Consider the following 144,179-nt stretch of genomic DNA (forward strand, 5'->3'; position numbering starts at 1 on the left):
GTGTTCAAACTGCCATTGCTTGGGTAAACGCTGAGTGCCCGCACCAGGGATCCTAATAAATGAAGATAAACCAGATAGCATGATGTGTGATGGATCTGACAGTCAATTCCTGCAGAAATTAACTCCAAAAAGGAACATCCACATTGCATTTGGATGAGCAAAGATATTTTGAGCAAATATATATTGTTCTCATGTTAATATTCTATTATTCACATCTATATGACGAGATCGGGGATTTTTTAAACTATGATCATTCCATAATATCCTTAAAATTGTCTACATACATTGAAACAAATAAAGAATCACAGTTTCTTCCTAGGAAGACTGTGTATTTGAGAAGGCTTCAGAAAAATGGTGGAAAATGAAATGAAAGATTAATGGAATTTCTCTACAAAGATTTTGAAACTCCCTCATTTTAATATTTTGAATTTGAATTTTTGTAGTCTTATAACATAACTTTCAAAAAGCAACTTAACAAGAAAAAGCTTGATCGGTGGACTGTGGGATGACCTGAGCTCTGCTTCTACATCGTGATGAGGATGAGCTCACAGCAGCCATGTGATGAGGATGAGCTCACAGCAGCTTGGAGTCGTGCTGACTCACAGCAACCTTGTAGCACAGTTTAGAACTGGCCTTGTAAGTTGCTGGGAATGTAGTTCTTTACAAGAAGGGAAAACTCTGTAAAACTCTGATGAGGGTTAAGATATGGTTAAAAAGCTAATATGAATTTTACAATATTGAAATATATGGTAATGCTTACATCAAGAGCAGAACTAGATTGAGGCCATGTACACCCTAATCACTACTAACTTGTGCTGTGCCCCTTCTGTGTATTCAAACATCCAGATATGTGTGTGTGCTGTTATGCCTACATGAACTATAAGTAATATAACTAATTTTGAAATAATACAAATAATTTCTTAAAATATAGTCAATTCAGTAGCAAATAAAAAAGAAATTACCGTATGTACTCGAATATAAGCCAACCCAAGTATAAGCCGAGGTACCTAATTATTACCTGGGAAACCAGAAGAACTGATTGACTCGAGTATAAGCCTAGGGTGGGAAATGCAGAAGCTCTTGGTGAGTTTCAATAATGAAAATAAACTTGCTAAAAATTGAGACATCAGTGGGGTAATGTATTTAAATATTTATTTTTAATAAAAAAACATAAATAAAAGGACAAGTCATTTAACATTAGTAAACCAGCACAGTAAGTGGAAAATAGGTTAAACAAAAACAATAAGGTATCAACAATGATACCTTAAGAGTACTATTCCCTGAGCTCAATCAGCAACCAAGCTAAAATGTAAAGAGTTAAAATCTTTCAAAACTGGATTCCACATCATCATCCATATCCCAATGCAGAGCTTCAGCTGGTGTGAGGTCATCATAGACGCTGTCCTCACTGAGATCGCCATCATCACCATCACTGCTGTCATTTTCATACAAAGCACAGTCTTCACTGCCATCCATAGCAGTACTAACACTACATTTCTGGAAGGCACGTCGCACCATGTCTTCTGGAATGTCTCCCCATGCATCTCAAACCCACTTTGCTATTTACTCTATGTCAGGCTTCATGAGATGTCCTCCTTTTGTTAGTCAGGCTTGACCAGATGACACCTATTCATACCACATCCTTTGCGCACGGTCTTTAAAAGGCTTATTCAAAGATACACGTCATAGGACAATTCTGATTGGTTAGATGTGAGTAAACAAGCATTCAAAACCCTGCAGTGTCAGCAGAGCTTTGAATGAACAGCAGAGAAACAGCAATCAGCGTGTCCCATTACCTAGGAGGGGGAGAGGGGCCAACAAGATGTTACACCTCACTGGGGTACCACTGACTCGTGTATAAGCCTAAACCCAGTTTTTCCTCGGCTTATACACAAGTATACACAGTATATGTATATAGTTTTAAGTATCTAATCATTTATTTCCTCAAGGAAATTTAAAATTACTAACAAGAGAGATACATAAATATTCTGTTATAAGATAAATATAGTGACATATTAATACCCTTAGTTGCTTTTATGGAAGATGAATTTACAAATATACTCTTGGTTGCAAACAGAAAAAGTTTTGAAAAATATAAAGGATGCTTTGCTCAATTGATGTGTGTATGGATTGTGAAAAGAGTTGTATGAGCCCCAGTAAAAAGATTTATTAATTAAAAAAAAGAAATTGTAATCCAGGTCAATTAGCCTTGTAAAAATATCAATAAGCCCCTCCATGTCTGTACAGCTATTGATCAAACTTTTGATGTGCAGCAGTGATAGTAGTCCTAATTTAGATGTCAACTCAAGTAACCTAGCACTTAACATTCAGATTAAAATGACTCAAGGTCTTATTTGCATACTATAGGATAAATAAGCAAACAGATGCAATACAATGAAACACAAAAGAGTAGAGATAAATTATGAAAAATGCAAAATTAGGGAAAGTATCACTGTCATATGAACTCCAGAAAGACAAAATAAATAATACTTTTCTTTATGAAGAGAAAAAGTGTTTAAGAACAAGTTGATACTAATATATCAAAAGACATTAAAGCATGGATGAGCTAAGTTCAGAAAACAAAGTGAAAACAACTAGAGATTTCAGGAATCCACAAAGAGTTCCTTGTGGTAACGAGGTAGATCAAAGAAGGAAGTGCGGGCTCGAAAGTGAGTAAAGCTAGCGTAGCGTCATGAAGCCTAATGCGGAGGTGGTAAATGATAGAATTTACTGTGTCAAAAATACATTGAAAATAGCTAATAAATTCTGTCCCCCAAAAGGGAAATGCAAAAGATTTAGAATAACAGGCTATTTAAAAAACTGGACAATATACAAGGACAAGTTTGAAAGCTATATATTTACAGTAGTTGAGGAAGTATGAAAATAAGTATTTTAAAAGAAATAATGGTAAAAAGAAAAAAGAAAGAATGGTGTTGATGGAAAATCATCTGAAGCCCTTGCTCTTTAATAGATGTGAACTAATAGTGTTGGTAGGTGTATAAACCAGTACAACCTTTTGAAAATTAGGTTAGTAGTTTCTTTCTTTTCTTCCCCCTGATATCCAAAGTTTAAATGGAAGACTGATTCTCTAACTCAGAGCAGGAATAGAGAAAATTAACCACTGCTTTAACAATAAAAGACTAGTGAAAATATTTGAACAACCTAACTAACTTGGCCTTAAGGAGGCCACTGAGCCAGATGTCCTCAGGAGGGTTGGTGGTTTCTAATAAAGGGAACTAATATTATGATCCAGCAAATCTATTTCTAGGCATAAAACTCAGAGAAATAAATATGTATCTCCTCAAAAGGCTTATAAGAAAATATTTCAGTTTTATTCATAAAGCCCCAACCAAATATTTATTAAAGTTTAATAAATTTAGTACATTGCTAAAATGAAAAAAATATGTAAAAATGTGGAATATTTTATCCTCTTAATGTGCTTAATACCTTGTTTATTATCATATAGAGAGTAACATGGCTCCTTCCCACACAGCAAACAGAACAAAACAATACAAAAAAAAACCTAATTGATATATAAAATTCAACTTTTTATATTAAACAAATATTATTTCTTGCATTGTTGGATATTTTTTATGTTAGTATTAGACTAAATTATTGCTCATATTAGTATTTTATTAAGTGTATGGTAGATTGGACCCATATACATCCCAAACATATTTTTATAGTTAACATTGTGCATTTTATTATTTAAAAAACTTTGGCCACCACTCTATGAAAATGATATTCATCTTAAAAGTAACTACATTGAGCTCATTGAAATAGCCAAGTCATTCTAATTCCCTCACTTGCTCACATTATCTGGACCGGAGTTCTCATTAGTCATTTCACAAGTTATGTGCAAAGAGCATACCTATGTTGCAATCCTGGCAAAGAGCCTTGCTGGCCCTCCTCGCTGTCCTGGTTTGATCAAAAGGCAGGGGATGGCAAGGCACCTCTCTCACAATGAATCAGAGACCTGTTATCTATTAAGATGGCACTTTCCCAATAACTATCCATGTTGCATGTAGTTGGATATTGTGTGTGAATGTAACAAAAATTACATTTGACAGCTAGCACACCCGTACCTCTTATGCATAAGAAATAACAATATACATGCAAGAACCCATTGAAATGTTTCAGTTACACTTGCAGGGACCCTAAAGGACTGATGTCACACAAGGTGTTGAAGTGATTAGGGGCTCAGAACTTAAACAGTCTTGTGACTGAACAGCCTCATGATCCCAGGTGAACTTGACATTTGATTGTACATCCTCATGAATTGCAGCTGCTATGGATGTCAGATAATACCCTACCAGGTCCTCTCAGCTGTTCAAGTTCTCAATTCACTGCCGTCAAATTAATACCATCTCATAGCGGCTCCATAGGACAGAGTAGCACTGACCCTGTGGGTTTCAGAGACAGACTCTCTCAGTAGGTTCTCTGCTCTGTTCTCTGCTGGCGGTTTGGAACTACTGAGCTTGCTATTCGCAATTCAATGAGTCCTTACACCTCCAACCCAACACTGCTCCAGCACTCAAAATCCCACTTACCTCTGACCAACAGAGAAAATAAAGGTTGGTTGCTATTGTTTCTCTTCTTTTGTGAAATCAGAAAATTTTATTCTTGATACCATTTTCTTTTCCCAAAACCATTTTGTTGGGAGCTATTACAGCTATCAAACCATTCTGTAGTTCAATCACACCAAGCAGTATTACACCATTGCTATTAGAACCAGCTTAAAAGAATTTCTTCCTTAGAAAATGAAGTTTGAGAAATGTACCACCAAAGTTCTGTAGAATAATAAACTAAGAGATTTCATTTTTTTCCACGGAGGGAGGATTCCTTTGAGACTGCCATTTTTTTCTTCTTTTTACAATTTTATAAGATTTCATCTTTTTAAGTTAAATTGACATACTGAAGTTTTTGAAAAAGTATTTTTCCTAACAGGTTAATAGTCATTGAATCCACTTAATTACAAAAAGTCATGGATCAACTTAAAAATAAAAATGAAGGGCTTCATTGATTTTTAAAGCCATTTTTTTGCATTGAATGGAAGTTACCATATCTAGAAAGTTCAAACAAATTATTTTGATAGTGCTCTAAATAAGTGTCTGGGTGATAAATCAGTTGAAATCAATGTTATTTTGGATGCTTATTAAACTACTTACAATTCAACTCTCCATCAGGCTTCAAGTAAACTGTTAGTTTTTTTTTTACTTTATCACTGTCATAGATTATAACATTGATTTTAAGTTGATTTCATTCATAAAAAAATTGCTTTCAAAGAGGTAAGCCAAAGAAAGAGCAAGTTCTGGCAAAAGTTTAGAATGTGTTTCTGGTTTGAATAAATCTACAAAAGGTGTTTAGTAATTTAATCAGATGGAAAATTAAAACAAATGAGCATGCCATTTATAAGTATTAACTATATTTCTAGATACTATTTGTAATTTGAATAATTCTAATAGCACTAAAATATATGGTTAGACTTGTAAAATGTCTCATGTTGATGGCAGAATACAGATTAAGTAATATTATAGTGTGCAATATGAATGACTATTTAGAATATGATAAAAAATACAAAAAGATAAGCTATTAGTCACTACAAAGTCCCTGGGTGTGTGAATATGCGCTTGCCTTTAGTCTAAAAATCTGTAATTTGAATCTAACCAGAAGATCCTTAGAAGATACATTTGGAGATCTATTTTCCAAAGCCCCGCAAAATCTATGAAGCAGTTACATTTTATACAGGTTGGGTTCCACAAATTGGAATCCACTTAAAGGCAACTGGTATCAATAATATTTAATATGTAATGACTGCCAAAAGAATAAATAAAATCTGTGTTGGGGGACTGCAACCAGAATGCTTCTTAGAAGTGAGAACAGTGAAACTTTGAGTTGCTTGCAGTTTGTTATCAAGAGGCCCAGTCTCTGGAGAAGAACAACTTGTCTTTAGAATAGAGGGTCACTGAAAAAGACAGTCACTTTTAGCAGAAGATGACCCTCAACCAGAAGGACCAGCACAGAGACTGCAACAATGGGTCCTTTCCTCGTAAAGATTGTAAGAATGCCAGAGGACCAGCCAGCGTTAGTTCTGTCGTACACAGGATCCGGCAAGTCTGAACCGACTGGTTGACATGATTCATTCCATTTTGTAGTGTCCATGAGAAGGCTTATCTTTTAAACCCCATTTTTTAGAGCTATACATGTTTGACTAATTTGATGGATAATGATATACATTTTTAAGTATGAAAAGAAAGGTATTTTGGATTTTATCTCCTTCTACATCCATAATTTTCTTTCACAACAAATCCCCTAGAGTGAAGAACTCTATGATCTAACTTTTAAAAGTTGAGCAGCAGGTGGTAGTGCTAGAAAGCAGCTATTTTCCAAGCATCCCTTAATAATTTAATTTGACCCACATTTCAGAGGAAAGCAACTGTCTTCAAAAGGAGAGATCTGGTAACAAGAAAATATAAAAATGAAAATTTGTAACAAAGGAACTTTTAAAAATTTTACAGGACCTATGAACATGTAGATATTGTATATGGAAAATTGAGAGATGAATTTTCTGGATAGTCTCAGGAGGAGAGTTTGAAAACTGCTACTTTCTACTATTTCCTTCCAGTTTTGATAGTTCCACTTAGGAGTTGAGGTTTATGGGAGAACCCCCTCTCCCTCAAGAAGGGTAACACTGCCATCGAATTGTTTCCAACTCGGAGAGAAGGTTTCTTAGACTGTACATCTTATGAAAGCTGACAGCCGTATCTTTCTGCCACAGGCAGCTGGTAGGTTTGAATCACAACTATGAGATTAACAGCCCAATATCTAATCCACAGAGCCACTCTTTTAGGGGCGCAGATACATCAGAATATGGTGATAGCCCCCCAACTCCATAGTTACTTTGTCCATCCAGTCTTCCATCTTAGGACCCTCCTACAAAGGATTGTTCTGTTGTTCATAAGATCAGTATGACTCAGAACTGATTTGATGGTACCTAACAATGACGACAACAGCTAAAACTAACTATAACTAAAAGAATGGATTGATGGTCATCATTTCAAGAGGTAGTATGTGATCCAGAACTGGCAATTTAAAAGAATAAATTCAGGTTGCACTATACCAATGACTTAAAACAAGCTAACAAATCTCTAAGAATTGATGACTATTAACTAATATATTTCCAAATAGATACAAAACTGGGAGTGTTTACTCACTGATGCCAAGAAATTGGAAAAAAGTCTATATCTGTACTCATTCCAAAGAAAAGGTGATTCAAAAGGATATAAAAATCACCAAGCAGTATCACTAATATATGCAAGTAAACTTGTGCTGAGGATAATTTAAAAACTTGACCAGCAATATAGTTCAAGAACACCGTATGTTGAGAAGCAAGGTCGTGTTTTCTTCATATGGAAGGTTGACAATATGCCTTCGTCCAAACTTGCTGCTGCATTCTTCTTCAGATAGTTCAGCTTCCCTGATTATTTGCTTGCCATATAAATTGACTAGGTAAGTGGATACAACCGTGCCTCTCACCTTTCTTGTTTGCTAGTATGCCAAACTCTGTGCACCAGCACTTGTCTATCAGTCTGTCTACTGTGATAGCTTGTGTGTTGCTGAAAGGCTGGAACCTATGTCACTAGTATTTCAAATACCAGCAGGGTCAACGAAATTGAATAGGTTCGGCAGAGCTTCCAGACCATGAAAAAGTAATAGGTTGGCCACTAGGTAAGAGCAATCATTTGTGCCTGCGTATTTGTGCAGCCATGTTTGTGTAGATGTGAAGAGCCATAGCTCCACACGTAGTTGGTTTTAAGTTCTTATATTCTTCATCAAGTGGAAAATGCCATGGGTTGGAACTCTAAATTTATTTAAAGATTTAAAGAAAAAAATGTGTAAGGAAATAAAAATAATCTAAAGACATGGTTTATTCATACAATTGCTGTACAATAATACTTTTTTTGCACGCTCAAGGAAATCTTTGATAATTCAGTCTGATTTTATTTCTCTTTTTACACACTTCATAAATTAGGGAGTCAACCCGTTAATCATGTTTTCGAGATGCCTATGAAGGTAGATGCTACATGTTTGAGCAGTCATTTCCTAGGTTTGTGCTGGTGTTCAGGAGACACCATGGAACAGTATCAGCGCAGCCACCTGTCTTTGTCCTTTGTCAACAACTGTATTTGTAGACCACAGGAAATAGGTTCTATTTGGTTCAGTAGTTCTTGGCAGAAGTATATTTCTGGGCTGGGACTGACTTGACCTCTGGCTGTTAATGGTGTGCCAAATGTTAATGCAGGCAAAGAATGAGGACCTGCCTGCTCCCACATTTTCTGTAAATGGTGTGCTTGGTACAGATCCCAAAGCCAGCTTCCCCTTTTGTTGCAGGGGTCTGGTGCGGGTACTGATGATATAATGATATCGAGTTCTTCATTCAACCAATATGTGTTGAGTGCCTATGCTGTGCAGTAAGTTCCAGTTGCTTTGCCTTCTCTATCTTCCTGTGATCTAAAAAGATCTGTCCTCCAACTCAAATTCATGAGTCCCTCATCCTAGTTATGTTTTAGCATTTTTCTATAGTATTTGAATAGTAATTTTTTTATCATTTTATTGGGGGCTCATACAATTCTTATCACAATCCATACATACATCCATTGTGTCAAGAACATATGTACATTTGTTGCCATCATCATTCTCAAAACATTTGCCTTCTACTTGAGCCCTTAATATCTGCTGCTCCTTATCCCCTACCCTCCCCACTCCCCCCTACCTCATAAACCCTTCATCATTCATGAATTATTATTATTTTATCATATATTACAATTTCCGATGTCTAACCCCCACCTTCTTTTCTGCTGTACCTCCCCAGGAAGGAGGCTATATGTAGATTCTTGGAATCACTTCCCCCTTTCTACCCCACATTATCTTCACCCTCCAGGCATCACCACTCTCACCACTGGTCCTGAAGGAGACATCTGTCCTGGATTTCCTGTGTTGCCAGTTGCTATCTGTATCTATGTGCATCCTCTGGTCTAGGCAGATTTGTAAGGTAGAATTGGGATCATGATAGTGGGAGGCGGGAGACATTTAAGAACTAGAGGAAAGTTATATGTTTCATCATTGCTACCCTGCACCCTGACTGGTTCATCTCCTCCCTACAACCCTTCAGTAAGGGGTGTCCGGTTGGCTACCAATGGGCTTTGAGTCTCCACTCTGCACTCACCCACATTTTCAATGATATGATTTTTTGTTACTTTATGCTTGATACCTGATCCCTTCAACAGCTGATGGTCACACAGGCTCGTGTGTTTCTTCCATGTGGGCTTGGTTGCTTCTGAGCTAGATGGCCACTTGTTTATCTTCAAGCCTTTAAGACCTCAGATACTATACCTTTTGATAGCTGGGCACCATCAGCTTTCTTCACCACATTTGCTTATGCACACCTTTGTCTTCATTGATCATATCAGGGAGCTGGGCACCCACTGATGTAATTTTTAGTTCTTTCATGTCTGATAACTGTACCCTTCTACACCTTGTGGTCAGACAGGCTGGTGTGATTCTTTCATATGGGCTTTGATGCCTCTCAGCTAGATGACCACTTGTTTATCTTCAAACCTTTAAGACCCCAGACGCTATATCTTTTGATAGCTGAGCACCATCAGCTTTCTTCACCACATTTGCTTATGCACACATTTTTCTTCAGCAATCGTGTCGGGAAGGTGTGCATCATAGAATGCCAATTTAATTGAACAAAGTGTTCTTGCATTGAGTAAGTGCTTGAGTGGAGACCCAATGTCCATCTGCTGCGTTGATACTAAACCTATACATATATGCACTTAGATCTGTTTCCCCACACTCATATAAATATATTTACATATTTACATTTCTGTCTTTGGCCCTCTATAAATACCCTTTGTCACCGAGTTCTTTCCTCTATTTCCTTTTACTTTTCTCTTATCCCACTTTCATGCTCAGCCTTCATTTGGGTTTCAGTAATTTCTCTCAGTTACCTTGCTGATTCCCGACCAGGCCTCTCACATCCTCCTTGCTCCTGATTGTGGATCACTTATTGCTCCCCTGTCCCTGGGTTGGTCAGCACCACCTCCACACAAATGCACTTTTAAAATTTAAAAAGATAGTTGTGGTCATCCAGCTCACTTCTTTGCTGAGGACATTGACACAGTTACTTTAAGTGATCTTCATCTCATTCAATATTATATATGTATACTGATGCTTTAATTATGATTTATAGACATGTATATTTTGCATTCATACTTGTTATTTTCACAAAGTCAAAGTCATTTCTTGAAGCATGATTTTCCCTAATTAATGAAGGAATTTGATGATCTATGACTTCTTATCTAATAAGAAATTAGATTTTCTTGGCAATTACTACCATGATGTCAAGCACTCCATAAAATGAAAGAAAAAAAAACCAGAAAGCATCACTCAGAAACTTAACCTCAATATTGATAAAGTAAAAAATGTTATGATATATTAATTCTCTTGTATATTAAGCATCATTAGTATCCACCGGACTGTTGTGATCACATTCATGCAGCACATTAAAACCTGAGAGAGAGCTGGAACCTGTGATAGGTGGAAACCTCTCAGAAAAGAAAATACTGTATATGCTCATATGTAAGCCAAGTTTTTCAGCATATTTTACATGCAGTTTTTGTGGTAAAATTAGGTGCCTCTGATGATAATTGGGTCGCTTATACTCAAGTATATACGGTACATATTTTCTACTTATTTCATTCACTATCATCAAATTGATTCTGACTCGTGCTCCTATAGGACAGGGCAGAATTGCCTCTGTGGGTTTCTGAGACTCTAACTCTTTATGAGATATAAAACTTTATCTTTCTCCCTACTATTGGCTGGTGATTTGAATGGCAGACCTTGAGGTTAGCCGTCCAGCCCGTAACCACTATGCGATCAGAGAGCACTAAAACAGTGGGAAACCTGCATCCTGTTAAAGGCTCAGAAAGACTGGACCATTCCAACACATTCGAGCTCTCACCGGTTTCAATGTATGGGCTTTATATATGTAGAACAATTATTGTTTCAATGCAGAGTGATTATTTTTATTGCTAAGAGGTGAAGAAAATAATCTAGTACTATGTAGAAGTGAACTAAATCTATATTTGCTCCTTTCTGCTTGCATATATTTGTAGTGTTAGCTTTTATGTCAACTTGCACTTGTGCAGGGGTAGAGCCCAAATGTCAATCAGGTCACAGTCTGAGGCTGCCTCCTAGAAGGTGTGGCCTGTTTGTTTGTAAGAGAGATGCTGTTTTGCCTCCTCTCTGTCTCTCTGTCCCATTGCCTCCTTGCTTACTAGGGCTCTGGGCCTAGGTGAAGAACCAGTCTCCTTGTGAATTTATGAAGTACAGAGGAAACATGTGTCTGGGAATCTCCCTCTCTCCATACTTGAGGGATGGGAAGAAAGTGGTTACTAAGCAGAATGCATTGGAAAGAGGATGATAGCAGATCAAAGGGTTAAACCTGACTTGCACAGTGAACACCTTGTCAGTTGATCCCCCTCTGATGCATGCTGGACCTGATTTAGGTTCCAACATTTTTGTTTGTTTCCGTTGTGGTTGTTTGTTCATATTAGGGTTTACTTCAGACATGTTATGTCATTGAGGGGCCACACTGTTAAAGTTGTGTTATATATTTTTCTGTGTTTTAATATTTGAAATCCAGGATTGATGAGCCTCTTGGAACAGCAAGTAGAATAAGAGTTTTGGGGGGAAGTGGGTACAGTAGTTGGTGGGGGTGTGTGGCGGGGGATAAAAGGGACCCAATGTCAAGGAGTCTAGGAAGGAACAGAATGTTTGAAAACTGATTGTGGTAGCAATTGTGCAATACTGTTTGACATGATTTAACTATGGAATGATATGTGTTAACTCCAAATTAATAATTTTAAATGCACACACATATAAATGCATCTAATGGTAATAAAGCTGTATGGAAATTTATTTGAGTCAAACTTTGCAAATTGTTAACAAGGGAACCAATCCTTCAACAAATGTCATTCTGCTTGTTTTTATACTACATTGGGTGCTCATTGGGCTTCTAACACCGAGATCCAAAGTTCAAAACCACCAGCCTCTCTAGAGAAAAAAGCTGAGTCTCTCTGCTCAGTATCAGGTGCAGTTCTGCCCTGCACCGTAGGGTTTCCTTGAGTTGGAACCCATTCAATGGCAGTGAGAGAGAGCTGGTCCTTGCCCTTGTCTTCTCCATAGTGTCTCCCTTATTTTACAGTTTCTAAAATACGGATGCCTTGTATTCCACTTTAATTCTTCCTTCTAAGTCATTCTGTGCTATTAATTTTAATTCTTACATGTACTGCAGGAACACTCAGAATATACTCAAATATACCTTAAATAATATTTTATTTTATGTTTCTATTCAGATTCTCATTCACTGAGTTGTTCTTAGAAACTACTTACTGAGTTAAATGGACTGGAAAGAATTAACATCAGAACAAATGCTAATGACCTTATTCAGGGGAAACAAATAATATTACATTTTGTTCATATCTAATGTACAGTAAGGTCAGACAAAAATTTCCTTTCCAACATAACGAGATATGTTATTTACAAAATTAAAATATTCTGTATACACACATATTTAATTACATTTACCCAGAAATCATTCAGATACCCAAACTTTGTTACATTTTAAAATAGGAAAGAGTACAAAAGCTATATTATTAATAAAGTTGCTATTAAGAATATGGTTCAACAATTACAAGGATCTACCTGTAACTACATATAATTTCCTCCCTGGAGGATGGACAACAGAAAAGTATGTGAACGGAGACATCAGACAGTGCAAGATATGACAAAATAATAATTTATAAATTATCAAGGGTTCATGAGGGAAGAGGGAGCATGGAGGAAGGGGAAAAATGAGGACCTGATGCCAAGGGCTTAAGTGAAGAGCAAATATTTTGAGAATTATAAGGGCAATGAATGTACAAATGTGCTTTACACATTGATGTATATATGGATTGTGATAAGAGTTGTATGAGCCCCTAATAAAATGATTTTTAAAATTAAAATCAAAATTTAAAAAGAGTTAGTAAAAGTTAATAGTGGCATAAAAAAAATATGGTTCAATAATTGATTAATATTATTGATTTAATCTAAATGAAATACAGAAAAAGGAAAGAAGAGTTCTAGGACATCATGCTTGTCTGCTATTGGAAAATCCTATTATATGTATTCTTTTTTAGTTTCTATTTATTAGAAAGTACTAATTTGAGTTTTCCTAACCTTTGGTCATTATATATATCTTTGAATATGTGTAGTATTAACCTCTGAATTTCAAGCTTAAAATATATTGATATTTTATTTCATTTAAAAGTATTAAATAAATTAATAAATATAAGCACTTATGACCTAATTTCAAGTATTAATTGGATAAAAATCAGATAATGAGAAGTCACAACTTAAACCTCAACCAGCAAATGTATTAAATTTGCAAAATAAATAATATTTTAGTTTAGATGTAAGAAATTCATAGGTTCCTTTTTATTTTATAGTGTATTCTCATAAAATAAAATAATTTTTGTTGCTTGAAACCTGGTCCCTCGGCCCTTCATGATCACACATGTTGGTGTGCTGCTTCCATGTGGACTTTGTTGCTTCTGGGCTAGATGGCTGCTTGTTTGTTTTCAAGTCTTTAAGGCCCCAGATGCTGTATCTCTTAATAGCTGGGCACCAGCAGCCTTCTTCACCCCACTTACTGATACACACATTCATCTTCAGTGTTTATGTGGGGAAGGTGCCTGAAGTGGTTGTGGGAACCGAAGGACTGGATGCTGCAGTGCTAAGACCAGGAAGCAGAGCAGAGGCGCTACAATGAGGCTGTGAAACAGCACAGCGGGCTGTTCAGCAAAACAAAGACGTAACCCGAGCATCTTCAGGCAGGAGGCTGGCTTGTAGAGTGGGGTGCCCTTCAGGTATTCTGAGCAGTAAATGAGTTTTTTTGTTTTTGTTTTTGTTTTTTTTCTTCTTTTACATTTTATTAGGGACTCCAACAACTCTTACCACAATCCATACATATACATACATCAATTGTACAAAGCACACCCATACACTCCCTGTCCCAATCACTCTCAAGGCATTTGCTCTTCACCTAAGCCCCTTGCATCAGGTCCTCCTTTTTTTCCCCCCCTCCCTCCCTTTTCCCCCCTCCCTCATATGCCCTTGGTAATTTATACCTCGTTATTTTGTCATATCTTGCCCTATTCGGGGTCTCCCTTACCCCCTTCTCTGCTGTCCCTCTCCCAGGGAAGAGGTCACATGTGGCTCCTTGTAATCAGTTCCCCCTTTCCAACCCACTCACCCTCCACTCTCCCAGCATCGTCCCTCACGCCCTTGGTCCTGGAGGTATCATCCACCCTGGATTCCCTGTATCTCCAACCCTCCTATGTACCAGTGTACAGCCTCTGTCCTATCCAGCCCTGCAAGGTAGAATTCGGATCATGGTAGTTGGGGGGAGGAAGCATCCAGGATCTGGGGGAAAGCTGTGTTCTTCATCGATACTACCTCACACCCTAATTAACCCATCTCCTCTCCTAAGCCCCTCTATGAGGGGATCTCCATTGGCTGACACTTGGGCCTTGGGTCTCCACTCTGCACTTCCCCCTTCATTTAATATAATATATATATATACACATACATATATACATATACACATAAATACACATACATACACACACTTATATCTTTTTTTTTTTGCATGATGCCTTATATCTGGTCCCTTGGGCACCTCGTGATCGCACTGGCCGGTGTGCTTCTTCCATGTGGGCTTATTTGTTTCTGAGCGAGATGGCCGCTTGTTCACCTTCAAGCCTTTAAGACCCCAGACACTATCTCTTTTGATAGCCGGGCACCATCAGCTTTCTTCACCGCATTTGCTTATGCACCCATTTGTCTTCAGCGATCCTATCATGGAGGTGTGCAGTCAATGATATGATTTTTTGTTCTTTGATGCCTGGTAACTGATCCCTTTGGGACCACTCGATCACACAGGCTGGTGTGTTCTTCCATGTGGACTTTGTTGCTTCTGAGCTAGATGGCCGCTTGTTTATCTTCAAGCCTTTAAGACCCCAGTCACTATCTCTTTTGATAGCCGGGCACCATCAGCTTTCTTCACCACATTTACTTGTTCACCCATGTTGGCTCCAGCTGTTGTGTCGGGAGTTTTTAACACTTACTGGAGCAAGTTAGAGACTGAAGACCAGAGAGACATGCCTGTCAATGTGGCTACAAAGAGACACTGTCAGAGGGGTAAAGGGCTGTATTTTTATGTGCTTTCTGGCCTGGACTTGTGGGAAACCTCCTAATTAAAACTCCTTAATCGTGATACTGTCTCTGAGTTCCTTGTGGTCTCTGAGCTCAGCAGAAAGTGGTGTTGCAGGTGCCCGAAAAGGGTAAAGGAAGTTAGAGGGTGGCGGCAAGTCTCACCTCTGCCATGGAGGACCCCGAACTGGGCAGGTAAGGAGTTGGATTCCCCTCTCCTTTTTCTAGCCAAGGAATGGAAGACATGGCTTCCTTGCTATTTCCTCAGACACAGTGCTTAGTAGTGGGGAAAAGAGGAAGAACTGCAAACATTCTCTCCACCGTCAGATCAGCGGGGAAGATAGCGAAGCGCGGAGCAATGTTTCTTTCAATTGTGCACTGGATCTCCGTGCAAAGGAACGAACTCAACGACAGCTTCTCACAACAAGAATCTTACTAGTACAATGTTGATTCCGTGAAACGTACCTAAAGAAATTCAATTTGTCATCATAATTTTTTTAATTTAGGAATATTATATATGTTGAAATACAAAGACCCAAACCAAACTCCCTGATTTTGAAATTCAAAAAGAATGCATGAGTCAGTCAGGGTGCAGTGTAGCCACGAGGAACATAACACTTTCCTCTAGTTCCTGAATGCTTTCTCCTCCCCACTATCATGATCCAAATTCCACCTTACAAATACGGCTAGACCAAAGGATGTATACTGGTATGGATGGAAAATGGAAACACAGGGAATCCAGGACAGATGATCCTTTCAGGACCAGTGGTGAAGTGGCGATACCGGGAGGGTGGAGGGAAGGTGGGGTAGAAAGGAGGAACCAATTACAAGGATCTACATATAACCTCCTCCCTGGGGGAAGGGCAGCAGAAAAGTGGGTGATTGGAGATGTTGGATGGTGTAAGATATGATAAAATAATAATTCTTAAATTTTCAAGGGTTCATGAGGGAGCAGGAAGTGGGGAGGGAGGGGGAAATGAGGAGCTGATACCAAAGCCTCAAACAGAAAGCAAATGTTTTGAGAATGATGATGGCAACAAATGTACAAATGTGCTTGACACAATGGATGGGTGTATGGATTGTGATAAGAGTTGTACAAGCCCCCAATAAAATGTTTAATAAAAAGGAATGGATGTGATTATTCCCCTGAGTGATGGAGGTCATGTTTCAGATATGATTTGGTCAAAGGCCATTGCACATATTTTCATGTTATAGCATTTTGAGCACAGAATCAATATTGCCTGCTGGAAAGTTGTAACCAAATGGCAAAGATAAAGTTCTTTCTGGCACTATCCAGAATGAAATGACTTACGATCGCTGCTAAGCTTTCTGTCCGATTTGTCAGCTGCCCAAATCAGCATAAATGCAGAAAAGGAATTTATTAAAGAATATTAAATATCCTCCTAGGAATGCTAGAGAATCAGTTTCTGGAGCCGTTCATCCAAGAACTATCTCCAATTACCCCTCGGGGACGGCTCTGCTCTGGCACAAGCCAGGAGGTTGATGGCCTTCCTTCTGACCTGATCATTACCTCATCCCTCGCTGACTCTCTGTCTCAGACAAACACACGTGATGAGCCAGCACTTTTAAAAAGCAGAGTAGTCAGGAAGAATGACTTTCTGGGTTCTGTCCTTAAATGATGCCGTACTGCTACAGTGGTTGAAGCAGTTGGCTATTTCATACCCACCAGCTGCTCCATGGGTGAAAGGTTTGGACGTCTGCTTCATGCACACTACCCTTAGAAACCCTGTGGCACAGTGCTGCTCTGTTGTATGGGGTCACCACAGTCCAGAGCTGGCATTCTGCACTGTTCTGGTTTGGGGGCTAGACCCTGAATGGTAAGACACAAACTATAGGAAGATCAGCCAACTGGGTCTCTATAAATGAAATGTCCTCTAATGAGATAAACCTGTTCCTGAGTTAGATGCAAACTGGCAAGTATGAAGTGTACTTGATTCAATACTGGCAGAGATTTTCTCTTGGAGGAGGGATCCTTAAAGATATAAAGTGTGCCTAGCCATAATCAGTTACCAAAAAAAATTAAAATTTTGAAGTGTGTAAATAAATTAAGGCAAATCACCAAGCAGAGGTTCTGACGTGTCAAGGTGTTCAGAGTGCTTTGGGTTGCTGTCAGTCGTAGAGAGGTGTGATAAAACACCAACACTGGCGTTAATAAATGTTTCAGTGTGCTGACTCTAAAACCTCAGAAGCTAAAAAAGGCACTGATATTTGGTAATTTTAATAGCTGTATTTGTATTACATTCATAGTAAGTAATTTTTAACATACTAATATATTGTTCAAAAGTAGTGCACATATGATCCTGATTTGTATTCTTTCATAAGCCTAATATTTTACTTATAGGACCCCTGATGATATAGTAGTGGTACATTGAGATGCTAACCACAGGCTATCAGTTCAAACAGCCAACCCACTCAGTGGGAGAGAGATAAGCTTTCTAATCTCCTAAAGAATTCCAGTTTCAGAAACCAATAGGGACAGTTCTGTCCTGTCCTGTGCAGTCCTTATGAGTCAGAATCAACTCGATGGCAGTGAGTTTGTTTCTGGAGTTTGGAAGGATATTAAATATCTCTCATTGACAATAATATTTTGTATATATTCTCTTTTTTGTGACCCCAGACTTATTTAAAATATTCTTCAGAATATTTCTCAAAAATGTTTCCATATTCAAAAGTAAAAATCTATTATGATACTCACTTCAAGGTTGAGAAACTTCTGACCTCCATTAACTGTCCTCAATGTCTTATTTAGCTGCTCCACCCCATCTAGATGCACAGCTTACTATGACACGCAAGATTGCTATTTTATATTTTCCAGATATAAAATTACCCTGGTCAGGTCTCCTCTGATGTTTGCATACTTACAAACACAAACATCTTTTTTTTCAATTTTTATTAAAAAACTGCTAGTCCAACTTTGTACAAAAGTAAGCCAAGCATTGGGCACAATATTTCAGACAATTAGCATTGGTGAAATAAAGGAGCTGAATGGAGGATTTAAAAATATAGTGTAAAAAGACAGAGTAAACTATAATGAAAAGTGCAAAGACCTGGGGTGAGAAAACCAAAAGAACAAGTCCAGTATTATTACAATGAGATAACTGGGGGAAAAAATCAAGCTTAAAGTTGTGATATTGGGGCATTTGTGTGTGTGGGGGGGGAGAGGGGTGTGGACAAGACTTACAACTTAAAAACATCAAATGAAAGTGGAAGAAATGCAGCGTCACAGTTCAAAAAAACTGTTCAAATCTGCTCATTCTAGGAGAAAGCATATGTTCAAGAACAAGAGAATCAAAGGACAATATTGAAGCCACATGAAGGGATTAGCTAAAAGCAAGACTCCAATGAGTAATCGAATACTAATTTGGAGCGTGCGACAAAGAGCTGCAACCCGGGAAGAACTTACTTGTCCTTCCAAAAAAATTGGAAGGCAGCTAGCTACTTGCCCAGCTGACGGGAAAATCTGGGCATCTGTGTCCATTCCAGCGAAAGTAAGCTAATACGATGCAGAAAGTACGGAAACCTATCCTGGCTATCACAAACAAGGAACACTGTACTAAAGATAGCTTTTTTTGCTGACAATCAAAGGCAACAGCTTTTAAGGTGCATCACACCTCAATATAAAGAAAACAAAAATGATTAAAACTGGACATATAAGGAATGTTAGGAATTTATTTTACTTAAATCCACAATTAATGCCATGTAAGTAAAAAGAAATCAAATGATGTATTACACGGGGTAAATCTGTTGCAAACTAGCCTTTCAAGTGCCATGTTAAAGTGTTATATGTCACTCTGAACACCAATGCGTAACCAGTCTAAACCATGGTATTTTCCATTTTCATATACATAAAGGCTCATCATTGAATAAGGAGGACCAAAGAAATTATGTCTTTTCATTTATGTGTATATTGTTGGAGAAATATATTGAAAGTATCTTGGACTATCAAAAAGATGAACAAATCTGTTTTGATGTAAATACAGCCAAAATGCTCCTTGGAAGTAAGGATAGAGACTTCCTCACATACTTTGGACATGTTTCTCGCATACCTTGGGTCATCCCTTAAGAAGGACAGCCTGCTTGGCAAAGTACAGGGTTGGTTGGGAAGAGGAAGACTCTCACCAAGATACATTAACAATGCAGCTACAATCATTGGCTGACTGTTAGGATGGGGCAGGACCAAGCCGAGTTTCATTCTGTTGCACATCTTGTCACTGGATGTGAGCTGAGCTGAAGGCACCTGACAACAGTAACAACAAATAGGGTCACCATCATGTTGCCATGAGTCAGAATGGACTCCATGGCACTTCATGTGTTTGGTTTGGGTTTAACATTAGACACTGTGTCTTTAGCAAGAATATTTCAGCCGTTCATATACTACGGTTTACGGAGTTTGCATGACTTCATAAAGATATTTTGGGGGGGATGCTATTTCTTCTTTGATGTGTCTGAAAGGAATTTCTGAAAAGGGTCTTGGAGCAATTTAGTCCATCAGCAAGAATGGTACATTCAAGAGTTACAAGAGAGTTTTCAATGTGAATTGGAACAAAGTAGTCCAGAAACTATAAGCTCGCTTAAATTAACAGAAATGAAAGTAATGCTCTTTTGAGTCACAGTCAAAATAATAAAATAGGATGTAATAGGATAAAGTAGGATCACTTCAACCATTTAAAAATATTTTAAGACTTTCTAGATAACGTCTAAAAGACCTGGTGAAGAAATGATTGCATATGAATCACATGAGACCGTATTGTCCAAATAAATGACAGATACTATAACAGCTGCTTATCTCAATATTCCACTTTTATTCTCTTACTCTTTTCTTCCCCCCACCTTCTAGTTTCTTTAATTTCTTAATGGCTCAGTATTTTCTGGTGTGGATTAATTTGCAATCATAACTTTTTTTTGCTATATCCCTATGCACTTTTTTACCTTGAAGAGCAGAATAAAGCCAGAGATGGAGAAGGATTGCAAGAACATTTTCAAGCACATTTCATACACATGGTATAGCACCAGAAACATATATGATGGGGCTTGTTCATGGAAACAAGATAGTATATTATTAATTCCATTTTTCACATAATTTAAATCCCATGGATATAAACATATAGATGGAGATATATTACTTATATTAATGTAGATTATTTTATGCCATTTCCACAACATAATATATTAATTATTTACCTAATAATAGTATTTTACAAATATTGATTGCTTATGTAAAAAATAGTCTGCAAGTATTCATTATACTTGCTACTAATTCATGCTTTACATTTTTCATATTTATTTTGATTTGAAATAAAATTATTAAACTAAAAAATAAGTTGCAACTAGTAATCTTGAGTTATTTGTCTTTTAAATCATTTTGAAATTCATCCAGACCAATTTTTCAGAATACTTTTTATTTTTTAAGGAAAAAGCTTGTTAATAGTTAATTTTACCCTATTCCTCACTATATTCCCAACAGTATTGAATAGGCTATATCATTTCCTTTATCTATAAACCTGAAATTGAGAAGAATGTTTTAAAAGGTCTGCATAAGGAAGATAAAATGAAATAAAAAAGAAATTATTAATGAAAATAGCTATTTCTCAATATGGGTTTATGAATATTTACTGGAGCATAGAATTACAGAAGACCTGAAACAGAAGTTCTTCCATTTTTCCTTGAACCTCATGGAATGTCATTTTTTGTTTGTTCATGTTTACTGGAAAGTTATCACGTGTAGTTACCCCAATAACCTTTGGTAGCAGAAGTTTCTCTAAGTATTTTGAAGTTCTGTACGCAACATTAGAGAGTAGCGAGCCTGGGTGGTCCCTGCTCCACAGCGGGCCTCTAGAGCCTTCCTCTCGCACTCTGGCTGTCCAGCTTCATGAAACACTGCACCTGCTGTTTAATGCGGTTCTTGGGGATCTGCAGACACGTGCTGCACTTCCATCCCTTTCACGTTTCTGACTGCACGGTAATGTCTGTCTCGCTCTCTGAGTGCTTTTTTCGGTGGCTGCTCTGATGACTCGCCTATGTGACAGGAGATTGTAATAGGGATCAGTGTACGCACGCCCCTGCTTTCCCCAGATATCGTAGGCACAACGGATGTCAAAGTGTTATTAGTTAGACTTGGTACTTCGCATGTTTGAAATAAATTCTCGAAAAGTTTTGCTCCTGATTATCTGCCATCCTTCAGTGGAAAAAAAATGAAAGAAATTGATAGATAGACATATTCAAATTTATCAATTGGATACGATACAATTAGAATTTCATTGGGTTTGGGAAGATTGTTAATTTTACTTTAATATCCATGTTAAATATTTGTTACACATTTTGAGAAAACTAACACAGAATGTACTTCCCAGTTTGCCACACTATAGTGGCTTGCAGTATAATGTGGTACTTAAATCAACGATGACACTTTCTGATACTACCAGGATCACTCATGGTTGGACACATTTGAGTGTAGCTTCCATGTTAAGAAGGGCTAGGGAAAAAGGCCTAGTGGTATGTTTCTGAAAATAAGCCAACGAAAATATTATGACTCACAATTCTGTCCTACTGATTAATTTGTCATATTATCAAGAGAGCTTCCTTGTTGTAGGATATCACGTGGGGTTAGCAGTTCAAACCCATTGGACTCTTCTTGGTTAAAAAACCAAGTCTACATCTTCAAATATTTATCATCATGGAAACTTCATGGAGCAGTTCTGCTCTGTCCTATAAGGCCTTGAGAAATCAGAACATACTTGACAGTAGTAGATTACTTGGAGAATTATAAAGAAAATAGTAAATGGTTAGATTACTGTACCTGGTAGGGGAGGACGTAAGAAATAATTAATAGTGTAGCCTGAAGAAAAGGAAATAATCAGTGACACTCTGCTTTCTTCTATAGGCATCTGAGTATGTAATAATATCTTTCTCTGAGATAAAGTAAAAACTATTTCCTGATGTTAGATAATTTTAATAATTAAGCAGTTCAGAAATAATTTACTATAGCATCCTATTAAACATTTAATTGTAGTAAACATATATTAGATTGTAAAATATAATAATTATATTAAACTATATATAATATATTATAATAATATGTAATTTACATAAATTAAAATATCATCATTATATATTTTTAATCATTTTATTGGGAGCTTTTACAGCTCTTATCACAATCCATACATATATCCATGTGTCCAGCACATTGGTACATATGTTGCCATTTTCATTTTCAAAACATTTTCTTTCTTCTTGAGCCGTTGTTATCAGCTCCTCCTTTTATTCCTCCCTCCACCACACTACTTCCCTCATGAACCCTTAATAATTTTTTTCATGTCTTACACCGACCACTGTCTCCCTTCTCCCACTTTTCTGTTGTCTTTCCCCCCTGGGAAGGGGTTATATGTTGATTATTCTGATCAGTTCCCCCTTACTCCCTCCAGTACCCATTTCTTCTTCAGGTATCACTACTTTTATTATTGATCCTGAGGAGTTTATCTGTCCTGGATTCCCTGTGTTACGAGCTCTTATCTGTACCAGTATACATGTTCTGGTCTAGTCAGATTTGTCAGGTAGAATTGGGGTAATGATAGTGGGGGGGGGGCAGTTTGAATAAAAGAACTAAAGGAAAAGTGTGTATTTCATCAGTCCAATATTGCACCCTGGCTGGCTCATCTCTTCTTTTTGCCTCTTCTGATAGTTGATTTCCAATTGACTACAGATGGGCTTTAGATTTCCACTATGCCCTCCCCCTCATTCACATTGATATGATTTTTGTTTTTGATCTTTGATGTGTGATATCTGGTCCCATTGATACCTCATGATCACACAGCCTGGTGTGTTTCTTCCATGTCGACTCTGTTGCTTCTCAGCTAGATGGCCACTTGTTTTTAATCAAGCCTTAAGACTCTATACACTATATCTTTTGATAGCCGCGCACCATCAGCTTTCTTCACCACATTTCCTATGCACCCATTTTGCCTTCAAAGATCCTATCAGGGAAAGTAAGCATCACAGATTGCTGGTTATTAAAACAAAGTGTTCTTGCATTGAGGGAGCACTTGAGTGGAAGCCCAATGTCTATCTGCTGTGTTAATGCTTAAATAAATATATGTACATAGATCTATTTCCCTATAATGATATATAAATGAATTTACATATATGCATGCTTGTATTTAGACTCTGTAATGTCCTTTGCCTCCTACTTCTTTTCTCCATTTCCTTTTACTTTCCTCTTGTCCCACTATAATGTTGGGCCTTCATATGGATTTTGGTACCGTATGTACTCTAATATAAGCTGACCCGAAACTCAGCCGAGGTAACTAATTTTACCTCAAAACTGCATAAAAATGTGCTGAAAAACTTGGCTTATATACGAGTATATACAGTAATTTCTCTCAGCTACATTGTCCTTGATCAAGCTCCCTTCTCCCCACAGACATCCTATGCCCTCCTCACGATCCACTTTAGATCACTTGTTGCCTCGTCCCTGGGTTTGTTGGCACCCCTTTTCCTTCCCCCACCTCTCCCTTGCCCGTGTTCCCATGGAACCATTGGTCCCGTTGTTTTCTCCTCCAGATTGTTTATCCTGCCCATTTTATCTAGATACACATGCAGAGACAATAATAAGCACAAAAATTAGGGAAGGCAAACATAACAACAAGAAAATCCAACAGCAAAAACCGAAAAGCTTATAAATAGTTCCAGGTCAGTCTGTTGACCTTTATACGTGTTTTTCAGTGGAGTCTTATGGGGTTCCATGTCCTGGTTCTAATATCTATTTTTGGTATTCTTCAGGGATGTCATTGCTTTGCTCATCTTGATGCTCTTGTTGCATGTCCTTAGTGTTTCAGCCCGGTGTCAGATGGGATCAGATCAGGCAAAATTCCCTCACTGTGTCTCCAGTGTTGTCCCCATAAGCTATGGGTCAGTGAGAGATGTTCTGCCTCAGTGTGGAGCCAGCCCTATGGTCCTCTCTGTGCATTGGCTGCCCCACGTGGGGATATCATCCTCGGGGCTTGGTGGCCCAGGATGTGTTCCACTCTTTCTCCTTTCTCCTCATTTGCTCCAGATCAGAAGCACCCCTATCCCTGAGCTGCAACTTCAGTGCTGTCCTTTCAAGTGCATTCTTTGGGGTAGGGGTGTCCACATAGTTGGGATTGAGGCCAACCCCACTTGGTTCCCTGCTTCATGCTGGTATATTGCATTCACGTCTTGGTGTACCAAGTTGAAGTCAGGTCCCTCTTTCCCTCTCCTGTGCAGAGATAAACAATACTCTCCATTGGGTGGGTTAGTGCCCTGGTCCCCCAGAATCCCTGTCTTTTCTTTCTTTCTTTCTTTCTCTCTTTCTTTCTTTCTTTCTTTCTTTCTTTCTTTCTTTCTTTCTTTCTTTCTTTCTTTTTTTTCTTTCTTTCTCTCTCTCTCAGTCTCTCTCTCTCAGTCTCTCTCTCCCTCCCTCCCTCCCTTCTTTCTTTCTTTCTTTCTTTCTTTCTTTCTTTCTTTCTTTCTTTCTTTCTTTCTTTCTTTCTTTCTTTCTTTCTTTCTTTCTTTCTTCCCCCCTCCTTTTTAGTTGGCTGCCATATGGATCCCTGGAAAAGGTTTGGCCCCAGCCATGGTATTGGGACCTCATCCCAGGTGTGTATGTATAGTAGCTTTTCTCCAAGCCCCTTTTTGCGTTTTTAAGCTTATGTCAGTGGACTCATGTTTTACTTGTCCTTTTGTGCTTGGCTTACTTTGCTTAGCATGATTTTCTCCAGTTCTTCCCCCGTGGCGATATGCTTCATGCATTCATCACTACTTTTTTGGGATGCATAGTACTCCATTGAATGTAGGTACCACAGTTTTTTTAATCCATTTGTCGATTGATGGAAATTTGAATTGTTTCCAACTCCTTGCAATTATGAACTGTGTCACAATGAACATTGGAGCACAGATGTCTTGTCATGGTTTGTTTCTTGCCTCTTCTGGGTATATTCCAAAGAGGGGGATTGCTGGGTCATATGGTAATTCAATTTCCATCTGTTTTAGATATTGCCCTATTGATTTCCATAATGGCTGTACATACTGACAGGTCCACCAGCAGTAGATGAGAGTTCTTATCTCACCACAGCCCCTCCAACACTTGTTAGTTTCTGATTTTTTTTTAATTGGCCTATCTTTTAGGGTGTTGGGTGGTATCTCTAAGTTGCTCTAATTATATTTCTCTTATGGCTAATGATCAAGAACATTTTCCCATGTGTTTATTGACCATTTGGATTTCTGCCTTTGTGAAACTTCTGTTCAGGTTCTTTGCCCAACTCCTCCTAGGGCAATTAGTTTTTTTTTCTTATTGTAAGTTGGAAGAATATTTTAGATTTTGGTAATAAGGTCTTTGTCTGATGTGTCATTGCTTAAGATGTTTTACCAATCTGTGGGTTCTCTTATTACTCTCTTGGTGAATTCTTTCAAGGTACACAGGTGTTTTATCTTTAGTAAATCCCACTTGTCAATTCATGCCTCCCCTATGTTTATGTCCTTCCCTGTTTTTGGATAGTCTATGTATTCCCTGAGCCAAAAGTCTAGGATAGTCCCAATTCCCTCACTTATGGCCCTAATTGTTTGGGGTTCCCACAAGATCTGTGATCCATCTTTAGTTTATTCTTGTGCATGGAGTGAGGTATGTATCTTGTTTTCTTTTTCTGCAGGTGGATATCCATTTTTTTCAAGAATTACTTGTTGAACAGGGCAACCATTTCCCATTCGATAATTTTAGGAACCTTATCAAAGATCAGTTGTCTGTATGCTGATGATTTTAATTTCTGGGTTTTCAGTTGTTTTTCTTTGGTCTGAATACCTGTTATTATACCATTACCACACTATTTTGACCACTGTAGCTGTATAATAGATGCTAGAGTCAGGTAAAGCAAGCCCTCCTAATTTGTCCTTTTTTTTTTTTTGGAGGAATTCTCTGCTAATTCTGGGCTTCTTCTCTCTCCATATGATGTTGTTAATCAGATTTTCCAATTCTTTTAAGAATGATGATGGTATTTGTATTGAGAGAGCATTGATCTTATATAGTACCTTGGGCAGAATGGACATCTTTACTAATTATTGAGCCTGTGATTTCTTTTTTCATCTTTTGGAGTATTTGATTGATGAATTTTGCCATTCTCTCATTGGGGGTATATATAGTGCTCACTGGTTCTTGGTCTACTGTTCCCTTGAGTTATATAGTGTCCCATCTGATCTGTTGTTATGGCTTATACCTTGACATCAATTTTATCTGAGATTAGGATTGCAACCCCTACTTTTTTCAATTGGTATTTGTTTAGTATGTTTTTTCCAGCCTTTGATTCTCAGCCTATTTTTGTCTTTAATCTTGAGATGTATCTCATGTAGGCTGCAGATCAAGATGTGGTTTCTAAGCCAGTCTGCTAGCCTCTGTCAGTTCCTTTCCCACAGCAGACAATCTATGTTCATTTTCTGTGGTACTTCCTTTGATGGTGGGGGTTGGGCTAATTCTGGTTGGGGCCAGCATATGGTCCAGTCTCTGTGTATTCCTCCGCCACTTTACGTTGCCCTCCTGGTTTGGTGTGTCATGGTAGGGTCCATATGCGTGTTCCAGTTCTGTGGGGACACAACTAATACTCTCCCACGGGTGGGTTAGTGCCCTGTTCCTCCCCATACCATCCACTCGAATTCTCCCCATCCCGGTTCTCCCTGCTCCTGCACCACTTCACCTTCTTTATGCTGGGCTCTCATGTACCTCCCTACGTGTGGCCTGCCCTCCCTCCAACTGTCTATGCTTCCCCCCGTTTATTGTGAGATAGATGGTTATTCTTCCATTCCTGGCACATGCTGATTGTACTGACCTCAGGGCACTCATGTTATATCTGTCCTTTTTAGTCTGGCTTACCTCGCTTAACATAATTCCTTCCAGCTCTTCCCATGAAACAATGTGTTTCATGTGATCATCCGTGCTTTTCAGTGCTGCATAGTACTCCGTTGTGTGTATGTGCCAAAGTTTACTAATCCACTCGTCTATTGATGGAAACTTAGGCTGTTTCCAAGTCTTTGCAATTGTGTATTGAGTCACAATAAACATTGGAGCACATATGACTGGTCATGTTTTATTTGCTACTTCCACGTGATATATGCCCAATAGAGGGATTTTAGCATAATAAAATAGATGCAATGAACCGGGAGGGTCAAGAAGGGTGGAGTGGAAAGAGGAAGCCGGTTACAGGATCTACATATAACCTCCTTCCTAGGGGTCTGACAACAGAAAAGTGGGTGAAGGGAGATGTCAGACAGTGCAAGATATGAAAAAATAATTTATCAAGGGTTCATGAGGGAAGGGGGTGGGAGCGGGTAAGGAGGGGGAAAATGAGGAGCTGATGACAGGGGCATAAGTGGAGAGCAAAAGTTTTGAGAATGATGAGGGCAATGAATGTACAAATGTGCGTTACACAATTGATGTGTTTATGGATTGTGATGAGTTGTATGAGCCCCTAATAAAACGATTCTAAAAAATAGATGCAGTGAAAATGTAAATACTTACAATAATTTTTTTAATATCTGTAAGATTTTAAATCAGTAGTTCTCACCCTATAATAAAAAACAGGTAAAGAAAAAGAAAACTAAACCAAATATAAGGAAAAGGATGAGAGTACATAGAATTAAAGCAGGAATAGATGAAGCAGAGAACAGAGAAAGCAGGGGTCAGAAATCAAGGAGACCAGAAGTTGATGCTTTGAAAAATAATTAAAATCGGCAAATCTTAGCTAAACTTAGAGACAAATAGAAATTTATATTAATAAAATCATGAGTAAAAGTAGGCACATTAGTACTGATGTTACAGAACAATATATATTTTAAGCTCTTTCATATATATGACATATATATATAATAGGGTTTAAAATTTGATGGAAATGTTCATTATCTTTTATTTTCATTTTGCATGAATATTTAAAGCACATGTACACATACGTATATAATAATAAATAATAATATGCCAACAAAATAGATAGGTGAAATTAAATGGACAAAAAAGAAATATGCAAATTACTGGAAGTATTCCTTCTCTCCAAAGATGGAAATATCAATATAAACCCAAATTAGGCAGAGTAAGTCAGTGTCTAATACCTCTCAGCCATGCCCATGGGCAAACCTCTGTTTGATAGCCTTGTTGGCTTCCGCCTTGCTCGGGCATATGTTACCAAGCACTGACCTAAGGAACTTCCCTTCCCTCTCTCTGTATTCTGGTAAGCCCACTGCTGTCTTGCACTCGGATTCTTGATTCTATTACCACTACTCCTCTGCCTCTCCTCTAGCATCATCACAGTATCCTTGATAGAAGTTTAATATCGGATTTGCACAGTTCAAAGTAATTGCCCCGCTCTGGACTTTGCTTTCTAAATTGTAAGATGCCTTGTTTCTGCCTCTGAGGTGGCTCATTCAGTACTTAGTAATATGGAAAGGCTAATTTCTCCATCAGCTTCCCAAGGTCCCTATTGGTATGTAGTTAGTGACCCTGCGTAGAACAGAATGAAACACCTCCCAGTCCTCTGCCATCCTCACGACTGTTCTTCATTTTGAGCACTCTGGCTATCTTTCTTCCAGTACAGGTTTGTTTGTTATTTTGGCAGTCCATGCTGCTTTCAATAGTCTGTGCCAGCACCATAATTCAAATGCAGTGCTTCTGTATTTGGATGTTATCACCCAACTGGTACACGTTACAAAGACTACTGGGAGATGAGCCATAGTAATTGGGATTTGTCCCAGTAATACAAGGGTGTTTCAGCATTGGAAATCAATCAATGTAGGGCACCAAGAAAATAAAGAGAATTAAAATACCAGGACCATCTAAATGTTTACAGTAAATATTAGAACTCTCCTATAGGCTATCCAAGGCTATGAATCTTTTGGGTAGCAAACTGTCACATTTTTCTTCTGAGACTCGTGTGTTCCAACCATTGATATTCTGGTTAGCAGCCAAGAGCTTAGGATTCCCTTTCCCTCTCCATGCTGTCCATCTTCTATCAATCAATCTATCTATCTATCTATCTATCTATCTATCTATCTATCTATCTATCTATCTAGCTAGCTAGCTAGCTAGCTAGCTATCCTCTACATTAGACTATATTTTTGTAATAAGTTAACTGAAAAAACAGTTAGCCATCACTATAATCTTTTAAACTCTAAAATATTCAAAGTTCAGACCAAGGTTACTTAGGAACGTTACACTATCAAAATGGTCTTCACTAAGTAAAACCATTCTTATACTTCTTTAATGAAATTTAATCCTAATATGACTTATTTTCCATCATATCTTAATGGAATTACTTTCTTCATTTAATTTTAGATGTCTCATTGCTCTAGCTTGTATATTACTATAGAGCTAATTTTACATATATTTTTATTCTTTTATTTCATAAATTCTGTTATGAGAATATGCAGGACTTTAAAATAATAGTGAAAAGTTATTGTCCTTAAATTCAATCTTCCATGAAGTTTTTTTGTTGTTGTTGAAGTTTCCTATATAAATGGAGCCCTGGGAACCTAGTGGGTTAACTGGTGGGCTGTCAGCTGTAGAGTCAGTGTTCAGACCCACCAGACACTCTATTCTGTAAAGCTTTCCTGTGTCCGAAACCATGTGGAACATTTCTACTCTGTCCTAGATGGTTGCAATGAGTTGAAATCAATTAAACGGCCAGAGAATAGATGAAAAATGTAGCTTATTTTATTAAGGGCAGCCCAGAATGCTAGAGAGTTGAGCAATTATGCAAAATCCTACCACAAAAAACAAAGAAAAATAAAACATATTTTCCAATTGGTCACGACTATTTGATTTTTTTGTTTTGTGTCTGTGATTTTGTGTAATTGCTCAACTCTATAGCATTCTGGGTTGTCCTCATTCACATAAGCTGCATTTTTCATCCTCTGGGAGAAACATAAGAGCCTTTCTGGTGCTGAGCGAGAAGCACTGCGCTGCTGGCTGCGAGGTCAGCAGTCGACACTCACAGCAGCACTGTGAGACAAAGCTGAGGACCCTGCTCTCGTAAGGATGCAGGGTTATGGGTTTGCTTATTTGGATGAATATACCACGAGCTTCCAGAAGAACCAGCAAATCTGTCGTGGAAGAAACACAGTCAAAATGCTCCTCAGAAAGGTAAGTATCAGAAGGGACCGCTTCATGGACAAGGCCATTATTCTTGTCCTGAGTGCGTCGGTGAAAAGAGGACAAGTCTCCGTGAGGCAGGTCGACGCGGTGGCTGAGGCATAGCAGTGACTAGGAGGCGGAATCAGTAGCTATGAGCCGTCTTTTCTTGGGTTGGACACGGGGTCCTAGAAGTCAGAACTAAATCAACTGTCCCTAATGACAACATATTCTGGAAAACAAATACTTCTGGAAAGTCTCGATATAGTGAAACTGATGCCAATATATATTCCATCGACAGGTACGGGTTTCCAGTCTGCCATGTTTACTTTATATTTATCCCCCCCTGTGTCACATACAACATGGAGAGAAAATTAGTGACTTTCAGCTGGAACTGGGCTCTTCAAAAAACGTTTCCTTGGCAAAAAAGAATAAAAAAGCCAGAAAGCCTAGTTTAAGCAGATTTCCATTTTAGTAGACAGGACAATTATCTAAGAGACCTGTTTCTCAGTGGTTACTCTGTGGGCTAGGCTCCTCGTGGTTGGCAGTTCCAGTCCACCAGCGACTGAGTGGGGAACCCTGCGCTTCCTGCTCCATAAACAGTGACAACCTGGAACACCCAAGGGTCACAGTGAGTAAAAGGGCAGCACAAGACTTGTTTTTAGCTAGTGGCATGTTAACGTATCATATAAAGAATGATAGAAATGTGCTTGAACACTGAAGTCTGAAATTCAACTTAGAAACAACTGCTAATTATTTAGTCGAGAAGATTATGTTCTGTATGTCCCATGGATTTTATTTCTATTTCAATCATTTAAAAGGAAGACAAGAGGTAGCAAACTTACATAAACTTTGTTCTTAACGAAGTAAAATTTAAATGACTCTCCCAAGATTGGCGAATGGAAAACATGAACGTCCTTGTTTTCATGGATACGTTCCTGGAACCCTTGCGTGATCTGCTTTCTGTGTAAAGAAACTCCATTTCAGACGTCTCATGTTGGAAATAAAGCACGAAATAGAACTGAAAATTAAATAGAAAAATTTCACTTACCTTTCTAAAACACCTATAAGTCAAAAATTCAAATTTATTTCCAACTGGCCTCAGGCATCCTCCAAAATAAACAAAGAATCCATCATACTTATGGCTCGCCAACCTCCCAAGACCCACCAGAATTGGGAGAATCCAAGGATACTTGAGGGGAAAGTGTGAATAACTATCTAAGAACAGTTGGCTAATAGCTTTTATTTTTTAGTACTAAATAATTTAAAAGCAAAATATAATTTCCAAACTTCTCACTGTTTTAACACTAAAAACAAAAAAGAGCTCAGTGACAGAACAATTACAGCACACATTTATAAGAAAGAAAGTTGCTGGGGGGGAGGAGATGAAAATAATTTTCTAGCATTTTTTTTTCATCAGAAGAATTAGCTGGAAAATTAGCAAGATGTTTTGGATTATTTTTCTTTGGACCAAAAATCAAGTACAAAAATAACTACAAATTTGAACTAAATCCCACATTAACAGAAAATCACTGCAAAAGGGTAACTAGGAAGGCATCATATAAAAGCTTACCCTTACCTTACTAGTCTTTATAGTTTTTAGCAAGAAATGTTAGTAGGTAAAATGTGTATTTTTGAAAAAAAAAACTAATGAAATAATTATAAACATGTCACTGCAATGTTTTGAAAATATATCTGACACGATCCTCAAGTAAATTCCAAAGAAATTTAATTACAGATTTCTTAAACTGGAAATACAGGCATATGGATAGGTACATGAATCTGTGTATGTTTCTGCTTTAATTTTATTTAGTGATGAAATGTCAAAATGATGGCCTGTTGAAAATATTCCAGGCAGAGTATTTATCCATTAATTTTGAATTGTGCCCCCCCCCAACATATGTCATAATTCCAGTACCTGTGAATGCGACTTCATTCTAAAATGAATCTTTGACGATGTTGTCAATTGTTATGAAGTCAAACAGGATAGGCTGGGTCCTAATCCCATCAGAGTGATAGCCTTATAAAAGAGAAAAATCACAGAAATAAAAAACAATAAAAGGAGGTTACGTGAAGATAGAGATGTAAACCAAAGACTGCGGAGGCTGCAGAAAGTGACCAAGACAGGGAAGGGTCTTTCTCTGTAGCTGTCGCAGAGAACAGGACCCCATTGACTTGGAGTTTTTACTCCTAGCCTCCATAAAAATTAGGGGGAAATTGCACTTTTACTAAGGGTTCCTGTGGGTGGGAGGGTGGGAAGGCAGAGGAAAAAAGAGGAGTTGATACCAAGGGCCAAGTAGAAAGAAAATGTTTGGGACATGATGATGGCAACATATGTACAAGTGAGTTTGATAAAATTGATTTTTGGATTGTTATAGAGTTGTAAGAGCCCCCGATAAAAGCGTTTATTAAAATAAAAAAAATTAAATCACCCACTTCATAGCAGTTTGTTATGACTGTCCAAGAAAATTAATTTTCTATCCTCTGCTCAAGGTTTTTTTTTGTTTGTTTTTATTGTTGTTTTTTGCCCAAGTAAACCGAGTGGCACAGCGGTTATGAATTGGGCTGCCAACGCCAACTACAAGCTCTGCAGTTTGAAACCTCGAGTTGTCTCACGGGAAAAAGATGGGCTCTCGACTCTAGTCAAGTGTGACCAGCTCAGAAACTCCCCGGGACAGTTCTGTCCTCTCCTGTACTGTCATGATGAGTCAGCACCCACAAGGTGGCAGTGAATTAGTGAGTGAGGATGAGAAAGAAGAGAAACACAGCTTATAAATAGAATAAATTAAATATGTGTCCCTTTCTATTTGAACTCAAAGAATTAAAAAATTATTTGTTCATCAGATTTAACCCAAGCATAGGATAATAAAAGCATACGGTAAGTCAAGAAACAACAAATAAATTGATATTAAAAGCACAAGTGCATACATACTGCATTTTCATACATCTTGTCATAGTTCAAAGAATTGATGGAAGTTTAGATAAACATATAGTTCTGAATAAAATGAATATGCATAGTAATTCAGTAGAAATTGCGGACTCACAGGAGCTAAGACCCAAGGTACTAATGATTTATTTTAGAGGACCAAAGGAAAATAAAACAGCATGTGTTTTCATTCATGTCTTTGTTATTTATACAAGCACATATGTGAGACATTACTCGGAATGGTGATGAGACAAACACTAAACAGTGAATCTGTCATACTAATATCAGTGTTATAGTACTTGGAAAATATAAATAATAATAATAATAGCTAAGATTTTAGATGCTGAATAAACTTCTATTGATATTATTATCACCACCCTCATCTTACATGAAAGGAAACCATAACAGGAATTAATAAAAAATTATCAAGATGGTATAGTTAATAAGTGAAAAGAAGTGTGGTATTTGAATCATAGATGTCAGAATTCAGTATTTATAAGAATAATACACTTTATTCAACTCAGAAGTTAGAAAATGAGAGAACCATATATGTAATCATTTTATTTAAAATCTCTAAAACTCAAAACTTCTCACAATTGGACCAATGGAAAACATCCTAAGTGGAGAAACCAGTGGAGTTTTCAAGGATTAATTTTACTTGAATCTGCAATCAACACTCATAGAACGAGAACTCAAAAAATCAAAAGATGGACTGCATTGGGCATACCTGTAGTTAAAGGACTTTTTACCACAGGGAATCCAGGGCAGATGATCCCTTCAGGACCAGTGGTGAGAGTGGCGATACCAGGAGGGTGGAGTAGAGAGGGAGAACTGATTACAAGGATCTACATATAACCTCTTCCCTTTTAATGCACAACAGAAAAGTGGGTGAAGGGAGAGGTCAGACAGTGTAAGATATGACAAAATAATAATTTATAAATTATCAAGGGTTCATGAGGGAGGGGGAATGGGGAGGGAGGGGGAAAATGAGGAGCTGATGCCAGGGGCTCAAGTGGAGAGCAAATATTTTGAGAATTATAAGGGCAATGAATGTACAAATGTGCTTTACACAATTGATGTATGTATGGATTGTGATGAGAGTTGTATGGGCCCCTAATAAAAATATTTTTTAAAATAACTCCTTTAAATTTTAAAGAGCAGAGGTCTAAGGGACACCTGATCCAAGACACAACCTTTTCAATCACCTCATATGCATGGAAAAGTAATAAATATAGACCATAGAAGAATTGATGTATTTGGATTTTGTTATTAGCCAAGAATTCTGAAAATGCCATAGACTGTTGGAAGAGCAACCAAATGTGTTCCAGGGGAAGTACAGACAGGGTGCTCTTGAGTAAGAATGTATCCTGTGTACTTTGGGAATGTTACAAGGAGAGACCAGTCTCCATAAAAGGACATTGCACTTGAAAGAGTAGAAGATTATAAAACAGAGGATGGAAGGTCTTGTTGAAGATTTCAACAAGATGATTGAAGCAATGACTGCAACAATGGACTCAAACATAATGATTCTGAAGATGGATGTCAGGCAAAACAATGCTTTGTTCTGTTGTATATAGAGTCAATAAGAATTGTTTAAATCATTTTATTAGCGGCTCATACAACTCTTATCACAATCCAAACGTACATCAATTGTGTAAAGCACATTTGTACATTCATTGCCCTCATCATTCTCAAAACATTTGTTCTCCATTTAAGTCTCTGGCATCAGGTCCTCATTTTTACCCCTCCCTCCCTGCTATCCCCTCCATCATGAACCCTTGATATTTTATAATTTATTATTTTGTCATATCTTGCCCTGTCTGATGTCGCCCTTCACCCACTTGGCATCACCAACAATAGCAACTTAAAACACAAAGTTATTAAATTAACACAAAAAAATTTAAAGATTATTGTAGATTCACATGTCTTTGTTTAAAATTAGTTTATATGATACATTATATATATTTTTTCAGGATATCAAATGATTAATTGCATTGGGAAATTCTGTTGCAAAAATGCTTCTTTTATAAACTGATTGTTGTTCTATTTTTTTTGGTATAACAGTTTGTATCTCTTTTTTCCCTTTTATTAACATTTTATTAGGGGCTCATACAACTCTTATTATAATCCATACGTACATCAATTGTATATAGCACATCTGAACATTCTTTGTCCTAATCATTTTCAAAGCATTTGCTCTCCACTTAAGCCCTTTGCATCAGGTCCCCCTTTTTTCCCCTTCCCTCCCCGCTCCCCCTCCCTCATGAGCCCTTGACAGTTTATAAATTATTATTTTGTCATATCTTTCCCTGTCCGGCGTCTCCCTTCACCCCCTTTTCTGTTGTCCATGCCCCAGGGAGGAGGTCACATGTAGATCCTTGTAATTGGTTCCCTCTTTCCAACCCACTCACCCTCTACCCTCCCACTACTGCTCCTCACACCCCTGGTCCTGAAGGTATCATCCGTCCTGGATTCCCTGTGTTTCCAGTTCCAATCTGCACCAGTGTACAACCTCTTGTCTAGCCAGACTAGCAAGGTAGAATTCGGATCATTATTGGGGGGGGGAAGGCGGGGAGCATTTAGGAACTAAAGGAAAGTTGTGTTCTTCATCGGTGCTACATCATATCTTAACTGGCTCATCTCCTCCCCTAGACCCCTCTGTGAGGGGATTTTCAGTAGCTGACAAATGGGCTTTGGGTTTCCACTCTGCACTTGCCCCTTCATTCACTATGGTAAGATTTTTTTTTCTGATAATGCCTTACACCTCGTGATCGCACAGGCTGGTGTGCTTTTTCCATGTGGGCTTTGTTGCTTCTGAGCTAGATGGCCGCTTGTTCACTTTCAAGCCTTTAAGACCCCAGACACTATCTCTTTTGATAGCCGGGCACCATCAGCTTTCTTCACCACATTTGCTTATGCACCTGTTTGTCCTTGGCGATCATATCATAGAGGTGTGCACCCAATGGTATTATTTTTTTGTTCTTTGATGCCTGATAACTGATCCCTTCAGAACCACATGATCACACAGGCTGGTGTGTTCTTCCATGTGGGCTTTGTTACTTCTGAGCTAGATGGTCGCTTGTTTATCTTCAAGCCTTTAAGATCCCAGACGCTATCTCTTTTGATAGCTGGGCACCATCAGCTTTCTTCACCACATTTGCTTGTTCACCCATTTTGTCTTCAGCGGTTGTGTCGGGAGGGTGAGCATCATTGAATGCCAATTTAATAGAAGAAAGTATTCATGCATTGAGGGAGTACTTGAGTGGAGGCCCAATGTCCTTCTGCCACCTTCATTATATATATATATTTTCCAATGTTTTGTACCTTGCATAAATATATGGCATCACAAGAAGAAAACTAACATTTATACTGTCCACAGATGGTATTTAAATGTCATCAGTTAATACACAATCGTGTGGATATGTAAATTTAATCGTATGCAATTTTATCACATGATAGGATTAATGTGAACATACCATTCAAGCTACAGAATACCTCTATTACAAGGATTCTTCATGTTAATCTTGCCATCCAATTGCCTCTTACTATCCCTTCTTAAGTTCTATTAATCAGTACTTTTCTTTATTTCCATAATATCATTTCCAGAAGGTACTATAAATTGAATCATACAGGGGATGATTTTTGATATATTGTTTTCATTCAGCATATCTCTTTTAATAACCATACAAATTATCACACAAAAACTGGTTTTCTATTGCTGAGTAGCATTCCATGGGATGAACTTATCCAAGTTTTATTCTATTATGAATAAAACTTCTATGAACATCTCTGTGACTATAATTGCACAAGGAAATTTTTTATCTTGATGAAATGTGCAAAATTCAACAATTGTGTAATTACATGATAAGTGCATATTTAATTTTGTAAGAAATTGTCATGTTATTTTTCAAAATGACTGAATGAATAGTTTGCATTCTCAGCAGCGAAGGAGGAATGACAAATTCTCCACATTTTTTGCAACATTGATTTGTCAAGATATTTAAATTTAGCTATTTTGATAGATTTTCAGTTATCTCTTGTTTTTTCTATTTTTATTAAGTCATTTGCATTTTTGTTGTTGAATATTAATTCAGCAAAGCATACACTACTTCAACTGACTGTTTTTATATGTACCGTTCAATGACTAATAACATTCTTCATATTATATTATTACCATGTTTCCTTTCTGTGTTGCTTTGATTATATAAATAAAATTATTGCCTCTTAAGTTTTCGACCAAGTCAATCCAATTGCCAGTTTCCATCAAGTTAAACTATTGTTCTTAAAAGAGCAAAATGCTCAAGGCAGACACTTTTTACTAAGTGAAACTATTACTAGGGTTTTCTCTTTTTTCGACAGTTTTATTTGCATATAAATCGCATATGATAAAATTCAATAGTTCAATTATATTAGGAAGAGTTGCAAAATCATCACTGCAATCAATTTTAGAACATATTCGTTTTTCTTGTCCTTTGTTATTAGGTGCCCATTTCCCTCTACTTCCCCCTACCCTCAATAAATCATTAATTCAATCACCATGTAAATAGATTCACCTATTGTGGATTTCATATACAGAAAAACATACAAACAAAAACAATAACAGAAATAACAATGTGAAACAGAAAAATCTCAATCAAAAACAAAGTAGGCAATATTGAACTATAGAGCAGGTTCAAAAATGGTCAAAAAGGAGATCAAAGTATAAGGTGTTAAATTTTAATCTGATTATATCTGCAATAATTCATGTTTCAATGCACTCTGCATGAGAACAAGATTATACACAGACTGGTGTATGGTCAGAGGGGATTCACCAGACATTAAACAACATGTATTTCCCTTCAAGTTTTTTAAAATAATAAAGAATTTTTTAATTGGATGAAATGGAGATAAAATGATAAGATGTTACATTTTAGCCAAACTAATCAGCTTTACAACACTGTCTCTTCATTTATCGATGGTTTGTATATGTCTCAGGTTCATCTTAGAGGCATTATTGTCATTTTATGCTAGAGAACATTATCAATTATCCCCCTGGGACATAAGGGAATTCCATTGATCATGTCATTGACATATATTTATAGACATGCATATATATATAGACACACATACCGAAGGTAGAGAATTTAAAACATTGTTGAGAAAAATACATTATATGAGGGGGTACCCACTAGAACCAGAGAAATCCCCCATCTCTTTAATGGTCTATCACTGGTTTTCGAGTGCAAGTGCATGGATTTTGTTGACATTTTTATACATTTGGGATGTTGACGGACATCAAGAACAAGATTTGTCATCAATCAACATTTCACCTTTTATGAAACAAGAAAACCATGAGTACACTTGAGTTTTTCCCATAGCACTGGCCTGGTCAGCTGTGTTCAATATCACAACAGTTTCTGCAGCATTTTTTCCTGAGCAGGAAATTAAATTTCGCAGCCACAAGTTGTTCTCTTAAATCAGCCGTCACAAAAAATGAGATTCAAGAGAAACTGCTTTTATGAAAAAAAAATCACTGTGGCTAAAGAGAACCTCCCCAAGCCATGCCACTGGGTGTACTACCTCAGAGCAAGTTGCTAGATGTTTGCCCTGTGGGAAAAAGACATACTCTGAAAGCTCCGCCCAGCAGAGATTTTTTTCCATTTTTTGGAGGGGTCTCCCCTCATACAAGTATAAGCAGTACAGAACTCCAATTCATGAATTGTTGATTTATATAGACTAAAGTCTTAAGTGAGTGAACGCTATTTACACAAACAATAGGATTTGGTCGTAGGGCAAAACTTTCAGTAATATTCACTCACAAGGGAGAACCATGCCTACCAGATTAAAATGCGGAATAATAAAGCAAAAAGGGCATTAAAATAGTAAGTATATGCTTTGCCACCATTCAGTGGGCACCCTCAAAGTAAGATACTGAACCAAAGTCCAATGAGAGTCAGCTTGATGCCCTTGGAAACGCAGTCATTTGCTTCTTCCCACACTACGGAGTTTCAACCTCAAGTCCAATGACTACAGAGTAAATGGTAAAGCTCCACTCAATGGGATTTCCTCATTGAGTCTTTCTGGTGTGGTGTATGAAGGATGCTGTGCACTTCATAAGAATAGAGTGTAACCACATGGAAGAAGCACACCAGCCTGTGCAATCATGAGGTGCCAAAGGGATCAGGGATAAGACATCATCAAAAAAAAAAAAAAAAAGAATTTACCATAGTGAATGAAGGGGGAAGTGCAGAGTGGAGAGCCAAAGCCCATTTGTTGGCCACTGGAGATCCCCTCACAAAGGAGTCTAGGGGAGGAGATCAGTCAGTCAGGGTGCGAGGTAGTACCGATAAAGAACACAGCTTTCCCCCAGATCCTGGATGCTTCCTCCCCCCAACTACCATGATCCAAATTCTACCTTGCAGGACTGGATAGGGCAGAGGTTGTACACTGGTGCATATGGGAGCTGGAGGCACAGGGAATCCAGGGTGGATGATACCTTCAGGACCAGGGGTGTGAGGGGCGAGGCTGGGAGAATAGAGGGTGAGTGGGTTGGAAAGGCAGAACTGATTACAAGGACCCACATGTGACCTCCGCCCTGGGAGACAGACAGCAGAGAAGGGGGGGAAGGGAGACTCCGGATAGGGCAAGATATGACAAAATAACAATCTATAAATTATCAAGGCCTCATGAGGGAGGGTGAAGCGGGGAGGGAGGGGAAAGAAAAAGAGGACCTGATGCAAAGGGCTTAAGTGGAGAGCAAATGCTTTGAAAATGATTAAGGCAAAGAATGTACAGATGTGCTTTATATAATTAATGTATGTATATGTATGGATTGTGATAAGTTGTATGAGCCCCTAATAAAATGTAAAAATTTTTTAATGTTTTTTAAAAAATAAAAATAAATCACAACCTTCTAGTTTCTAAAAAAAAAGAAAATTATGAGGGCAAAGAATGTATAGATGTGCTTTATACAATTGATGTATGTATATGTATGGATTGTGATAAGAGTTGTATGAGCCCCTAATAAATTTTTTAATAAAGAGAAAAAAAAGTTACACAATAAAAAAAAGAATAGAGTGTAAAATCCCTATTTAAAGCACACAGGCACTCAGGCAGGATGAAAACTTGGTCAAAAGTATCCAATTAGGAACATAATACCAGGCATATTTTGCCCTTGGGTTATGAATAAATTTTGTTGTGGTTTTTCCCTGTTGAAGATTGTTCCTCCTCTTTTTCCTACCCATAGAAATGTAATCACCTTCTCAGAGACTTACCTGCCCTTCATCTTGACTTGAATTTCCAGTGAGGTTCACTTATCACACTGGTGTGAGTGTTGGTTGATTTTGGGTGGCCTTAGCAAATGTTTGTATGGCAGCAACTGAACGGTCTTCTCCGTCTCCCCCATCTTCAGAAACTGACCCCAACTGAAGTGAGGTCTTCTCTGTCAAAGTGGGTTATACGATGTACATAAAGAGGGGGTGACGCAGTGCCTGAACTCGAGGCACACTCTCTACCTGGTTGGGAGAACTGATCAGATTACAGGACCTGAGAGGGGGAGCTTACATTCTTCTTGGTGTGTATCCTTCTAGTAGTGCGGTCACAGTATGTGGCCTTTTGTGATGGACTAAATTCATTCAGCATGATGGTTTCCAGGACCCTTCATGTCATGAAAGTTTCGTGGTTGCCTGTGTTTTTTAAGAAGGAATAGTAGTATTCCACGTTTTGTGTGTACCACAGTTCATGTATCCTTTCTTCTACGGATAGAGAGCTTTTGGCTATTGTGAACTGTGCTACAGTGACTATGGTAGAGCATGCGTCTGTTTGTGTACTGCAGCTAATTTCCTTGGGGTCCATGCCCAGCAGAGGTATTGCTGGATTGTAGGGTATTTCTATTGCCAGTTTTCAGGTTTTGTCATATTGCTTCCGCATTGGTTGTGCATATGTATAAGCTTATCAGCAGTGTAACAGAGTGCCGATCTCTCTGTACCCTCTCTAGTATTTGTTTTTCTCTGTTTTATTGAATTGCACTGTCATTGTGGGTGTAAATTGATATCTCAGTGTTGTTTTGATAGGCATTTCCCAGATGGATAATTATCATGAGCCTTTCCTCATGTGTTAGCAATTCAAGTATCATCCTTTGTGACTAATCTACTCATGTTCTTTAGCCATCTTTTAATTGAATTCTTTGTTTTTAACTCATTGAGGTGCTGTGGAATTCTATAGCTTTTAGGACCTAGTTCCTTATCTGCTGTGTCATTACTGAAGACCTTTTTCCCCAGACTGTAGACTCTCATTTTACTCTCTTATTAGTCTTTTGATAAGTGAAACTATTGCTAAGGTTTAAAAAGACTTCAAGAGATATTTTGGCTTAAAGTTTAAAGATTATCTGAAGGGAAAATTTTAAGTGGTTCATTTAGATTTTATGACTCCATAAAATCTGAAGTCTAAAAAAATCTAAACTTTGAAATTCTGGTAGTCAATGATTTTTTATCATAATTTTTGTAACAAATCTTTGATTAAAATATTCAGTGGTGATAGCTGGCACCAACCATTTCTTTGGTCTCGTTGCAAAGGAGGTAGCATTTAGCCATCATTCCATATCCTCAAGCTCCTCCTGACTCTCATCTCTCCTTGTAGCTCTGGTTGAATCAGCCCAATTATTGGGCCTTGAGTGCCCTCTTCTTTACCGAGATTGACATATTCTCCAGGGACTGGTCTCTCCTGACAAATATTCCAATATATTGAACCAAGTTCGGCAATTTTGCCTCTAAGGAGCGCTCTGGCCATACTTCTAAGACAGATTCGTTTGTCTTTTTGGCAGTTCAGTGTACTTACAGCAGTCCTCGCCAGCACAATAATTCAAAGGCATTGATTCTTCCTTCAGTCTACTTTATACAATGTTCACAACACCCTCTGTGTTGTGGAAAAAACTATTTGCCAAAACCAAGTGGTTAGTTTTGCCAAATTCTATCATGTAATCTCCAATGTCATTTCTGTCACCAAGACAATATTTCCCAACAACTGTTTGTTACTTTTTTTTCCTGAATTTTGCCTTTCAATCACCAAAATCTTGCACTGTATCTTCATTTCAATTGTCAACTGAAACTCCCTGGAGTGAGAAGCAGATGACTGCCATTCCAAGGGTATAGAGGTGGTGGCTGCTGGACTTGGGTTGTATGTCTAACCTTGGGAGTGTCCAATAAATTGTGGCCTGGAATTACCATATACTTACGATTTTAATGCCGTCCTTCCCTTTATTATGACATAGATTTATCTGGCAGATAGGGTTATGCTACTGTCAATGAATATTATTGAATGTCTTACCGGACACCCTATTACATTAGAAATGGATTATTGCCAGTACAGCTAGGTTACAATTTACACCTTATCATTTGGTTTCCCCTTTGATCCATTTAAAATTTTTCTAGGTTTTAGAATTTTCTGCTTCTTTTCCATTCAAATTTTTCTGTTTTACTTTGTTATTGTTCTTAGTTCTTTTTGTTGCTGCTACTTTTGTTAATTTTTTAAAATTTATTAAATCTAGGAAAGGTAAAGTTATAGACAGTTACTGGGTTAGTAGTTTCTTGAGGATATGGCAGGGAGGGTTGAGGTATACTGAGGTGCTAATAACAGTGAGCACAAGAAAGAAGTATTCTAAAATTGAGTGTGTAATTATTTTGCCAATTTTCTTGATATTATTCAACTATTGGATTATACTATATGTGCATTAGGTACCAATAAAACTGTTTTAAAATAAAATAATTATTTCCCCCTAAAAATGTATATCTTGAAATCCCCCCGCCCCATACACACACACACACACGTCTATCTATATAGGTCAGGCAGGATTGCTTGCAATCCCAAGGAGCATACAACCGGACCAACAGTTTTGGAAGAATATGGGAGAGTTGGAGGTGTGAGAAGTGAGGCGGGAGACAAGGGAAAAACAAGAAATCTAAAATTGATTGCAAGAAGGGTGTAGAATGCTGGAAGGGTTGGATCAAGTAAAATGTAGCCAAGAGGAATTACTGAGAGTCACATGAAGGCTGAACATGATAGTGGGACAGGAGGAAAATAAAAGGAAATAGAGGAAAGAACTAAGAGGCAAAAGACATTTATAGAGGTATAAATATAGCCAGGCATATGTGTAAATATATTAATATAAAGCACGTATTTCTATGTTAAATATTAACATATCAGATGGATATTGGGCCTCTACTCCAGTCCTCTCTCAATGCAAGAACATTTTGTTCTAGTAACGTGACATTCTGTGATGCTCACCTTCCTGACATGACTGCTGAAGACAAAATGGGTCCATCGACAAATGAGGTGGAAAAAGCTGATTGCTCCCAGCTATTAAACAATAAAGCATCTAGGATCTTAAAGGCTTGAAGTTAAACAAGCAGCCATCTATCAGGGAAGCAGCAATGTCCACATGGAAGAAGCATACCAGCCTGTGTGATCACAAGGTGTTGATGGGATCAGGTATCAGGTATCAGAAGTTCCAAAATAATCATACTGATGCAAAAGAGTGGGGTCAGAGTGGAGACCCAAAGCCCATCTGTAGACAATTGGACATCAACTCACAGAAGGATCATAGGGAAGAGATGAGACAGCTGAAGTGCAGTGTAGCACTGATAAAACACACAACATTCCTCTAGTTATTTAATGCTTCCTCCCCACACTACCATGACCCCAGTTCTACCTTAAAAACCCAGTTAGACTGGAGTATGTACACTGGTACAGATAAGAGCTCTTGACACATGGAATCCAGGACAATTAGCCACTCCAGGAAAATTAAAGTGAGTAGCAATACCATGAAGGTAGGAGGAAGGTGGGGAGACAGTAGGAGAAAGATGGAACTGATTGCAAGGATCGACGTGTTAAACCCACCCACCCCCAGACTGATGAACCACAGAAATCTGGGAGAAGGGAAACAGCAGATGGTGTAAAATATGAAAACAATCATAATTTATCATTTATCAAGGGTCCATGAGGGTGGAGGCAGGGAGAGAGGGAAAAAGAGGAGCTGATACCAATGGCTTAGGTAGAAACTGTTTTGAAAATGATGATGGCAGCATATGTACAAATTTGCTTGATACAATTGATGTATGGATTGTTGTGAGAACTGTAAAAGCCCCCAATAAAATAATTTATTAAAAAATGTCCTTTTTGCAATTAATACAGAGCCATGCTCTTGAATGTTTCATTCCTGGCATCATGAGACACCCTGATTCAAATCAATTTCGGCTTAGTGAGGTCTACGATATTGAGCGTTGTGTTTCATTTTTGGATAACTTCCATTTTCCTAGATTCATATTTAGTACACTCTGATTTCTGTCTATTAGTAGATTTTTGCTATTGTTTCTTCTAATTTATGATTGTTTCCCATCAACAAATGAAGATCCTAAAGGCTTTACTCCACTCGTGTCACCCTGGTCGACTCTACTTTGAGAATCTAGCTCTAAGTGACATTTCAAATGCATTCCGAACTAAGAGACCCGTCTTCTCGCACTAACTCTGACTCTGTTCTGCTTACATTCATTAGGCTTTCAGTGTCTAATAAGTTTTAATTATATACATAATGTTTTTAGTGGCCACTTTCTCTGAAGTGCACATCCAATTCCTTCTTTGTAGTCTGTTTTTAGTCTGAAAACTCTGAAACTTGTTCACTTTGGGTAAGCCTGTTGACATTTGAAACATGGTAACTTAGCTTCCAAGCATCACAGCAACACACAATCCACCATATTAGGCAAACTAGCAGACAAGTGATGGTCTGAAGAGTTACAGCCTCCACAAGCCATAGGGCCAGTTGGACACTGTCCTGTGGGGTCATTATGAGTCAAAATGGACTCTGTTACAGTGTTACAGTGAGAGGGACATGGCCGGGGCAGCAGACTGGAAATGGGGGCCTTGTAGCAATGAGATGAGAAAAAAATATTCTAAAATTGATTGTGGTGATGATTGCACAAATCTTCCTAATATGAATAAATTGTTAAATAGCATTATATGTAAATTACATGCCAATAACAATTTAAAATAGTGAAGGGCTATATTTTGTTATTTGAGTTTATTAATATTTTTGCCCTTGGAATTTTAAAAATATTTGCTTCTTTTCCTTTTTAGGATATTTTTTTCTCTTTCAAGAGAATTCCTCATTGCTGTTTAAAGCAACATTTTTTGATGACTGCTTTAGAATACTTTCCTGATAATTCTAACTGATTCAGTTCAGCTGTCATCAATTGGTCATTTTTTTCATCCAAGTTGTGATTTTTTTTTCTGTTTCTCATGTCGCAAGTAATTTATTATTGTATGCTAGGTATTTGGGGGTTTATATGATGAAATTCTGTCTCCTATTTAATCTTCCTTTTTAGTAGCATTTCCTTTATTGAGGTGTCAGGAGACGCCTGGATGCATGGACGTGTTTGGTTTCTTGCTTCATGCACTGACACCATCCTAGAAAAGGGGAGCCCAGAAGTCCATTGCACAGGCAATTGTGAGAGTGGAAATTCCCCAAACCCCAACCTCCCACAGCAACATTTCCAGTGAAAAGAGGAGGCTTGCTGCCTCCAAACGGGGCTGTAAGTCAGTCTCCCATGGTGGCTTGTGACCAGGGAGGGTGGTACAGAGAGGCCTAACTAATGCTCTGCTGTGAGCATTCTTGGGAGCTGCTGATACCTTAAAAACATGGAAATACAACTGGAGCCTCTTAGCACTTCCTCAAAGGAAGGTTGCTTGTGTGGTAGGTTAGGAGCTAACCAAAAGCTTAGATGTTCAAGGTCACCAGCTCCGTACCAGTGGCTCTGCAGAACAACCACAAGGTTTTCTGCTCCTGTACATGCTTATTTGCAAAACGCTCAGGGTAGTCTGCTCTGCCCCCAAGGATCACTATGAGTCAGAATAGACTTGACAGTGAGTTTGGTTAGTTTAATTAGAGAACCTCCACTCAAAGTGTTGGCGCAAATAGGCACAAAAAACGAAGATAAAGGTGAATCCTGCTTTCTTCCACACTGGCTCATTAAGTTTTGTTGGTTTTTGATCAGGAGGAGATTTAACCCTGCATTAGTCCTCTATGAAATTAAAGTGCAGAAAATGTAAAATACTGCCTTCTTCCACTAAGCATTAAAGAAAGATCAAGTCCTTCCTCAATTCTGTTAATACGTTCTCCAAAGGGCATGGAAGTGCTGCCTCTCTCAACCAAGTAGGGGATGGGTGAACTCTTTTCAGCTTCACTGATGAAAGGAGATGGGCACATCAGATCAGGGATGCTGGTTTTCATGGGGCAATGTGGTGGGGTGGGGGCATAAGTTCATCACTAGCCCCACTGGAACAGTGAGTTTGACTCAATTAAGCTGTGTATTGTGGGGAAACAAAAGAATATTGTTCTAGGGATGCTGGTTATCTCAGTCGTTTGAGAAGAACAAACTTCTCTTGGAGCTCTTTTGATGCTTTATATTGGTTTGAAGCTTGTGCAGAACGTGCTTCCCTACATGTGGGAAGTAATAAATAACTTCAAGACAGTAGTTTTATATATATATATATATACACACACATATATATTTGATTATTTTATCATTGCCGGCATTTTATCAATTACTCAGTCAGCTTTGGACTCTTGAGTTTTATAGTTCTAAATAAGCTTGACTTTCTGTTTTCTTAGTATCTCACAGGCTTAAATAATATTCAACATGTTTACTGATTGCAAAGGAGCTTCAAAAAGTGCATGGAGAAAATAGGGAATTGAAATAAATTGGAATGCTTCACCAGCTTTTTGAAGCCCTCTAGTAAATTGTTTGTAGATAATGTTAATAGATTGCATGGCATAGTGGTAATATGTTGGCCTGTGATCTGCAAAGTTTGAATCTCAAAACCACCTTGAGAGAGAAACTGGGCTTTCTACTCTTGTCAACAGTTAAAGTTTCAGAAACGCACAGAGGCAGTTCTACCCTGTCAGCATTGACTTGATGGCTGAGTTTGATTCTAAACAAAAGGACATGGCATTTTAACCTGAGGATGATGAATTGAGTGATTGATAGGAATACTGTGAAGATAAAATCCAACTGAGAGACTAGAATTTCTCATCCCAGTACTGACAGCAGAGCTCCAAAGTTAACTTACTTTATTTTCTCATCTGTCTTTCCACTACAACGAGAACATTATTGAACAATTTCATTAATATCAGACATGTGCAAAATTTTGCTGAAGAGAATTCAAAAATTGACAGAGAACTATCGTAAATTGAAACTTGATTCAGAAGAGGATGTGGACTAAGGGCTACCACTGCCCACGTCAGACAGAATGAGCGTGAAGAGGAGAGGCAGCCCATAGAAGTGTGCCTATGTTTTCTTGACTACACAAAGACATTCGACACAAGGAGCATAACAACATATGGATAATATTGGGAAGAATGAGATTTCCAAAATGCTTACCTGTGTTTTTGTGGAACTTGTAAAAAGACCAAGAGGCAGTCATGTGAACACAGGGTCTTCTAATTATAGTAAAACCAGGAAAGACATGAATCATACTTATATCATTTCAACCTAATTGGTCTGTAGATTGCCAAATATGCTGATAAATTAGACTATAAGGAGAAGGCAGAAATGACATTAGAGGAAGATTCATTAAAAATATATATCTTATATGGAGATGATATAACCTTGCCTTCTAAAAGCAAAGAAATTCTTTCTGGTTAAATTCAGGGAGTGTAGCCTTCAATCTGTTTTACTGCTCAACTTAAATAACATAAAAATCCTCACACTGGACCAACAAGGCATGACATGGTGACTGGAGAAAAGACTGAAGTTGTCATACATTTTGTTTCACTTGAATCCACAATCAACACCCAACAGAACAGCAACAAGAAAGCACACTCTGTATAGCACTGTGGCAAATATGCTACAAAAGATCCCTTTTGGGGTCTTTGATGCTGTAAAGACTTGGAGGCTCTAAGGACACACACAAAAACCCCTTTAAAGTTTTAAAAAATCAAAGATATCACTCTGAGGACTAAGATGGACCTGAAATAAGCCATCATATTTTTAATCATCTCACCACTATGTGAAAGTTAGAGAATTAATAAGGAAAAGCAAAAAAGAGTCACTGCCTATCATCATTTTGTTGTCAAAAAGCATTAAATAAATATAGTTTGAAGAGAAGAGACCAAATATGTATTGAAACAAGTACAGACAGAAAGCTTCTCAAAATCAAGGTTGGTTAGACTCCTCTCACATACATTGGACATGTTATTAGGAGAGTCCAGTCCCTGATGAGGATATCATGTTGATAAAATAGAGGGTCAGAAAGAATGACCTCACTGAGATGGATTAAAACATCAACTTCAACACCGGGCTCAAATACATAGATGGTTTTGAAGATGGTAAAAAATTATATTTATTCATTCTTTCTACTGAGCAAATAATCAGAGAAGCTGGCTTCTATCAAGAAAAATGTGGCATCAAGATTGGAAGGCTTATTAATAACATGTATGCAGATGACCTACCTTGCTTGTTAAAAGTGGGAGGATGTGAAGCACCTGTTGATGAAGAGCATGGATTGCAGCCTTCCCCATGAATTACTATTCACCATATGTTCTCGTGTATACGCTGAGTATTTTAGCACGTATTAATGCAGTTTTGTAATAAAATTAGGTGCCTCAGTTGATATTTGGATCAGTTTATACTCAAGTACACACAAAACATAAGGAAGCCCCAAATCTTCACACCTGGATCAATAGATGTGATAGTTACATAATCTGTTGTCAATTTGAGACTTTCGGATGAAACGGCAAAGTTTAACCTGTCCATCAGGCTGCAGCGTGATTACCTCATTTGAAGATGTTAAGGAGATAAACAGGTCGCTGGGGACAGGACACAGACTCATTCCATGTGAGACATGCTTTCTGACAAGACACATGGAGCTACACTAGAGCCCTGGAGCTGAAGGAGCCAAGTGGAGACCGAAGGCAGCCCTGAGATGCCTATACTGTCACTGGATCCACAAGACTTTCCATCCACTGGCTGTGATCTTCCTGCATTCAGCATCATGGCATGTGTTGCATGAATATGAAGAAGAATTTATAGATTGGTATTGGACATATAAGCTAACATCTGACTTATGGAATTGATCTGAACTGGGCTGGTATGTTTTCTCAATATTTATTTTTTCTTGTATATAAAGCTCTTTCTTGTACACATATGAGTATCTATGAATTTGTTTCTCTAGTTAACCTGGACTAACACAGTAGATAACATGATTATAAATGGAAAGACGGTTGAAGTTGTCAAGGATTTAATCTTGCTTGAATCCACAATTAATGCTCATGGAAGCAGCAGTCAAGAGATCAAAACACAAGTTGCATTAGATGAATCTGCTGTAGGAGACTTTTTTAGAGTATAGAAAAGCAAGAATGTTACTTTGAGGACTAAGGTGCACTTGACCCAAGCCAGGCTATTTTCAGTAACCTCCTATCCATGTGGAATTTGGGCTTTGAATAGAGAAGACTGTAAAAGAATGGATGCATTTGAATTGTAGTGCTTGGGAAGATTATTGAAAGTACCATGAAATGGTAAAAGGACAAACAGATCTATCTAGGAAGAAGTATGGCCAGAATGCTCATTGGACGCAAGATTTTGCCTCACATGCTTTGGACATGTCAGAAGAGACAGGTCCCAGAAAAGGACATCACGTTTGGTAAAACGTAGGGGCAGCAGTAAAGGAGAAGGCCTTCAAGGAGCTGCATTGACACCTGTGATTGCAACAATGGGCTCAGCTTAGGAACGGTCGTTAAGACGGAACAGAACCAGTCAGTGCTTCTCTCTGTAGTGGGGAAGGTTGTAGTGGGTCGGAAGCGACTCAAAGGCACCTGTCAAGGATAGCAACAAAGGGACAAGGAGTATTGGATTCTGTTTCACAAAAGGTTAGTCTGAGTGGGAACCTAAGTCTAACAACATGTTTGGTATCAATCTCAAAGTTGTAGGTGTATCATATAAACGTAATCCAAAGCCTATGTTAAAAATGTCTTGCATTTTAATAGGTTTACGTAAATATTTTATTGAGAAAATAACAATGTATCTTAGACATTAATCCATTTTAACTTATGAGACCAATTCAGTCATTAAGATAATTTTATTTTGTTTTCCAGACACAACTGAATCCCTGTGAAAATGACTGTTGTTACTACTAATTATATCTGGACAAATATCTAGATGAATGTCAAGTTAATCATATACCATAATTATTCTAGCTGAAAATACAATAAGGAGCAATTGTTAGAATGTTTAATTGAAACCATTTAATCATGTATATGTGTGCCCTGGAAGTATTTGTCAAGGCGAAAAGACAATGTAAATATAAATCTGGAATGGCCTGTGGTTGACGAGTGTGCTGAAAGCGCACGGAGTCAGGAGCGAGCACGTAGATGTGGAACAGACTCTGGGGTTAGCTATTATATCCTGTGCTGTCGTGGAAACCAGTCTTGCTATGCAAGTCCACACTTTTCTTCAGAAGTAATTGATCAAAGAATGGCAACATGATTCTCTGAATGCAATGAAATACAGCCGACAGATCATATGAAATATAAACATTACTTCTGTAAGCACCTTTGAGTTACTCTTTTCTTCTTAAAGACTGGTGTTAGACTGAGGAACACGGTGTAGGAGAATATGAAACATTAAATCATTTATAGGCTTTGTTTGCTATATTTTTCTTTTGGTTCTTGGCCTTAGTAATCAGTTGGGAGGCTTTGCTGAATGTGTTTTTTTGATAAAAGTGCTATTTAAAGATTGGATAGACCCTGGTGCATCTGGCTCAGTTACATCAATGCTACTTATCCCTTCCCCTGGTCATATATGTACCTATGTATACATACATGAAAAATATATATCTTCCTGCATTCTTGATCATTTGGAGATATATTTCATTTTTCTTACCAATTAACCATGGATTTTTCCTGTGGCCGACTGTCCCTGCAAACTGGTCAGGTAGAAGGCATTAGTATGGAGGAACCGACATCTGCTGGGATAAACAACAACTACGGTATGTTTAGTTCTGCCTAAAGTGTATGCACAGTTTGATTAGGGGGCAAAGAGATAAATGGCTCGGCAAGCCTGTCCTCTCTCTTGCTCTCTGGTAATCAGGCGAGTGTGAGGCTCTTTAGCTAGTTCTCTGCCTCAACTTGTGAGCTACATTACCTGTGGGACAGCCAACCTCTGGATCATGCCACTAGAGCTTGAGGTTCCTTTGAGACTTGCTTCAGCATGCTGCTGGCTTGAGCTTGAGGCTGGCAGATCCTGTCCTCTTGCATTGTTTGAGTTCAATATCCCATCCAGGCCTGTTTCACTAAGCTCTTGAGCTGCTGACCGTTGGTTGGTGACCTGCTCTGATGTTTTCTGCCTATGGCTGGACTGCCTTCAAAGCTCTAGGGGAAGACTCACCTGTCTGTTCCTTAACCTTGGACCCAGCAGTCCTTGTGAGTTGAAGGACTCTCAGTAAATTAATTGTTCCATAGAAGTAAGTTGAACTGAGCCCTCTGTACGTACTGCTGTGTATTATATATCCCTTTATATGTGTATAAAGGATATACATATCCATAAGTGTCCTGATTTGTTTCTCTAGAGAACCCTGTTTAACACAATTGCTTATCACTGGTCATATTTTGGCTGCATGATATTGAGTTTTCCCAATATCTCTTCCCACAGATATAATCAATTTTAATCATTTTCATGCTATTTAGTGAGGCTTGTCCATATAGTTGCAAATTATGTTGTTAAAAGTGTATTTGCAGTGAAGATGCCATCGGTCTTGTAGATTCCTATCCTGGACTTCTAGTCTTATTTCTATAACATGGGCCATATTTTCCAACTATTGGTCTTTACTCTTTATTTTCATCATATGCATTCCTGTGACCAATAATTACTAATGCAACTTGCTTTCATGTTTGAGGAATTTCAAACTGAGGAAATAGATAGAATACTTCAATTTGTCCATTACTGGCTTTAGTGGCCATTGTGGGAATTTGAATAATATGTAAACTAACTGGACTGTAGGCCAATAGATATTATCATATCACAGCAGCATTGTGCTTCAAGACAGGTCTTGAAATTTTTTTTCTGACAATGAATGTGACAGTATTCCTCTTGAAGTTGTCATTCTGGTGTGATATACCATAAGATTATTTGACTTGATATGGCTTATACCAATCCATTTAAGTCAACTAATGATTAGAATATTTTTATTTATGCTTTCCATTTCAATTTTGAAGACTTCAAATATTCCTAAATTCATTCTTAAAACAATTTTAACCCAACCCATATGTAAATATAATACAGTACATTAGGAATTAGGATTAGAATTTACAGAACAAATGTGTATATAGATATAAAGAAATTATTATGTGTCATAGGTTAAAAAGAAAGCAATATATAAATTACTATTTCTAAAATATGAACAGAGATCCAATAATTATCCAACTAAATTAAAAATAAAATGAAAATTCTAGAATGAAAAAATACATTTATTCATAGAATATTTTATAAAATAGTTTTTTTATCAGTTGGAATAAAATAATACTTTTTAAAATGAGATGGTCTATAGGTCAGTTCAATAGAGCTATTGAAAAAAGATGATTACAATAAGATAAACTTGATCCATCTTACTTAATTGATTCATTGGAACACAATTTACAGATATCAGTAGTCTGCAAGTAAATATTTTAAATTAAAATGGCAAACTGGAATACAATATTATAATTTTATAATATAATTTCACATAAAATAAAATGTAGTGATCTTAAATATACCTTTTGATGACTTTTGATAAATGGAAAGTTTTATTAATTAATTGAAACATTTTTAAAGCTATAGAAAATTCATAGCATATATCATATGTATTCTGATTTAACTTCACCTCATGCTCCTACAGTAGACTATTGCTTTGATAGTTTCACAAATTATATTTGTTCTTGGATGTCCTGTGAATGAAATTGTATATAATACTCTTTTTTACTAAGGTTTTTTTTAAATCAACATATTGTCTTTGGAGATCCAGATACAATTTTGTATTTTGCCATAGTTTATTTATGAGCTCTTTTGCTATTATGGATAAAGCTTCTCTGAATTTTTATCCTCAAATTATGAACAGGATTCTGTGGTCTCATCTTCATTTATCTTGTGTAAACACTAAAGTGTGAAATTACTGTGTCAGATTCACAGTAAAATTTTAGTATTATATGAGCAACTAGATGTTTTCCCAAAGTGGTCCTCTCACTTTTTATTCTGAGGGGCAATGTAACCAACTTTCCCATGTGGGTAAAGAGTCTCGAAGTCTCTTTTATTGCCATTCTTTTTGCTATTCCAACAAATAGTAACTAATTTTTGTTTTCCTTTGCATTTCTCTAAACAACTACACATGGTTAATACATTTTATATGTTTATTAGATATTGATAAACATTTTAGATGAATGGGTCAACTTTTTAAATTTATAAAACGTCAGCCTATTGTTATAGATTGCACATTCACCAATGAGTAGAGGGTATTTCTCATGTATATGATAACATCCTTTACATATATATATATATAATAAAAATTTAATTATATATATAGTAAGTAGTTTTTCTATCCTAATATTTGTTATTTTGGTCTAATGCTTGTTCATTTACACAACAATGCTTTTGAATGGATGCTTTTAATTTAAATGAAGACACATTTACCATTTTATCTTTTTGGATATTGATTTCTCTGTCTTCTCTCAGAAATTGCTTGTACCTCTGAATCTAAGTATTCTTTGGTTTTTCTTTAAAGTGTAACTTCTAAAAGAAAGTTGAAGAACACTTGAGGGTTTTTTTATAGAATATAATGCTGAGGTCACACTTCATCTTTGTTTCATCTTTCCTGTGTTAGCATACAGTGGCTCTGGCATAATTTGTTGAAAATTATTCTTTTTCTCTATGAATTGTTCTGATGTCTTATTTGAAAAACAATGACAATATAATTGTACATTTCTGTTTCATTGAATCAATTTGTCAGGCCTTCTATTCAAGTGTTCAATAGAGCACTGTTTACTGAAATAATTGTGTGACTGTTTATTCTATTACTATGTGAACTACTTATTCAATTGTTTTAGAATTTAATTTTTGAAAAATAAATAAAACATACTATTTTAATCTCTTTGAAATAGGCAATTCACAGCAGTACATGGACTATTATCTAGATCCAGAACATTGCATTCTTTCAAAATAGAACATCAGTCAACTCATTTCACTCTCCTACAGGTTGTTTGCAACTGCTAATCTGTTTCCTGTCTTCGCAGATTCAATTTATTTTATGGCTGAGTAATATGCCATTGTATGAATATATCATGTTCTGCTTGCTCATTTATTATGTGGTAGGTGTTTTTTGTTGTCTACCCTTTAGCTACTGTGAACAGTGAAACTACGAATATTCTTGAACAAGTTGATTTAAAGGGTGCATCTATCCTGATGCTAATGACACCCTCTTTTGATTACAGTAGCTTTGTAGAATGGTTTGAAATTTTCAAGTGTTAGCTTTTCTACAAATGTGTTCATTTAGAGATGGTTTCGGTTACTTGGTATCTTTGCAATTTCAGTTTGAGTACCAACATTTTTATTTCTGTAAACAAACCATTGGTTTATTTTTTTTTACTTCTTATTATGAATTGGCACAAGGTTTACAGAATAGATCAGTTTTCAAATAATTGATACACATTTGGTTACATCTCTTGGGTGATTGTAATTACTTCAATGGGATCTAATCTATCCCTGTTTGCCATTGTGTGTGCCATTCTGTTCCATTTCCCCCTCACCTTTCTAAACTTCATTTTGAATAATTGCAGCCTTTTATCTGAAATGATTGATAATTCCAAAGTATGATTACCATACTCAGGTTCATTTCCAGGCTTAAGGAATGACTAATATCCACAGTGTATATTATTCTACCAGTATTTGTCTGACCAGCCCATCATGTTTTGAGCAAGTCACGTAAAATATGTCTTACACAAAATTGTGTCTTTCCACATGTCAGACATATTTGTCCAACACTATAACAAATCAATAATCTAATTCACAGAGCCAGAAGAAAGAAAGGAAGGCAAGGGAGGGTCAGTCCTGTTGTTAATAATTCACATGTGGACTACACAAATCAAAAGCATCCATTGTTTTGTGGTTTTGTCTGGTGAGTGTCACAAGAATACAAGGAAGCAAACATCTCAACATGAAGCAGTCTCAGCTTGTCCTTGGCCTCTACGCTTCTCACCAAGGTAGAGCCACAAGTAATTCAGCTGTTAGCTCTCCCAAAGGAATTTGTCCAGGTGGTTAGCAGTACCATGACTATCAGAGTTAAGCCAAGACAGGTTTCTGGCTCATCTCCTCTGAGATGCAAAAAGTATTTCTTATGTGCATCATTATATTGGGTCTTTATCCTTATCTAACACACATGCTTACATAATTACACATTTTATTCTTACACTCTTCCCATTGTCTTCCCTCCCACCGTTGTTTTCTTGCCAACTTCTTTCAAATTGAGTATTGCCTACTTCTTCACCTAAGTTAGCATGTATCTACCTGTGAGTCCTGGTGATGCAGCGGTTACTATTAGGATGCAGGACTTTCTACTCCCATAAAAAGTTAGCCTTGGAAATTCATGGGGCAGCTCTATCCTGTTGACACAATAGGGTTGCTATGAGGATAAATCAACTTAATTGGGAAAAAAAATTTTCTTTCACCATTTAGGTAGTAATTTACTTTTCTTACCATCCCTCTCCTAGTAACCAACAGAGTGTTAATTTCCATATGAAAAGTTTTTGTAATATTTTTACAATAGTGTTTACTTATAATACTTATACTTTTGTTATTAAACAACTTCAAGCACCATAATGTCCTTCAGATTAATCCACATTAGGTGTTTCAGATTAATCATTTTTTAAGTAGCATTATATTCTATTGTATACATACACCATAGTTTGTTTATTCATTATTCCATTGCTGAATATTTAGCTTGTTTCCATATTTTTACATTTGAGTGTGTGGGTGAGCATATCTATTCTTATGATTCTTGTTCTGAGGGATTTTTACAAAGTACATGATTGCAGAGTAAAATGGCATTACTATGTTACAATACTCTGTACGCTGATGAGAAAAACTAGATTATATACAGAAGTATATGGAACCATGATTGGAGGAAGGCTAATTAACCACCTCTAATATGCAAATGAGCCGAGCTTGCTAATGGAAAGTGAAGCGATCTTGAAGCATTTGCTGATGTTATCCCTTATTGTAGCTTTGTGGTAGTTACATAGTTTCACATTTACTTGAAGTGTAGGGTCAGAGCCTGGCCTGTCAATCAGGTCACAGCCTGATGGTGCCTCCATATGGGTGCAACTGCCTCAGAAGGAGGATCTTGGGAACCTCCCCTCTCTCTCTGCCTTCACCCTTCTGTTGACACCACATGAGACCTGTGAGAGCCCTGCAATGTTCCCACTACTGCCATTGGATCCACAAGACTTTACTCCCACCAGCCTGTGATCTTCCTGCATTCTGCATGTGGCTGTATGAGTCTGAAGAGGGACTTATGGACTAGTTTCAGACTTATGGAATTGAATAGGACTGGGCTGCGATGTTTTCCTGCTATACACTTATTTCTTGATATAAAGCTCTTTCTTATGCATATGTGAAGGTTGCTCAATTTGTTTCTCTAGTCAACCCAGCCTACCACCAGCCTTCAGTATGGATTACAACTCAATATAAGAACAAACAAAATCCTGACAACTCAACCCCTAAGAAACAGGCTGATAAATGGAGAAAGGGTTGAAGTTGTCAAGGATGTTTATGTCGTGCTTGGACCCAAACAAGGCTGCTGAAAGCAGTAGTCGTGAGATTAAAAGATGCAACTGCTGTACAGGGCCTGTTGTGCAGGTAAACCTACTGTACAGAGTATTCAAACACCAGGATGTTTCTTTGATGTTACTAAGGTGACCCGGACCCAAGCCATGGTATTTTCAATTGCCTCCTATGTATGTGAACGTTAGACATTGAATAAGTCAGGCCATAGATGAATCAATGCATTTGAATTGTGGAGTTAGAGAAGAATATTGAAAACACCACATGCTGCTACAGTACAAACCAAACTGTCTTGGAAGAAATACCACCACAATGCTTCTTATAGACAAGTATGGCCAAAGTTTGTCTTACATATTTGGACATGTTGCCAGGAGAGACCAGACCCTGGAGAAGGATATTATATTTGGTAAAGTAGAGAAGCAGCAAAAAGAGGAAGTTCCCTGACGAGATGGATTGACACACCAACAGTGGGCTCAAAAATGGAAGCAATTGTGAAGGTGGTGCAGGACCAGACAGTGTTTCATTCTGTTGTGCATAAGGTTACTGTTGGTCAGAACTGACTCAATGGCACCGAACTATAACTGCAACTATACTATTTTCTATAGTGGTTGCACAATGTTACAGTCACACAAGCAATGTATGATGGTTCATATCTCTACATACTGGCAAACATTCAGTTTTATTTGTTTGTTTGTTTAAAATTTTTGCAATTAATGCTAAGATTCTTGTAGGGATTGCATTGAATCCGTAGATAACTTTGGGGAATATTGCCACCTTAGTAACATTATACACAAATTGAAAACTTCCTAAATGTCCCTTTAGTTTTCAGTATAAAAGTCTTATAGCTCTTTGAGTAAACTTATTTCTCTAAATTCATTTTAAAATTTAGAGGTTTTTACTAAAAGCTTTTTAGTTTTCAGTATATAAGTCGTATATCTTTTTTTTTAATTTTTTTATTTTAACAATTTATTGGGGCTGATACAATTCTTTTCACAGTTCATACATATACATACATCAATTGTATAAAGCACATCTGTACAGTCTTTGCCCTAATCATTTTTTTCTCTTTTCTTCTTTTACATTTTATTAGGGACTCAAACAACTCTTACCACAATCCATACATATACATACATCAATTGTATAAAGCACATCCATACATTCCCTGCCCCAATCATTCTCAAGGCATTTGCTCTCCACTTAAGCCCCTTGCATCAGGTCCTCCGTATATCTTTTTGGTTAAACTTATTTCTCTAAATTTTTTCTTTCTGATGCCATTGTAAAATATTTTTCCTTTGTCATTGTAGCTTTTATGTTTTGTTATTCCTTACTAATCTTAGTTTGAAAGCTCTAGAAATCCTTCTAACATAAAAAATACTGTTGGTATTTGAAAGACCAGTGGCATAGCTTATGACATCACAGCCTAGACAGCGTGACAGAGTGAAGACACACGGAGATAAAGGACCTGGTTATCTGCTTTTGAAAACAATGTCTGATAAAATCATATCAATAGCACACCATTATATGATATGGTGCCAGAAATTGAGTCTCTCCATTGAAAGGTACGTAATATACAGTTGGGTGAAATTCACCACCCCATCTTAGAGTGAACCATAATAAAGTGAATGAAGCAATGTGTTGAGGACCTGCATTTGCTAATGTGACAAGATCCAAAGGAAAAGAAATAACTACAAAATCTATAAGAAATGGAATATATCTTTTATAAAGTATAAATCTAGGAAAATTAGAAGTCATCAAAACCTGGCTATTTCACTTAAAAAAAATACCCCTTTAATCTGCCAGACCTCAGGGGAAAGCTTCATGGCTTGATGCGCTGCAGCTTTTGAACATATTGTAGCCAGACTCAGATAACCTTGACCAGTCTCATTGGTGTGCATATCTGCATTTCCAGCCCTGCTGAATCCATATGGAAACCTCTTTATCAAGCATATTGAAAGAGACTTTGCCCAGGTGCTAGATGTTGAAATCTCTTTATCAGGGAAAAGGGACTTGGAAATTGAATGGACTTATCTCCACTCTACTTCACCTTTCTCCATTTATCTTCTACTCTACTCCCCACTTCTAGCATTTTGCCTCAATTCTTCCACGTTACGTGGGTTGGTTCATAGAGATTCCATGACCCTTTTGTTCAGTTCTCGATTCACAGTGAGATAATCTATTAATCTGTGTTGATTCATTTGACCTATAAAGAGCATCCAAACTCATTGCTGTGGCATTCTTTCTGACTCATAGGCCCCTATGGAACAGAGTCTAACTGTTCCATAGGGTTTCCAAGAATACAAATCTGTACAGAATCTGCAGCCTCATCTTTCTCCTCCAAAGCAGCTGTTAGGTTTGAACAACAATCCTGAGTTCTTCAGACTAACGCTTAACTGCCCCACTGGGACAGCACTTCCAGGGAAATATGGCAGAAAATAGGGCATTTCTACAAATGTAAACTCTTGCTTATATGATTTCAGTTAAGAGATTATCAGTTTAATAATTGCCTTCATATTGGTTTATTTTCTGGCTACTTTGATACCTGATAGTTGAGCCCTACTTCTGGATTGCCTTGATAAAATAGAGACCGCATCTGATTTCCTTTAAACCCCAATTCCACATCATATTAAGTCTGATTATCACAAAGCAGAGACCAGACATAGGTTCATTGCCTGCTCTTCACACAGTACTGTCCTTCCAAGACACTCTACTCCTCTACTGGGTTCAATAATCTGTTCCAGTCACCACACAGAACTCACAAACAATAACCATGTTATGTGGATTTATGAAGGAAGTCCAAATGATAGGTGGGAAACTACACTACCAAGGATGGCAACTCCCATCCTGGTCCCAGACCTCAGGAATCAGAAACATGATCTTAATCATAAAGCTAAAACAAATTAAAGAATTTGTAGAGTAAAAAAGCTGGACAGATTTTTACAAAGCAGCTCAGGAAAACATAATAAACGAAGCAAAGACCTAGAACTAGAAAATAAAAATGAAGTACACACACAACCTAAATTAATTAAATGACAGAAGAATAATTTAAGTCTCAAGTTACAATCTGGAGAGATTCTATGGGAAATATATTGAATGATGCAGGAAGTATTGAACCAGATGGAAAGAATACACAGTCACTGTACCCAAAAGAACTGATTGACATCCAGTCATTTCAAGAGCTAGCATATGATACAATCAAAGATAATGAAGAAGGCATTAGCCAAAGATATTCAGGAATTGAAGGACTACCAATTCAAATGTTTCAACAAGCTGATGAAGCACTGGAACCACTTACTTGTCTCTGCCAAGAAATTCGCTGCATTGGTCAACCAACTGGAAGAGGCTAATATTTGTACTCATTCTGAAGGAAAATGACTTAACAGAATGCACAAATTATAGAACATTATCATTGATAACACATGCAAGTAAAATTTTTCTGAAGATCAACCAACAACGGTTAGATTGATAGAGAGCTATGTCAGAGATTCAGGTCAAATTCAGAAGAGGAGTTGGAACAAGGCATCAGTTAGATCATGACCCAAAGCAGAGTATTCCAGAAAGATGTTTACTTGTGTTTAATTGTGCAAATTATAACAAATTATTTATAACCTTGGGAAAAATTAGAATTCTACAATGCTTCATTGTGCTTATGTGTCATTTATTCATGGATTAAGACATGAACAAAACAAAGTAATAGTGCATGATTTAAAATCAGGGAAGGAAATGAATAAATAAATAAAATAAGGAAGGGTGTGTGTTAGGGTTGTATCATCTCACTATACTTATTCAATCAGCATGTTGAGTCAATGAGCAGAGAAGCTGGATTATATGAAGATGAATGAAGTATAAGGATGGAAGGAAGGCTTATTAATAACCTGTAATATACATATGACACAACTCTGCAGTGTCTTGTTCTGTTATAAATAGGATCACTATAACTTGAAACAGATTCAATAGCAACTAACAACATTAGGGAGGGAAAACATAGGCAATCAATATGGCCATTTTAGCCATCTTTATTTATGTAATGTATTATAATTTCAGACGGCAGGTGAAGGTCTGTGGCTATGATCCAATTTTGAAGAGTTAAGATAGGATTAAGTGTTGACCTTAATATGGTATGTGAACCATGTCATACACTTTGTTTCCCTGAGAGCATTTTAAGACTACTTGATATGAATATCACATATATGAACAACATGGTTTTCAAAAACTCATAATCCATATGAATAAATGGATTAGAAAGAAAATACTTTTTAAAATGAAGCTTGTTTTTTTAAAAAATAACTTGGTTTTTGTGTAAAATTGGTTTTAAAGTTAAAAACTGCAGTCACGAAAAAACATATGTGTTATTTAGAGAGAAGCTCTAATTCAGTGATGCACATGAAATGCACTTTTTGCTTATTAAGAGACAACCACGCACAGCATTTGCTCATACCTGGATTCATGGCAGTGCTGATAGCCAACCATGACTTCTGAAATACTGAGAGCTCATGACCTTGCCAACTAGCAAGCAGAAAGGAGAGCGTGCTATGGGTGCCTGATAAGAGTACACCCCCATCGATGTGAGTTCTGTGTCACCATTGGTTGAATTAGCGAACCCAGCATATATGTAGCGTTGAGTGAGAAGAGTGTTTTTTGGCAGACAAGGTAAAGAAGGATGGAGCCTGGAGGCATGTCTGCCCTATCTTGAGGTGGCCGTATAGGGACTCTGAGGTGGTCACATACACTGTCCCTCCAACCCCACCCAAGTCTATGAACTGCAGGAATTAACAGGTAACCACGGCCAGGATAGGAAAACATTAAGGACCGTATATACTCGTGTATAAGCCGAGTTTTTCAGCGCACCTTTTTAATGCAGTTTTGATGGTAAAATTAGGTACTTCAGCTGATATTCTGGTCAGCTTATACGCATTGGTCCAGAACAGTGCCTCTTCTCAGTCAGCAGCCAAGTCTGTCTCTGGTCCACAGCCCCTCAATCCTGTGATCCCTTGGCCTCTGTCTCCATGTCCCCGGAAAGCCACCTGCCTCTGGTGCCAAGTTCTCAGCAGTGTAGCTTCTGGGGTCATTCCTCTGGTACCTCAACCATTTCAGGCAGTGATCGCTCACATGCTCTGATGGTCACTTCTTTCTCTGCGATCCCGGGACTCTTCTTCCTTTTTCTAAGATAGCTCTCAGAAGGAATGGTAAAATTGACCTATTCCATGTGTTAGTGTTTTACACATATTATTTTCATGGTCCAACCAATCATTTTACACAACATACAGAGATGGGGACTGAAGAGCCATATTTAAGCACTTTAGCTTTACCACCTCCATGTAATTTCAGAATTCTAAAATTCAATATTAATATTCAATCTATTTTTGACAGACCTCTTTCATTATTAATGTACATTGACAGTAAATTTCTCTGTAATGGAATAATCAATATTACTCAATATTTGTCTTCTTCAAAAGATATGCAGAGGGAAAATATGTGTATAAACTCATTGTTGAAAGAAGATGCCATGTTCCTGTCTCTATGACAATGGTTGTAAGATTGTTATAATGCATTTTAAATATTCACAGTCATAAAATGGGCCTCTAAAAATTAAGAAATATATTAGATCTATTATATTTGCTTCCTTATTTAATTTTATTAGCATTTTTGCTATTGATGAAATAAACAGAGTATGTAGTGGCTATTACAGATCTATAATTGCTTGGTTTAGAGAGTAGCAATTTTTAAGTTAATAGCTTTGCATTTATATGAATCACTTTATGAAAGGCTAAAACAAAGTTTAGGGTAAGCAGAAATGCACAGAAAGGATAGCTGGATACTAAAGTTTTGTTAAATGCATAATAACTATCTTTCTTGGAAAAACTGAGTGCTTGTAACTTATTTATAGGGTTATCTTTCTAGTGACATAAAGTATGTGTAGTACATAATCTAAAATAATCCAGTGTACATTATTATGCATTACATTTGCCGTATAAATGGATAAGTGATTTTATTTATTCCAAATTATTTATCTATAGCCTTGTCATTGCATTCAAACATGAATTTAAAAAATGAAATTACATCCAAATCAATTACAGTGTTACAAAAATTGTTATTAAACATGATTTGAAATTTATTATTAAACTACTTTTCATTTTCAACAAATTATATTAATTGAACTAAATCTTATTAAGCCTAAGTGTTAATTGCAAGTGTTTATTATTTGTTATAATGTCTATGTTTAACAACAGACTCAATAACCCTCCAAATTTCGCAATCAGATCCTTTCACTTTCATAAGAGACTTTTGACACTTTGTGTGTGTGTGTGTCTGCTTGTGTTTGTGTTTTATTAGGGGCTCATGAAACTCATCACAATCCATACATACATTTATTGTGTCAAGAGCATTGGTACATATGTTGCCATCATCAGTCTCAAAATATTTGCTTTCTACTTAAGCCTGTGGTATCAACTCCTCATTTCCCCCATCCCTTCCCACTCCCCCATGAACCCTTGATAATTTATAAATTCATATTACTTTATCATATCTTACACCATCTGACACCTCCCTTCAGGGTGGGCACTTCTCTACTGTCATTCCCAAAGAAGGAGGTTATATGTAGATCTTGTAATCTGTTCCCCCTTTCTCCGTCACCTTCCCTCCACCCTCCCGGTATCGTCACTCTCACCACTGGCCCTGCCGGGTTCATTTGTACTGGATTCCCTGTATTTCCAGTTCCTATCTGTGCCAGTGTACACCCTCCGGTCCAGCTGGATTTGTAAGGAAGAAATGGGATCATGATAGTGGGGAGGAGGAAGCATTCAAGAACTAGAGGAAAATTATATATTTCATCATTGTTACACTGCACCCTGACTGGCTCATTTCCTCCCCGCAGCCCTTCTGCAAGGGGATGTCCAGCTTCCCACAGATGGACCTGGGTCCCCACTCCGCCCTCCCCCTCATTCACAAAGCTATGAATTTTTTTTTTTTTGGGTCTTTGATGCCTGATACCTGATCCCTTCGACACCTTGTGATCTCACAGGCTGATGTTCTTCTTCCATGTAGGCTTTGTTGTTTCTCAGTTAGATAGCCCCTAGTTTATCTTCCAGCCTATAGGACCCCAGACTCTATATCTTTTCACAGCTGGACACCATCTGCTTTCTTCACCACATTTGCTAATGCACCCGCTTTGTCTTCAGCAATCATGTAGGGGTAGCTGGTATGCTTCTCCCATGTGAGCTTAGTTATTTCTTAGCTAGATGGCCACTGTTTATCTTCAAGCCTTTAAGACCCCAGGTGCTATATCTTTTGGTAGCCGGGCACCATCAGCTTTCTTCACCACATTTGCTTGTGCACCCATTGTCTTCAGTGATCATGCCAGGAAGGTGAGCATCTCAGACTGCTGAATTGTTAGAACAAAGTCTTCTTGTGTTGAGGGATTACTTGAGCAAGGGCCCACTGTCCATTGCTTTTCTTAATACTAAACCTATAAATATATGTACATAGATATATTCTCCCCTCGTCATATATAAATATATTTACATCTGTATATACCTGTATTTAAATCTCTATGACAACCCTTTGCCTCCTAGTTCTTTTTCTTTGTACTTTCCTCTTGTCCCACTATCATGTTCACCCTTCATTTGGGTTTTAGGAATTCCTCTCAGTTACATGGCCCTTGATCCATCCCTGCCAGACCACTTACACCCTCCTTGCCACTGATTTTGGATCACTTGTTGTTTCCTTGTCCCTGGGTTTGCTAATACCCACTTCCTTTCCCCTGCCTCCTCTTATCCCATGTCCCCCCGGAATTGTCATCCCATTGTTCTCTCTTTGCTTAGCACCCCCCTATCCCTTCCAGGTAGACATGCTATGTACCATCACAAGACTGAGTACTATGAAGAAATAATAGAAAGTAAAACAATAGCTACAACAACAACACACAGAAAAACATATAAATAGTTCAGGGCCTATTTGTTGTCCTTCACAAGTGCTTTCCAGTTGAGTCTGATGGGGTGCTATGCCCTGGGGACATCTCTCCCTGGGGACTTCATTGCTCTGCTCCCCACCGCTGCTCTGCTGCATGCCCCCAGAGGCTGGCTTCGACATAGTGAGCTCAGGGTGGGCACAATTCCTGCTGTGTGTCTCTAGTGTTGTCCCCGATGGTGCTATGGTCAATGAGGAACGCTGTGATCCATGGTGAGCCCAGCTCTGTGGTCATCTCTAGGCATTGCTGTTCTGAGCAGGAACATTGTCCTCAGGACTTGGTAAACCAGGATCACTCTTTGTTTTTCTCCCCATACCCCCTCATTGACTCCTGTGTGCTCTGATGAAACAAGTCCCTCTTCTTGAGCTGTAACTTCAGTGCTGTCCTCTGAAGTGAATTATTCTGGCAGGGAGTGATATGGGGGTGGTGCTGTCCACTTAGTTGATAATGGGGCCGGCCCCTCAGCCCTCTTCCTCTCTATGGGTTTCCTGCTTTATATCAGTGTGTTGTGTTCTTATCTTGGAGCTTCAGGTTGAAATCTGGTCCCTCGTTTCCTGTGGAGACACAATCAACAGCCTTTTCCTATGTGGGTTAGTGCCCTGTTCCCCCGGCTACCCATACTATTTTTCCCTCCTCCTTTTTAATGGGCTACCATATATATCCTATATGCATCCCTGAGTATAGTCTTGCCTCTACCATATTACCTGGCCCTCACCCCAGGCACATGTGTATATAGTAGCTTCTTCCCTATGCTCCTTTTGAATTTTTTGAGCTTACCTCAGTGGACTCATTGTAGTACTTGTCCTTTAGTGCTTGGCTTACTTCACTTAGCATAATTTCATCCAGCTCTTCCCATGCAGCAATGTGCTTCATGCATTCATCACTGCTTTTTAGGGATGTGTAGTACTCCATTGTATGTATGTACCAGAAATTTTTAATCCATTCATCTGTTGATGAGAATTTGGGCTGTTTCCAACTCCTTGCAATTGTGAACCACGCTGTGATGAATACTGGGGCACAGATGTCTGGCCGTGGTGTGTTATTTGTCTCTTCTGTGTATATGCCCAGTAGGGGTATTGCTGTATCATATGGTAGCTTAATTTCCAACTGTTTTAGATTCAACAAATCAATTTCCATAATGGTTGTACATACCTACAGGTCCACCAGCAGTGGACAAGAGTTCCTATCTCTCCGCATCTCCTCCAACACTTGTTACTTTCTGATTTCTTGAATTGGGCTATCTTTGTGGGTGCTAGATGGTATCTCAAAGTTGTTTTAATTTGCATTTCTCTTATGGCTAAGATCGGGAACATTTTCTCATATATTTATTGGCCATTTGGATTTCTGCCCTTGAGAAAATCCTGCTCAGATCCTTTGCCCACCTCCTGAATGGAAAATTGGTTTTTTCTTGTTGTAGGTTAGCAGAGTATTGTAGATTTTAGTAATAAGACCTTTGTCTGATGTGTCATTGCTAAAGATGTTTGCCATTCTGTGGGCTCTCTTATTACCTTGGCAAATTCTTTCAATGTACATAAGTGTTTTATCTTTAGTATATCCCATTAGTCAATTTGTGCCTCCTCTGTGTTGGTGTTCTTCCAGATTTCCGATAGCCTATGTAATCCCTATGCCAAGGTTCTCAGGTTTGTCCCAATTCCCTCATTAATGGCCCTAATAGTTTGGGGTTTTACCTCAAGGTCTGTGATCCACCTTGAGTTTATTGTTGTGTGTGAGTCGGCTGCCTTGCAGAGCTGCAGCCTTGGGAACCCTGTGGGACAATCGTGCTCCGTCTTACAGGGTTACTACAAGTCAGAATCGGGAATGGGATCTCCTTCCATTTGTTGAGGTCACCCTTGGTTTCTTATCTTAGTGTTTTGTAGTTTTCCTCATACAGATCTTTTGTTTTTTGAGTCAGGTATATTCCTGGATATTTCTATTTGTGTTTGGCTATTGTGAAGGGTACTCCCTTTTTGATCCCCACTTCTGTGTCCTTGTCTGTTGTATACAGTAGTGCAATAGACTTCTGTTTGTTGATCTTATAGCCTGCTACTCTGCCATATTCCTCTATCGCTTCCAGTACTCTTCTCATGGAACTTTTAGGATTTTTCCATGTATAAAATCATATCATCCGCGAATAATGAGTTTCACTTCTTCCTTCCAAAGACAAATGCCTTTGATGTCCTTTCTTTGCCTTATATTGTTAGCTAGGATCTCTAGTACGATGTTAAATAGGAGTGGGGACAAGGAACATCCTTGTCTAGTCCCCTTTTCCAGAAGAATTGATCTCGTCTTTTCTCCATTGATTGCCACATTGGCTGTTGGTTTTTCATATATAGCTTGTATTATACTTAGGAATTTTTCTTATTTTCCTATCTTCTTCAATGTCTTAAACATGAATTGGTGTTGGATGTTGTCGAATGCTTTTTCCACATCTGTCGAAGTTATCATGTGGTTCTCATACTTTTTCACTTCAATGTGACGAATAATACTAATGGTCTTTTGTATGTTGAACTGTCCCTGCATCCCTGGTATGAATCCCACTTGCTCATGGTGAATTATTTGTTTTATATACTTTTGTATTCTGTTGGCTAATATTTTGTTAAGGATTTTTGCATCAATATTCATTAGGGAAATTGGTCTGTAGTTCTCAATTCTTATGGGATCCTTGCCCAGTTTAGGTATCAGAATTATAGTAGCTTCATAGAAGGAATTTGGGAGTTTGTCATCTTTTTGTCTAGGGTTGGTGTCAATTCTTCCCTGACTGCTTGATAGAATTCTCCTGTATATCCATCTGGTCCTGGTGATTTTGGGTTGGTAATCATTTGATAACCTTGTCTATTTCTTCTATTTATATGGGTCTGTTGAGGTTCTTGATGGCCATTAGGGATAATATACAGAGGGATTATTTTTCCAAGAATTTGTCCATGTCTTCCAAGTTTTTGAATTCATTGGAGTACAGTCCTTCATAGTACTGTGTAACTATCCTTTTGATTTCATTATGGTCTGTTGGAATATTCCCTCTTTCATCCCTCGTCTTTGCTATTGAGATGTTTTCCTTCCTGTCTTTGGTCAAATTCACCAGAGGTTTGTCAATTAGATTTATCCTTTCGAAGAACCAACTTTTGGCAGCATTGATTTTTCCATAGTTTCTTATTTTCTTTCTCCTGAATCTCAGATCAAATTTTTATTATTTCTTTTCTTTTGCTGTTAGTTGGATACTCTTGCTGACTCCACTCTAGTTGCTGTAAATTTTGTGCCAGTTTATCACTCATTAGCCTTTCCTCCTTCTTTATGTGTGCATGTAATTCTATTAGACTTCCTCTGATGACTGCCTTTCCGTGTACCATAAGTTGTCCTCTCATAATTTTCTTTTGTTTCCTCATAGTTGGATAGTTTAACAACTATATATCTTGGTGACTTCTTCTTGGGATTCAATCTAGCTGATGCTCATTCGGCCTCCTGGATAGTTACCTCATTAGGGCAGTTTTCCTCCAAGCGTTCCATCACTGTTTTGGGTGTTGGTTTCCTTGATGTGCATTCCTCTAGCAGGCCGATAATTCTGATGTCGTTCCTTTTCATAGTGTCAGACATAGCTCTGAGGTTTTCTTCAACTTCTCTGATGGACTTGTTAGACTTTCTCACCTTTATTAATTTCTGCTTGCGAATCCTCTAGGTCATTGGTGCAGTTCTCTGCCGCCTCTATTCTTTGGGCTAAGTCTGTGAGTTTGCTATTAGTTTGTGTTATCTCGCGCCTTAACTCCTGTATTTCCATTTGGTGTAGGACCTTGTTCTCCTCTATCATTTCATCATATATATATATTCTCCTCTATCATTTCATCATATATATATATATATATAGAAATATAATGCTTCCCTCATGTCCTGTATGACTCTAAGCAGCATTCTGAAGATTTATTTCTGTAGGAGGTCAATGTCTGCCTTTTCTATGACTGCCATTAGGTCCAGGTGGTCCTATGGTATTGGATTTTATTTCTCTTTTCTTGTTGAAGCTGGGGAAGCAGCTAGCTGCTTTTTTGTCAATTTATTGGAACTATGTGCCATTTTCCCTGGTGTCTAAGAGCCCTGGGCTCTCTCTTTGGGAGGCTGGTGTTTCTGTAGGCTGTCGGTAACCAACTACCTTGAGGGGTTGTGTTTCACCTTTGTCCTGCTTGGGTTTCTCTCTTGCCTTGGCCTATGCTTTGTGCTCCAGCCACCCTCAGGTTTCACTAGGGGCTGTTTGCAGCTGTACACGCTGTGGTCTGATAGAAAGTGTTTGCCTCAGTGCAAGGTAGTGTATTTAGGGAATGGGTTGGGGATTGGGTGATCTGTTTCTGGCTAGGAGAACTTTCCTCAGGTAGATAGGTGGGAGGGGGGCCGTCACTAGCATGCAGATCACACTTGGAGCACAAAGGGTGGAGTGGAGTGAGCAGGGAGAAGGGAGAATGCAATGAGCAAGCCCCAAAGGCTTGGGCCCCTGTGCCCCAGCTGCAGAAACTTCTGCCAGACTTGGTTCCACTGCCTGGCAGGCCTGAAGTGGTGTGGCAGGATGGGAACCTCTGCGTGCGCAGTGTGTATGAGGGTGGGGTGACCTTGGGAGGAGGCTGGCTGGCAGATCTGCAAGGAGTGCAGCGAAGGGGTGGGCATCTCTGGTCTGATACCTCTGAATGTGCGGGCACGTCTGCTGGGCGGTTTGGCGGAGCACAAAAGCAGGGCCGCAGCCTTGGCCATTTGCCTGGTTGCACTGTGGCTCTGGGCAAGCACCTCCCAGGAGAAGGGGGCAGGATCTGGCCAGCTGGACTTCCAGGGGCGGCCAGATGGGGCACAAATCTACGGGAAAGTTGTGCCGGCTGGAGCACCCACACAGACCCCAGGCACCCTGAGGGAGAGTGAGAGATACTGGCTGGTGATTCTGCACAGAGCGCTGATGCCGGACACAGCCTCAGCTGTGCACCAGGCTGCCCTGTGGCTCAGGTCCAGGCAGAGTGGGCAGCCTGAGCACTGCACAAGAGACCCTGGGTGTCCACAGGGAGTGCTGGCAATGGGTTGGGAGTCTTAGAGAAGTGTTCTGAGTGGTGTTGGGAATCAACAGACAGACTTGATACCCCTACTAGGCCCCAAAGTTCCCCACTCACTGATCTTGGAGCGATGGGCCTGAGCTACCTATCTGGCAGACATCTTCCTCTGCAACCTGACACCTTGGGTTAGATAAAATTTTCTTGATATTCCTGTGGAAAAGAACTCTTAGATATCATAGTACCTTTTATTAGTTATAGAATTATTTTATCTACTTTCCTTGTGAATCCTTTGCTTTGGTAAATGCCAGAGGTTATACAGTGAGGTAAATATTAATACATATTCAATTGAATTAAAAACCTATTTTTAAACCCCACTGCTTTGCAATATGTAAATACATTTTTCCAACTGTTTTATTTTAAAGTAATTTGCATATCATACAATTCAATAGTTCAATGGTTCAATCATATCAAGGAAATGTGTATAATCACACGCACATCAATTTTTTAGAATATGCTCCCTCCCATGGTTTAATAGCCTCTGAGAAGAGTTATATCATCACAGTCCATTCTACTGCTCCTTCCCCATCCCGTCTTCCCTTGGTCTTCACCATTTACTCCCAAGATACTCTTTTCCTGCTCATCACACACCTCCGATCCCTGTGTTCCCTATCACCCCTCTTACCAGGTACATTCATTATGCATCCACTTCCGTGACTCGCAGCTGGGAAGCCCAACAGAAAATAATAAAAACCAGAATCGTGCTTAGGTGGTAAGGCTAAAAACATAATAATGTACAGACAGAGATACAAATAATGAGTAAGTAGGGACAGACCCCCAATAGCATTCAAAAATACAGAAGAAATTTTTGTCATGGAACCAGTAAGAGATACTGTTGCTCTGTTCTAGTTACTGGAAGTGTTAAGATGTGGACCATACTTTTCTCCTCTTTTTTCATGTGTACATTTATTGCAATAAAGTGACCTCTGATAACTGGCTTTGTTGTGTCCCCGAGGTTTTGATATGTTGTGTTGTTGTTTTCATTGGTTTCTGGGTACTTCTTAATTTCCTCTCTAATTTGTGCTAATACCCATTGGTTTGGAGAATTGTATTATTAAGTCTCCAAGTGTTCGTCTTTGATTTTTTTCTTCTTCGTTCTATTGTAAATTTCCAACTTTATGGTGCTGTGGTCAGAGAAGGTGGTCTGAATCCCCTCTGTGTGTTTGAGTTTCCTCAAGCTTGCCTGTGCCACAGCATGTGGTCTATTTTAGAGTATGGGCAGTGTGCATTGGAGAAGAATGTGGATCTCTTGATGGTGGTTGGAGAGCTTTGAAGATGCCTTTTAAATCTAGTTGTTTGTGCTGTTCAGATCTTCAGCTTTTTATTGGGTTTTGTACCTCTTGGTCTTTGAGAGTGGTGTATTGAAATCAGCTACGCTGATTGTGGATCTGGTGATTTCTCTTTTCATCTCTGAGATTTTTATTATGGATTTCAAAAATCTTTCATTAGGCACATACACGTTTATATGGTTTCTTGGTGTACTGAAATCTTGAGCATTGCATAATTCCAGTTCTTATTTCTTGATATGTCATGTACCTTGAGGTCTATTGTTTCAAGAGATTGGTGTTGCCACCCCTGGGTTTTTTGGTTGCCATTTGATTGGTAAGTTGTTTTTTTTTTTACCATCTTTTGACTTTTAGTCTATTTTTGTCTGCGTTTGAGATGTGTCTTGTGAAGGCAGCAGATTGATGAATGTTGTTGTCTAATGCAGTCCACTGCCCTTTGTCTTTTATTTTATGTTTAAACCATTAACATTCAGCATAATTAAATATAAATGTTGATTAGGTGATGCCGTCTCATATTATTTGTGTTTGTTTGTTTGTTTTTCCCTTTCTTCTCCTTTAGAGGATGGTGTGTGTGTGTGTGTGTGTGTGTGTGTGTGTGTGTGTGTGTAGTTTATCTTGTCTGTGTATCTTTGTTGGATCTGTAATGTTTAGGGTACTGTTTTCAATGTGTTGGTTTCTGGGTAGTATTACACCCTGTGGTGGTCCCATATTTGTGTTATATGGTTGTTGGTTTTCTACCCATAAAGAAATGGAAAGTATTTTTTGTAATGCACACTTTGGTTTTATGAATTTTCTGAATATTCTTTCATCAGAGAAAACATTAATATCTCCTTCTAATTTGAGGGAGAGTTTGCCAGATAAAGGATTCTTGAATTGCAGTGGCTGTCTTTCAACTTTCAGAACACATTGCTACAATTACTTCTCTCTTGTTTGGTCTCTACGGAGAGGTATGAACTTATTTTTACCTGTTTACCTAAAGGTAAACAGATGTAAAGCTCTTTTCACTTTGGCTGCTCCCATTATTCTCTCCTTTTCCTTGAAATTGGATGATTTGAGTACTACACAACTTGATTTGTTTGGAGGGGGTGTTAATCGAATTGGTTTTCTCCCTGCTTCCCAAATGGTTATCGTCTCCTCCTTTGTGATATTGGGGAAACTTTCTTCCAAGAATTCCCTTACTATTTTAACTTATTAATTCTACCTGGTTATCTTCACGATCACTGATTCGATTCACAATTTATGTCATTCTGCCTATATCATTCTATCTATATCCTTCACCTTTTATAACATTCTATCTATAGCCTTCACTTTTTCTGCTGTGTTGTTCCTTAACTTTTGAACTTTGCTTCAGTGTGAGGATTCTGGAATCCCTTTTTTTTTTTTTCATTTGCTCTCAGGACTGATCCCTTTATTTCCTGTGTAGCATTCAGTAATATGATCCAGCTTTCTTTCACTGACAGTTCAAGGGCTGCTTTTTCTGTGTAAACCATCGAGTTTGGGTCATCTTCAGTAACTGGCTTTTGTGTTTCTATATTTCTGTTTTTACATGGTAGCTGCAAGCATTGGCCTCTGCCTGGGGTACATGTTGATTGAACTGATAATGGGGTGTACTCTTTTGGGATGTGCAAGGGAGGAGGGGCTGGTTCTTTAAGTTAGGGGAGTGTCAGCTGTGTGCCGGGTTTTGAATAGATGTGGAAGAAGTGTTAGCCTGGTGAAAAGGATGATGGGGTTTAGGGGCCTTACTGTAGGTTTTAACACACTGCAATGGATCCCGAGTTTACTCATGCTTCATGCACCATCTGTTACGGACAGGTCATGAGATAACTCCTGATTTCTACATGCTGTTTTCAGATGCCATCTGCTTGGATATATTTTAACTATTTTGCCTATTTAGGTGTTTGCATCAATAGTAAATGTATCAAACTCATTTGTCTTCGTCTTCTTTTTGTTTATTTAGAATTTTGGTTAAATAAAATAGTTACTATTTGTTTGGATTGTTTTGCAAGGAGTTGCGTACTTATCATGATCAAGCCTCAGTGAAATGTAAAACATCTCCTACATCGCTCCAGTGGTCTCCCGTTACACAAAAAGACATGAAGAAATTATTAGCCCTAATTCTTCTAATTTTTCAAAGTTATATGGATTGTGTTGATTATTTTTACACAAAGTTTATAATTTCATGAAGATTATAGTTCATAAAAGTAATAATGTTCCACATACATTGCAAAATATTGTTTTATAATGTGAGGCATTTTATATTCAAAAACTGAAAGTTATAAATAAATATGATAAAAAGTTAATGAGATGTAAACCTATTTATGGTTTAATGCAAAAAAACAAACAAACCTAACAGCCGAAAAAGTACGCAGCCACTGGGTAAGTTGGTTAAAAAAAAAAAATCTGGTTTTTAATGTGTTAAGTAGTGGCATTAACAGAGGAAGCCTTTCTTTAGGTTTAGTTGGTAAAGAGAGGAATGGAAGATGTGATTTTACCGAGTACGTTAATGGCATGTGTGGCTGAAGTGGAGGGAGTAGGTTCCAGAGATTATTGTGGCTGGGATACGGGAGGAGTATGTGAATATGCCAGCGTCCCTAGTCAACCCTGTGTATTATGTAGGGACAGTGTCTGATGGTACGTTGTTTTACTACCCTGTCCATGTGAGTATCTTGTGCAGTGCCAGAGTGGGGTGAGATTCAGTCTAGGGTGATGATTTGGCATCTGATATAGCTGCAAGGGCTGTATATTCTTATAATTTGAGTTAAACGTCTTTAGAGAATGTACCTCTGGTGGATCATGTCAGAGGGGACGGGATTTGTTCTTTTTGGATGGTGGAGATGGCCTAGTGGGGGTGGGTCAATGAGGTGTATCCATGTCACCTGCCCAGTTAGTCTAGATGTGAAGGGGCAGGTGTGGGTTGGGAGAGGGTGAGGACTAGAGGCATTTCCTAATCAGCAAGCTGGTGTCTTATGAGGAAGGGTTGTTTTACTGACTTGCCATTATGTGACCTTTGAGCAGTTTCTGTGTCCCTGGGACTCGGTCAAGCCCAACCTATTGAAACCTATTATTAGCTTAGGCTGCTGCTTTTAAGACATGGCGATTTTTGTTCAAGCTTTGTTAATGAGCCAGGCATGTGATGGTTACAATCCCAGACATTAAGGAAGCAAACAACGACCAAGAGTGAATGTGTGTTTTTAAGTTTTTTGTTTTTGTTTTTTTTTAAGGGATTTCAGGGTGTCCTGAGATGGGGGCTGTGATGCATGGTCCTAAGGAAATGGGGATTAAACTGGCCAAGTGAGTCTGGGACTCACCGGGTCTATATTCTCCACTACACCTGCTCTCAGCTGCCCTGTCAGCTCACTCCCTCAGCTGAGTAGAACATGTTCTGGGGATCTGCAATCTGCCACAGATAAACCCAGGGGCTTCTGATAGGCAGATGCTACTGCTTTCTGATAGCAGTAAATTTGGTTCTAATTATTTTACATTGAACCACCCTGGCTGGCCACACTCGGAGCTGGGACGAAGAGAGGTAGGGTTGCTAATGCCATCCCTCTGGTCCTTTTAAACACTTTTTAAAAGGTCCCATAATAGTTGCTTAATAAAGTCTAAACTAGCCACACAAAAGAATAGCTATTATTTCAAGCAACACCTATTTGTTTGTTTTGGTTGTTGTTTATAAATTATGATTAAGGAAGAAATAATGTTAGCAATAGGCAGGAGAATTATTCTTCAGAATATGTTCTAAATGAAAGACATGATGATAGATAGGAAAGAGATACGAGAAATAAGACAAAGAGGAAACATACCATTTATTTTCCCACCATTAAGATGATCTGAATACAGTGTTTTGCTAGAACTGACTTATATATACACATACATGTATGCACATATATACATGCACATATGCACATACACAATCAAATCATAATTCTAGTCCATTAATATAAACATTATATAGCATCCCTTATTTTTTAGCTTTCATAACTTTGTCCCCTGCACGCTCCATCATAGCCATAGATATATTTGGAGCAACAGTAAATATGTACATGCAAGTATCTTTGGAAAAACCGACATGTATTTGTGGCTATACTCCCACTTTCATTCCATGTATTCTTCCTGTGTGTCTATACAAGCATCTACTGTAGAGCCTCATGGAGGATTATGTGTGTAACAGTGTTTACCACTGTTATCTTCAACTCTTGTAAAACCACCAGTGTCCGGCTTTCATAATTTTTCTCTAGCCCTACTCTTAATACATACCCTACCCTCTTCACCCAAGTGAGCATCTGACTACTCTCTACACTGTGTGTAAATCATGATTTACATAGGTCTGAAATTAATATAAAAGGGAAGTGTATCCATTGAATTGTGATATGAAATTTACTAAGTATCCCAAAATAAAGAATTAACTGTTAAAGAAAAAGAATTCATTGTTTCTGGACAAAATAAAAATGATAAGAATATTTAGCTAGGGACAATGACTCAACCGACTATATTCTACAAAAATAATCATGTCCTATGTATGAACCTTTTTTCTATGGATTTTTTAGCATGTGATTGTCTCTGATAAGATTTTAGAAATATTTTGGTGTGTATGCCAAGCTTTCTTGAGAGGGCATTTATGTGGCAAAGATTAATCAAATGTTAACTAAATTTTCCCTGCTCTTTTTACCACCACAACTTCAGCTCTGTCTAACCTTCTTTGCATCAAAGCTGTGCCGTACAACTGAGCTCTAACTAAACATAGACGGAAATGATGTTGACAATTATTATGTTGGTCTCTAAAACTCTATCAAAAGAACCCCCATGTTATTTATTTTCTTGACTCCAACTTATGCAGATTGAAATCTAAATAAATGGCAAGACAATTAGCATTTTAAAATTTAGGTCTAAATTTCTGACATATATATAATTTTCTTCTTCATAAAGAACTACTTTTAGCATTTCTTGAAAGGATTATTTAATGGTAACAAATTCTCTCTTTTCATCTTAGAAAGTTTCTATTTCCTCTTTAATCATGAAGGATAAATGAGTTAATGTAAAAATGTAAATATGCATACAATTTATTCTGAACACTATTAGCAAACTTACAAATAATAAAATTATTAATTAATCCTGACCTCATTATCAAACATTAATTTTCATAGGCTGAAATAATGTCTTATACATAGTGAATATTTTATAGTGGTAAATGTAAAAATATGGTTAACATATGAACATAAGGATGCAAAATAATAATTATTATATTAACCAAGTAGTAAGAAGAAAACAAAAGCGGGAAGAAAATGACACAATTATTAACAATAAATATAATTATTTGAAAAACTTTAAGTATATTTGCTATAAAGCAATTCATACAATATACTGAGGAGAAATTAGAACTGAAAGAAATTATAGAAATGAGGAAAAAATTTAACCCAGTGGAGCCTATAAACTGTTTTCTGTCTGCAAGACGAGAAAGTAAGTGGCATTTAAAAAGTAGTTTAATTCCTTAAAAATCTGTGTAAATTTACATGACAACATATTGTAGGATGTGCTGCAATAAAGCGTGTATCATAATGTTTAAGACTCCCTCGGGTAAAATATAAATATACTTTATTCTCAGTAATCTAAAAAGTGACCACATTTTCTAAGTCTTATGTGCAACCCAATGTTTTAAATGAATAATAAACGTTAAGCAAAGTACTCCACTGTTGATCTGTATAATAAACATGCATCCCTATTGACTGGTGTGCATTTACTACTAATCAAAGGCATCTAACTAAAAATACATTGAGATGATTTAGCAAGACCTGTACATTTTGTTAGTGAATGTCAAAGAAAAGAAAACACATTGGATACATCTTACGCAATTCTTCTATACCAATAATAACGTAGGGAATCACATAGTACTGCAGTTGTTCTAATTTTATCTTTTATCATTAAACACAGTTCTACAAAGATTATCCTATATAACTTTATAGCAAAATAAAACTTGTAATATCCCACAAATGGAAATACAGTGTAAAGGTTCTTCCAATAAAACTATCGACATAAGTGTAAATGCATGACTTACTCTTAATAGCTTTCATGTAAGTACAGCATTGCCTCCTGGGAACACCAAATGTTAAGAAGAAGTGCAATCTCCAATATTGTATTTATTGCCTAAAGTGCTGGTAGAGAATTGAACTGCTGAATCCACAGATTCCTATTCTTCCATCACCCAGGACATTTTAAAATTTCTTTAGTGCTTTAAGGACATTAACTAATCATTAAACTCAATAGCTAAAATTTGTATCCCATTTCAAAAAATAAAAGACAGACAATAAGTGGTTTTTCCAATTTGACACAATAAATCAGCATAAGGTTAAACAAGAAATGTCTTGTATCTATAATTTAGATGACTAGACTTATATTTCCCAAAATGATGGGCTCAGGGGAGGAACTGATAGGAATCGAGGGGGAAAGAGACAGTGGAGGTGAAAGAAAATACAAAGAAACACTTGCCCTGGCAATTAGAATGATACCTCAATAATCCTCAGTATTATTGCATCATACCTTACCTCTGTGATGAATCAAAATGGCTGGGAATTAATAAAAGATCACGAGTTTATCTGAGGATTAAAAAGGAAAAAATAATTTAAAGCACCTGATAGAAATGAACTGTATTTTTACTGGCAGGAGAACATAATAATTTCTCCTCATATTGTTTAAAGGAACACTTACATAATGGGCATACTTGCATATTTAATAAAATAAGAAAGTGTAAATAAAATAAGAAAGTGTTAACAATATTATAGTAAGATATATATTTTTATGTTTGAAATGAACTTGTATGGCATTAATGATTCAACACCACTTCAGTTTTTCTCTCCTCCATTTTTAGCCACTCAGACCAATAGTTAAATCTAAGGGGTATGGAATCTGGAGGGTTAGGGTAATATTTTTTTGGTCCAAGGTCTGACCACTTCCCATTATGGATCTTCACAATTTCCTGTGACTCCCAAAGAGATCTAATGTATTTTGGAAACATTATTTTGGTTCAACCACATTAGATTTCCACATCTCTAATCTTTACAGAAGACTACACATTTTAGACAAAGATTCAATATATTTCTCCCACAGTGCTGGCTGGTGTATTCAAACTACCAACAGTTACAAGAAGTCTAGAATTTGCTTCCTTTAAGAGTCTAGTGTGAGATGAAAAAAAATTATAAATGATCAAGGGTTCATGAGGGAGATTCTGACTCATGGGGAGCCCTTGGTGCCCAGTCAAACGCCCCATGGGGGTTTCAGGGATGTGACCTCTCAGGGCCAGCTTGATAGGCTTTTCTTCTGCAGCCCTTCTCCAGGTGTTCCAGTGTCCCACCTGTGGTGTCGCTAGGCACTGCTAAGAGGAACACTTCAAACAGAAGATAGAGTCTGGAATCCAGAAGAAGCATACTTCCTTTGTGCTTCAGGACGATTTCACAATTTTATTCCCCAGGGAAGGTCACAGCCGTGCATGAGTGTATCATTCAACTTCTCTTTCTTCCCATGCAGCTTTCAGAGTCTTTGACAAAGTTCGCAGCAACTCACAATGCCTCTTTCCTATTTTTAAATCTTTAAGTTCATACTTGAATATTCCAATTATAATCCTAAATATATAATCCTCATATAGACTCTGCTCTTCTGCCTTTTGATTCTTAGGGAAACAAGATGTTAGGAAGCTTCAGCGTGTTTGCCTTGTTAGCACAAAATCTCACTAATGATGTTAAGAATGTGAGAGATATACATTTGGATTACCTAAGGTTCATGATAAATAGTAATTTATGAAAATCCCGATTTAATTATATAAATCTAATTGAAGTGGGATTAAATAGAAATTAGTTGTCAATTCATTACTCTGCAGTAGTTACTTTATCATAACCATAAACTACAATTCTTAATTTGATAATAAATAATTGATAAACTATATCAGACTTTGAACATAGAAGTACCACCGCCTATGTGACACTACATTCTCTGTAAACAAGACCAAAAAAATCAATTGGTTTTAATTTTTAATACATTTTTTATTTTGTTTTTGTTCTACAAATTCCAGCAGTCAAGTAGAGTCTTATTATATAATACATTTACCCTTCTAAACAAACCAAGCTCAATGATCTTGTGTGGTCTTTAAAATGATATAAAATTGAAGTAAATATTTGTTAAGTATCATTTGTTATAATGTTCAAGGAAATAAAATTACTGATCAAGATCTTCCTAATGCCCACAGAAAACATACAGAAATTAAAAAAACAGATAATAGGAGGCTGAAAATCATGTTATTCAAGAAATATATGTTAAAATCACCACAAGATGTTATTCAACAAGCACTTGGAACACTATAATTAACTGTACATTCAAAAACTACACATTCTATCAAGGAAATCCCATAAATTACTGGTGGGAATGCAAAATGGCACAGTCGCTTTGGAAGACAATTTGGCCATTTCTGATAAATGTCAACATGCACTTATGATACAGCACAGAGAGCTCACTCCTTGCCAGTTCTGAGTCTCAGTGGGTGAGGGAAGTGGTATTTAGAATTTTCTCTACTTTTTTAAATTTTTGCCAAGACTACTCCTAAAACCTTGCTTCCTGTTATTCCTTTCCTGATTTTTAATTCTAGCCAAGGATCAAAGACATAAATATGCACTCAAGCACTCTCTTCTGTGATTGCATAATGTGCACTTCTCTTCTGGCTGAGGAGAGTCTACCTGCACACAACTTTAGCCAGCCTGGTCACTGTTGCTCACTAGACCACAGAAAGAGCTGAGAAATTCTCAGTCCAGGATGATTTTTCACACGTTTTACAAACATCATTTGTAGGGTTAAAAAGAAGCTTCTTCAAAACATTTGGAAAGCTAGACGTTTCTCATGTGCATTGTTTTATTTACAATATTACCTTTTCAAGTACTGCTTATGAAATTTACACATGGGATTAACATGATTGTGTGACCCTCTTTTTTCTACTGCCCACTTTCCCCTTGATAATACTTACCAACATTTGCAATGTCTCATATGCTCACTTGTTTTCTTTAGTTTACATTCTTCATTTAAATAAGCATTCCTTTAGGACAAACTCATGTTGCCCTTGTACATAGTTTTATTCTTGTTGGCGTGACTACAGCACGGTGAGTTGCAGTGAATATTTGAAGACAGAAGAACCAAACAACTTCTGCAGTAAGACAGCCATCGGCTTAAATAGCGCCACGTAACCCTATGAAAACGTTGTTTCACCATCAATGCAATGGGCTAGTAGTACACATATCTTCATTTACTAGCGCAAGTCTTAAATGAGCTAGCCCATTCAAGGTATGATCCACAATGTCATTTCCACTATATATACTAAATACAATGTTTTATAGTATTTTATGGGAGGATCTAACTTACTAATTTTTTTTGTTTTAGAGTTATACTATTTTTGTGATTGGAAATGTTCCTGCCTTAGTGGAATATGTATCTATCAAAGAATATATATATATATATATATATATATATATATACATATATATATTATTTGTAGAAAAATTTTGTTATTATAATAAAAAGCATTTGCTATCCAGATTACTGTTGCCAGCCACATTTCAAACTCTGTAATCCTTAAACCTTCCTGAAGAAAATAATTAAAAATAAACTAACAATAAGAACAACAAGAAGAAATGAGATGATTGACTCCCCTGTAATTAAAAATCAATATTATTAGGTGAGTCCTCTGTGGTATTTTCATATAATTGTCTAGTGTATATTACTCTAAAAACACAACATACCAAGTACTTAGATTGCATCCCCTGAATTTGAACTGATTCTCAGATCTGAAGTTATTCGTCTTCAAAGGCCTGCAACCCTCATTAAAAAAAATACAAAAAAGAGACAAAGAAACTCATTACCATCGAGTCATTGGTGGCTCATGACGACCTTATTGGACAGAGTGAAACAGCCCCTGTGAGCTCCCGAGAATGTAACAGTCACAAAAGTAGAAAGCCCAGTGTTTCTCCTGCGGACAGCATGGTGGCTTCAACCTGCCGACATTGTGTATGCAGCCCAACTACACCACCAAGGATCCATTTTAATAGATTCTGTCAAATTCTAAATCTCATTGTATATCTCTGACTCCGAGAGTGATTCTGCCTAAAAACCAGTAGGTCCCATTTTGTGCGGAATGATCAGTCCCTGGGGGCAAATCTCAATCAGTGAGTGAAGTTGATTGGTATAACTCACTGCCATCCAATCAGTGCCACTCATAACGGCCTTACAGGAGGGTAGAACTGCCCCCAGGGGATTTCTACTCTTTGCCAGAGTAGAGACCCTCATCGCTCACCCACATGGCAGCTGCTAGTTTTGAACAGCTAACCTTGAAGTTAGCACTGCAATGTGTAATCACTATGCCACCAGGGCTCCTGGTGTTGCTATGTACTCCAAGTCTAGGCGATCGCATGGATTCTGAAGCCATACATCTTTACAGAAGCAGGTAGTTTCATCTTTCTCATGTTTTTTTTTTTATTTTAATGACTATCCTTGTTCTTAGCCGTCCTCTCCTTAACCACACAGCATCACCAGGGCTCTAGAGTCTCAAGAGGGATAATGCCATTTCTTAGAAGTGGGTTACATAGCCCCCCATGTTACCCTGCAAAATCACCTGCACTGATTCACAGCGGTGGAATAGAGCGCTGGCATGATAATGATTTACTTTGCTGGGTGCTTTCTCTTAAATACACCTGTTTCCATTTCCTGCCTTGTTCAAACTCACAACTTGCATTTAAACCCTTAGCTCAGAGAAATAAAGAAGACAATGAGAGACAAACTAATGGATTCTGCCACAAATACAGGAAAACGAGCAGGACGTTCGCTTCTACTGGGAATCGCAGCGCCTAACAGACAGATGGAAAGCAATCCTTTCTTGGAGGGACTGCTTAATAATAACATGCCACATGGGTTTCATGAAAGCATAGTCATTCCAACTTGTGAAACTTTATGAAAAATAAAGATCTCTATGTGAGTCAGAAGAAAAAACAAACAGGACTTTTTCTAATACATTTAGATAACTAAAAACTTGATAATCTTTTAAATAATTCTGGTTTGAAAATATAGAAAAACAACTTTATCTTAATTATACAAATGGAAAATTTCACTTTAAAAATCAGCATCACCAAAAGATTACATCTTTTTAAAGGTCAAACTATACTGATAGAAAATATATATACATATCAGAAACAGACAAGGGTCACAGATCTTTGACGCCTACACACCCTCCTCCCCCATTTTTGTCTCAGCTACAAAGGGAAAAAGACATTTTATGAAGAATTATCAAATGGAGATTGTAAATGGAATTGTAGTTTTCTCAGAAGCAGACTCCAAAAAACGTCCTTGCTCTGGGTAAAAATACTTCTTGATTGTCTCTTTACAGAACAGATTTATATACCTCATTTCACTAGTTTAGCTGAAGAAATCTATACTTCAATACAAAATTAGGTTGTATTAAATGTGCAAAGTGTTTCTTGTTCTTGGGAAGATTTGTGCCATCTTATTTGAGCAATGTGAAAATTTGATATAAAATTTCAAAGCAGGGCAAAAATGTGAAACATAAGTGTATATCTTAATGTCTCCTGAAAATAAATAAAATAAAGTTGCAGTTCCTGTATTATCAATTGAAAAAAAACTTTTAGACTCAATTGAATCTTGCCCCACTGAAGCAAACATGACTGAGAAAGATGTACATTACTGTGGGGGGAGGTCAGACTGCTGTCTCGTCCCAGGGGTAGGGGGGCCTGCTCCCTGCTGCTGGGGACTTTGGACAGGCTCCTGTCGGTGGAGTTCACACCCTACAGATAATGGTCTCTCTCAGTTGAGCCAGGAACTCTGTGACATCCAAAGTTAAGCTGCCATCCTAATTCTAGGCTCTGCCCATCTTGTCACATGTATACCCCAAATACCTCCTCTTCCTATTGCGAGTATGTCCCTAAACCATCCCCTCTCATTGCTGCAACCCCTTCCTGTGACGTATGTCTTTACCTGTAATTAGTGGCTTTACACACTCCCAAAATGTCTATAGGCCTAGGTTAGCAATAGAGGTCTCTCTCACTGGTCTCACTCGCCTCTTCCCCCTCTCCTCTCCTGTCCTCATCCCTTCCCCCTCTCTCCACGTGGACCACCAAGTGGGACTGAGGGGAGCAATGCTACCATGTGATGTGTCTGACTGCATTATTGTAATATCTTTTCTATCGCTCATGCTCTCGATGACTTTAACATAATATATATCCATCTCAATGGTACAATTGTGCTTACTGAACCCGTGAGTAGCAGTGGGGGACAGGCTCCCCCTCACCTTATACGACGCATTGTCTAGACCTTGGTGCCTTAGTGTCTATACGTTGGGCTGCTAACCACAAGGTCAGTAGTTCAAATTAACATGCCACCCATCTGGAGAAAGACAATGCTTTGAACTAGCACAGAGTTACAGTCTCAGAACATGGACACTAACAGGGGCAGTTTTACCCTATCCTATAGGATTCTTATGAGTTGGCATCAACTTGATGGCAGTAAGTTGAGTTGAGATGAGTTGGCATTGATTTGACGGCAGTGGGTTTGGCTTTTTGGTACTTATGGATAACTTTCATGACACTCCATTGCAAGCAGTCCACTGGTTAAGCATGAAATCTGTTCTTTAAGAGGATATTCTTAAGAGAATCTTAACAGATGCACATGGTTCTTATTTAGCAAGAAAGGTACAGAGAATTTTCAATGGTTTAAAAGCTGTATGTACAGCAAATAAAGATAATTATGATGAAGAATTTGGTGTGAATAAGCAATGCTTTAATCATTTCACATTAAAGGGCAAGTAGGAGTTGTCCCTAAAGCAGACAGCTTATATAAAGAAAGGACCATCGTGGAATTAAAACATAATTAAAGAGCATTGATGTTGAGATGTAGTAAGCTATGGCCCTTCTAGCAATAATTCTTTATGTGACATATTATAATTCTGGGCTCTCGGAATCAACTCAGTGGCAATGATTTTCTGTTTTTTCTATCCTTAGTAGATGTAAACCTACTAGTAATGTGACTTAATTCATGGCCCTTTGTTTTCCTTAGGGGTATGGTCTGCTGAAAGACAAAAACCATACCTCTATCAAATCCATTTCTCTGTGTCTAAGGGACATTAGAAGCAGGAACACAATGAGAAATCCCAGAAACATTAAATGAATACATTCCTGATCTCTGTCTGAAGTACCAGAGGTCAATACCAGAGGCACGAGAGACTGTGAAAGAGAAACTATGGGGCAGAGCAAAGGAGTCAGTCTGTGACCCGAAGTCAAGACAAGGAAACCATGAGGCAGAACACAGGGGCAGAGCCAATAATAGGGACTAGGGACCCAAGTGACAGGCAAGCTTCCTTGCCCAAGAAAAAAGAAGCTAATGTTGAAGACCAGAAAGAGCCTTGGCTGCTGGCTGAGGAGAGGACTCTCTGTGGCTCAGTGACTACATCCTCACTGTTTGCTCATCCTTATACATGGGAATGTATTAACTTCCTTTATGAAGTCCCCTAACTTCTAACTCTGTTTTGTTTTTGTTTTAGCTAGTGTGCTCCTGATGCATCGTACCGTGAGCATACAGTGTTCATTGCCACCAGCTTTAACTTTTGCTATAATCTAATATTCTCACCTGTCTTTACTATAAGAAAATCAAAAAGCTCAAAGCCATTGAGTTGATGCTGCCTCATAGGGACCATAGGGAAGGGGAGAACTGATCCCATGAGTTTCTGAGAATGTAACTTTCTTTTTTTTTTTTTTTTTTAAACAATTTATTAGGGGCTCATACAACTCTTATCACAGTCCATGCATATACATACATCAATTGTATAAAGCACATCTGTACATTCTTTGCCCTAATCATTTTCTCTTGTTTTCTCCTCTTTTCTTTTTTTTTTTTTTTTACATTTTTTTTTCTTCTTTTACATTTTATTAGGGACTCCAACAACTCTTACCACAATCCATACATATACATACATCAATTGTACAAAGCACACCCATACACTCCCTGTCCCAAACACTCTCAAGGCATTTGCTCTTCACCTAAGCCCCTTGCATCAGGTCCTCCTTTTTTTCCCCCCCTCCCTCCCTTTTCCCCCCTCCCTCATATGCCCTTGGTAATTTATACCTCGTTATTTTGTCATATCTTGCCCTATTCGGGGTCTCCCTTCCCCCCTTCTCTGCTGTCCCTCTCCCAGGGAAGAGGTCACATGTGGCTCCTTGTAATCAGTTCCCCCTTTCCAACCCACTCACCCTCCACTCTCCCAGCATCGTCCCTCGCGCCCTTGGTCCTGGAGGTATCATCCACCCTGGATTCCCTGTATCTCCAACCCTCCTATGTACCAGTGTACAGCCTCTGTCCTATCCAACCCTGCAAGGTAGAATTCGGATCATGGTAGTTGGGGGGAGGAAGCATCCAGGATCTGGGGGAAAGCTGTGTTCTTCATCGATACTACCTCACACCCTAATTAACCCATCTCCTCTCCTAAGCCCCTCTGTGAGGGGATCTCCATTGGCTGACACTTGGGCCTTGGGTCTCCACTCTGCACTTCCCCCTTCATTTAATATAATATATATATACACATACATATATACATATACACATAAATACACATACATACACACACTTATATCTTTTTTTTTTTTTGCATGATGCCTTATATCTGGTCCCTTGGGCACCTCGTGATCGCACTGGCCGGTGTGCTTCTTCCATGTGGGCTTATTTGTTTCTGAGCGAGATGGCCGCTTGTTCACCTTCAAGCCTTTAAGACCCCAGACACTATCTCTTTTGATAGCCGGGCACCATCAGCTTTCTTCACCACATTCGCTTATGCACCCATTTGTCTTCAGCGATCCTATCATGGAGGTGTGCAGTCAATGATATGATTTTTTGTTCTTTGATGCCTGGTAACTGATCCCTTTGGGACCACTCGATCACACAGGCTGGTGTGTTCTTCCATGTGGACTTTGTTGCTTCTGAGCTAGATGGCCGCTTGTTTATCTTCAAGCCTTTAAGACCCCAGTCACTATCTCTTTTGATAGCCGGGCACCATCAGCTTTCTTCACCACATTTACTTGTTCACCCATGTTGGCTCCAGCTGTTGTGTCGGGAGAGTGAGCATCATAGAGTTCCAATTTAATAGAAGAAGGTATTCATGCATAGAGGGAGTGTTTGAGTAGAGGCCCAAGGTCCTTCTGCCACCTTAATACTTGACCTATAAATATAGACACAAAGATCTATTTCCCCAACCTCCTATATATATTTGCATGTACATGTCGTTGTCTAGACCTCCATGAATGCCCTTTGACTTCTAGCTCTTTCCTCCATCTCCCTTGACCTTCCTCCTGCCCTACTACCATGCTTCATTGCCACCTGGGCTAGAGTATACCTCTTCTCTAAGCAACCTTACCCTTGATCATTTCCCACCAGGCCTGCCACTCCCCCTTCTCTACCCTTTGGGGTCCCATGTTTTTCACTTGTCCCTGGGTTTGTTAACACCACTTCCTTACCCCCCCTACCCCCCACCCCAAGTCCCCCCGGAACTGTCGGTCCCGTTGTTTTTCCTCCAGATAGTTCATCCAGCCTGTCCTATTCAGACAGACCTGTGGAGTCACTAACATGCACGAAAACTAGACAGAGGAACACAAAGCAACAGTATATAACCAGACAACAAAACAACCAAAACAAACCACTGAAAAAGAACAGAACAAAACAGTTCGCAAGAGAAAAGCTTGTAGTTAGTTCAGGGATCTTTGCTGGCCCTTAGGAGCGTTTTCCAGTCCAGTCTTTTGGGGCACCACGCCCTGGCCCCAAAGTCCACTTTCAGCATTCCCTGGGGACCTTGCCACTCCATTCCCTTGCTGTTCCGCTGCACTCCCCCAGTGCATTGCCTCGGTGTGGTGGGATCAGGTCAGGTGCAATTCCCACACTGTGTCTCCGGTTCTGTCCCCTGTATCGCCCTTAGTCACTGAGGGGCATCATGTCTCATAGTAGGGCCAGCCATGTTGTTCTCTCTGTGGACTGGCTGCTCTACTCAGGAACATCATCCTCACGGCCTGGTGGGCCAGGCTGTGCTCCACTCTCTCCTCCTGCCCCTTCATCTGCTCCCGTGTGCTCTGATCAAATATGTCCATCTCCCATAGCTGCAGGGTCAATGTCGTCCTTTGGAACAAGTTCTTTTCGGGGGAGGGGCAGGAATCCACTTAATTTATGGTGCTGGGGCCTGCCTCCCAGACCTCTCCACCGGTTCCGTCCTCCACGCCGGGATAATGCATTCACACCTTGCGACACTGGGTTGAAGTCTGGTCCCACTTTCCCTGTGGAGATATAAACAATACCCTCCCCTTGGGTGGATTAATGCCCCATTTCTGTCATGCTGATTGTACTTACCTCAGGGGACTCATGTTGTACCTGTCCCTTTGGGACTGGCTTACCTCGCTTAGCATAATTCCTTCCAGCTCTTCCCATGAAATAACGTGTTTCATGTGCTCATCGGTGCTTTTCAGTGCTGCATAATACTCCATTGTGTGTATGTGCCAAAGTTTGCTAATCCACTCGTCTATCGATGGAAACTTAGGCTGTTTCCAAGTCTTTGCTATTGTGAATTGTGCCGCAATAAACATTGGAGCGCATATGACTGGTCGTGTTTTATTTGCTGCTTCAACCGGGTATATGCCCAGTAGAGGGATGGCTGGGTCGTAAGGTAGATCAATTTCCATTTTCTTTAGGTATCGCCAGATTGCTTTCCACAGTGTCTGTACAAATCTGCACGACCACCAGCAGTGGAGGAGGGTTCCTATTTCACCACAGCCCCTCCAACACTTGTTGCTCTCTGATTTACTGATCTGGGCTAGCTTCAGGGGTGTTAGGTGGTATCTCATGGTTGTTTTGATTTGCATTTCTCTTATGGCAAGGGACTTCGAGCACTTTCTCATATATTTATTGGCCATATTGATCTCCTCTCTAGTGAAAGTTCTTCTCATTTCTTTTGCCCACTTCCTTAGGGGGTTAACTGTTTTCCTCTTTTTGCAGGTCATGATGGTGTTGTAGATTTTAGTAATGAGCCCTTTGTCTGACGTGTCATTACTAAAAATCTTCTCCCAGTCTGTGGGTTGCCTTGTCACCCTCTTGGCAAAGTCTTTCGAGGTGCACAGGTGTTTTATTCTTATTAGATCCCATTTGTCGATTTCCAGATCACCTGTGTGTGTCCCCTTCCCTGTTGCAGTGAGCCTATGTGCTCCCTGGGCCAGTGCTCTGAGATTAGTCCCGATTCCTTCCTTAATGGTCCTGATGGTTTGGGGTTTGACTTCTAGATCTGTGATCCACCTTGAGTGTATTCTTGTGCATGGGGTGAGGTAGACGTCTTGTTTCAACTTTCTACATGTGGATATCCATTGTTTCCAGCACCACTTATTAAAGAGGGCATCTGCTTCCCACTTGACGTTTTTGGGACCCTTGTCGAAGATCAGTTGTCTATATGCTGATGATTTTACTCCTGGGCTTTCTATTCTTTTCCACTGGTCTGAGTGTCTATCATTGTGCCAGTACCATGCTGTTTTGACCACTGTAGCTGTGTAGTAGGCATTAAAATCAGGCAGGGCGAGTCCTCCAATTGTGTCCTTCTTCTTGAGGAGTTCTCTGCTAATTCTGGGTTTCTTCCCTCTCCATATGAAGTTGGTGGTCAGTTTTTCCAATTCTTTGAAGAAGGTTGATGGTAATTGGATTGGTATAGCATTGAACTTGTAGAGTGCTTTAGGAAGAACTGTCATCTTTACTATGTTCAGCCTACCTAACCATGAGCAGGGGAGCTTCATCCATTTGTGAAGGTCACTTTTGGTTTCCTGTAATAGGGTTTTATAATTATGCTTATATAGGTCTTTAGTATTTTTTGTTAAGTATATTCCTAGGTATTTCAGTTTGTTCTTGGCTACTGTGAAGGGTACTTCCCTCTTAATCGCCTCTTCCATGGCCCTGTCCGATGTGTATAGAAACCCTACCGACTTCTGTTTATTGATCTTGTATCCTGCTACCCTTCCGTATTCCTCTATTGCTGTAAGTATTCCAACTGTGGAGTTTTGGGGGTCTTCAATGTATAGGATCATGTCATCTGCAAATAACGATAGTTTCACCTCCTCCTCTCCCAACTGGATCCCTTTGATGTCCTTCCGCTGTCTTATGTTGTTAGCCAGAACCTCCAAAACGATATTGAATAGAAGAGGGGACAGGGGGCATCCTTGTCTTGTACCCTTTTTCAGTGGTATTGTTCTTGTCTTTTCTCCATTGACTATGATGTTGGCTGTTGGTCTTTCATAGATAGCTTGTATGAGCTTGAGGAACTTACCTTCCAATCCTATCTTCATGAGTGTTTTGATTAGGAATGGATGCTGGATGTTGTCAAATGCTTTTTCTGCATCTATGGATATTATCATATGGTTTTTATCCTTTTTCTTCTCAATGTGGTGTATGATATTGATGGATTTTCGGGTGTTAAACCATCCCTGCATCGCTGGGATGAATCCTACTTGGTCGTGGTGAATGATATGTTTGATGTTCCTTTGTATTCTATTGGCCAATATTTTGTTAAGGATTTTTGCATCTATGTTCATTAGAGATATTGGTCTATAATTCTCTACACTTGTGGGGTCTTTTCCCTGTTTGGGTATCAAAGTAATGCTGGCTTCGTAAAATGAGTTTGGGAGCTTGCCGTTCTTTTCTATGTTATGGAATACTTTGTGGAGGATCGGTGTCAGCTCTTCCCTGAATGTTTGGTAAAATTCTGCTGTGTAGCCATCTGGCCCTGGGGCCTTTTTCCTTGGTAGGTTTTTGATGACACTCTCTATTTCTTCCTTCGCTATGGGTTTGTTGAGGTTCTTGATCTCTGTCTCAGATAATCTAGGGATAGATTGTTTTTCTAAATATTTATCCATGTCTTCCAGGTTTCTGAATTCATTAGAATACAAACCTTCATAGTACTTTGTGATTATCCTTTTTATCTCATTGGGGTCTGTTGTTATTGCCCCCGATTCATCTCTTATCCTGGCTATTGATGATTGTTCCTTTCTATCTTTGGTAAGCTTTGCCAGGGGAGTGTCAATTTTATTAATTCGTTCATAAAACCAGCTTCTAGTTGCGTTAATCCTTTGCATTGTTCTTTTGTCTTCCCACTGGTTTAACTCTGCCCTGATTTTTATTATTTCTTTTCTCTTGCTATTGGAGGGGTAGTTCTGTTGACTCTGTTCTAGTTGTTGGAGGTTTTGTGTTAACATATCTGTCATACGCCTTTCTTCTTTTTTCATGTATGCATTCAGTGATATCAAGCTACCTCTGATGACTGCCTTTGCAGTGTCCCATAAGTTTTGATATGTTGTATGCTCGTTCTCATTAGTTTCTAGAAATTTCCTGATATCCTCTCTGATCTGGACCTTAACCCATTCATGTCGCAGGAGATCGTTGTTTATTCTCCAATTGGTGACCCTTGCTTTTCTGGGTGCCCTCCTATTAATCTCCAGCTTTATGGCATGGTGGTCTGAGAAAGACGTCTGGATAATATCTATGTGTTTGAATTTACTCAGGCTGGCCTTGTGCCCCAGCATGTGATCTATTCTTGAGAAAGATCCGTGTGGATTGGAGAAGAATGTGAAACCTTTTGCTTTTGGATGAAAGGCTCTATAGATGTCTATCAGGCCCTGTTGCCTAATTACATTGTTTAGCTCTCTGGCCTCTTTGCTGAGCTTCTTTCCCTGTGACCTGTCTTTCTCTGATAGTGGAGTGTTGAAGTCCCCCACTATTATTGTTGTTTCCGTGATTTCTTCTGTCATTTTTTTAATAGTTTGTTTGACGAAATTTGCCGCACCATTATTAGGTGCGTAAATATTCAGTATGCTTATTGCTTCCTGGTTTACTGAGCCTTTGAGCATTATGTAATGTCCCTCTTTGTCTCTTTTTATGTTTTGGATCTTGAGATCCATTTTGTCGGAGATTAAGATAGCCACTCCTGCCTTCTTGGAGTTACCATTTGCTTGGTAAACTTTCTTCCAGCCCTTTATTCTCAGCATATGCTTGTCTGCTTGCTTAAGGTGTGTCTCTTGCAGGCAGCAGATTGATGGGTTATGTTTTCTAATCCAATCCTCCAGCCTCTTTCTTTTAACATATGAATTGAGCCCATTTGTATTCAAAGAGATTATTACAATCTCTGGCTTCATGGTTGCCATATTCTGTTTTGTGTTTTGGGTCTTTGCCTATCTTCCTTCATATCAGTGTACTGCGTTTGAGTGGAGGGTTTCTATCCTGTCCTCTTTTCCATCTGAGACCGTGTTGTCCTGGTGCGTGTTGCTGGCATGTTGGCTTCTAGATGGAGATGGGCTATATGGTGGTCTCCTGGAGGTTCTAGTTGGAGCTTGATCTTCTGGCCATAGTGAGTCAGCCAGTATGTTCTGCAGGGTCGGGTGACTTGCAGTATATTTTTTGAGTTCTTCCTTGTCCTGGAAGACCCTTATCTTACCCTCTATCTTAATGGATAACTTGGCAGGGTATAGGATTCTGGGGGAGGCATTTTTATCTTTCAGAATTTGGAAGATGCTGCTCCATTCTCTCCTCCTCTTCATGGTTTCAGCTGATAAGTCTGAGCATACCCTTACCTGCGCTCCTTTGTATGTGACTGTCTTCCTTTCTCTTGATGCTCGTAGAATTTTCTCTTTTTCCTCTAAGTTGGATAATTTTACAATTATATGCCTTGGCGTGTTCTTCTTGGTGTTTAGCTTAGCCGGCGTCCTCTCTGCTTCCTGTATGAGAGTCGGATTCTCCTTTGTTAGGTTGGGGAAATTTTCTTCCAGGAATTCCTTTGCTATCTTGGCGGTCGATTTGTGTGTTATGTTGTGTTCCGGTAGACCGATTATTCGAATATTATTCCTCTTCATAGCATCTGTCATTGATCTCAGGCTGTCTTCTGTTTCTTTAATTTTCCTATCTGATTGTTTTTCTCGCTTGCTTCGTTTGGTTTGAGCGTCCTCGAGTTCACTGATACGGTTCTCAGCCTCCTCAAGCCTAGATATAGCTTCTGTGACCTTTTGTGTGGCCTCTGCTACCTCCTCTGTTAGTTTCTGCAGTTCCTTTTGGTGGATAGTATTCATCCCCTCTATTGTGGACTTCATCCCCTCTATTGTGCATTTCATCCCTTCTATCGTTGCATCCTTATTTTGGTTTGCTTCTCTTAGCTCCTGTATTACTGCAAGCAGAGTTCTGAAGATTTCCTTTTGTGGCTGATCTATATCTGTTTCTTCTATGAGTGACGTTAGGTCTGTTAAAGTGCCTCGTTTTTCTGATTTTTTTGTTGGGAGTGATGTGGTCTGTTGATTTTTCCTTGATCCTTTAATAGGCCCCATGCTTCTGGGAGACAGGAGTAACCTTATTGTGTGGAGGCTCAGGCCACTGTGCCGTCTCCTGGGGTGGCTGGGGCGGGCTGCGGCAGGCTTAGGGCTGGCACTGGGGACCCAACAGGGCCCCAGATGGTGAGAGCTGGCTGGAGCTCACTGACGGCTCCTCAGGGACTGCAAAGCCGAGACTGCAGGTGGAGTGTTTGATCTGCCCGGGCTGTGAGCGGGCCCCTTGGATAGCTGCGCAGGCAGCTGCGGGACACTGCAGGGAACAATGGTGTTCGCTCTCCGCCCTTTTGGCGCGAAACCGCAGGGGGTAATGGCACTGGCAAAGGAGGCTTGGCGCGAAACCGCAGGGGGCAATGGTGCCCTTCCTCTGCTCAGGCTCAGAGTCGCGGCCGCCGGGGTCCCCGCAGCACCCTGGGGAGGGCACCTACTCTTGTGCCTTGCGCAGGGGGGGGCCCTTGGTGGGCAGACTCAGCAGCGCGGGGCGAGGCGCTCCGCGGAAGCTCAGGGTCCGGGACAGGCGCGGGTTGGGCTATGGCTCCTGTTGGCGGGAAGTGCTCAGCGCAGGGTCCCCGCCAGGAGTGGAGCTGGCGCTAGGCTGCCAGGGGCTGGCGGGGGCGGGCGGGGGTGGGAGGCCAGCGCACGGAGGGCAGGTGGAGAGGTCCGCGGCAGCGGTGTGGGTGGATGGTCCCCCGTGGGGGTCGCCAGACAACCCGCGGGTCCGCTCCCCTGAGCTTGGATGAATGGAGGGAGGGACGTGGGCCCGAGGGCAGATCGCTGCCCTGTGGGGAGAGGGGAACTGCGGGAGAGGAAAGCTTCTCTCCCAGTGGGGATCCGCGATAGGGAGTGGGGAGTGGGCCGCTGGAGTAGGCAGGGCAGGCAAGTGGCTCTGGCCTAGGCGCCGGGTTTGGGGATGGAGCCTAAGCCGGTCGCCAGTGAGCTCACGGCAGCTTAGTGGCCAGAGATGTCCCACTAGTCCGGTCCTCTTTCACCTAGACCCCTGCTCCGGACAAATACGTGGGGTAGGACTGGGGTGCTGACCCAGGGGGATATTTCACTCACCAGACTCTTACTATTCAGCTACCTGGTCGCCAATCCCGCTTTGTTTGGAGGAGCTCTCAGAGTATGCGGGTGTCCCTGTCGGCCATCTTCCCCCTTCCGAATGTAACTTTCTTTTTAAATCATTTTATCGGGGCTCTTACCACTCTTATCACAATCCACACATCCATCCACTGTGTCAAGCACATTTGTTCATATCTTGTCATCATCGTTTTCAAAACATTTTTTTTCTACTTGAGCCCTCGGTATCAGCTTATTCTCCCCCCTCCTTTCCAAACCCTCCCTCCTTCATGATCCATTGATAGTTTATATATTACCGTTTTTTTTTTCATTTCAGCCCCTCCAAAACTTGTTAATTTCTGATTTTTTTGAATTGAGGGTGGTAGATGGTATCTCAGAGTTTTTAATTTGCATTGCTCTTATGGCTAATGATTGGGAACATTTTCTCCTGTGTTTATTGGCCTTTTAGATTTCTGCCCTTGTGAAACTTCTTTTCAGGTCCTTTTCCCACCTCTTCAGTGGGCAATTGTTTTGTTTTTCTTATTTTATGCTAGCAGAGTATTGTCAGTTTTAGTAATAAGGTCTTTGTTTGATGTGTCATTGCTAAAGATGTTTTCCCAGTTTATGGGCTCTCTTATTACTCTCTTGGCGAAATCTTTCGATGTACACCAGTGTGTTTTTCTTCAGTATATCCCACTTGTCAATTCGTGTCTCCTCTGTTTGTGTCCTTCCCTATTTCTGATAGCCTATGTAATCCCTGTGCAAAAATTCTCAGGTTTGTCCCAATTCCCTCATTAATGGCCCAGTTAGTTTGGGTTTTTACCTCAAGGTCTATTATCTACCTTGAGTTTATTCTTACACATGGAGTTAGGTAAAGGTCTTGCTTCATTTTTTCCAGCTCCACTTGTTGAAGAGGGCATCCGGTTCACATCTGATATTTTGACGGTCCTTATCAGAGATCAGCTCTCTGTATGCTGATGACTTTATTTCTGGGTTTTCCGTTCTTTTCCATTGGTCTGAGTATCTGTCATTGTGCCAGTACCATGTGGTTTTTATCACTGTGGCTGTGTACTATGTGCTAAAGTCAGGCAAAGCAAGTCCTCCCACTCTTCTTGAGGAGTTCTCTGCTTTTCTGATCTTCTTCCCTCTCTATCTGAAGTTGGTCCTCAGTTTTTCCAATTATTTGAAGAGAGATGATGGTATTTGCATCAGGATAACACTGAACTTATAGAGTGCCTTGGGCAGAACTGACATCTTTACAATATTAAGTCTTCTGAGCCACGAATGTGGGATATTCTTTCATTGATTGAGTCCTGTTTTCTCGAAATAGTGTTCTGTAGTTTTCCTTGTACAAATCTTTGGTTGTGTTATGTTTCACTCAGGAATATCCATAGATATTTCAATTTATGCTTGGCTATTGTAATTGGTACTACCCTTTTGATTCTCTCTTCCGTGGTCTTGTCTGATATATATAGCAGGCGAATAGACTTCTATTTGTTGACCTTGTATCCTGCATTCTGCCATATTCCTCTATAGCTTCCAGCATTCTCCTTGTGGAGCTTTTGGGATTTTCCATATATAAAATCATACCATCTTCAAATAACGATAATGTCACCTGTTTCTTCCCTAGACAAATGTGTTTGCCATTTTTTCTGTGTCTTATGATGTTAGCTAAGACTTCCAGTATGATGTTAAATAAGAGTCGGGACAAGGAGCATCCTTGTCTGGCCCCCTTTTTCAGAGGGATTGTTTTCATCATCGACTACCATGTTGGTTTTTGGTTTTTCATATATAACTTGTATTGTATTGAGGAATTTTCCTTCCATTCCTATCTTCTTGGGTGTCTTTAACTTGAATGGATATTAAATGTTGTCAAATGCTTTTTTCCACATCTATCAATATTATCATGTGGGTCTTATAACTTTCCATGTCAAAATGGCAAGTAATACTAATGGTCCTTTGTATGTTGAACCATCCTTCCACCTCTGGTATGAATCCCATTTGGTCATGATGAATTATTTGTTTTATATACTTTTGTATTCTATTGGCCAGTATTTTGTTAGGGATTTTTGCATCGATGTTCATTAGGGATATCGGCCTGTAGTTCTCAATTCTTGGAGGATCTTTCCCAGTTTCGGTATCAGTTATACTGGCTTCATAGAGTTTGGTAGTTTGCTGTCTTTTTCTATGTTCTGGAAGAATTTGTGTAGGATTGGTGTCAGTTCTTCCCTGAATTCTTGGTAGAATTCTCCTTAACAGATACTTACCATATGATTCAGCAGTCACATTCACAGGTATTTACTTAACAGGTTTCAAGACATATAAAACCTGTGCAGGGACAGTTTTAGAGATTTATTTAAAATTATCCAGAATGAAACCTAATAAATACTATAATTCTTTCAGTGGATGTACTTAAAAAACTAAAAACCTATGATGCAACTATATGATACAGTATAATTCATCAAAGCTAAAAAAAAATAAGCTACTAAGCCATCCAAATCATGGTATATTGCAAAATGAACAAAGTTCATATCAGAAAACGATATACTGTATGACTCAATTAAATGGCTTACAAGAAAAGGAAGAACAATAGAGATGGAGAAGAGCAGAGAGGCAGAGGGGCGACTTTCCTAGGTAAAGCACATGGAATTCTACTGCCCGAGAACACAGTGCACTGTGGGACAGTGAATTCCTTTGGAATTGCTCTTCTTGCTAAAGTCTTTATAAGGCCACTAAACTACCTATTCCTCAGAGGGCTGAGTAAGAGCAGGGAGAGAAAGATGCTGATAGGATTATAAGCGATTGATAACAGATCTACTTGTGATTATAAAACGTAGAACTCTAATATATGAATTGGCCGATGTTGCCCTCCTGCAGAGTATAAATTGAGTCATCTCAGCAGTAGAGTGTGAAATAATTACTACCATCAATAAAGAAGGACCAGGAGTAGAGCACTTTTTGGACCCTGAGACTGGGGCTCAGTGCATGGCATCACCCCGATCCAGATGCAAAAAGCTGTTACATCAGAGATAGAGCAGAGGCATGACAGGGGGCAGCCACAGCAGAACTAAGAGCCAGACTGTGAGACACAGTGATGGGCCTTCAGACCCACGGAGTGAGTAAAGCTGAGTGACTTTGGGCTGGGGAATTGCTTTCACAGCGGGGCGGCTCTACACACTTAATTGGGAAACTAGGTTTGAGGACCTACAGAGCTAGCTAGAACTGATCAATCTGAAGCTGATGACAGAGTGACTTGTCTAGTGGGCATTTAGTAGAAGCACCAAAAGAGCTTTGTAACATTGCCCCAACAGGCAGAGGCCAGCCCAATTGAATGGAGGGCCAGGGAGAGGTTGGCTGTAAGCACAGCAGAGACTTGACCAAAAAACTGCATATTGAACAATTCTGGATGCTTAATTATAACTGGTATCCCTAAAAACTCCCTATTGTGATTGTGGTCTGTGAGTTCTCTGTGACCTTTTCAATGAAGCATTGAAGCCTGGGAAAAGGTAATATTGTGGACAGAATCCCTGGGATCAGAATCAGCAGTCGAGACAGAGGGTAGAGGCCTATCTGCCACCTGCCCCCTAGGAACCAGCCTTAGTCTGATCTGAGCTCTATTCTCCTTTCCACCTCTGAGGGCGGACGGCATTAAGTCTGATGCCACCTCCTAGACCCTGATTCATTTTATATCCAGGTGTACTGATCCAACAACTCCAGCTGAGGAGGGCAACAAGAAGGCTTGCCATGACACAAACACAAAGTAATGTTCTTGGACATCTGCTAAATAACTAGTGGAAACTCCAGTTGATCATGGGCAAAAAACAAGTGAACTTGAATAAATTGACCATTACAATGAATTGAATAAATTTACTTTTAATACGCCTAGCATGTACATAGTTATGCTCTAAGTTTTATAAACAATAACAGTTATATCCTTAAAATATGGTTGATGTACATATGGAAACAATAGAGTAATATAATACTAGCATTAATAATAAACCCACTTCTCACTTATGGACACAATTAAATTCCAAAAGCAGATCATAATGTTAAAATCAATATACATAAAAATGATCAAATCAAATCACAAAATGATGGATGGCTGCATCATTACACAGCTGTCAGGGCACTGAGAATTCTGGCCCAACCATGTTGACATAAAGTTGCAACCATAATACCCAGCACTATGTTTGTTTGATACCACATGCCCATTATTGCCAACTTTACATCATTAATGAACAAGATAGTTGGATAGTAGATTTTTTACCATTACCAAAAGTGCAAGATATGGGACAATAAAATAGTCCATCAGTGAATAGCAGGAAGATGAAACATTTTAATTCCTATATTAAGTTTTATTTGTATTGTCTGATGCAGATTACATGGTGGTCCATAGGCACTAATAAATAAGGTAGTAGAAACATTAAGAGGGCTCAGATTTCAATATTGATTTCTAATGTACAATATTTTTTGCTTTTCCAGTGAGTGTGTTCCTAACTCAAAAGTATAATTGACCTGGTCCAATCACAGCATATTATATACGTGGAAAACTGCACAACCTGTCCTATTCATGCTAGAATTTTTGAGTTGTGGCTTAAAAATATGTCCATGAATTGCATATTGAGTCCCCTCGTTAACACTCATTTATATAAAATAACATACAGTAATTTCTTGCAAAAACTGCTAACTGGTGATTAAATGTTCTTTTATGATATATTTTTGTTCATTTATAATTTGGCATTTATTATGAAACACACACCAAAATTGGAGTATAAGGCACTTAAGCACAATTGGTGAAAGTCAACATTTTGTTGTAAAAGGCCAACAGGATTTGTTTGAGCAATTTAGTCAATGTAATTCACTCATTCACTTATTGCTGTTGTAGGACATGTGGAATATTCTCTATTCACAAAATGTACAGTAAAAATCTAATTATCCTGTACTAAAAATTTAGTAATCCTTTTGATCACAAGATGCTAAAATGGCATACAACATGTATTAATGTTATAGTCACATTTTTACAAATGTGTACATCACATGTGCAACATACATGTATAACATAGATAGCTTACACACAAACACATATGTTAGATCTCTCAGAGAAGAGATATGCCTCAGTCCTTGGCTCCGTGTGAGAAATAATTCACACAGAAGCCTGGTTTGTGATTCAAGTGAGTTTTATGAGAATTAGAAGAAGTTTCAGGTTTACACAGGCACCCACAGGGCTCCTGTCGAACCTGTAGCCTTCCTAGAAACTGCTCACAAAGTCCCGCGGTCGACTCCGGGCTCCTGCCTTTTCAATTATTCCACGGGGAGGGGCGGTGGACAACCCCTGGTCGACCCAATTGACTAAATTGAATTCACCTGGCCTAGGTGGGCCAATTCAGGTGCAGCACCCACCCACATGTACCTGGTGGGAAACCTGAACCTCTGAGCATGTGCAGTGTGCCACTCCTTTGTTCCCATAGCTCAGACCTCTGGACATGCGCAATGGACTTCCCAGCCCTTATGCTAGACTACCTAACATTCTGCCCTGAATAGATATGGACCCAAATCCTCTGGACGACATCTCTAGCTACTTCCTGCTGACAAAGGGGGTGAAGTGGGGCTTTGGGTCCATACCCTTCCTGCTCTGTTAGAAGGGGTTGTCCATTCAGGGGCCAGGATGGATAAGGTCGAGGTGGTCCAGAAGATGGTGGTCCTGGAGCTGGCACACTTGGTTCAGAGGCCTTGGTAACCTGAGAACTTCTGGAAAAACAAACAAACGGACAAACAGGTGAACAATTTATGTGAGACAAGGGTAAAATTGTGAGGTGGCAGTGCCCTTGAAGTTAGGTTAGTGTCACAGGAAATCAATAAAAATCTTAGGACTAACAGGCATGAGTGTTTGGTCACTGTAAACACAGGAACAGGGTAAAGGCATTCACTGGTCTGAGGTCAAATCCTCTGTGTAGCCCTCACCTGTCCTGGGGTGGTGATGAAATACTGTCCTAAGACCGTCCAGTGCCTCACAGGAGTAGTTGTCTGCAGCCTCTGCCTCAGAGGGGTCACATGGTGATGGTTTCCAGGGTTTCACCCAGGTATGGTGGATCCAAGCACTCTGCCCTGGGACTTTGACAGCCGTGGGCGTAGACAGAATTACTGGCAAAGGTCCCTTCCAGACTGGTTGGAGCTGGGAATTAGGGGACCCACCCTTCCAAGTTTTTATAAGAACTAGGTCTCCTGGCTGGCACAAGGCTAGTAACTTTTCCTCCCCTTGGGCCTGAGTGAGCCCAAACTGATGGAATGCCTCCTGACACTGGGCTACTCGGGTGGCATATTGCTGTAGTAAGGCTACCTCAGAGTCTATAGCTGGCTCTGTTATAAGAAACGGCCACCCATATAAAACTTCATAGGGGCTGAAACACGTAGGTTGCCGTGGGGAATCCTAAGACGTAACAGAGCTGTGGGTAGTGCATCTTTCCAGCTCATCTGAGTTTCTCGTGTCAGCTTTCTGAGGATTAACTTCAGGTGTTGATTAATTCTCTCCACCTGCCCCAAAGACTGAGGCCTCCTGGCACAGTGGAGACGATAGATTATTCCCAAGTGTTGGGAGACTGCCTGAGTGATTTGGGGGATGAAAGCAGTCCGTTATCATTCTGCAGCGATTTGGGAAGCCCAAATCAAGGAATTAGTTCCTGAAGTAGATTTTAACCACTTCATGAGCCTTCTTAGTGTGGGTGGGATTCGCTTTAATCCACCCAGTAAAGGGAGCATCACTGAAAGGCAAAAGTTAACAGCTACCCAGGCTTGGCTTCCGAACGCCTTCGGCCTAGGCCTGGGCAACGGGAAACCACCCAGTAGCAAAGAACAAACCCACACAGGTAGCACACTACAGCAGCTTGTTTGAAAAACCAGGAGAAAGCTAAAGGAAATGGAGGGGAAAAGGGAAACACTTGGCTCCTGGGACCCCTGGCTCTAAGCAACCAGCTAACTAAGCCCCGGCCCTCCATGAGTTTGGAGCGGTGGGCACCATCTTGGCAGGGTCACGTGCTCCGTGGACCACCGGTGGCGCCATGCTGCCAGGGAATGGAGAGTCACATGGTTGGAAAAGCCACAGCTTGCGGCCTGGCCGAAAGCCAGCCGGAGGCCAGCCACCAGAGGCAGAGCCCTGCGAACTAGCAGGGTTGACGGGGTGCAGCCAGCCAGCCAGCCAGCCGGCCGGAGACAGAGCAGACCACTGAGACTGGAACAGGCTTTGGGAATCGCGATCCTCCCTGCTGCAGGCCCCAGCACCCCAGCCCCCTCCCAGAAACCCAGCCAGGGAAGGCAGGCACAGAGAGGCAGGTGTATAATCCCGAACACCAGCAAGAATAGGCGAAAAGACGGACCCCAAAGGATGGGGCTGCGGCAGTACATTACAAGGGTCTCCAGGAGTTGCTTCGGGAAGCCATCGCCTCCACGGTGTTGCCGGAGGAGTTCAGCCTGGCTTCTTCTCCAGCCACGCACCGTCTCCCCAGGGCGGTGAGGTGAAGAGTCCAGAAGGGGCCGAAACCCTGGGGGCCAGGATGGGAGAGCCCGCTCCTGGAGCCGGCTTACCTTATATACCCAAGTTCACCGCACTGCTTATGGTTGATCTCTCAGGGGGAAGATCTACCTCATCCTTATCGCCGCGCGAGGAAGAATTCATGCCGAAGCCTGGTTTGTGATCCAAGTGAATTTTATGAGCATTAAAAGAAGCTTCAGGTTGACACGGGCACCCACAGGGCTCCTCCCGAATGTGCAGCCGGCCTGGAAACTGCTCGCAAAGTCACACGTTCGACTCCAGGCTCCTGCCTTTTCAATGACCTTGTGGGGAGGCATGGTGGACGACCCCTGGTCGACCCCATTGGCTGAATTGAATTAGGTGCCCACTCACGCGTACCAGGCGGGAAACCTGAACCTCTGAGCAGGTGCAGTGTGCACCTTTTGTTCCCTAGCTCGGCCCTCTGGGCATGCGTTATGGACTGCCCAGCTCTTCACTAGGCTACTTAACACATAAACATATGAGGGAGGTTTCCAAAAGTTTATGGAATTAAAAGAAAACGTTTCTAAATAAATAAATAAACATGTATATCGGACACTATAAAACAAGTTACTAGATGTTTCAGATAAATAAAGGGAGAAGGCTAACATGATCCACATGAAATGGCACAGGATTAGAGACAGAGATATTAGTATGAATTCATATTTAGCTGAATACAAAAACTGATGCATAAACATGGAAATTACTATAGTTCTTGTAAACATGAATCAATATACGTGTATAAGTTGTGTTGCTCAATGACACCCCCAAATCAACAGGCAACCCATAACCAGATTCTGGCTTTTAATACCAGTCTCCAATAGAAATGATCGATGTATCCTAGGATGAACGGGTTATGGTGGAGTATACACAAACACACCGAGACCTAGTAATAAAATCCTCCAAAAGAAAATGGTAAGTCTCAAGAAGCCCTGTGGAAAAATATCTAGGGCCAAGTTTGTAACAAATTGAGCAACCAAGTATGAACTGCAGCCGTGGATTTTAGTCCAGCGAATCAATACCATGGCATCCATATTACGTAAATGATTGAATAAATAAATGGAGAAAAGAATAAATTCTAATAATTCATGGAAATAATCTACCCTTACTTGTGGAAAAGAGAACCCGAAAGAGTGTATGCAGACAGCCTCTAAACACGAATGCAGTAAGGAGTCTGGGCGACATGGGGTCCCATGGGGGAACCTTTACGTTTGTGGGTTGGAAATATGTCCTGCTCACATTTTTCTAAGTAAAAGTTATTCCCCTCAATGCTCCCCCACAACAATGCCAAATTAAGGTGCTGTTTGCAAACACATGGTCACTTACTATACACTTGAAGGTCAACTGCTTGAAGGCTATCTGCCTGAGGGTTGTCTGCCATCAATAGCAATCAGACCCTATTGTCTGTCCCACAGTAAGTAGGGCCCACTCCCATCTGATAAGGATCATACATTGTTCCCCTGGAGGAGATCTCACAGACATTTAAGGTCAAGCCAGTTTCTTGATGACCAAGGTTAGGCTGTCATCTTAACTCTAGAGCTCACCCATCTGTTGCCTTGTACCTTCCTGTCACACGCATGCATCTAGTGCCTTCCTATTGCATGTATACCCCTAACTTGTCCACCTCATGCTACGTGTATCCCTTTCTACTACAACCCCTTCCTGCTTTGTATGTGCTTACCGTGGCTTGCATGCGTGAAATTATATAAACTCGTGAGAGACTTCAATGCTCCCTCTTTCTGGTGCTGTTCTCCTTAGGAAGAGGTGAGCCCTTGCATGGCTGGTCTCATGTCGCTTTAATGTTACCCTCAGTCACACACTGTCCCTTAGAACTCCTCCAGATGTGGGGCTGGATCCCACACTTAATGAAGTAGAACATAACTCCCAACCCTTAGTTGTGCACCAGAAGAATGAATGGCTTACTCTGAGACAGACTAACATGAGCCACTGTAACTCCATCTTGTTGACTGCTGAATGACCTGCTTCCTTGCCCCTCCCATCTTGGAATGTCCCACTAGTGATTGATTTTAGAATGTACGCTCATGTTCTCAAGGTCAGAACGTTGTAATTAATAATATTGTTCCTTTTGATGTTGTAACAGGATATTAATATTTTTATTTTATTAACCCGGTTATTATACTGAATGCTGTACCTTGTAACACTCACTCACTCACTAACTAACTAAAGAATAGTAACATTAATTTTGATTTCTGCTCCTGCTCACATTTTAAGTCTTAGATAAATGATAAACGTGTTTTTTGCCTTTAAAGATGGACTGAAATGTCCACTTGGGACTACTTTTACATTCTAGCAGTCTGATTATAACTGAATAAAGTCTATCCTAAATTATCAAGACATTATAGTGGCTGTCATTATATAAACCCTCAACAACTCCCCCAAATTATGCTATCCGAAATGGGATAAACGGAAGTTTACCTTGGAGAAACTAGACCAGTACTACCTTATCAAGGAGATGAGGCAAACTGGCGAGTGTGCAGTTGATTGGCCATGTGTGTGAATAAGACAATGAGCTAAAATCAAAGTAACAGTTTGGGGTGTCATCACTTATCCTAACAGTGTGAGCAGGAGATACCTCAAGCAGGCACGCACTCACTCCTGGTGCATACATTCCTGATAGAGAAGGCCTGGGAGGATCAAGTGCAATAGCACACCTGTCCCTGATGAGGAAGCCCCACAGAAAAGGTCCCTGCAGTTTAAGGACCTCAGGGATCAAGGCCAGGAGGAGATAGAAGGACTTGGAATAGAAAATTACAGAGTGTGAAGTCAAAATTGGGGAAATTGACTTCAAGTAAGAGGCTACTGACTGGAGAGTCCTGGCCTAGGAAAGCAGGCGTGCGAAGGCCTCAGACTCACTAGGTGCTGAGGTCCAAGGAAAGGCTGAGTGTCCTCTTTCAGAAACTGCATATATTCAACTACCTTCTCAATCCCACCCGGTACATCATCGTATTTATAATTTTCTCAATTATATTAATTAATAAGTTCAAATTATTAATAACATGGAATAAAATTAACATTTTAAATGTTTTAAATGAAAATAAAATTTAAAAAGAGATCATGAAAATTATTCGTTACATCCCTAGAATTAGAACGTCTGCGACTGGCGTTCACACACACGTGCTGTCTGCAAATGCCGGCAGTGTGCTCTCATCATGCGGCCTGTGAAACCCAAACGAAGCTCCCTGCCCGGAGTCCGTAGTGACTCCGCAGTGACTCGCCGTGGGTTGCTGAAGCTGTAACTGTTAATGGGGCAGAAAGCCCGGTCTTTCTCCCAGAGGGGCTGGTGTCTTTGAACTGACGGCCATGGGATCACAGTCCAGTGCACAACCAAGGTGTTCGAAATATTTAAAATATTGTATTGAAGTGAAGTGATCTAATGTTCAGAAGTAACTCAGTGTATCACTATTCATAGATTTGGATGAGTCTAATTTGTAAAATTTATGAATTATTTTAATAGTATCAGGGGTGTGTAAATAACTAGGTCCATATTAATTAATAATTAATAAATTGGATATTAATCAAATACAAATAGTATTTTCTTTTCTATTAGACAATCCCATAAATTCTAAAAAAAATGTTCTCAGCACATATGGGAAGGAGCATTAACAAGATTTTAAAAACAGAACACAGGCGTGGCAGTGAAGTTATGTACGTTTACATGCCATTACATACATGTCCGTTTACATGTCACCACACATGTACATTTACAGATATTCTCATACATGAGCATTTACATATCTTCACACACATGTACACAATTGCCTAGCCTTTGTTCTCTCTGTACTGAAATGCACGCACCTATTATTTTTAAATTAGGTTCTTTTTGTTACTTCTATTTTAAGTCTTCTGCAAGTGTTCCATCCAGGTTTCAAATTATTGGACTCAATGTTAATAAATTCGATGAAGAAGGTCTAATACTTACTTTTGCTTTTAAAACAATCTTTTTGGCAAGTTTCAGGAAAAGGGGGAGAAAGGATAATTTAAGCACTGCTTCGAAAATGTTCAGGCAACTAAGATTCTCCCCTCGAGCAAAAGTAACTTTATTTGCTTTTGCGTCTCTAAAATGTCCCAATGGAGTTTTTCTTAGTATCAGCCAGAAGTGCTTTTTTTCCTGAATCTATAGAGTAATCTCCAAGAGCAGGCATTCTTTGCATTGAGGGTAGACCCCCGTCACGGTTAGCATTGCTCCCTGTCGCAGATAGACCTCATTGTGTGCGCTCCGCAAATTGCTTGTAAAATGCCCCAAACATTGCTAGGATATCTTTGCTGGGAAAAACACTACAACTTAATCTAAAAACACTAGGAGAGTTGTGCTCTAAAGAAATACATCATGTTAAATTAGATATTCTGATTAATGTGCATCACACTTGCTACCGTATTCGTTGTTTCTAATACAACCAAATAAACCTTAGTTCATTGACTGTTTGTTTCTCTTATTCAAATAACCTTGAAAAAAATAGAAGATCATTATAGGAAACATTTAACCTTCTCCAAAAAGAGACCGGGAGAGAGATACTCTTTGAACTCAGATATTGAAATTTGGCACCTAAATGTACCATTATTTCACTTCAATAGACAGTTAGGCAGGAAAATGAATATTTGCTGAGCAAAATGTCAACAATGCAACCTGATACGCAATTCACAGACATGGTTTGATGCCCAGATTGGAAAATTCCCACATGAAGATGCTGACAAGTTGTGAAGTTTTCCACATATATAATAGGCTATGATTTGACCAGGTCAATTATACTTTTGAGTATTGTGAAATTTTATTAAAATTACTCCTAAGAGACCAGCACAGGGGAAAAGCATTAACATTGAAACTAAGTTTCGTTCCAACAGTGAAATGTGTATTTGAAGAACAGATTTATAGCTTGACACATACTAAATTGATTTTTAAGTTATTACACATTGTGCTTTTTTTATTCTCCCATAATTTTAATACCATACAGTTCATGATTCCTGATTGTCCCAAATATCAAGTTACTAAAACATCAGAATATTGCCTCATCATTTAGCCCCATCACTACACTTTCTTTTTTTTAACGCACAGCATAATTCTGTGAAACTACAACCTGATCAATTTTAGAACTACTAAAAAAGCTATGTGTCCTGTCAGTAAAAATAATTGTTATAATAAAAATGTTGCCATTGTTGAGTGCCAAAAACAATTCCAGGCTCTGAATGGATGATGGTGTACATTTCTTTCAAACAGTATACAATTCTTTAAAAAACTGTAAATGGTGTTCCAAATGATTAGTCCAGTACATTTTTGACCATTTAAAAAGTTAAAATTATGTTTATTATTCTACTGGGGATGGTACTCTTCTTTATAAATAATTTAAAATATTTGTTTTAAAAGGATAAATAATTTTGATCCTCAACTACATATTTTCAATATTTATCTCATACTCCAATGAACAAATAAAACAGATTAATTTATTGCTCACTGCTTTTTCAAATACCAATATAACAAGTAAAGAAGCATCTATTTGTTAAAGCTATGTAAGAGATACTACTGAACTTTTATCCTTCACACTATAGCGCAAGTCCTGTACTTCAGGACTGTAAGGAATTTATGAAATACACAAGGCATAGTCTCTTAACCTTGAATCATGAATTAAGAAACCAAAAATCCTCATTGGCATGAGTACACACAGTTGCGATTTTTTGTGACACTACTTACTCTAAAGTATAGTTTGATTGTTCTTATCTAGATTTCAAGCAACTACAAAAATTGACAGATGGAATGAAATATTGTTAATTATTTAAATTTATATTTAAAAGTTTTAAACGATTTAAATTTATAAATTATTAATTTATAAAATTTATAAATTCTTTGAGAAAAGTTAAATAGACATTCATAGGAATCAATTATCTTACCTTCATCAAAAACATTGATTAAATGATCAATTATTTATTGAGTACCTTCCTTGTACTGGAAATTGGGCTATTTTATAGGGATAATGGAAGAAATTCATTTTTTTCAAATTGATATTAAAAGAAAAGAAGTGAAATTATTTAAATAGAGCTTAGTTTCCTTTGTGATGAATGTTTTATTTTTTCCTAATGGATTTCAGATATGAATATGTCATAGAAAAATAGTTAAACTAAAAATCAGGCATTTTGAATAACATTTTTCAAATAGTCCATGAACTTAAGAAGTACATTTTCTTTCAATAATTATAAAAGCTTGCTAATTTGGCTAAATTCAAATACCACTGCATTGATCCTTATTCTGAATTATTGTTTTTGGTGAAATGCTACATTTCCCCCCTGAAATATTATATGTATTCAGAAAATCAATGCATGTATATAAATAACTATGAATATATCTAGATTTTAAACATTTTTGTTTGTTCTGTTAACTTTAGAATTTTATCTGAAAACCATTTTAATCATCAGCAATGTTGTGATTAAATATCAACAACTTTAAATTGAAAATATAGAATTTTAATTTGAAAAGTAAATACAAAAAACCATGAGGAGGCAAGGATGGGGCTGGGAACAGAGAGAGGGAATGGATGGTGGGAGAGAGGGGATTGGAGGGTATGACAGGAGAAAATAAAATGCAAATTGCTTCATGAGAAAAAAAGGAGAAAAACCCAACCCACCAAATTCCTTACCCTGAGATCTAAAAATTAGCCCGAGTGAGTAAAAAAGGAGGGGAAATGAAATTGGAGTGGACTAGGAGTCTTTAGTGACATAATGGACACATTGGAAATGAGGGGTTTGGTTCCGGTTTTATTGTATGACCTGAAGCAGAAAATATACGTCTGCTATAAAATGTCAGTGGACATCTACTACTCTTTTCTATTTCCCTCTAAGAATCATAGACACTTAGATTGGTAAGAAATTAGAAAATTATCAGGCTCAAATTAATTTTAAATATTGGAAAATTAAGAGGGCTGTAGAGTAACAATATTATATAAATCGCAGATTCATTAAGCACAGAGTTATTATTATAATATTACTTGATTGTTATTTAAGGACTTAAAATATCAAGACATTTTTACAAATTAAAAGCAAATGGCAGTGTGAGTCAGCTTCCCAGCAGGGTAGTGTAGTCACAGAAGCAGACCCTCCTAAATCCTTATTTGTTGCCTTGCTGCCTTTTTACTAAACAACTTCAATTGGCAGGACCCGGTTTCCTTCCTACAAGAACATGCATACTGTGGGAGTCAGCAAAATATCATTCTTCTGACTTGGGTTTTTTGGGCCATAAAGACAAAAGTATAAATAATTTCGTTTCATGCACTTTTGAACTTTTCTGTCAACCTTACTGGGAATATCATGCACTAGAATGAAGACTAAATACTTCCATAGACTATGAGAGATAGTTTAATTTAACTAGACTGTTTGTGATTGCTAAGAGGTAATTATTAATTTTTGAGCATTACATAATATGCATTTTAGCAATTCATACAACAAATGGTTGGCTATGATTTTCTGGAAAGCTTCCCAATTAAAACAAGGGAAGATTAGCATACTTAGATCCATTCAGTACACCTTTATTGCACTCATTTGTTTTCTTTCCCTGGCTACTGGACATTTATTTGTGGTAAACACAGATTTATTCATAGTGATATTAAACAAAAATAAAATACTACTAACGTGTCTAGTGCTCCCAAATATTTCAGAAGAGAAAATTCACTATCCACACTAGAAAGAGTGCAAAAGAAATAAGAGCTAATTATTTATATAAATTATACATTATATAGAATAGGACATGAGTTAGCAACACATTTCCAATTCATGGCGAGGTTCCTCATTTCTAAGGCCAAATTTACATTCTCTGCCTTTGAAGAACCTTGCTCACATTTTTAAAATCTATATTTGATCCATTATTATAACTGAATGATTTCTTCTGTTGTGTCCATCCACCGCTTCTTTTTCTTTTAAAAGTTATTTTTGAAATATAAGCTCCATTTGATTCTGCTCTGATTTTGCAATATTTGTTTTGGCCATCTATTTCATGAGACGTCTTTGAAATAAGGGAATAAAACTTACTTCCTCCTTGATTTACTTGTACATGAATGTTAGGTAAAAGATAGAGCTAGACAAGCATTATTCTCGTTAGTCTGTGGCAACTCGTTGTGGCTCCAGCTGCACACGCTGAACTGCTCCTTGGGCGGCTCAAGACGGTGACCATTCCAAAGGGGATCGCCAGACTGCTGAGCTAGTAGCTCCCAAGACGCTCTGGTCAGTTCAAACTGCCAAATTTTTGGCTCATAGCTGAGCACCTAAAGGAGTTGCTTTAATAAAAAAATGCCTTTTTTGTTGTTTTATTTATCCTCTCAGAGCAGTTTACCGTGATTTATGCACATCATGTTCCTGCTTTTACTTTCAACATGGTCTATATGAGGATTAACATGAGTAAACATGTTATTTTTAGAGCTTAACAGAGAAAGCTGATGTTTTCTAAAACGTGTTTGTTAAGCCTTGATAGCATGTAACTAAGCAATAATGCTTTTGATAACTGCAAACAGAAAATTATTTGTACATGTAACATAATTGACACTTAAATTTTCTATATGATATAAACCTATATTTTTGTCATCAGTAGTGAGACGTTAACACAGACAACTTTACTAGTGGCATTAAACTGGTATTTCTAAATGTATACATAATTATATATTATAATTTCTGATTACATGTGGTTCTAACATAGCATTTCTTTATGAAAAACTGATGCCCAAAAAGTATACGTAAAATGTAAATACAATATGAAACATACTATATTAATGACTCAAAACCAGGAATTTGAGTATTTGTTCTGTGAATTTAGTTGTAGAAACACTCCTTTAATTCTCTTGATGCTAATTGTTCACATACATTATTGCTCTGCATAGACAAGAGATAATATGTTTATATTAATAACAATGTCCATATATACTTTTTAAATGGGACCCGTGTAAAAAACTATGAAGAGCTTCCCACAGAATAAGGTTTCCCACGGCCAATTCTAGTTAAATTATATCTAGTATGCTTTCTGTCCCTCTATTAAAGAACCATGCTAACACCCAAATCTAATTTCTGCTTTATGCATCATGCTGTGTACCAGGATAGGTAGTGCAGTGTATATCCAAGAAATACTGTAATAGACAATGAACATCTAAGATAAAGCTGTGGCAAAGAATTCATAAACAAACAAGAAACAAAAACTTAAGATTCATGTTAATTGAAATGTAAAATGTCTATACGATATAGGTAGGATATACTACATCATAAAAAACATTTGTAGCCTTATCATAACAAATTAAGGTGAACTTACTTAATTTACGCAAACCAAAAGAAAAAACACAAATAATCTAATTGAAAATACACGAAGAACATAAACATGTTATTATAATTTGAAGTGTGACTTCTTTGTCGTGTGTTTGACTTTGATATCCTGAGCATGTCCTTCCCGCTTGTTCTAGGTCCAGCGTATGTGAGGGCCTGTGAAGAGTATTCAGTGCTAAGTCTCCCGTTTGATACACTGAAAAGTAAACACAAGGGGGAAATTGCACAGGTTTTTAAAGCTGCAACATAGCATGGAGTTAACTCAAACCTGATTTTGAACAGGTGAGCAGGCCATTGTCTGTCTTTATCTCTGGTAGCTTCAGTGGATAAGCATTCAGCTGCTAAGCGAAAGTTCAGTGGTTCAAAGCTATCAGTCACTCACGCAGGAGCAAGCCCAGGGAACCTACAATCATAGATTAGTTTTGGGAACCATCAGGCAGTTCCACTCTATCACGGGGGAGGGTCAATGCACGTCCGAGTTGACTTTCTGACAGTGGTGCGGGAATAGACAAATGCTAGGTAAATTATTCAAATATATTCATTTTAGTTATGATTCTATTATGGACAAATAATCATGATTTGCATATGTATCCATCAATTAAAATGATACAAACATTTACTTTTATTTGGATTTATCTCTGTGTATTTTAGTTGTATATTAATTTATTTGGCTCATTTTCTTGTTTATCGGATTATTCTTATACTTTTAATTTGCCTACTTATTGGAAAAGGTTATCCCGAGGGATAAAATTTCCAAGTGAAAATTATGTGTGAAAACTGAAAACTGTAACTAGTTCAATGTAAATAGAACAGGAGAAAATTCACTTGCAATAAGTAATTCATGGCATTCCAGGGAGAATATGTTTTATGTAAATGACGTCTTGATGTTCTTAAAGACAAGCGTTAATGTTTTACTGTAACTAATATTAAGTTTTAGAAAGGGATATGTCCTGATGATATTTCAACTGGGGAATGTTAATTAAAATGGTATCAATGATTTCAAGTTCATTTGCAGTTATGAATTAATAGTGAATGCTGCCATGGCTTCATATTAATTTTGACAATTAAAGGTATTTTTCAACTCTAACATCCCCGCTCAAAATTTTAATACATCTTTGGTCAGATGAACAGAAAAAATGTAGGGGGAAACGTTTAATGCATGCTCAGAGGAAATATGCTATTGAGGTAAAATCAAGTCTAGTGACAGATAAATCTTAAAATCGACAAAAATGAGCCAAATAATTGTGCTACAAACACTGTTTAAAATAAAGAAGGAAAAACATCCTTATATCACTTTGATGGGACTGACTTATAAATGCAATGAAGGGCAGAGAAAGACAGTGCATAAAGACACTAAAAATATGTTATCATTCACACGCGTATACACACTAAAAACAATCACTAACTATTTGAAAAATAATGATGCATAAAAGCAGTTTCGACCTGAAATAAATGATGTATTTCAATGAATATTTTCTAGAATAAAAATATAATCTCAACATGAAGTCTATTAGTATCATTTAGTAATAACTCCTAGACTTTCTAATTCCAGATCCCTGAGTAGTTTGGATTCAAACATATCATCTGTTGTGATAATGACACAGTGCTGAACACATTCCTCTGTTAGAATTCAGGAGACTACGTGATGACAAACACCACCAACAGCAGCAACAGCAAGGGTGTACGTGAAGAGTTCCGGGTGCGTTCTCCAGATTTTACTGACTACAAGGCTTTGTTGCTGTTGATGAGGTTTTCTGTATTTGACAATATTTAGATGCTATCCATAAGGTTTTCAGTGACTACGTCTTCTGAAATGGACAGCCCATTTCTTCTTTGCATTCTGTATTTAGTCTGAAAATTCTGCTGAAATCTGTTCATTTTAAGTAACCCTGATGATATTTTAAAAACCAGAGACATAGTTTCCAACATCACAGCAACACACAAGCCACCACAGTATCACAAACTGACAGATGTGGCCAGTCTTGCGTGAAGAATCCTTCAATATTACAACTCAAATGTCTGATATTTTTCTCTGTATTTTTTTTCATCGTGATGATTTTTTTTCTCACCATGTTGATCTGTTTGGCTTTCTGACTCCAGGCTTTTCACATTTCCTTATAAATCTTCGTCTTCTCGAGCTGCCTTTCAACATTTTATATTCAGCTGTATTGTGTCACTGTGTCTTCTACTTGCTGGAGCTGCTTAATTTCATGAGCACATTTTAGCGTCTCCTTGGACGTCTACAGTAGAACCCCGGCCCTGGACCGCATCAGCGCACGACACAATCGGATTTCGATGCAAAATGTTGAGAAAATTTTGCATCGGAGCTCAAACAAAACATTGGCATATGACCTGACCCAGGTGATTTTTGTAAACAAAAGCAGTTCATGTTCTGGGCACTCCTTCAGCTGGCGTTGTTAGTATGTATTGTTTAAACCTTTTGCAGCTGTGCTCCAAGCATTTTGCTATATATTTCTTAGTTTTCATGGCTTTTTTTTTTTTTTTACTGTTTTTAGATTAAAAAAAAAAGGGTCGTAAGAAAGACTTTGGTTTTTTTTTTTTTTTGAAAGAACCATCATGATAAGAAACTGGCTAACCATGTTGTCGATATTGTTGATAATTTAGTAAACCCTTTTAGAAAACAGTTAAGGAAATGCCAACAGCAGACCACAATTGACAGATTATTTAAATTTTTTTTAAGAGAAAGCCAGCTAGGCTCTCGTGAAAAAAAGGCAAAGAAGGGAAAAAAACTCCTGAAGAGCAGCTACCAGTTGACATTATGGAAGGGGATTCCCTTTCCACATAATGCCTCTCTCTCTCTCTCTCTCTCTCTCTCTCTCTCTCTCTCTCTCTCTCTCCCTCTCCCTCTCCCTCTCCCTCTCCCTCTCCCTCTCCCTCTCCCTCTCCCCCTCCCCCTCCCCCCCTCCCCCCTCCCCCCTCCCCTCCCCCTCCCCCTCCCCCTCCCCCTCCCCCTCTCCCCCTCTCCCCCTCTCCCCCTCTCCCCCTCTCCCCCTCTCCCCCTCTCCCCCTCTCCCTCTCTCCATATCTGCGTCCACAGATCCAGATCCTCATCAGTCTCAAGGTATGGGCCATATTGTAGTTGTTAAACTCTATTTTAATGTTTGTGTTTCTCATTTAAAGTATATTGTTTAACTCTGAACTTACTTAATTTGAAATTTCTATGTAATGTATTGTACACAAAGACAAAATTAGGATAAAATCTTGGTGATCAAGAATAGATTAACCCATTTTCAGTTATTTCTTAGGGAAACTTGATTCGGAACTCAACTGCATCACATCTAGACGCTCCTTGAAAAAATTAGCATTGAGGTTGGGGGTTCTGCTGTATATTGGCTTTTTCTTTTTTATATTTTTAAATATTCTTTTGATTTATTCCTGTGTGATATTCTTGCTTTCATCCCACAGATTTTCGGGGGTTTTTTGGTGATTAGTGTTAATGTGTTAATTGTGCTCTTGAGAAATTCTTGAAGTTCAGGTGTGGTTCCTCAAGGTATTATTCTACCTCTAGAGGGCATTTTAGGTTTCTTCACCTTCAATCTGAATTTATGGACAAGATGGTCTCTTCCACAGTCAATAGCCAGCCTCATTTTGCTTACTAATATTGAGCATCTCCATGGTCTGTTCCTGAAGAGGTAGCCAATTTAACTCCTTTCTCTTCATCCCAGGTTGGTTCTTCCTGCATTCGCTGCTTGCATTATTGAAGCAGAAAGCATTTGCATTGAAGAAGTCTTTGGTCTTGCAAAATTCTATCCTATATTCTGACACTTCATTTACCCTATCAAGGTCATCGTTTCCAAGTCTGATTCTTTCTCATTTTCCAACTTTCCAATTGCACTATTGATACATCTTGATTAAATATTTGATATATACCAGAATAAAGAGACTGGTAGACTGTTATATTTTCTTCATCATTGGCTTTATTGATTGCTATGTAAATTAGTATGATAATTATGTCATTTGTATTTCCTTATAGGCATATTGATGTCATCCTGTCACAGGAAGCATTGTACTTCAAAATAGATTTTAAAATCTTCTTTTTACTTATGAATGTGATGCCATTCCTTTTGAATTAACCACTACTGGGATAGTCAATCACATGATTGATTGATTCAAAATGGCCAATCCATTTCAGCTGTTTAATACCCAGTGTATCAGTCTTCATTTACTCCATTGTGTTTTTTACAAATCCCAATTGTGCTAGATCCATCCTTCAGATATGCCTTGTGTCAATGATTATTGGATGTTTACAATGGTTTCTTTTCATTTTGAATGATACTTCATCAGCAACTGAAGATCCTGACAACTTTTCTGCACCTACGTCAGTCTGCTAGGCTTTAGTTGAGTGGGAAGATTTCCCCCAGTACTGTTTTGAGGGACTTACGTTCTAGTACTATGTAGGACAGTATATCACTGCCATATATATAATTTTCAGTGAATAAACCCTCAAAAGTGGACTGTCAAGTCCTTCTTTCTAGTTTGTTCTTAGTCAGAAGCTCTACTGAGCCCTGCTCACCATTGGCGATCCTGCTCGTATTTGAAGTACTAGTAGCCTAGTTTGGGTACCACGTCTACTACAGTACGACAGGCTGCAGACAAGTGTGAAGATTAAATATATTTGGGAACAATAAAATTTTTATTTGGAAATATTTCTTAGAAACAAACCTATATTTTATTCAAAAAGTTAACATAAAATAAAATGAGCTCCATAAAACATCTGCATGGAAAACATTGGTAGATTGCACAATATATCGAGCAGAAATCTTCAATGTGTAAGTTCTTACAAGTACAGCAGAGCTGAGCCCATAGCTGAACTATGCATGCTCTGTACTTAACTGAACTCTCCTTGGGTTAGTGATAATATATTTAAAATGCTATCTTCAAGTTAAACAAATAGTAAGTAAAGACCCATAAATTCATGATGTGTCTCTGAATCTCAACCTTGAGTGAAAGTAGGAGAAAAGGATCTATCAAGAATGCATATATTTAAGGTTTACAAAGGGAAATTCTTGATTGCTTAATTAATAGATAGATAGAAATAGATATACATATATTTAGTCTTAGATCATTCCCTGAGCCCTGAGAACTGGCTATAACCCATCAATTAAGAAGTGACTTTATAAACATACTAAATGTTAAAAGTCATATCCTTGGATCGATAATTTCACACTACTTGTCTAATCTTTTAAATAATGCATTGTGATAGTGCACATTAAAAATAAAGTTATGCTGACACAAATTGATTATTAAGGTTTAGAGTGACAATCTAAAGCACTGTAAATGTGTCCATTGTTCAATAAAGTTACCATTTTCTTTATTATAGCAACTATCCATGATGGAAACTGAATAGTAAATTTACTATAGAACTAAAAATACACAAGCCATTTAAAAAAATAGCATTAGTTTGCCTTTTTTAAACCAAAGTATCAATAACAATGATACATTTATTAAGCATTTCATTTATAATATAATCTTATATATAACTAGATCATTTATAAGTACAAAGGATATTTCATACAACAAAAATATTCTCAATCCATTTTGAAAATGTTTAAAATATATAAGAATTTTTTTACCCTAATGGAATTAAATAAATATAAAAAACAATCAGATTATTTGTAAACCTCAAGTAATGGGAAGTTATACAACATTCTTGATACAATTAAAATTATTTTATCACATAATGCTGCATGATAATTAAAATATGTGAGAGTTTGTAAGATACATTTATAACCCTATTTAAGTGTAAATTTATAAATGTAATTGATATGAGATAAAAAGAAGTTTCTAGAGCAATTTGTTTGTACCTTTCACATAAAAAAATGGAACATATAAGCATCTAGAATACAAATAAATAATATAACAAATGTTAACGGTAAGAGAAAAAATAAAAAATAAATAAATTAACAAAATTTTTATTCTTTAAAACATGAAAGTATGGCTTTAGATACACTTATCAAAAGATACTGAAATAAGACAATTCTTTGCTAAATTTAAATTAGTAAAGTACACATGAAAAACAAGAACACATGAATTTCTTTGTATCTATTAAATACATTTAACAATATACTTATATGTTTCTTTTTTAATGATATCAAATTAAATAATAATGATTAAAGAAATGACTTGCTGATTCATTCTACAACATATTTATTTGAGGATAATATAATAATTGTTTTACAAATACCACCACTGCAACAATAATCACTTTTTAGAAGATAGAAATTCAAGAATCCTTCCTATTAATTTTATGAAACCAATAAAATCTTCCCAAAGCAAAATTGAAAGTATAAAAGAAGAGGTAAATAACATATCTTATAAATACAGATGCAAAATTCTTTAAATTTAATTAATTTAAGTATAGCCCTTTGAAGACTCAGATGGGCTTGACTCAATCCTGATATTATTGAAGATTATATGACTGTATGCTGTATCAATATATTTTTTAATAATTTCCCTAAAATTTATTTTCCTAAAGAGTTTTGAAAATTATATTACAAATCCATATTCCATTAATTATCAAAGATCAACTCACTGACATTGGGTCAATGCCAGCTCATAGCAATCCTTTATTATTTCTAGTATGTTAGATGAAAAATAATAAAAAATAAGAATACTGATTATATATTAGTTAATGCAATGGGGACATTCTATTACAAAGAACATTAGCATAAAAGAATGGATTGGATGTACCTCAAGAAGAACACCATGATAATAAAGGTCCAGATTACCTGTGCATCAAGCCTGTGCCACAATATAAAATAATTATCCTATTTATGAAAGGGAATCATTTTAACATTTTTTGCTGGACGTAATAATACAGTCAGCACTCCCTCAGAGAGGCACTGTGTTGAGCAGAATGAAACATGACCTGGCCCTGCAATATCTTTGCCATCATCCCCAAGCTCCAGCGTCAATGCATCTTGTGGAAGGTTTTCCTCTTTCATGAATATTCTATACTTTACCAGGCATGATATTTTTATCCCAAATGCCTCCCAGTAATGGAGTATATGAGATGAATGCCAGTCATCCTTGCTATCCGACTATACTGCCAATAAAGATTTGTAGAACTTTTGTCAGTTCATGGTCATTTCAGGGTTATTTACCAACACCATAATTCAAAAGAACCATCTTTCCTTCCACCTCAGCCAGCTCTTCCATGCATATCAAGTGACTGACAATGGTATCGCTTCAGTTAGGCCCACTTTCCTTCAGCGCTTTAAACATTTTAAAGCACTATTCTTGTAGCAGATCCTCCCAATGCAACACTTCCCTGGATTTCCAGTTACATTCATGGACATTCATTCAGAATTCAAGTAAAATGGAATCCATGACAACTTCAAGTTTATCTCTTCTTCTCATGACGTTGCAGATGGGCCCGGCTGTAGGAATCTTGGGTTTAGTCCTCTTCGCTTTCAGCACGTTAGTCATTTGCGTAATGAAATTGAACAGAAAGCAGAATAAAAAGGAGATAAAATGATAAGGTGTTAAATTTCAACCAACTGCATTTGCAATAATCTACTTCCAATGCATTCTGCATGATGTCAAGGCTCTCCACTCCCTTGAATATGATGAGAGGTTAATCCAAGAGTACTTCCCCTACCATGATTGTTTTTAAGAGAAAAACAACTTTAAAATCAGTCATAAGGGAGATTACGTGGTAAGATACTACCTTTTAACCTAATATGTCTGCCACAATCTGCTTTACCATGCTCTCTGTCTGATAACCAGGCTATTCATGTCTCTCACCTGCGGTCAAAGAGGGTTCTCTGGAGGCTTCCTCCATGTGTGGACCCTGCCAGTGGATTTTGGGTTTCCACGCACGGCCATCCACAGCCTTCTGCAAACGAGTTGTTCACAGTTTATGCTCTGATACCATCCCCTCCGTTAGATTTGGATTTTACTATTTGCAATCCTTGCAAGCACAGGCTGATATGATTCTTCCACGTAGACTTAGCTGACAACCTAATTGTTGCATGATCTAATGGTTCTTAGACTGGGGCTAGACTGCCACCTTCTTTTGATGCTTCTTGTATTGTTCAGTGCTTGCCCACGATCCTTTAATATTGCAAATCTCGCTTGAACTTTTTCTTCAGTTCATTCAGAGTGAGATATGGTAAAGGTGTTCTTCCTTTTAATATGTCTAACTTCATGCTTTTTCATATTTCATTAGAATGTTTTGTCTTCTAAAGTTATGCTTTACAATTTTCTGTCCAGCTCATTTACTTAATCATTTCTTCCATTTGTTAGCTACTTTATGATCAGCAGCAAGTGTCAGTTTCTTCTGACATCCACTTTATTTTTTCCTTCTTATAATTTTTTCCAGGTATGCAAGGATGGTTTAATACTAGAAAAGCAATTAATGTAATCCACTACATAAATAAAATCCAAGATAAGAACCATATGGTTTTACAAATCCATATATTGCAGAAAAGGCATCTGATAAAATTCAACATCCATTCTTGATAAAAACACTTTTGAAAATTCTAATAAGAAGGGAAATGATTCATAATAATAAAAGCAACATATGCTAAACAAATGTCTAAAATCTCACTTTTTGTTTTTCTAGGTTGATTGAGTAGTTTGGGTTTCCCCCAACAGTTTTATTGGCATATAATTCATATCATGCAATTCAATAGTTAAATCATATCAAGACGATTTGTAATGTCACCACCATGGTATGTTTTTGAACTTTTCTTTTTCATTCTTAAACTCATTGTCATTAGCTCCCCACTTCCCTACAATCTTCCCTAAAAAAACAAAAACAAGGAACTACACATCTAGTTGCTATCTCTATAGGTTTACCTATCTTGGATTTCATTTATAATAATAATAACAAGATTAGATTTTTAAAATACATTAAAATATAACAAGAACAACAGAGTAAACGGATAAAAGTCTAATAAAAAGAGAGCAGAAAATATTAAAAACTAGAATGAATTTAAATAGATCATACGTAAGGTGTCTAAAGTGACCCTTTCTTTCTTCATGTACTGTGTACTTTATGTCAGCCCACAATTTGTTAGAACTTTGTTAACAACCAGAATGTTCCTTACAAGCAATCATGGCAAGTCTTTATCTCATGTTCTTTGGACATGTCCGCAAGTGAGATCAGACCCTCAAAATCAACATCATGCTTGGTAAGAAAATGGTTAGGGAAAAAGAGGAAAATGCTCACAGAGATACCTGAACCACTAGCTGTAACAATGAACTCAACGTGTAACTGTGAGAGTGGTGTTGGATTGGGCAGAGTTTTGTTCTCTGGAGCATAGGATCCCGCAGTTTGTGTCAGAAGCCACTGGACACCACCTGAGAACAACAGTGACAGAAAAATTGTGTGGGTGACACAAATAATTTGCTTCAAATACTAATTTTAAAGCAGTGGTACAATTCTACACAAGGTCGCCATGAGTTGGAATATACTTGATAGCAATAAAACTAATAAGGACTGATAATGACCAGATAGGGCAGAGATAAAGTGCTCCTCCCAGAAGTCCCAAGGCTGTCAATCTTTACAGAAGCAGAAAGCCTCATGTTTCTCCTTACGACTAGGTGATAGGTTCCAATTTCTGACATTGAGATCATCTGCCCATTGTGTAACTCATCATTTTATCAGGTTTTTTCAATAGCACCATAAATATGTTGAACTTGCAAAAAACACATTATACTTAAAAAAATTTTAAATGTGAAAACTGTTTTTTTTAAGAGGGAACAATAGGGAATTAAAGCTATTTTAAGATGGACATTTCCCCCTTTAAAGTAAGCAGCACGTGTGTTTAGTTATGTATAGTAGCACGGGATAAGTGTGATCATGCTCTACTGTTGTTTTTAAATCTAAACAATTTTTACATTAATCTTAAAAACAAGTCTGTGTTTCACATCATTATTCTAAACGTGATTGCTAGATGAATGGTTCCACCTCCATTAAAAATATTGCCGAACTTTTGGTAGGCAGACAAACCTGGTCTTGCTACATCATTGTTCTGTGTGCTGTATTAAGATGTGCATTATTCTGGCAAACCTGCGACTGACATTCTCAGTGTAAATTTCTCTGACAATTAAAACCCATTTTTTTGTGTGTGTAAATAGCTTCCAGCAATGAAAGGACAGATTCTGTACAAGTGAGTAATTCAAGTACTGCGATATAGAGTTAACCTACATCGGCCCAATATCCCTCCCCTCAGTAGGGCTTAAAATCATTTTAATACCAGAGGCGAATCAAAAACAGCATTACCAGAAGATTGCTATGCCTCAGAGGAATGATCGAAAGGACACTACCATAAATTAACAAGGAGGCTTGAAAGGGAACCAAAGGCAGATTAAAACCAAAACAACAACAATAACAACAACAGCCCCAAAAAACATAGATCCAGGAATGGGTTTTGAGCTCACACTAAATCCTAGCTTCAAATTAAGAACAATTAATTCTTACATCATGGCCCTGTTGATACACTTCCTCAGGAAGGGACCACACAAAACATGGTGCTATAGAAAAATGTGGCGAAGAAATTAGATGGTGCCCAACTATCAGAAAAAATAGTGTCTGGGGTTCCAAAGGCGTGTTTCCAAACAATCAGCCATCTAAGGGAGAAGTCAGCTAAGTTCACATGGAAGAAGCACACCAGCCTCAGTATAATAGGAAGTCAAAGGAGGGAATAGTTTCAGAGCCTAAATTGTGAGAATCCGGTTTGCAGAGGGCTCTGGATGACAGTGGGAACCCAGGACACATTTGGGGGTCTACATAGGAAATAGTCCTTGGTGATTTCCCTGTATCCATAACAGAGGGATGGGAGGAAAGTGGTTACTAAACCAAGTGTATTGGAGAGATGGCCTAGCAGATCAAAAGGATAAATCTGATTTGAATGCTTAAAACCTTGTCCGTTGATCCTCATCTGTTTCACATTAGGCCTGATCTAGTTTTCAAAAACTTCTGTATTTTTTTGTTTGTTCATAATAGGATTTATTTCAGATGTGTGATTTCATTGTGGGTCGCCCTCTTGAATTTTTGTTATATGTGTGTCTTTTTCAGTATGTCAAACCCAGGATTGATGAATCTTTAGGGGCAGCAAGCAGAAAAAGGGTTTTGGGGGGGAGGTGGGGCTGATACAGTGGAGGGTGTGTAAAGGGAGCTGATATCAAGAAATCCAGGAAGAAAAATAATGTTTTGAAACTGATTGCAGTTGTAGCTATATAGCATTGCTTGATTTGATTGAACTATCGAATGATATGATATCCATATTGACTTCCAATAAAATGGTTTTGAAAGAATATCTTGAACAGATTACCACACACGTCATATTATTGAACCCTTACTCTTGTGTGTAGTGTGCCCTGGTGGCATAGTGGTTACATATTGGGCTTCTAACTGCAAGGTCAGCAGTTCAAAACCACTAACCTTGGGGATAAAAGTTGGGCTTCCTACTCATAAAGAGAAACAGTCTCAGAAACCCACGGGGCAGTTCTAATTTGTCACATATGGTTGCTATGAGTCATCACGTACTCAGTGTCAGTTCATTTTTTGGTTTATTATTGCATGATACAATATTACTATTCTTTAATCATCTGAGGAATAGAAACTATATACATTTTTTAATTTCCCCATTAAATTTCACAGAATATTAGTTTCATTTATTTGTAAATAATTTTTCATGATGTTTTCAAAAATTATTTTATGAAAAGGGAAAATAAAGTAGAAATAGAGCAACTCAATTATCCCTAACAGAGCGAAATAGTGGTGTTTTTTTTTTTATCATGTAATGGGCATGATCACATAGGATAAAGCAAGGCATTTACCTTTGAGCATAAGGCAAAGTCCTAGCTCCAAGATCAATATGTATATTGACAATATAATAGAACCTAACCAGGCTGTAATCTAACAACCCAAGAAACATGGGTAACACTGCTAAAGTTGAGATAACTCATTTGTCATTGTGCATAATGAAATTAAAGAATCTCTTTCCTCCAAAAATATTTATTGACATCTAAGTTCAAATGCTGAAACCTCTTTTAAAATGCATCAACTAGAGACAACATTTCTAATTTCTGGAACTAAACATCTGGTTTAAACACCCTGTAGAGAAGTTTTAAGAAATTCAAAATATTACAAGATAGAATGGAAAGGCAAAATGAAAATTTGAGGAAAACAGTTCTGCTACTTACAGGGAGCAACTGCTCACAACCGTCGTCACAAAGTCAATATGTTAACTTTCAAGCAGTTGTTTTTCACCTGCTGCTCTTTTGTAAGATTTGTTCTTTAAATTCGTTGTTCTGTGTATTGACACACTGATTCACTTGACCAACAATTTTCAACCTTTGTAAATTTCAGGTTTTTAAGATATTGTGAATAGGATAGAAATATCTGATATTTAGAAGAGATACTTTTAAAAGAATAAATTTATTTAATTTGATCATATATTCCAGGAGGTGGAGGAGGATTATTTCCGGAATCAATTGAATTATTACATCACTTAAAACTTGACTTTTTCAAAGCTACATTAATTACTGATTATAATAAAACTCCAACAATATTTAAGAAAAAATAATTTGAAAACTAGAGACTAAATAAAAAAGTCTTAGGTCAAAGAAAGTCTCCATGGAAATAAAAACATACATTGAAACAAATAGCTGTTGTTGTTTTCCTTTATCTCACTACCCATACACTATACCTAATGTACGAGACAGGATTCCACACATTCTGACTTGAACACTATGTGCTTCTTGGGCATGGGGGCTGAGACAATGATAGTGTCCCTGGTGATAAGAATAATTGTATACAAGCATGAGCTGCAGCAGGACTGTGTGTGGGGCTTGCTGATCATGTCCCCAGCGTAGTTCCACCCTAGAACAGTGGACCGCTTGGCCAGGATGGTGGCCCCACTGATGGAGATGACTACTTTCTTGAAACACTTAACATCTGGGTTGATGTGTTTATTTTATGCCCCGATAGCAACAAAGACTGAGCCTGGTCTACTGGCTAGTGTGGGTTTGCTCCTGCATAGGTATGATCTTCAAAACCTTGTCCTTGAGGGACATCCTCAGGAAGAAGTCAATGATCTCAGACTCCTCAGGGGGGCAGGAAGAACAGACAGATTTCTTCCAGGAACATGAGCTTCATGTTCTTGACCACACAGTCCGGGGTGATGACCAGGAGCCACTTCTTGTCCTAGTCTGTGCCTCTGGAAGCTTCTAAGTTTGGACCGCACCACAGACCAGCACTGCGACCAGGTCCCTGAGATCTCTGGGACTCCTGTTACGTTGGCATTAGCTCCATTGCGTGTTTTCTCGGAGAAGGGTTTTAAGTATTTTATTTATGACATTTTAAGCAATTTTAAACCCTAACTATGTTACAATTATAAGATGAGCTTTCAATCCTATAGACTATAAAAAAAGATATCTATTAAAGCCAGCTGATTTTATCACTGTGCTAATTACATTTTGTGTTTCACACTTCACATGTTATTGGTAATGAGGAGAATATATTCACTTAGTGAAGTTTATAAAAGTAAAAATTATCATAAAGGCATTTATTTGTATGTAGAGGGAATGTATACTTCTAATTTTTAATTATACACAGATTTTAATAATTTTTCAAATTACTGTAACCTCAATAATATTACCTGACAAAAAGAAGTTTTAAAATATTAACAATTCAAAAAGTTTGTAAATATCTATTTGATGTTTATAAAGAATTAGTCTTTTTAAAAAGTGATTTAAGTGGTAGAGTGGAACTTGTATTTTAAAGCTAAAAACTAAATAAGAATAAAGTTAATCTGCTCTGGATATGATGAGACATGCATGTACTCAAAAAATGCAATGCACTACTAATTCATGATACGTTTATCATTGCTAAAACTGATTGTCAATGACTTATTTTTTAAATCTGCAAAAGGAGAAAAGCAACCACAGCAAATGATCAGGTCATTTTATTGAAAACTGAACTAATGAAAAGTTATATGATAACATATCAGACATGATTGTTTTCAGTGACTTCTTGCTGTTAGATGCTCTCAAGTTGGTTCTGAGATGGCACTGTCCAGTCTTGTGGCATCCGCGTGATCAGGTTCTATCTGAGCCCGTTCTTCCAGCCCCGGTGCCAATTCTGCTCTGACAGGGTCTTCTTTTTCAGTGGCCATGAAACTGGGTGTCCTTCTCCAGGGATTGGTCTTTCCTGACAACACGTCCAGAGAACATGAGAGACAGTTTGCCATCCTTGTTTCCAGTGAATATTCTACTTCCACTTCTTCCAAGATACTTTGGTTTGTTCTTTGGTCATCCGTGCTGTGTTTAACAGTCATCGCCACCTCTTCACATGCTCAACCCTTCTTTAAAAAACAGAGAAAGCAGTACATCAACATAAAGCTACCAGAAATTCTAGCCAGATTCATAGAAGGAGTTGGAAAACTCTTATTGCTGACTTCAGATGGAGCCTTGGCTGAAAATAGAAAAGATCAAAATGATGTTTAGTTGTGTTTTATTGATTATACAGAGGCATTCAACTGAATGGATCATTACAAACTATGGATAACAGAGAGAAAAGCTAGAATTTCAGAACACTTAATTATGTGGAACCTGTATGTAGAACAAGAAGCAGTCTTTCAAACATAATGACGGAATGTCACATTTTATAAAATAAGAAAAATTTAGGATCAGTGTTGTATACTTTCATACTATTTATTCAATCTACACGCTCATCAATAATCTTAGAAGTTGGATTCACCGAAGAAGGACATAACATCAGGATTGGAGGAAGGCTTATTAACAAGATGGGATGACACACCTGCAGATGATACCTGCTGAAAGCAAAGACTTGAAGCGCTCAGGGATGAAGATCAAAGGTTACAGCCTTCAGCATGGTGGATTACTTATCAATGGAAAAATGAAAGTCCTCACACCTGCAACCACAGACAGCATCTGTGACAACTGAAATTGTCCAAGTTTTACTGTTCCTGGAAGCAGCAGTCAATTAAAAAATGGAAAGAAAAAGTATTATAAAATGTGGTTTCACTGCACAAAACTTCTCAAAATGTTAAAGAATAAAGATGCTGCTTTCTGGTGTAAAATAACCTGACCCAAGCCCTGATATTCTCAGTCTCCTCATATGCATGTGAAAATTGGACCATCGATCAGGAAGACAAAAGAATAAATGATTCATCTGAATTATGGTCTTGAAGAACAGAGAAGTTCCTATGGATTGCCAGAGGAGCAAACAATATTAGAGGAAACAGTGAGGCTTGTCTCATATACGTTGGACATGTTGTCAGGAGAGAGCAGTCCCTGGATGAGGGCATCATGCTGGGTCCAGTTAGCGAGAAAGAAGACCATTGAAGAGATGGATTGACACAGCGGCTGCAGCAATGGGCTAAAGTAACACTTTTAAAGATTGTACAGCACCAAGCAGTGCTTGTTCTATTGCACACAGGATCACAATGAGTGGAAGCTGACATGACTGTACCTATCAAAAACGTTTTATGTTGAGTCAAAATTCATATTCCTGAATTACATATTTATGGCAATACATAAACAATTGCATTATTTTAAGAGGAATGAGCACTGTTCACAGCTTACTTTTGCAATCAGCCTGTGAAATGTCAACACCTTTATTTTAATACAATTTCTATTCTCGCTACTGTGACCAATATATTAAAATGCTAAAATTATTACATGTAGGCAGGCTTCCTCTGTAATAACCTTCAGGATTTTCACTTGCCTTGGTACATATATTCTAAGAAGTAGAGCAGTAATGCTAGATGTTTAGCTCATTGGAAGCATTTGTCTAAGAAGTAGAGCAATAAATAGATGTGAGAGTTACTGAGATCGTTGGTGTATAGACATATACATATGAAATGTTTTAAGCTGACCTACAGAATTTTCTTGAGTTGGTGATTTGTCTAAAACATTTTACCTGCTCAAATACATGTACAAGGGTACTTCAAAAGGTTCATGGGGAAAAATCCATTATATTTTAGTTTTAATTTCCCACAAACCTTCTCAGTTTCCTCATACATCTGTACCTCCATTATATCTATTCTGACCCAGATTTGTATCTATATCTATGTTTTCTCTGCTTGTTTTTCAAGGAGTTCACAAGATAATTATCTGTAGTAGTCAGCATCTCAAATTTGTCATGCTGAGAAATCCATGCTGACTTAGCAAGAAAAGCTGTACAGAAGCGCTTGGGTGAGAGTTTTGTTTCTGTTTTTAAGAATCAACATCTTCATAGCATTCAAAGGTAGTGATAAGTATGGTGTCCGTAACGTGCTAAATGATTCATTTACTCTACTTCATGCAGCGTTTATTAAAGGCTCAACCTGTGCAGGAAACTAGAAAAGGAGGAGACTGTTGCGGCTGTCAGTTGCCTTCAAACTAACTCAGACTCACCGAGGCCTTACGTGCACCTCCGGGACGGCGCATTACTGGAGGCCACTCGGATAGCCATAATCAGCCTTGCACCCCCCATAGGCTCATTGGCACCATGCAGATCGAGTCCATGGACACTAATGTGGGGTTTGGTTGGTTTTACCATCCTGCTGCATTTAAAATGAGCCAGCTCAAAAGTAGAAATGGACGATGTCATTACCATTCAGAATAAAGAGCCAGGAGCACAGTGTATTCTTTGAACCCCAACCTACCCACTCAGCCTCCCCAATCAAGAACAAAGAGCGATGTGAAACCAGACTAGCAGAGGAAACCTAAGAAGTGGCGAGAGAAGCAAAAGCCTAATTGCAAATTAGATCCAGGGCATCTTAATGCCCTTAGGCAGGGGGTCCGCATGGCAGAGTGGGGTGCCTCCAGGACCGACTGAGCTAGAGTAGAATAACGCCGTGTCCTTGGTCATTTATTGTCAGTGTGGAAAGAGGTTTCTAATGTTGCTGAAGCACGGCAGAGGCCAAGCATCTATGTGGATAAGAAACTGAGGACAAGAGATGTAAGCTAACTATAGAAACCAGTTTTTATCTTCCATCACAGACAGGTTTGAAAGGGACACACTGCAGTGAAGAAAAGGTATTTTCTTCATTGTAACATACAATAACAAGACACCAGTCTGTAGTTGAATTGCGGGGGTCTCTGAAGCATAGACACTCCAGAGCGCAGAACTGTATGAGAGGTAAGCTTATATACTCCTTGGATCATGTAGCCAGCATGTTCATGGCAGGATTTACACAAAGGCAATTTATGAACATACAAAGAAACATTAACACTTGAACCAAGTCACTCCTAGAAAGGAGGGAAGGATGAGACTTGGGGAAGTGAAGTCACGGGTAACTAACTGCAGGTGGCTGTTCTCTGGAGCCTTGCCGGAGAGGAGGAGGCAAACCAGACAGACATACCAACAGCCGCTCCTCACAGCTTCCCGGGAATTGCTGTTATCATTCTTCCACGACCTTGGGCCATGACATGTGTTGGTCCCATCTCATTCGTCTAAGGAACCACCAGCTTCTTCCCCCGCACAGGAAGAAGCATGCCTGGGGGCACAGCTGAGAAGAGGTACTCTGTACCTGGAGAAGTCATCCTGAGAATGTCTGACCTTGAATTGTACCCTGTCAGTTTCCTCGGTAAACCCAGTGATAGCAAGTCTTTCTGTGCATCCCCTGTGGCCCTCACAGGGATGATAGAATCCAGCAGAGAAGCAGGGGCCTTGGAGAGCATTTGGTGTCAGAAGTAGTCAAGGAAGTTGGAGAGTGGACAAACTGCTGCCTCTTCACGTTTATCCCGCACCACGTCCTTTTCCCTGGAGCGGAATCTCCTGATCACATGCCCAAGTAGGTCAGACATAATCACATCTACTTGTTTCTAAGGAACAGTCTGGCTATACTTCTCTTAAGATAGACAAGACTTCATATTTTAAGTAATATGTGAGAGTTTGAAAAGAAATATAAGAATAACTGCCATATACATTAAGAATTTGGGTTTGTTCTTTGGATACATAAGCACAGTGGCACTACACATTGCAGATAAGGTTCTCAGTATATATTTGCTAAGTTTAATAATTTAAAAATGAATCACAATGACTTTATTCCTTATAAAAAGGTATATTATACATGGCTATAAATAAATAAAATGATTTATATATTATATTAAAATTTAATATATATACATAGGGTAGTAAATAATATATTATGATTTATCAGATGTCCCTAAATCAGTTAAACCAAGGGCAGAAGAAAGTGGCATAGTAGATTATTCTGCAATTTATAAGCAATTATCTAGTGATCTATGTAGAAGTTATATGTATGGAAGTAGTACCTTATTTATGTTCTTAAACTTTTAATATAAGCATTTTCATCAAATATTCTTTCCTATTAATTATGCTGTTACTTAGAAACCATGTTTTATGCAAAAAGGACAATTTTATTGTTTCTTATTTTAAATATTTACTGCTTCTTAAATTTTAATTTCCCAGTTTCTAGAAACTCTCTTTGCTAATTAGAATACATTGAACATATTTTAAACTGTTTCAGTATAACAAGAAATGATTACTAAATTGGTGTTCCTCTAAATCTAAAGAAAATTCTATGGGATAAACAAATCAAAGTATTATCCTCCACCATGCAAGATAACTTCTTAGAAACTAAAATAGATTAGTTATCTCTAAGATTGTGAAATTTATATTGAGAAATGTTTATATTTGTTGGTTTATATATTCACTAACTCATTATCAAAGATAATAGTGATTATTTTTTTATAAAATATGTTTTAGACATTATTTTATATATGTGGTTTGCCTCATGATCATTAATAATCTAATATCATATTCAAATTAGTATTTTTCAATGAACATTATTATGTAAGGGTTTTAGTATTAACTTGAAAACAAAGTTACGGTAGATTCAATTATGTCCTAGTATTGGGTTAGATAAATTCACATATTTGATATACTTAATTCTGGAGACCATTAATTATGTTGCTGTTGTTGCTAGGTGCCATCAAGTTGCTTCTGACTCATAGCAACCGTGTGTACAACAGAAGGAGAACGTGTGATCATTATCATGACAGCTATGTCTGAGCCCATTTCCACAACAATGTGTTTATCAATTTCTCTCTCTTGCACGCGCTCTTTGGCTGCCATTATACTCCACCAACCATGGTGTTCTAGAGACAAGTCTTTCTTGAGAAACCTTCAAACTCATCGCTATGAGGCAGGCTTCCCAGAGTGTAACGTGTCCCAACTATAAGAGATAGTGTCTTGCCATCCTCACTTCTCAGGAACATTCAGGGTGTACTTCTTCCAAGACAGAATTTTTTGTTATTTTATTCTGGTTTTTGCAGTCCTTGGTACTTTCAATATTCTTCACCAGCTCCATGATTCAGATGTGCCCAATTCATTGTTGCATTTGATCTCTGACTGTGCTTTTGTGAGTATTGACTGTGGATCCACGAAAGATGAAATCCTTGACAACTTCACTCTTTTTCAGTTGGTTAAGTTGTGAGTACTTTTGTGTGTTTTCTTTTACATTGTTGTAATCCATATTGAAGGCTGAAATTCTTGATCTTCATCTGTAAGTCCTTCAAGTTCTCCTTGCCTGCAGCAAACAAGATTTTGTCATCTCTATATCATGGGCTAATAAGTATGCTATTAATTATTAATTATAATTTAAAATGAAATTTAGAAAGGTTAGTAGTTTTCCCATATACATTTAAGCAAACACACTATGTTGTGGAAGTGTAACTGCAGAAACTGTACTACTTCTTTGAAGTCAATTGAATATACAAGAAAAATATAGAGCCAAAAGAATTACAAGTGCATTTTCAAGAGGGCCCATTTAATTTTTAAAAATCTGTTTCATTAGAAATTGTATTAATGTGAAAAGGTTATCTCATAAAGTGAATACCATAAAAGTTTCCTCTAAAAGTCTTTGTGATTTCAGTAGATAAACTGGGTCTCATTGAAGCCTCCTGTTAGATTTAAATTAGTAGGTGAAACATGAGAAGATGACATAGTTTCCTGGATTTATAAAATAATTTACCTAATAACTGAATATTCTTGAATATTATGTTCAGTCTCTCTCTGGTTTAGTTGTTAGGGAGTCCAAAATGTGTTTGGTTAGAGTCACTATTGTAAATTTCATTTTACTTAGCATTAAAGTACATCTCCTTTGTGAATATTTTGCTATCAATGTAATTTGGGCCTTGAGTCGTCACCTGTCGTGGATGAATTTCTCCCATTGGCATTTTAACTTAGTCCTCCTGACGGGGACTCGTTACTCAGAATTAAGGGTGCCGCCTCCCTTCTAAGACATATTCACTATGATGCTGAATGAGTCAGAGGGTATGAATCTTGTGGCAGAAACTTTAATAACAGCCTATAAAAATGAAATCTTTCTGACACAGGAAAGAATAGTTCAGGTTCTAGGGTATAGCCTCAAACACACTGTGTTAAATAGGTGATTAATAAAGAAAACAACCCAGTAACATTTTAAACAAAGCCTCTCGCAGAAAGAATGTGAAAAAACAATTTGTAAAATGTCCCTAATTAAGCAATCAATGTAAGCAGAAAACGTCTCAATGGTTTTGTGTTTTTTAAATCCTGGATGCATTTAACATTATTAAGCTAAAACCAACCCCGCCCCCACTGTGTCAGTCCCAACTCACGGCAAACATGAGGACAGAGTAGAAACACAAGATTTCTGATGCGAAATCTTGACCTCCAAATATCATCTTTACTCTGCATTTCACGTTACGCAAAAACAAAAACATAACCCTCCCCACCCTAACAAAACAAAACAAAAAACCCCGCTGCTTTTTGAACCTATCCCAACGCAGAGCAAATCTAAAGCACAGAGGAGGACTGACACTGTGACGGGCTTAGGGCGCAGAAAGCCCTCCCCTGCTCCTCATTCTGAAAGACAGTTTACACCATTTGACTCCCCTCCTCAAGTAAGTCATGAGAATATAGGTAAGTCCTGACAACTATTCACCCGGTTTGGGAAGAGGAATTTTTTATGAAAAATTCAGTCAATTTTTGATCAGGTGAACACATGAGTGATATATTGGGAGAAGGCAGATGTTGTTTTCAGAATGTGTCTACTTGCTTCATCTGATTACACATTATTTCTTAAATAACCCCTCTGAATATGTAAGGTAAGATGCTGATGGTTATTATGGTCTGGATATAAGATTTCTCATATTATTAATTGTGTTTATTATTAATAATTTTTAGGGGACTCATATGGCTCTTAATGCAATCCATTCATACATCCATTGTGTTAAGCACATTTGTACATTTGTTGCCATCATCATTTTCAACACATTTTCTTTCTACTTGAGCCCTTGGTATCAGCTCCTTGCTTTTTTCCCTCCCTCCCTCCCCTTTCCTCCCTCATGAATCCTTGATAATTTATGAATTATTATTATTTTTTCATGTCTTACACTGATCAATGTCTGCCTCTACCCACTTTTCTGTTGTCCATCCCCCTAGAAAGGGGTTATACGTAAATCATTGTGGTTGGTTCCCCCGTTCCCCCCACTTTCCCCTTCTCCTCCTGGTTTTGCTACTCTCATTATTGGTCCAGATTTCAAAATCACACCCACACACACACACACATACGTATTTCAGCTTTTTTTTTAGCACTTATTGTCTTATTGTCAGTTAAGACATGATTGTCATTGAAATTTTGATCTATGCTAGTTTTATGATCTAGTGCAGATTTCTCATGCTCTATGACACTTGTATTCTTCATCAGTAAAGCTAGACTACTAGTATGTATTGCATAATAACCTCATGAAAATACATATAATTCTCCTTTGTCCATTTTCTGTGCCTAGCACAGTATAACCTCTGCTTCAAGTTTAAGTTTGGTTGTATCTTCTTAAAAGACAAAGTGCCTTTTGTGCACTCAAATTTTTTATGTACCTCCAAAATTTTGTCAAATAACTGGGAAAAATTCAATGTTGAACACAGGTTTTACAATAACATGTTGATTTAATACCTAGCTTGACAGATAATTGTCCAATAAGATGTCCAGAAGATTGTAAACATGTCTCCATCGTTTCAAAGCTTTATCAAATTACATAACCACATTAACCACTACATGTACAATTTTCTTTTTCTCATATTTCAGCAGCACTTTTGTTTCAGGATAATTTTTAAAGCCATTGAGGTTACTTTGGTATTATTCATGTTAGAAGCAAAAGTTCATAACTTGATAAATTTTGTAGATTTTCTTTTGGGGAGAAAATATAATATAGGGAGCATGTAAGATATTTGATGCTATTGCTGAAATGAAGGTACAGTAATACATGGGTAGTTGTGTTGAAAATTACATAAAGTGAAATGTTGATGTTGAGCGTTGGTAATGCCTCTGGTGGGCGTTAGGAAGAAGGCTATCTTGAATTGTGTTTTAGGCATTATTTTTCATCATTTATATGATCTAATTTAGACAACGTGAAATGGGAAGAACAACCAGGTATCATAAAAGAGATGGTAACCGAAGTTAATATTTCAAAGAAATTACCTAAGAATTTGGAATAAAAAAAAGTGATTCATATATATTGATAAGATATGGTGGTCCAAAATTCACCTTAATTGCCACATGTATAATTTGCAGCTAAATTACATGAAGATAAATATCTGAACTTCCCATTATTGGTTATCTGCATGTTCCAGAGTTATGGAGTAAGTTCCCGAGTAAGCTGTGACTATTATCCACATATCTTGAGTGTCTGCTATGTACAGCCACCAAATAAATGTTTATTGAATGAAAAAGCCTTCTGATAGATTGACTCAAATGAGCATGTTTGCTTAATCAGACGGATTATATGCAGTACCATGAGAGTAATAAAGATGACTACAATATGCTCTGTTGTAAAGAATCTTACAGTGTGAGCTTCTGAGGAAAAGATAGAAGGAAGATCATGCAAAAATACATACATATTTTCCATTTTAAATATATTTTAATAAAGAGCATTTCTAAAGGGAAACATAAAAAATGTTGCAAATTTTAAATGACTTGTGAAGTAATTAAACATGTCCAGCTAGATATGTGTTTTATTTCAATTTTTTTTATGTTTCAAGTTTGGGACAGAATTCTCAAGTTGAAACTTCTTTAAGGTATTTGTTCATAACTATTTGTATTTTAAAATTTAGGAATATTTTATGGCAATATTGAAATATTTTCTGATATTGCGTATTTAGTATTCAAATAGCAAGTTACTTTAAAGACATTAATACTTTAGCAATAGATGCTAAATTTATACTTCTGCATGGTGGATGCAATAATTTTATTAATAATTAGAGGCAGCTCAGGATTTCTGCATTAGTAATTGATCACTTCAAATGAGAACACTGCTGTTATGACTAATGAATGAATTGTTAATGTTCGTAATAGATGATGCTCTGTCCTGATAGCGAAATGACTCTGTATGACTGTTTGTCATCTGATTCTCCACAGGATGCTACCAAAAAAGCAAGATGACGATAGCATGCTTGTTTATTTCCTTTTAAATGTTTTAATAAAATATTTGAAAGGTTAGAAGAAATATTGTTCTTAAAATGTTAGCTATATAGGTACAGTAAATGATGACAATTTTCTACTTTAAAGTGAAACTAATTAAAATCATTTGTAAAATTCCAAGGTGTTAAGGTTTATTGTGAAATGCTCTTTTCAAATAACTGTAATAGGTCATTACAAAAATAATTCACCTCTATCTTTATAAAACTATGTCCATGAATCACACGCATTAATTGTGATGAGCTACTAACCTAAAGGTTGGCATTTTAAATCCTTTCAACGCTGAACCAGAGCGCTGAAGATCAGCTCCGTCTAGATTGTAGCCCATAAAACCATGTGCAGTAGTTCTAGTCTGTGACATGTAGGATACCAGGAGTCAGAATAGATCTGATGGTTACAAGTCCATTTATAATCAATCCTCAATAGCCATTTGTACACTTCTTCTGTTGCATATATTGTGATTTTTACATATATAACATGCAAAAAATTATTGGCATTATTTTTCCAAAAGCATGTGCTTATTTCATGTCTCTGTGTTACATTTTGGTAATTCCCACAGTAGTTCAATTTTTTTAAACAATGACATTGAACATTTAATAGAATAAAGTATTGTGTAAACATATTGTTTATATGTATTGTGAAGCCCCCCCAAAATTGTCTGACTCACATTATTTTAACATTCATTTTATTGTGGTCATCTGAAACTGAACCCAAAATGTCTTCAAGGAATACATGCTGTTTTATTTTATTATATAAAACATTTTGTCCTAGTGCATCAAAATATGTATTCGTTTTTATCTAAAATTGAAGTCCCCTGCACTTAATTAACACTCCTAGAAAATCGTTTCAGCTCTTTGGTTTTACTTTCCATTTGCTCCTCACAAGAATGCAAAACTGATGTCTTCATTGTTCCCCCAATAATACCCAATAAGAATATTAATAAATCCACTGGGGTGCAAAATACATCATTAAATGCAGAGAGCCCAAAGGAAATGCAATAGGAATAAGGAAGTTATTAAAAGCTTACTCATTAATGTTGCATTTCAATTGGTATTGGTGTTTAGAAGATTTCTTTACCCTATGATTAAAAGAGAAAACTATTCTCCCAATTTGAAGGAGAGCATTAGTAGTTTATTCCCAAAGTCAATGTATATATGTGATTTTTCTTTTATTGGGGGCTCTTACATCTCTTATCACAATCCATACATTCATCCAGTGTGTCAAGCGCATTTGCACATATGCCACTGTCAGGGGAAGCCAGCCCCTAACACATCATTACGGGTCTGGTAGGCGCAATTGTACAGCGATAATAAGTAAAGATCATAGTAAAGTTATAGAGAGCATGAGAGATAGAAGTAAGGAAATAAATGGAGTCAGATACAATTCATGGTAGCATGCTCACCTCAGCTCCACTGGATGGTCCACGTGGAGGGAGAGAGAGATTTAATGCTAGCTCAGGCCTTTTATATTCTCTGGGGATGTTGAAGCCCCCTAATTACAGGTGAGGACATATGTCACTTGAAGGGGCTGTGCTATAATGGGAAGAGGAGGGATTGTGGATATAGATGTGACAAGATGGGTGGATCCCAGGTTTAGGATGGCTGCTTAACTTTGACCTATTCCCTAGATCTCCATAGGAACCATTATCAGTAGGGTGTAAACCCACCTTCTGGAACCAAATAGATGTCTGCAGGCGTCCATTGTCTTTAATAGCAGGGAGTGGGGCCCTCTGCAGTCTGGCAACTCACAGGCCCTCAGGGAGAATACCTGTGAGCATCTGACCTCCCCCCACATGCCACCATCATCATTTTCAAAGCATTCTCTTCTCATTTGAGCCCCTGATGTCAGTTCCTCATTTCTTCCCCACCTTCATGAACCCTTATTAAGTTATAGGTTATTATTTTTATATCTTATATCATTCTCCATCACCCCTCATGGACTTTTCCATTATTCATCCCCTTGGGAGGGAGTTATAGGTTGATTCTTATAATTGATTCTCCATTTCTCCCCACCCCCCACCCTCCCCTAATCCTCCTGGTATCTCTACTCTCATTGTTGGCCCTGAGGGGTTTATCTCTCCTGGATTCCCTGTGTTGTGGGCTATTATCTGTAGCAGTGTGCATGTTCTGGTCTAATCTGATTTGTAAGATAGAATTGAGGTCATGATGATGGGGTGAAGGAAGCACCAAAGAATTAGAAGAAAGTTGTGGCTTTCATTGGTGTTATACTGCACCCTGACTGGCTCATCTCTTCCCTGTGACCCCTCTGTGAAGGGCTGTCTAGTTGCATGCAGATGGGCATGTCCCCGCACCCCTACCCCAATTCACCTTGGGTATGATTTTGTTCTGGGTCTTAGATGCCTGATACCTGATCCCATGGACACCTCATGATCACACAGATTGAAGGTGCTTCTTCCATGTGGTTTTTTTTTGTTTGTTTTTTTGCTTCTGAGCTAGATGGCCGCTTGTTTATCTTTAAACCTTTAAGACCCCAGATACTATATCTTTTGATAGCTGGGTGCGCACCATCAGCTTTCTTTACTACATTTGCTTATGCACCCATTTTGCCTTCAGTGATCAACTCAGGAAGGTGAGCATTGCAGAATGTCGGATTGTTAGAAGGAAGTGTTCTTGTGTCGAGGGAGTACTTGAGTGGAGGCCCAATGTCTATCTGCCACCTTAATTCTTAATATGTAGCTATGTGCACATAGTTCTATGTACATGCCTGTATTTAGACCTTTACAAGTGTCCTTTGCCTCCTGCTTCTTTCCTCTATTTCCTTTTACTTTCCTCTTGTTCCACCATCATTTTCAGCCTTCATTCAGGTTTAGTAGTTCCTTGCTGCTACATTGCCCTTGAATAAGCCCTACTAGGCACACTATACCCTCTTTCCATTGATTTTAGTTCACTAGTTGTTCCCTTGTCCCTGGGTTGTTTCCCGCCTCCCTCCCCGCACCAAACACACATGCACACATCATTTCTCCCAGTTCCTTTCTTCCTTCTTGGAGCAGACAACACACAGAGAAGACCATAGGGCCGGCCCCACCATGAGACACGACGTCCTTCACTAACCCATAGTGCTGTGGGCATCAACATTGGAGACACAGTGCCGGAATAGTACACAATCTGATCCCATCATGGTAGGTCAAAACACTAAGGGTGTGTAACAGAGCAGCAAGGGGAGCAAAGTGATGAAATCCCAGGGAGTACCAAAAATAGACTTTGGAGGCAGAGTGTGGCACCCCATTAGCCTCGACTGGAAAACACTCATAAAAGTCAGCAAACAGATGTTGAACTATTTATATGCTTTTCTACTTTTGTCAGTGGTTTTGTTTTTGTTATTGTTATTTTGTTTTTGCTTTTTGGGTGGTGGTTATTGTTTTGTTGGTTTTTACATCCTTTGTTGTTGTTTTTTTGGCTTTGCCTGGCTTATGCATTTATTAAAGTATCTACATGTCTGTCTAGATAAGAGATAGATAGGATAAGTAATTCAGAGATGAAAAGAATGGGACCAGTGGTTCTGGAGGGATACAGGAAAATCATATATTTTTATTCGTTAAAAATACATTATCTTTATCACTCCAATTCAATGTAATTGAGTCCATTCTTATTCACAATTATCCTTTAGGGAACAGTATAACTGTCTTTGTGGGTTTCTGAGACTATAATTCCGTATGGGACTAGAAAGCCTCATCTTTCGCCAAAGGGGCCGTTGTTGGTTTTGAACTGCTGCTGACCTTGCAGTTAGCCGGCGAATGCATAATCACTTTGCTACAATAGAGGATATCGAAAAGTTGCAAAATCTTAAAGTTTTATGCACACACACACACACACACCAACACGTTTTTACACCTCTCCGAGAGTTCTATTTTAAGTGCAGCGAAGAGGATAAATGCTCCTGTGTTGTCATCGCTCCAAACGTTCTCCACTCTGGGAAATTAAGGAGACCTTCATAAGTGAGAATACCAAAATAGAACTGAATAGCTTTAAATCTCTGTTGTTATGTCATTCTCTGAAATATTTGCTAGGGTAACACTGCAGTCAGTGCATGTGTGCTTGCATGTGTGTGTATGAGTTGTGTGGGTATAACTTTTGAATAAATTGCTATAAAATCATACCTTAGTGGAATATTATGCACATATAACCTATAAATATGGAGCTTAAATGGAAGTTTCAGGAAAGCCATACATTATAAATAATGTAACTTTGCATTTTTATCAGTATCTGTGTTAATGGCATTTGCAAGTATTACATGCATTGTGTCATGTTGTTCTAATAGTTTTTAATTCTGTAATGAATTATAATTATTTCTATATTGAAGATGAAAATACTAAACTTCAGAGAGTTCAGTAAAGAATTCAGTCACTTACTAATATATTTAACAAGTAAGCTCCCCATATACTCAATGACAATAAGTAGATTCCAATTTACAGTGACCTTATGAAACAGAGTCGATCTGCCTACATAATGTTTCCTAATCTGTAATTATGATGAAAACAGACAAGTGAGTTTGAACCACTGATATTTGGTTAGAAGCTGAACTTTTAATCACTGAGTCAGCAGGGCTATTTAACAAATAAATGATATACTCCCAAGTTTCTCTAAATAATAATCACTTAATTGCAGACTATCCTTGAAAATCTTACTCAAAATTGATCTCACAGTTATTAAAGAAATGCAGAACCTGGAAACCAATTCCTGAGTCATTTTGAAGTAAAATTAGAAGTTAACTTTGAAATGCAATCAAATGTCCTGGTATTTTCAATGTTTCCTAGTTCAGTTGTAATGCAAACTGATTTCACTTATATTTTAATGCTTGCTTACTTTATTTTGAACTAGTACTTGGATAACATAACCTCTGATTCTTGTGAAAAATGAATATGTATATTCTGAAATAAACCTTATACTTTTATACTCTAAATCTAGATTCTCAATAGACTGAGAAGCTTGCAAGCATATTCTCAATGACATGTATGACCACCGGGAGATGAAAGGGCCTGGGGCTCTAGTTTCTTTTTTTCAGATTTCATATTTTTCAGCTTTCTTTTCCCCCACAAAATCTATAGAAAATAATTACAATCAATAGGATCAGTGGTTGGTTACATTATGGAATTCATCCAGGGAAATTAATTCTAAAACTATTATTGTCAGCTTTTATTTAATTCTAAGAATGTTTTGAAAATTGATTAATAAAACTGTTAATAAAATTATTCTTTTTTCACGGTATAATGAAAACATTTTTTCACATTATCGCTTTACCCCCATTGAACTAGTCAACCTCCAGTCCTGAGACTTGGAGATGGCTCATAAAATGGAAAGCAATAACAAATACATGAACTTTCTAAGGGCAACATCGTAAAATATAGAAACATGAGTACAGTAAATGAGAAGAAGATGAAAATGATAACAAGGACACATAACTACCCAGTCATTCTATTTGGGTGAAAATATGCACTATAAGAAACAGTTCCCACAAATACAATCAAAATCAATATTGGAAAAAATGTGCAGAAGGAAGACAATTTTAAAGTACAAATATTCAATGAAGAGGAGAAAATTGGAAGGTATGCATGCCAAAGAGACATGGAATGATGCTACACAGGTGATTAAATGGAAGAATAAGATGCACTGTAATAGAGATTGTCATAAAATGGATAAAAGCCCACTCTAACGGAAAGATTAATTTTCACCCCTCTGTCCAAAGAGAAGCTATCACAGGCAGACTAAGTCTGTCTTTCCTGCCACCTGCCACCTGCCTCAATGAAGAAATAACCCCATTAGTCTGCATTTCATGAGTTTGAGGTCTAACCAAATGGTCTCAGCAGGAATTCAGGAGAGTAGTAGTCCTTGCTGTGTTCTACTCTAAAGTATTAGCGTACAAAGTGTAGACAGTTTTATTTTTATTTTCATATAACACTTTATATTTTGACCTAGATGTTTACTTTTAAAATTCCAATTAATATTCACAACGACCTGGGTAATAGAGAGAGTAGATATTACAGATGATGCAATTGTAATCCAAAGAGATTCATGTGTCTCAAGACTGGCATCTAATATCATAGTAAGACTTGTTTTCCCCCCACAAGTAGACTCACAGTTGGAAAAGTGTACATTCCACTTGAAATGTGCAAGTTCCACTTCATGCAAATTGTTTGGAATCTCCAGAAAGCATTTTTTTTAAATAGGGCTGATAATTACATGCTGATGTATGTAGTTATTTTATGTACTCTGTTATTCTTAGGATGAATGCTAGCTATATACCAATATTGATGTTAGGGAATGGGGTCATATTTGGGGGAATATTGGTGATAATTAAGTTTGTGTGTGACAGACTGAAAATTTAGATACATTTAAGACCAGGTGTGTGTTTGGTAGACAAACAATTCAGATAGTTCAATTTTTTACTTGATCAGATAGCTTCAGGCACGAGGCTGTGCTGTGAACTTGTAAACACTGAGATTTTGTGATATTTAATATGTATTCCACATTAATGTGCTTCAAATCTACACTTTACAGCTAAAGAACAAAATTATGTATTGTTGTAATTTTAATCCGTTAGCATCCTCAAGCCCTACTTTTTCAGTATACAGAAATGTCTGACAGTTGATATCAAAGAACTGAGAAGAATCAATGTTACATACACTTGGTCTTGGCCATACTTTCATCAATGAACTACAATGAATTTGAGTAGAACAGCGAGATGGGTTTGGAACACTGGCAAGGTTAATACATTGTGATGAATGACATTCATTTCCAAGTCTGGAAATTTAGCACCCAGAAGATTAAGTTGCTTGCAAAAAGTTGTGCTGCAGTCATAATAAAAAGTTGTGCTTTACTCATGAGATGTATTTATTAGAATTTATTATAATATGATTTTAGCTAATTTACTAATTAATTTATGTCTTTAGGTAGGAATGAGAAAATATTATTTTATGGCAATCTTTAAACAGCCCCAGAACAGTCATTTATATCAAAAAATGTGCCTCATATTTAAAGAAAAGAGAAAGTTTAATTATTTTTTGTTAATGTTTTTAATTGAAGGGCAGTTTCATGGAGACAAAATACCCCAAGTATCAAAGATTTAAGATAGAGAAAAGACAAAAATGAAGAGAATTTCATTTTTTTCTTGTCACTTGTGTGTAAAGAGGAGCATTATTAATTATATCCATTCAATTGAAGGAGTATCTTTAGAGAATTTTTATGTCACCCAGATTCACACACACCTCGAGTCATAACAGTTAGAAATAAATGAGCCATAGTACATCACAGAGCTCACTCTATGCCACATTCACTTCAATTTTCCTGGGAGCAGATGTAGACATGATCTTAACCAGAAGGCCCAGAAGAATACTCCATTTCAAAATTCATGACCGTTATTATAATTTCAAAAAAAGAAACAAAACAGATACCAATAACAGATGGTCTAAAAGTTGCTGTGCACATTTTATGTGCAGTCCCACTAAAGAGCAGAATCTAATTTAAATGGCTGAAAGGAGAGAGGTGGAGTAGTGAAGCTAGTGCTGAGATCGCTTTCAATGCATTCCTTATGGATATCCATTTGCTTCTTTAAAACTCAGTGTGTATGTCAACTATGGACAGTCGATATTCTCTGGTAATTTTACATAATATGTATTCAATTCTATTACCACAAGCTCACCAATTTTATCATCTCACTTGTATTCTATCAAACTTTATATCTTTATCATTTCTATTTTATATTTCAGTTCTCAACCTCTACTAACTGCCGGCCTAAATCACATTTAGAATGGCATTTCTAAAGTTGTATTTATTTAATTTTGAATCATAATTATATGTTTACTACTGAATTTAAGGAATCTGAGGGTAGTTTTTAAAAATCCAATTTAGATCGTGTATACCTGACATTTATATAGCTGCAGATGATGCAAAAAGATATTTCTTAGAACCCTAATGTGTGTAGTCCTCATTAAACAAACTGGTGATTTATTGTTTCTTGAGAGTTCAGTAACCCTAGACCTATCTTGTCAATTTGACAATCAAAGTCTTTTCTTCAGGCACCCAAATTTATTTATAAGACAAATCATTGACTTGGCCTGATACTAAAATCAAAAATGTCATTTTGAAACCTTCTTGATAAAAGTGTATGAGAACTGAGTCCTTGTTAGGAAAAAAAAAAAACTAAAATGAAAGTCTATAAAAAAAGAGTGAACTACATGTCCAGAACCAAAGGCTGAGTTAGATTGCTGAAACTGGGTAGGACTTTGAGAATCACCAGACAAACAACCCTAGGAAGGAAAATGTACCTAAAATTCTGAAGTACTGACCTTTTAGCTACAAGGTCTACTCCACTGTTTTCCCCCTGAAAAGATGTATAACTATCATATCTATCTATCATCTATCTATCACCTGTCTATCATCTATCTATCATTTATCTATCATCTATCCATCTATCCGTCTAATTATCTATCTGCCCGTCTGTCTGTCTATCTATCTATAGTACCAATGATGATGTGGATTAGGTATTGGGATGCTAACCTCAAGATCTGTTGTGCAAATCCACCAACTGCTCTTCAGGGGAAAGGTGTCTGTCGACTCTCTTCAAGATTTATAGTTTCAGAAACCCTATAGATTGTCACTACTAGTAGGAATTAACTCAATGGAAATAGGTTCAAATTTGTAACCTGAAGCTAAAAAGATCATGTATATGGTTAGGTTCTCTAAAGCAGCAAAACCAAGGCACTTATACGTGAATGTATAGGTATGTATGTATACATTTATATAAGTAGATATGTTTATATTGTGAAAGGTAATTAGAAAAATAGTCCCCACAGCTTCAGAGAAAGAAAGTTTATTCCAAGTTATTTTTGTGGGTTCAGTTAATGTGCTAAAGTTTCTAACCTGTCATGATGTTACTAGGCCCAGGGACTAAAGAACTAGGCGTAGAAGGATGACGCATGCTGAAGCGTAGCAAAGGCCAATAGCACAGTGTGGCGAAGTAAGTCACAGTAGGACGCTATGGCATGGTATGGTGAGGCAGCTCATAGGTAGCTCAAGGTGATGATGCATACTGATGGTCCAAGCAGTGGAGCATGGTGATGTCATGTGGTCAACAGGGTATGCAACATGTCAAGGTGAGGTGGCCGGATCAGGCAGCGAAGTGTCCAAGTTAGCAAGGGATCCACCAGCCCAAGTGTCAGATGAACCTGAGCTAAAACTTCACAACTTGACCACCATATGCCCCATTCAGATGTCAGCCTTCAAACTATTCTGGAATTAGGGTCAATTCTGAGCCAGTATCCAGTAATCCATGAAAAGTCTGATTATTGCCTTTCCCCCAATAAACAGTCGCTCTCATAAAAGGCCACAGCTACTTTTGGGAAAGGCTGGAAGAAAGACTGACAGTGTAAACCTTGACAGGGCCCCTTCCTCAGGAGGCATGCCTCCGTCATTCCAGGGATTGTGGATCTATGAAGTGACTGCAGTCTGGAAACTGATTTTGGATCATGACTCTCTATTCTGGTGGTTTGAGTTGAATTGCTGTTCACCTGATCTCTAATCCTGCCCCTGGTGTAGGTCAAGTACATATTTAGTAGGTTTCACGTGTATTTCACTCCCAGACACAGCCTAAGTAGCCAATGCCATAAATCCACATAAGTCAGGTTACTCTGATTATCACTTAAACCTTGCTGCTTACTATAAAACCATGCCCACCTCGTTTCTATTTACTCAGTGCTGACACTTGCCCTCTAGCACCACAGGATCCAATCAGCCTGATTGCAGGAAGGGTCTCAAGTTACTTTGGGTACTTCCCAATGTCAGACGTGTTGTGGTGTTGGTTAGGTGCTATCCAATGCCTCAGACCCATAGTGACCCTATGAAGAACAATAAAGCACTG

This window comes from Tenrec ecaudatus, chromosome 13 (assembly GCF_050624435.1).
Source record: "Tenrec ecaudatus isolate mTenEca1 chromosome 13, mTenEca1.hap1, whole genome shotgun sequence".
NCBI lineage: Eukaryota > Metazoa > Chordata > Mammalia > Afrosoricida > Tenrecidae > Tenrec > Tenrec ecaudatus.